At 55.1% G+C, this 126830-nt stretch overlaps 2 protein-coding genes across 2 annotated transcripts; one reads left to right on the top strand and one right to left on the bottom strand.

The window, feature by feature from the left end:
* The first annotated feature begins 45791 nt into the window (after positions 1-45791).
* PPP2R2D (protein phosphatase 2 regulatory subunit Bdelta) lies at positions 45792-96076 on the top strand. Its single transcript, XM_039252407.1, is given in 10 exon segments — positions 45792-45924; positions 46014-46106; positions 76537-76634; positions 80954-81119; positions 81486-81598; positions 84740-84917; positions 87273-87437; positions 89241-89410; positions 89482-89573; positions 94501-96076. Coding segments are annotated over 10 exon segments (1362 nt in total). The 5' UTR covers positions 45792-45917; the 3' UTR covers positions 94781-96076.
* A 4706-nt stretch (positions 96077-100782) lies between these two features.
* On the bottom strand, positions 100783-112551 carry BNIP3 (BCL2 interacting protein 3). The gene is made up of 6 exons (XM_039252408.1): positions 112334-112551; positions 105079-105229; positions 104480-104564; positions 102599-102705; positions 102364-102513; positions 100783-101085 (listed from the first exon to the last, which is right to left on the bottom strand). The coding sequence occupies exons 1-6, from the start codon at positions 112377-112379 to the stop codon at positions 101040-101042; spliced, it is 585 nt and encodes a 194-aa protein (XP_039108339.1). The 5' UTR covers positions 112380-112551; the 3' UTR covers positions 100783-101039.
* Between the last annotated feature and the right edge of the window lie 14279 nt (positions 112552-126830).

A 126830-nucleotide genomic window follows, 5' to 3' on the forward strand; every position in this document is an offset into this window, starting at 1 on the left:
CAGCAAGCGGGAGTTTGTCAGAGGTCAAGTTGCAGCATCTGAGCCCAATCCACGACCTTCATCTGCGCATAAAAGTCCGCCCACGTGTCCAGCTGCCGGTGGATCTTTTGCTCGCGGGTGTGATTTTATAACAACCTGCGCAGCCCTTTCGGAAACACTGGTTCCACGAGTCATGGGGACACATTTCATGATCAGACACCAAAAAGTCACATTTGTTCAAATTACCGCTGATCCCACTGGAAAAGTTGTTAAATATCGGGAAGCTGTCAAAGTCACAGTAACAGACAACAGTTACCTGAAATCCTAATTTTGCTCAAATTCCTCAAAGTGGCAACTTCACTGTGCTCATTTAGGAGAAAATGCCTGTCAGATAGAGCCTTGGAAACCTATCGTTTGTCACCCATTCTTGCAATTATAAAAGGTGTTTCATTAAAAATAAAAAAAGCAGGGGATTCACGTTGTATCTCGAAGCACTGCACAGGCGGGTCCTTGGGCCCTGGTCCCTCATGTCCCCCGGACGCCCTCTTGCGGTTCCTGATTGCCACGTGGAACAGGACGTGTCGTCAGAGGCAGAGATTACAAAAACTAATAAGACGTCTACGGGCTTGTCTGGGGCGTCCTGAAGAGGACCCAGCCCTGTGTCTGTTGTGCGACACTGAGGAACGCCACGTCCCCAGCGCCGCGGGTCGCTGCCTGATTCCCGCCGAGATGCCGCCCTTCCGCCCATCGGCGCAGCCTCAACACGGTGACGACGGCACACAGAATCTGAGGGCGGTTATAAGTGTGGTTTTTACCTTCCAGAGCCGCCTGGAAGCATCTCGGGGACCCCCAGGGTCTGTGGCCACCGCTTGAGCCGTGCTGGCCACTCCCTTCTCCTCCAGGTGCTGCCCCAGGGCTGGCCAATCGAGGGGGCGCGTGTCCGGGCGGAGGGCTCAGGACAGATGCTGCTGCCACAAAACCAACCACCAGCTTCAGAACTGCCAGCGAGGCCTGGCACCACCGAGCCCTCCAAACGCGCCACGGGGGACACGCGGTACCTGCAGCAAGCCCGGGGCCGCGACCCACAGCCGAATCTGGAGGGATGGGCGCCAGCCTCCGGGGCACCCGGCCTCCCTCCTGCCTGAGGGTCCCGGCCTCTCTTCTAGACAACATGCGAAGCCCAAACCGCCCCTCCTGCTGGCTTCCCTGGCTTCCGTCTCCCCGGCACAGACTTTTTTATCTTGTTCCAGAACACAGCCTCCGGGTCGGCCGACGTCACATCTTCCCGCTGGTGCCCTGGAGCCGCTGGGCGCCCGCGCGGAATCTTCCGGGCGGTCCAGAGTGGCCGCTTCAGCCACACTGCATCGGGAAGCTCTGCGGGCTCCCAGCTTCTCCTGGAGGAGTTCCCACCCGGCACCCCACACACAGAGATCAGAAAGCAGAGCATGCGCCCTTGCCCAGGCCGGCACTCGGCACTCATCAGGGACAGTGAACCAAACACAAATATTCAGAAAGAGAACAGCTCCCAAGTTGTAAGAGCCGGGGAGAGAAAAGCGTCTGACGGTTACAAAGTACTGCACCCAAATGTATTGGATGTTTGAAAACCGCAAAGGTCGTGTAAGTTACTCTAAGGAAAGATTTCCTTAGCTGGAGGGTATCAGCATGACAAGCCCATTGTCTGCACAAGGTGAGGGGTGGGGAGTCTGTGACCCGGCCCAGTGGGAAGTCAGGGTCCTGGGCGACCTCAGTGCCTCCGCCTTTGCCCCCCTGCCCCCCCCCCCCGTCTCCTGCTGCCTGAGTCCTTGTCACACTCACCCCCGTCCAAAACGTTGTGAATCCAAAGCCCCAGTGAAAGAGCAGCCTGTGCTGAGGTCGGATGAAAGTGGCGGGGGGGGGGGGGGTAAGAGCGTGATCTAGCGGCTTCCGTCGCCCTGATGGAGACATCGCGCCCCTTCCCTTCTCTCAGCAGCCCCTGCCGGGGATGCTCTGCAAGGACTCAGCCTCCTGCAGTACGTGGTGACAGGTGAGCCACAGAGGCGAGCGGACAAGTGTGTGTCCTGCAGGCGCCTCGCGGCTGGGGCAGCGGGGCCTCGGCTGGGCAGGACGCCAGCACCGCCCCGACGGCAGGACCCGGCCCAGCCGGCTCCCCGCCCCAGCCCCTGCCCACGCAGAGTCCACAGCCGCCGGGATGAGCAGGCGGGGGGGCCCAGGACCAGAGCAGGGGAAGTCCGGCCAGGTGATGCTGCCCCCGGACTCGTCAAACCCCAGCGTGGCCGCGGGACCGCCCCTCTGACCAACTCAGCAGGGATGAGCATCCGTATCGTCACCATCAGCAAGACTGCCATCGCACAAGAGGTTTGTCTGGGAAGAGCGGTCACCTGGGCCACCCAGGAAGCCTCCGCTTTCCCGCACGCGGCGTCCTCCCTAACGAGGGGGCGTCCTCGAGACAGCTGGGGTGGCGGGTGGAGCTTCCTTCCGCAGCCACACAGACAGGGTAGGATCCGGGCTCTGCCACCCGTTGGCTGTGATCTTCCTGAACCTCCATCACCACTTCCATAAAAGAGACAATCGCTACCTCATCACAGACAGTTATGAAGGGCTCACAGGAAGCACCATCTCCCTGTCCCAGAGAGAGAGAGAAGTGGCCCCCGCGTGGCCACGGGGCAGCTGAGTCCCAGGCTCCAGCCTGAGTCTGTTCCGGCATTCGTCCCGAAACCACAGCAGAGGAGTCGATCCGCTTCCACAGTCAGAGGGAGCCTGTGTCTGCTGCCTGGGGGTCAGATCGGGCGTGGGCTGGTTCTGAAAAGGTGTGTTCTCATCCCAAAACGGTGGCACAAGCCAGGGCCGAAGCAGCAGGGGTTTTCTCCATAGCTGTGGCAGGTAAATAAGGGGAAGCCAGAGGTCCCCTCCTTGCAAGTTGTTTCTACTTTGCAAGCACAGAAATAAGCAAGAGGGAAAAGCCTGCAGCTAAGGAAGGAAATAAGCCAGCTGAGACTACGGGCCAGAAGCAGAGTCACCCCTTACCCTGCGAGACGCAGGTCAGACGCCCGACACAGCCGCCCCGAAATCCAGGTGGTGCTTCCACTGCCTCGTGAGTTTCAACTTCAAGTTTCACCTGAAGCAAAATCACCTTCAAGTAAACAGATCTGTGGAGGCCACTCGAACATGTGGCTGTCCCATGACAAGTCTCAGGGTGTATGAGGATGAAAGTGCCATCTCCCACGCAGGCCCAGGCCCCACTCAACCCATTCTGAGAACAGTGAGCAAGTCACAAGAGCTAATGTGTGAGAATTCCTCGCCTCCGGGGTCCACTCTCTGCACCAGAGCCCCCACCCCACTGTCATATACGGTCACCAAGCCCGGTCCTGGGATCTGTGACGGGACGTCCCCAGCAGATGGACCAGGCAGCGGACTGGCTTCTGATCAGGAAGCTTTGATTCTTTGCTTGTGTCTGTGCCAATCACACCGTGTCTTCTCTGCTTCTGGGTCCCCTGAGAAGCAGACCCCCAGACTGCGCTCCCCGAGCAAGGAGTGTCTTAGGGAAGATGCCACGAAGGTGGGGACGTGGACTAAACTGTCAGGCTGTGTGGGAACCGACCCTCAGAAAGGAGGGAGGGGAGGAAGGAAGACCACTGCAGATCTAGGGAAGTCTGGACAAAGCACCATCAGAGGCATCCGCCTCTCCAGAACTCCACCTGCCTTAGTATCCCTGCCATTTCAGTCACTGTCATGAGAAATGAGACCTCTGTGCAGAGATATAATGTACACATAAATAAGTAAATCAAAATATAATTATAAACGAATCTTCAAATAGCACAAAGGAAGGCAAAAAAAAATGGAAACAGACAACAATAAAAGGAGTGGAAAGAAACAACACAAATAATAAAGTAGTAGAGCTGAATCCAACCATACTAATAATTATATTAAACACAAATGGTAAAAAACATAAAAATTAAAAGGCAGAGATTCTCAGAGTGGATTTATAAGAAGATCTGAGTAACCACTGTCTTAGAGGCTACTTTAAATATAATCATACAGGGTCACCTGGGTGGCCCAGTTGGTTAAGCGTCCAACTTCAGCTCAGGTCATGATCTCACAGTCCATGGGTTCAAGCCCCATATCAGGCTCCATGCTGACAGCTCAGAGCCTGGAGCTGCTTCGGATTCTGTGTCTCCCTCTCTCTCTGCCCCTCCTCCACTTGTGCTCTGTGTGTGTGTGTGTGTGTGTGTGTGTGTGCGTGTGTCTCCCTCTCTCTGTCTGTCCCTCCCCTGTGCATGCTCTCACTCTGTTTCAAATACAAATAAACAATTTTAAAAAATAAAATAAATAAATAAAATGATACATAAATTAAAATGAAAGGATGGACTATATATATGTATATACATATATGACTAAAGCTAATCAAACAAAGGCTGAAGTGACTACATTCATATCATACAAAAAAGAATACAGAACAAGAAAAATTACCAGGCGAACAGGGAATCTCATGTGATCATTGAAGATTCAACTCACCATGAACAGATATATCATAAATGTATACGCACCTAATAACAGAGCCATTAAAGTTATGAGGCAAAAACTGATTGAACTGAAAAGAGAAATAGACAATTATAGTTGGAGATTTCAACATTTACCTCTCAGCAAACAATAAAAAGCAAGTATAGAGAAAATCAGCAAAGACATAGAAAGCCTACGCTGATCAAACAACTGGACGGAAGCGACGTTTATAGAGCGCTCCGTTCCCAAGCAGCAGAAGATGCATCCTGTTAAAGTGCTCACGGGACATTGGCCAAGGCAGACCAGACCGTGTCCTGGGCCATAAAGCAAGCTGGCATACACTTAAAAAGAATAGAAACCGTAAAATGAATATTCCATGAAAGAAATGGAATTAAACTAGAAATTAATATTTGGAAAACCTCCATATAATTGGAAGTTACACAAAATAATTCTAAGCAGCCCTTGGGTCAAAGAGGAAGTCCCAGAGAAACACTAGAAAACATTATAATGAGGGGCACCTGGGCAGCTCAGTCAGGTAAGTGTCTGACTCTTATTTCAGCTCAGGTCATGGTCTCACAGTCCGTGGGATCAGGCTCCATGCTCTGCATAAGATTCTCTCTCTCTCCCTCTGCCCCCCTCCCTCTCTCTCTCACTCTCTGCCCCTTCCCCCAATCCATGTTCTCTCTCTCTCTAAAAATTAAAATAAAATAAAACTTTAAAAAAATAAAAGAGGGGCTCCTGGATGGCTCAGTCAGTTAAGCATCTGACTTCGGCTCAGGTCATGATCTCACGGTTCGTGGGTTCGAGCCCCGGGTTGGGCTCTGTGCTGACAGCTCAGAGCCTGGAGCCTGCTTCAGATTCTGTGTCTCCCTCTCTCTCTGCCCCTCCCCAGCTCATACTCTGTCTCTCTTGAAAAAAAATAAATAAATAAAATATAGACATAAAAATTTTTTTTAACAAATAAAAATAAAACATTATAATTAAATGAAAATTAAAATATAACATTAAAATGTATGGGATGGAGTGGAAGCAAAGCTTAAAGGAAATCTGTGCCCCTAGATGCATATATCAGAAAAGAAGAAAGCATTCAAACCAATCATCTAAGTTTCCACCTTAAGAAACCAAAGAAATAAAGAGCAAAATAACACAAAGCAAGCAGACATAAGGAAAAAATATGGATAAGAGCAGAAATCAGTTATCTTGAAAATGGAAAAACAATACCAAAAATCAATGAAACCAAAAGGAGCACCTAGGAAAAGAGTTCAGTAAAATCAATCAACTTCTAGCCAGTCTGACCAAGAGAAAGAACAAAGATACAAATTACCATTATTAGGAATGATGAGGGACTATCGCTCTAGACCTCACAGACATTAAATTATAGAATCGTAAGGTAACACTTAGCACAAGTTCATGCACACAAATTCAACAACTTACAAGACATGGAGCAATTCCTTCAAAAACACAAATTACCAAAACTGACTCAAGGAGAAATAGATCATCTGAACCATCCCATTAAAGAAATTTGTTTGTAAGAAAGAGAGAAAGAAATTAGTGGGAGGGGGTGGGGGGGTGTTTCCAAAAAGTAAACTTCAGGACCACATGACTTCAGCAATGAATTTTTTTTTTAATGTTTATTTATTTTTGAGAGAGAGAGAGAGAAACAGAGCTTGAGCAGGGGAGGGGCAGAGAGAGAGGGAGACACAGAATCTGAAGCAGCTCCAGGCTCTGAGCCGTCAGCACAAAGCCCGACACGGGGCTTGAACTCATGACCTGAGCCGCAGTCAGACGCTCAACAGACTGAGCCACCTAGGTGCCCCTTCAGTGATGAATTCTCACAAACACTTAAGGAAGAAGTAATACTACAACCCACAATCTTTCCAGAAAACGGAAAGATGGCTAACCCTTCCCAATCTACTTCTGTGAGGCCAGCATTGCCCTCATACCAGAACCAGGCAAAACAGTACAAGAAAACTACAGACCAATATTACCCGTGAACACAAGCGCAGAATGTCCAACATAATATTGGCAAACTGGATCCAGTAACATTAAAGGAATAAACATCATGGAGCACCTGGGTGGCTCAGTTGTTGGAGCGTCCGACTTCGGCTCAGGTCATGATTTCACGGTTCATGGGTTCGAGCCCCGTGTCTGGCTCTGTGCTGACAGCTCGGAGCCTGGAGCTGCTTTGGATTCTGTGTCTCCCTCTCTCTCTGCCCCTCCCCCATCTCTCTCTCTCTCTCAAAAATAAATATAAAAAGATAAAAATAAATAAATAAACGACTGAAATGGCATTTTCGTCCTTGGCCTTTTGTTCATAAAACACGGTTCCCTTGCTGAAGGACACTGGCTGTCTGGACCTCCAACTCTCCAGACTTCACACAGGGTGACTTGGCCTGCACGCACACTGGAGGGAAGAGTCCCCCACCCCTCGGGAAGCCCCATACCCCGCTCCCCATCCAGGCACGGCCTCCCGTTCCCCCAGGATGCCAGCCCCCGGCCCACTGAGGCCCCACGGCACACAGACAATTTGCAGCAGACAAGGGGCCCAACACGGCGTCGCCCTCAGAAAGCCCCCAGGCTCCAGACAGAACCTGAGAACAGACCCCCACCACCACCACCACCGGGGGCCGGTACTGCGTTTCCCAGAAGCTTCTTCCCTGTGTGGCCCCAGACGGGATTTGGCCACAGGAGAAACATGTGCAAGTCATGGAAGGCTGAAGTGACACAGGTGACTTCTGAGTCCAGGTCCCAAAAGATGTCGTTCTGCCTTGCTGGCTGGACCCCTCACACTCAGCTTTGAGCCGCCTCTGGCCGCCATACTGAGTGGAAGCCAGGCCAGCTGGAGGGGCCCTGGGGACTCGCCCCACCCCCAGGCCAGGCTCTGAGAGCAGGTGGCCACACCTCTGGGTCAGTCCAGCGCCCAGCTGTCAAACCACCCCCGGCCTCCCAGGCTCCCCAGCCGAGGTCTCGGACATGGAGGGGCAGAGACAGGCCATCCCCAGTGCTCACCGTCCAACCCCTGACCTTCTATTCATTGAGCACAACGAGATGGCCACCAGGCTCCAGGGCCATTTGTTCTGCCATCGGAGCGCCAGCGTGGCTGCCCGGGACGACGCTGCTTCTTCTCTCCTCTACTCACGGATCCAAAACTCCGGCCACGACCGGGAAGTCCAGAAGAGCGATCCTGAAAAACGTGCTTTGTCTGCTGTGCCAAGGAGGAGGCACCTTCCCAGTCCAAGCCCGATGGTCCAGGGCTTTCTGCTTCCCTGTTCCAGAAGACAAACGCTGGTGGCGTTTTCCAGGCTCAGGTGCTTGCCTCCCTCTGTGACCCTGGCTTGCCGGGCAGGGGAGGGGCCCGGGTTCGCCATCGCAGATGGAGGCTGCTCTGGACGCTGATGAGTCGCAGGGCAAGCCCATCCTGGGGGCCTCTTCACGTTCCCGCGCGGTTCCACCTCCCTGCTCTGCGGGGGCCTGGGCGGCTCTCTCCCGACAAGCCCGGGCGGCTCTGAACGCCGCGCCTGCATTCAGGGCGACGGGGGAGCGGAGCTTCGGCTCGCGTTCAATTTAGAGAAGGTTTGTTGAAATAAACACACCAAGATACGTTTCTTCAAGGGTGGTTGACAGACAATCTCTGGAGGCCATCTTCCCACATCGTTTTTCTAGCAAAAACATGCTATTTATGTCTTTATTCTGGAAGGAGATTTACTTCCTTAATAACGGGAATCTCGATACTGGCGGGTTTGGTTGCGCACGGCAGTTAATGTTCGTTCATGAAGCCCCGCTCCGTCGTGAGAGAGGTTTAATTGACAACTTGAGACTCGCCACAGCGAGGCTGCAGAACATCTGGGAACTTGAGAAACGCGTGTTTTTATAGCCTTAAGGCTACCAGCAATTTGATAAGCATAAGATATGGATAATTTAAATGTTTAAGCATTTAATTACTAGCAAATGGGAGATGTTTTGTTTTATGTTGTGTGGCTTATGATTTCATAAGTTTTCATTTAAGCACCCGGGAGCGGGAGCCAACTTTCCGTCTAAGTCTCTGCTCCGAGCCGCTGTTTCCTAAGAACAGGGCACGATGCACCCCGGGGAGAGCTGGGCCGGGCCTGCAGGATCCGACCCCCGGCCACCCGTGTCTCACCCCCGACGTGCCTCGCTCGGCCGCATCTGAGCGCCCGAGGCCACGACCCGATGGGCGGTCTCAGCAGCCCCGGGGGGGCGGCCAGGGCCCCGGGGAGATCCCGGGGGAGAAACTACACAAGCCTCTCCTCAGCCCATCAGGACCTGAAGCTCCACGGGAACCTGGGATTCTGTGCACCTTTATACACGTGTGCACGGACGCACAGTCTAACGACGTTGCCCCTGCGTGTGTACCGTGCGGACTGTGCGGAGACCCCAGGCTGCTTCCACTTTCCTGTTTGCTCCTCCCTGTGACTGCTTCTCCCCCGCCCGCCTCCGCAGACGCCGTGACAGGAGTGTACGTGAGCGCGTGTCGGCATAAACGTACAGCCATTCAGGCAAAGAAACATTCACAAGGGCTTTTGCTCGTATGTTCTACGGAATCAAGAACATGATGCATACGTTTCTCTGAGATTTGCTCGTCTCTCCTAACAGACCCGATACAGCCTCTGGCTGCGTGTCCTTCTGGGTGTCCGTCGGCTCCCCGTCTGCGTCCCCGCCCCTGGACACGCGAGGTGCTCTCAGGGCTTCGCCTCCGCGCCTGAGGCTCCAATCCGTGTTCTGGAACACGAGCTCTGCTGGACTCGTGGGTCTTCCTTGCATGAGGCAGACTCCGCTGAAATGATCGGTTCAGAGAAGACAATATCTACAATATTACTAGTCGGGGCGAGAGGGAGCCACACTGCCAAGCGGCGCATGTGGACACACGGCCACTCGGTCGGGACTGGCAGCCGGGGCCCAGTCCCAAATTCAACCTGACGGACAAGAATTCTGCACGCGGGGAGGAGTGACAAAGTCAACCGTAAGGACGGTCGCTCTGCCCCGTCCGTTTTCCAGAACTGAGCACCTGTGTGAGCACCAGCTGCCACACAGCCTCACATTCTGGCTCCTGCCGCGTGTCATTCCCTCCATGGGGGTCCAACACCAGCCCAGCCCCCCCCAGCCTTGGGGGGCAAACAGCCCCTGCTGGGAAGCCTCCGTCTGGCCGTCGTGAACCTGACCTCACCCGGGATTGCCACCTGATGTCTTCCAGAGTGGTGCCCACAGCCGGGCCGGCCCCTCGGCCCCCAGGGGCCCCCACGGCACCACCTACTTATATGGCAGACAGTCGGAGCCAGACCCTGGGCTTTGAAGGGGTCAGACACAGACACATCAGTCACACACTGAGAGCTGGGAGGGGACAGTGATGACCCGTGAAGGGAGGAGGAGGAACAGGCAGCCCACGCTGGAGGCAGGCGTCCGAGAGAGGGGACGAAGGAAGGGACACACTGTTTCCTGCAAAGCGTCCAGGCGGGAAAGACCCGGCACATGGGGGGACTGACCGGAGGCGGCCGGGGGAGCTGGAGCTCAGAAAGGAGGGGCCGTGAACACGGGCCAGACCCCAGCAGATGCGGGGTCAGTCAGAAGTGACAGGTTCCCTGGGAACGCCGGAACGTTCCCTGCACAGCCAGCTTGTCACCACGGAGTGCCCCAGCAGCAGGGGAGGCCAAGGGTCCTCCCGGTGCAACCAGCTGCCCAGGCCGGTGACCACAGCGCCACCACGGTCCCGCCTCCCCGCAGACTAGTTCCAATCATGACCTTACCTGACCAGATCTCAGTGCTGCGCTGACTTTTAAATCTAGCCTGTCAGCAGAGAGACGTATATGGGCAGAGCGCAGAGGCTGGGAACAAAGGTCACGGCGACGCGGTTCTGGGGCAGGACTCAGATGACCCATGGCTTCATGTCCAGAGCAGTTCTGGGTTATTTACAGCAACACATAATTCTCCAAAACCCCTGGAGAAGCAGCTAAGCAACAAATGATAGAGCAAATCCTCATGATTTAGGCCACAAGGGGAAAGCCTGGCCTTAATTCAGACCCCAGGTAATTGGAGCAGGACACTAACTAGCAGCCAATTCACAGCACTTATTAACACGGCAGGCTAAGCTGCTCATTAGGGGCATGAATAGGAAATGTGAAATCCCACCGTCGTGCATAAATTATTTTAAACACTGCACAATTTTGGTGCCATCTAAACCGCAGAAGGGCCGGGCGAAGGCAGTGTCCAGAAGCCTCCTCCCAGTCTGGCCCGGGCCCTAGTAAACAGCCCAGGATGGCTGTGGGGAGAGGCCACCTCACAGCCCGTGACAGCCGGGGTGCAGCTGGCATGTGCCCCTCCCCCTGTGACCTGCCCGGGGCTCCCCGCCGCCCACACCTCAGCAGACACCCAGCCACTAATGCAAGGCTTGCTAATCCCCTCCCCAAGACTGACACATGTGCTTCCTGGTTTTTTAGGGGTTTGCCTCCCGGCGAGTGTGAGGCATTCCCTAATCCTGTCCAAGGATGTGTTTCATTCCTGTCTTCTACGAGTTCTGTAAATACTTGGCAGCATCATGAAGACAGAGTAATTCCAAACTGAAATCAAGAGTGTGAAGGCAGGCTTCTCAAAACTAGAACAAACTATCCAAAAATTTGTATGGAACCACAAAAGACCCCGAATAGCCAAAGTAATACTGAAAAATAAAACCAAAACGGGAGGTATCACCATCCCAGACTTCAGCCTCTACTACAAAGCTGTCATCCTCAAGACAGTATGGTATTGGCACAAAAACAGACACATAGACCAATGGAACAGAATTGAGAACTCAGAAGTGGACCCAAAAGTATACAGCCAACTGATCTTTGACAAAGCAGGAAAGAATATCCAATGGAAAAAAGACAGCCTTTTTAACAGATGGTGTTGGGAGAACTGGACAGCAACATGCAGAAGAATGAAACTAGATCATTTTCTCACACCATGCACAAAAATCAACTCAAAATGGATAAAGGACCTGAACGTGAGACAGGAAACTATCAACACCCTAGAGGAGAAAGCAGGAAACAACCTCCTTGACCTCCACCGCAGCAACTTCTTACTTGACACATCCCCAAAAGCAAGGGAATCAAGAGCAAAAATAAACTGTTGGGACCTCATCAAGATTAAAAGCTTCTGCACAGCCAAGGAAACAACCCAGAAAATTAATAGGCAACCAACGGAATGGGAAAAGATAGTTGCAAATGACATATCAGATAAAGGGTTAATATCCAGAATCTATAAGGAACTCACCAAACTACACGCCCGAAAAACAAACAACCCAGTGAAGAAATGGGCAGAAGACATGAACAGACACTTCTCCAAAGAGGACATCCAGATGGCCAACAGACACATGAAACGATGCTCAGCATCCCTCCTCATCAGGGAAATACAAATCAAAACCACACTGAGATACCACCTCACGCCAGTCAGAGTGGCTAAAATGAGCAAATCAGAGAACTCTAGATGCTGGCGAGGATGTGGAGAAACGGGCACCCTCCTACACTGTTGGTGGGAATGTAAACTGGTACAGCCCCTCTGGAAAACAGTGTGGAGGTTCCTCAGGAAACTAACAATAGAACTCCCCTATGACCCAGCAATAGCACTGCTAGGAATTTACCCAAGGGATACAGAAATGCTGAGGCATAGGAGCACATGTACCCCAATGTTCATAGCAGCACTCTCCACAATAGCTAAAACATGGAAAGAGCCTAAGTGTCCATCAACAGATGAATGGATCAAGAAGATGTGGTTTATCTATACCATGGAATACTACATGGCAATGAGAAACAATGAAATCTGGCCATGTGTAGCAACATGGATGGACCTTGAGGGTGTTATGCTGAGCGAAATAAGTCAGGCAGAGAAGGACAAATATCATATGTTTGCACGTATAGGAGGATTAGGAGGAACTTGACGGAGGACCAAGGGGGAGAAGAAGGGCGGAAATGGTGGGGGAAAGGGAGAGAGGCAAACCATGAGAGACTCTTGAATGCTGTCAAAAACTGAGGACTGCTGGATGTGGGGGGGAGGGGGGCGGGGCATGGAGGAGGGCACTTGTGGGGATGAGCACTGAGTGTTATGTGGAAACTAATTTGACAATAAACTATTTGTAAAAAAAAAAAAAAAAAGAGTGTGAAGGCAGGGAAGCCCCTATAAATATTTATTCCATCCAGGGAACTGGTCCCCCCAGAGCAGGAGGGCACCGAAGGTGGCGTTCAGTTTGAATTTGAGATCATAAGACATCCAGGTAACTGGGCCCCCCCAGACCCAGCTCGGCCCCAGCAGGACACGCTCCCGCCACCGTCTCTCTGCCACGGGGGTCCGGGGACACTCCCAAGAAGCCTCCACAGCCCCCACACCAGAAGCAGGGAGCCCAGCCCCCCAGCCTGCCTGACCCCATTAGGCCCTTCTCTCCTCCCTAAAACCCGCACCCCAGCACTGCTGCGGACCTATGCTGTGCCCCACCCCTGTTCAGGCCCCCCACTCCTGCTTTCCAGGACAGGGCCCTTGGGACGCGTCACTTAGAAGCCAATCCTCCCCTGGGTGCAAAAGCACATCCTCAGAGGCCCCAAGGGGCGAGTAACTCGCCCCTGCCGCCTGGTCCCCCGCTTCTAGGAGCGGGGTGCACACCGTCACCCCCGCCGCAGAGCTGACACCCCGCATCGGATGCTGGTGGTGACCTGGGGACAGGAAGGCCGTCTGGGAGCTCTGACACAGCGGCCCCGGCGACGGGAAGACAGAGCCACCTTCGTCGCACATGTTGGCGCGAAGTCCGTGTGGCGTCTGCGGGCTGTGTCCGGCGGGGGCACGGGGACCCCGTCCGGGGCGCCTGGCACCTTCCTTCCCCATCTGGACGCTTGGAAGGAAAGGCCGCTTTACCGCAGGACACACGAGCCCCCGCTCCGCGCAAGGCGCAAACCGCGGGGAGGACGCCTGGGAGGACGCCTGGGAGCGTGTCTGGCGCTGAGAAAACGGGGGGGGGGGGGGGGGGGGGGGGGGGGGGGGGGGGGGGGGGGGGGGGGGGGGGGGGGCTCGTTTCAGGCCGAGCGGTGCAGGGACCCGGAGGGGACAGGACGCCGAGCACAGCCGGCCCCCCGCCCAGGCCCGGAGGTGCCCGCTCCCCGGGGGCTCAGGCTGCAGGAGGCGAGCAAGGCCGCGGGGCGGGTCTGAGGGAGTCACGTGGGGCCGCTGCCACTTCCGCTGTTCGCCGGACGTCCGCGGGGGGAGGACACTCAAGTGCAAGGCCAAGGTCCGCTGTGGGGGCTGCAGATCCGGAGCTGGGCGGGTCTGGACACGGGCGGCCTCGGGAACCCCACGGCAGGGGCCCGGGCACCTCCGCTCCTCCCGAGAGACCCCCCCCTCCGTGCCCCACGGCCCCTGCCCCGCCTGCTCCCAGCCCTCAGTCTCGCGTCTCCTCCCAGAGCCCCAGCCGGGTGACCGGTGTGTCCCACCCCTCTGCGATGGAGGCCCCGAGGTTTGGACAGTCCGGCCGACCAGCGTCTTTTGACACGGAGCCAGGGGTCTCCGGCCAGCCTGACACTGACCCACGGCTGTGCCCTCCTGTGCCCGCCTGTGCCCGCGTGGCAGCTGTGCCCGGCTGTGCCCGCGTGGCGGCTGTGCCCGGCTGTGCCCGGCTGTGCCCGCGTGGCGCCTGTGCCCGGCTGTGCCCGCCTGTCCCCGGCTGTGCACGCGTGGCGGCTGTGCCCGTCTGTGCCCGCCTGTCCCCGGCTGTGCCCGCGTGGCGCCTGTGCCCGGCTGTGCCCGCCTGTCCCCGGCTGTGCACGCGTGGCGGCTGTGCCCTGCAGAAGCTGGGCGGACATCTTCCTTGGACGTGAAGCGGGCCCACAGTTTCCTGAGCTCCCAGTGAAATGAACGGAGAGGAGACGGGGGCCTTCCTTTGGCCTCATCAGACGCTCACGGGGCCTGGCGCTGCCTGGACCTCCGCACCCCCCAACACAGGCGCTCAGGGAACTGGCCCGGGAGGCCGGGCGGGGGGGGGGGGCCCGCTCGCTGGAGCCCCGCCCGCCGGAGCCCCGCCCGCTGGAGCACCACTCGCTGGAGCACCACCCTCTGGAACCCCACCCGCTGGAGCCCCGCCCGCTGGAACCCCGCTGGCTAGAGCCCCACCCGCTGGAGCAGCACCCGCTGGAGCCCCGCCCGCCGGAGCCCCGCCCGCTGGAGCCCCGCCCGCTGGAGCCCCACCTGCTGGAGCACCACCCACTAGCCCTCGGAGTCCAGAGCAGGATTTCGCGCCCTCCGGGCAGCTGGAGACAGGCCCCTGCTCAGTGGTCCGAGCAGGTCGTGGGTCGGAGACAGTTCAGAAAGGCCAGGCCACAGGGGAGAACAAACCCCGGTAAACGCTCCGCTCTGGTCCAGGCGCTCCCCCCTCCCCACGAAACAGGGGCAAACAGACCTCAGGAAGCCGGGGCCGCGGGCCAGGTACCCACGGCAAGGCCTGGACTGCAGCCACTGAGATGCTTTTATCTCACGGAGCAGCTGCACGCTCGGATGCACCCCTGCACGCGTGTGACGGGAATTACAGCGCCCCCCATCTGCCGACATGGTCCCCAGACCCCAAGTCCCGCGAGGCCTCCACGCCCAGCCCGCTGTGGACCCCGTGCCCCCAGCCCCCCAGAGCCACCTTCTCCAAGGGGGGTTCCACACGGAATCCGGGCCCTCGGGCCCCGCAGGCGCCTCGTGAACTCCCGGCCGCTCACCCCCTTGAACACCGTCTGGCGGTGCTTAGCTCTACCCGCCCACCCACAGAACGAAGGGCTCCTCGGGGTCCCCCAGGGTACCCTAACACTCTAGCACGCCCCTCAACGAGTGTGCCCCCCAGAATGCAGGAACCCTACACACACTGCAAGTGAACAATTCACTTCCCAGAAGCCGGAGGAGAAAACGGGCCAGGCCCTGATTACAGCCCCTGATAACACTGGACCCAGGGCGGGAGGAGTGGGGGATGGGGGGGACAGGAAACCGTCCCCAGGGCAGGGGGCGGGAACAGGAGGCGTCCCCAGGAAACTTTCATGCTTCCGCCAAGACCATCCCACTTCTGAGCACAAACGGGCTGAGATGCGTCAGGACGGCCACCCTGTTCTAGAACCCACTGAAACCAGCAGAAATTGAGTAAAGCTGGACCCCACTTAAGGACCGGGGCCCGTGAGGGGCCACCATGGGGAGACTCCAGATGTGAGAACCAGAGCCTCAGTCCCCCCAAAAGTGTAGGCTGAGGTGACACAACGACAGGTGGGCTGTGCAGCCACAGACCCCAGGGACCCGCACAGGTGGGCCCGTCCTGGGGACATGCACGCACCCTGCACCCTGCACCCTGGGGGGCTTCAGCAGGCCTCGCACCCCAGGCAGGAGACCCCAGCAAGGGGCCAAGCACCCACCTGCCCCCCATGGGGAGCCCGCCTGCCAGCCCCCCACCTGCACCCCACAGCCACCAACCATACCATTTCCTCTGTCTTTTCACTTCTGCCTCAGAAAATGTGGGACGCCAGGAGAAACTGTTTTTTTTTAATGTTTTTTATTTGTTTTTGAGAGTCAGAGAGAGACAGCACGAGCAGGGGAGGGTCAGAGAGAGAGGGAGGGAGACACAGAATCCGAAGCAGCTCCAGGCTCTGACCTGTCAGCACAGAGCCCGATGCGGAGCTCGAACCCACGAACTGTGAGATCATGACCTGAGCCGAGGTCGGACACTTAACTGACTGAGCCACCCAGGCGCCCCAGGAGAAACTTTTTAAAAATTGTAATTAGGGGCGACTGGGTGGCTCAGTCGGTTAAGCGTCCGACTTTTGCTCAGGTCATGATCTCGCGGTTCGTGGGTTCGAGCCCCGTGTCGGGCTCTGTGCAGACTGCCAGCTCAGAGCCTGGAGCCAGTTTCAGTCTGTGACTCCCTCTCTCTCTGACCCTCCCCTGCTCACGCTGTCTCTCTCTCTCTCTCTCTCTCTCTCCTAGAAATAAATAAAACATAAAAAAATTTTAATTGTAATTAATCAAAAACCAGATATTGAGAAGAAAAGATATGGCATCTATTGAAACAGAGTGCTAGTTTTCCCATTTAAGGACCAAGAAAAATCTTGGACACGTAAACTTGAGAGCCGTGTGGGGGGAACAGATCACCAGAGCCCTCCTGGAACGGATGACGAAAAGACCGATATATAGAAAACAGAAGAAAAATAATACATGAATTTGATCTGTTCAAGAAATCAAATTTCTGATTCCAGGAACTGGAAACAGGAAAATTAAAAAAAAAAAAAAAAAAAAAAAAAGGAGGGCTGCTTGGCTGGCTCAGTCGTTTAAACATCCAGTTTCGGCTCAGGTCATGATCTCACAGTTTGTGACTTTGAGCCCCACGTCGGGCTCTGTGCTGACAGCTCAGAGCCTGCGTGGGATTCTCTCTCTCCCTCTCTCTCTGCCCCTCCCCTGCTCACAGTCTCTCTCTCTCTCTAAAAAGTAAAAAAATAAAGTAAGCAATAAAGTTAAATTGGAGAGCTTGCTGGGATGGAAGAAGACGTGAAGGGAACCGAGGGAAAACCTACGTTAATTTCAGCTATGAAGCCACTGTGTCCATAGCACACCAGCCTTCCGGCCGGCGAGCGGGTGCCCAGGGAGCACAGAGACAGCCCCGCCCGGGCTCGGATCCCCCGCGGCCGCGAACTCCTGCCATCCACGTTGGGACACTGCCCCCTGCTGCCCACAGAGCGAACGGCGCTGCCGTCCACACAGCCGGCCGCCAGCACAGCGGGCCCTGGGGAGCCCAGTCCCACGTGCTCCAGGCAGGCCGGAGACCTCAGCACCTTCTCCCAGAGGGGCCGGCCTCCCCCTGTCTCCTGGCTCGACCCCACCCTTCCCCAAAGGCGGGGCCCGAGGGTGTCCCCCGGCAAGGCCACCGTGAGTGCAGGAGGCAAGAAGGAAGCCCCCTGGGAGTCCCTCCCCCAGGACCTTCAGTGGAGGAAAGAAGTGTTTTAAATTCAAAGGAGACTTAGGAAACTGGTAACAACATCCGATGACCCCTTTCTTGCTCTTCTCATAACAAAACCTAAAGATTTGCAATATTTTTGCATGAAAATACTCCCTATACTGATGTGTGACATGAACACCCAGAAGCACCCATACTGTGGGGGAGGGGGATGTTATTAAGTTGTCATTGAAAATAATGATACAAACAATTTTTTAATTCAGAGTAAGACAGGATACAAAGCTGTGTCTATAATTTAATCAAAATATATGAAAACTACATACGACAAGCTGAACTGATGAGTTTCGGGAGGCAGGATGGTGGAGCCTTCCCTCTGGTAACCCGGCCCTGTAATGATCTGTGGCGTAGGGACGCCTGGGCGGCTCAGTCAGCTGGGCATCCGACTTCGGCTCAGGTCACGATCTCATGGTTTGTGGGTTCGAGCCCCACGTCGGACTCTGTGCTGACAGCTCAGAGCCTGTTTCAGATCCTGTGTCTCCCTCTCTCTCTCTGCCCCTTCCCTGCTCATGCGCTGTCTCTCTCTGTCTCAAAAATAAACAAAAATTTTTTAAAAATTAGAAAAAAAAGATCTGTAGCATAGTCGGGGATAAACAGACACCTCTAAGACATGTGGCCCCGGAAGGTCTCGTTACAAGCCTGGAGCCTCACTCATTCCAGGGAAGGGTAGAGGGACAGTCCTCAGTGTCCCCCAAGAGACGGAGCTGCTCTGAGTTGTTGAAGGTGGTTGTCACCCAACACAACACACAGGGCAGCCACTGTGACTCTTGTGTCCTGAGGCTAAGGACCAGGGGCTGTGCCATGTGACTCGCGCCTCGGCTCCCACCGCCGCGCTGGGGACGCGCACCACGATCGGTGATGCAGCGAGGAAGGGCAGTCAGCCGTGGCCACCACCGTGGCGCCGCAGACAGGAGCGAGGACGGATGCTCCGAGCCTCCAACCACCCCAGACGGCGGGCAGACCGAGCAGAGGGAGGAGGGAGTCACCTCTGCTGACGAGACACAGTCCACCGAGACCTAAGTCAACCCCGTGAGAGGAGGAGGTACTGAGCCCAGCTCTCCTTCCCCAGGACCGGCTGACTCCAAAGAACCAGGGAGGAAGCTACGAGGCTCAGGGGGCTTCACTGTGGCCGTTCAAGTCCAAGGATCATGACCAGTCTCTACGTGTGCAAATTTCTTAAGAGAACGTTCCTGAAGTGTGTCCACTTCACACACCCACCAGTGAGTGACTACGGGAGGCCACGGCTCTGACAGTGCCTGAGCGCGTGCAGAACTCGCGCACTTGCGGGACCGCCGAGCGCTGCTCCGGGAGGGGGGGGCGGCTGAGCCCCCGCGGCTGGCTGACCCGGGCGGCGCCCGCTTCCCTCCAGCACTGAGACGGTGGCTGCGCTACTCAGGCTTCTCCAGAGAATCAGGACCGGACACAGGGCCCCAGGGACGTAACGTGCGTGTGCAACAGACACATGCAGACGGAGAGAGATTTTAAGGGATTGAATCTGCAGCACCGGAGGCCGCCCAGCAAATTCCACACAGCAAACGGCCAGGTTACAAACCCAGAGAGGGGCGATGGTGTGGCTTGAGCTCAAAGGCCCCTGCAGGCAAAATTCCCCCTTCCAAAGAGGCCAGAATTTTTCTTAAGGCCTTCAACTGATTGGATGAGGCCCACCATGATGGAGGGGAATCTGCCTTATGCAAAGTCAACTCACTGAAATGTCAATCTCTCCCAAGAAACGCCTCCACAGCAACATCTAGAATGACGTCGACCAAGCACGCGGGTGCTGTGGCCCAGCCAAAGTGACACGTGAGAAGGACCACTGCGCAGGCCTTGAGACACAGGGCCTCCAGAGCAAAGAGCCCGCGAACGCCCAGGAGAGCAAACTCTCGCACAAAACCCGAGGGGACTGCTGAGTACGTTCAGCTCGCAAGGAGGGAGGACGGAACAGGGGGCTCCTCTCCGGGTGGAGAAGAGCCCTCTGCAGACGCGGCGCCGAGAGCAGGATCCACGCCCGCAGAAGGAGGCAGCGGGATCCGCGGGGAATCAGCTCGTGTGTGAAACACGTCAGCACCTTCCGTGTGAATGTGGAGCCTGGTGCCACGGGGCCAGAACCCCAGAGAGATCTCGCGTCTGCTTTTCTGAAATAAGCAAAAGGGTGTTTGAAGTCACATGGAGGCTTACGAATATCGGTAAATAGCCAAGAATGCTTTTCTAAGTAGTGAGCTGAGAACCCACATCACCGGTGGAATCCTGGCCCCACAGCCCAGGCCGGGGAATGCGCAGGAAGGTCAGGGACCCACCACAGCGGTCCACCTGAAGCCGGTCACGTCATTACAGCGGTGTAGACAGACCGATGGCGGCAGTGACTGGTTCGCGTGAGGCACCGGCACACTCGGCTGTGAAACCCAGAATCCTGCGTCACACGGTGCATAAAAGTAAACTCCGAGTGGAATGAAGATGTAAGTGTGAAGCCTGGAAACATCACAAGGTGAGAACCATCCTCATCCTTGGGAGGGGAGGGAACCTCGCCCAGAAGGTGAGGGTGCAGACGCCACAAAGGAATCAGGTGCGTCGTATGAGCTATTTTATTCGTTTCTAGTGTAGTTGCCACACTTTAAATGAAAAGTGAACGTCCCCTATACCGAGGAGCCCCTGCACGCTGACGGAAGCAAACCCCCACCCCATCCACAGGCATCCGCAGGAGAGACAGGAGCAGCCGGTGAAAGGAGATGGTCCTGGGGTGACACAGCCAGCAGCCCAGGTGACAGGGTGTCGGGGGGGAGGGAGGCCTGAGCAGAGCGGAGACAGGAGTCGAGTCAGAGGCGGCCAGACCAAGGGAGCCAGCAGCCGCGGACGCAGCCTTGGCCACCACAGCCCAGAGCAGGCGACAGTGACATCACCATCCGTGGGCTTTACCCGCTTTTAGGGGACAGTCTGGTGACAAAGGAAGAATGTCCTGGTCCATGAGGTGTTCACCAAAAGGATCCCGGGGCCAGGAAGGGGGCCTTTCCTCGAACCCACTTCCCAAACCAAGAAAAAAGAGAAATTTCCCTGGAACTCTGGGAACGTGGCCGAGTGTCTGACAAGGAGCTCGGGCACGGACCGGGCGTGGCTGCCGTGACTCCTGACGGCAGGCCCGGCCTCTGCCAGCGGCGAGGAAGCGAGGCCGCCTGAACCTCTCGCCATACGGTTCCATCCGCCATCGAAGGTGGAAACGGCTCTGACAGAAAGTTCCATCCCAACAACCCGGCATTCTTCCAGTACAAGGGGATTTTGTTTTTGTTTTTTGGGTCTTTTTTTTAAATTTTTTAATGTTTATTTATTTTTGAGAGAGAGACAGAGCATGATTGGGGGAGGAACAGAGAGAGAGGGAGACACAGAAGCAGGCTTCAGGCTCCGAGCTGTCAGCAGAGAGCCTGATGTGGCTCACAAACTGCGAGATCATGACCTGAGCCGAAGTCAGACGCTTAACCGACTGAGCCATCCAGGCGCCCCAAGGGGATTTTGTTTTTAAGCTAAACCAGAGGACAGAGCCAATTTCTGCATGTTTGGCCCAACAGCTCTCGGGTGCCCTGTGACAGAGTCCTCCCTCCTCTTAGCTAATTTCTCTTCATCTCTGATACTCTAGGAAACTCTGAGCGGCAAACTCTGCATCTTCCTTCAAAGCGAAGCCGCCCCTGGTTAATTACCCAACAGGCATTGTTGTCATAACCTTGATAAATGACACTGTACTTAGTAACACAGTCACAACTGCCCCAAAGAATAAAATATCGTGGGGTTGAAGACAGTGAGACAAACACAGCGTTCGCACAGAGCAATTTCTGAAGACGGCGCCGCAGGGCACGACCGGCTCCCCCGCAGTGCACGCCGCCTCAGGGGTGACCCTGCCACCAGCCACCCGTGCTGTCCACGGGGGAGCCCCAGCCCAGATCAGGTCAGAGGGTCCGGAATTCACCCCACAAACAGCAGGCGCCCTGAGCACCCTTGAGTCTAAGACATTTTCTTCCCTGATTTAAGTCCCTATTTTTTGGACAGAAATTTTTTTAATGTTTATTTATTTATTTTGACAGAGGGAGGGGCAGAGAGAGGGGAAGAGAGAGAATCCCAAGCAGGCTCCGTGCTGTCAGCACAGAGCCCAACCCTGGGCTGGAACCCAGCAACCGCGAGGTAACGACCCAAGCCGAAGTCGGACGCTTAACCAACCTGGCGCCCCTGATTTAAGTCCTTCCGCTGCCGAATTGAAAAGCATTCATAACATCCTATTTGCTTAACATTCAATCAACATATTTTCAAAAAAGCAAACTGGAGATGAAAATATGATGTCAAATCATTCCTGTCCCCGAGTCCACCCTGGTCTCATTTGAGCAGCCGAGTAAGGACCGTCTCAGTCTGGTCTCGATCCCCGTGAATCCGGAACAGAGCGACCCTCCTCCTCACGGTGAAGCTCTGCAGGGCACGAGTCACAGAAGTGGCATCAGATCCTGGGCTGGGGGGGGTCGGGGGGGGGAATCGCGGAAGCAAGAACCTCCCAGAAAGAGCCGTCACGGGCAAACAGAAGGCCCTTCCAGCCTCCGGGGAGCGTGGCGGAGCGGGAAGGCCGCCTGGAGCCATGTCCCCGGGGACAGTCCCTTAGCTTCCACACCCAGCCAGGGCCTCCTCCTGACCCGGCACCGCCCCCACCCAGCCCTGCGAGGTCGAGGTCGCTAGGAAAGGGCCCCTGGTGCCCCGTCTGGAGCCTCTAAGCCGGTCCCCCCCCCCAGACTCCCGCTGTGCCTCTGACACTTGCTGGCGCGGGAGGGGCGTCCTTCTGCCCGGGCCCTGTTGTTAATCAGACTCTGTACAGAGTTGTTCTCACAGTTCTTCCAGGGGGCCTTGCTCTGCAAGTGTCATCACAGCCCCGGGGACCTGGGCCCCCAGCTCGGCCTCGAGCTGGCCGTGAGCTCCGCCCGGCCTCCTCGGGCACCCCGCACCCAGCCCCCCACCCAGGCTTCACCAGCTGGCACGCGGGCCGTCTCAGATGTGGGGCCAACATCTGGAAGTGTGTGTCCAGCCCGGCTGGAGTCTCGCACAGAAGACGCTCTAGACGCTGTTTCTCAGCAACTCCGGCGGGGAGCCCGCTCCGGGCACAGGGCACGCACCACCTCCCTGTGACCTCCTGGCCCAGGGACGCGTTTGACCTGATCAAGGAGATCTCTACGGGTTCCGCTGCCTGGGGTTTGCCGAGGGTCTGCAGAGGCTGGGGATAGAGCAGAGCCCTAAACTGGAGGTCAAGTTTGTGGATAGATGTTAACTGTTCCCCAAGTGCAGAGAGAGGAAGCCCGCTGGGCTGAGTCTGGCCTCTTCTGGGGCGGTGCGGAGCGGTCTCCATGGTTGGCACAAAGGCCACTGTGTGGCTGAGGCCACCTCAAGGCTCCCACAGCCCGTCCGAGCTGTGGGTGTTCCAGGCAAGGGGCCGGAGCCCCGCAGCTGGCCGGGCATCAGAGCCCCCGGGCCCAGGCAGCCAGAGCAGGGGTGCTGTGCGCAGGGCTTGCCCCCACCTGCCTGCGCTTCTGGCTCTCTGCCTGCTGCTCCAGGACCTTCGGGCGGGTGTCTGCCACCAGCCAAGAGCATGGACCTCCTTAGTTCCCTGGCTGGGGTGACGTGAGCCCCCAGCCTGGGCTGTGGTTGTAGCGGGAGCTCACGCCGGGCAGCAGGCCCACCTACTGGGCTGTCACTTGAGGAGGCAGGTGGCCCAGGGCCACGGGTCCCGGGGGGGTAACCTGAGAGGAGCCCCCAGCTCTGCCCCTCACTCCAAGGGGGGCCACGCTGGACCCGGCGCCTGCGCGTCACACTGGGGAGGGGCACCAGGGAGGGAGTGAGGAGGCAGTGCTGAGGCCGCCCCTCCCCCCCAGGCCTCAGTCCTGGGCTCCTGCCCCGGGTGTCGGGAAGGATCCAACCGGGCACATGGACAGGGACTCTGTAACTTGCCGAGAAGTAAATAAATGCTGGGGTTATTATGACGACAATGACTCCACATCCAGGCCCCTGTGTCTGTAACTGCAAGGTGCTTCCGAGCGGAGCCGAGCAGGACACCCGGGCTCATTAAAAATGCCAAGAGAGTCCACACCATTTCGCTGACCTTTGCATTAATTCCTGCCTCCTCTCTCCTCATTAAATCCTTTTCCTGGAGGTCTTATTAGCTCCCCGGTCTCTCCCCTGATTAAATAATGACCCAGGATGACTGCCGTTACTGGTTCCCATTTTCGTTACACCAGCGGCCCGAGGCACCCCACTTTGGGAGAGTGTGTGTTCACAGCCGGACCTGCCGACGAGGCAAGCCCACGAAGTTGCCCCCATTAAGTGTGGACGGAGCGTGCCTCTCACACCAATTATTAAAAGCATGCAATTTTCAGGGGGGAAAATTCACTTTTACAAATAATTAGGTTGAAATTTGATCTTCCCTGCAGTGAAAGGACACTAATGATTCCCACTCTATCTGCCATATTCTTATCTTGAAGTTTGAGGGGGTAGAAGGAGCCCTACTTTCTGACAGCAGACCTGAGGCGCCCCCTTCCTGGTGTCTTCTTTTGAACTGGGAGGAGGCGACCTCGTCAGCCTGTGGGCCCGCATCCAAGGAGCCTCTGACACCAGCATCGGCCCCCACACAGCCCCTGCCCCGGGACTCCTCAAGGATTTACCGACTTGTACTGCAGTGTGGACAAGTACTGCAGTGTGGGCTTTAAAGTGGGTTTGAAGTTCCAGGTGGGTCAAGAACAAAAAGTAAACCACTTCAAACCGAGCAAACGACTCAAACAGAAATTTCTCCCAAATTGATAGACAAATGGCCAATAAGCACATGAGAAGATGCTCGACATCACTGATCCGCAGGGAAATGCGGATCAAAACCAGTGAGATAACCCGACACGTGTCTTAGGTTGGCTATTACCTTTTCAGGTTTTATTTATGTAACTAATCTCTACACCCCACACGGGGCTCGAACTCACGACCCCGGAATGAGGAGCTGCACGCTCCTCCGACCGCGCCAGGCGGGCGCCCCTAGGTTGGCTATGATGAAACAGCAACGACAACCAGAAAACACCTGTTGCTGAGGGTGGAGAGACTGGAGCCTTGTCCGCTGATGCGGGGGCGTCAGGTGCAGCCGTGTGGACAACGGTGTGGCAGCTCCTCAAGATGAAACACAGAATCCGCGCAGGAACAGGCGACCCCACGTCCGCGCGGGACCCCCACGAAGTGAAAGCGGGGTCTCAGACAGACACCTGCACCCCTGTGTTCACACAGCAGCCCAGAGGTGGGGGGACCCGAGTGTCCACCGTGGACGAGCAGAGAAACACAGTGGTCCGTCCAGAAGACGCACCGTCCCGCGCCTCGCGGGAGGGAACCCCCCAACCCCCCACCCCCCACCCCCCACCGCGGACGAGCCCCGAGGGCACGATGCCCAGTGACAGAAGCCAGACACCAAAGGACAGGCCCGGTGTGACCCCACCCTCGAGAGGTCCCCGGAGCCGTCACCGTCACAGACACAGAGAGCAGACAGTGGGCGCCAGGGCGGGGGAGGGGATGGGGACCTGGTGTCTGATGGGGGGACGGGAGAGTCCTGGGGACGGAGGGCGGGGGTGGCTGCCCGCGGGTGATCTGCCGGATGCCGCTGAACTGGACACTTAAATTGCTTAATGTGCAGATTTCATGTTATATATATTTTAAATAAAAGTATGTATAATAAACAAAACGTTAAGTAAAAATAGAATGTACCCAAAATAAAAAAGGTCAAAGTGGGTCCCTTGGTCACCCCTGGACAGAGCGCAGCAGGACTAGTCAGATGAGGCAAACGCATGGTCTCGGGAGCAGGGCACCCCTCCCCCCGGGCCAGGGGCAGAGGCCGCCTGCGGGCGGGTCGTTGTCCCCCCGCCCGAACTCTGAGCCCTGAACGTGCTTTACAGGCTGACTGGAGACAAGAATGAAGATTGCTTTCCACGCGAGCAGTGATAACTACAATTCTAAGTCGGTCATACTGAAACGGCCCCACATAAACGGCTGTTTATGATCACAGCCACACAGCCTGGTTTTGTGTCCCTTCACGCCGCAGGGCAGACCTGGGGCCTGGAACCCGGGCCGGGCCTGCTCTGCGCCCTCACACAAGGGGGCACCTTTCTGAAAAGGCCTCTGCCTGAGGGTGAGAAAGTGCTGTGTACCCAGCCTGAGAACGAAGGGGCCACAATTTCGACTCCTGAACTAAGAACCGTTACCACAAACAATGTAAAGAATAGACTGAGGGGCACCTGGGGGGCTCAGTGGGTTGAGCGTCCGACTTCGGCTCAGGTCATGAGCTCACGGTTCATGGGTTCGAGCCCCGCGTCGGGCTCTGTGCTGACAGCTCAGAGCCTGGAGCTGCTTCGGATTCTGTGTCTCCCTCTCTCTGCCCCTCCCCCGCTCACACACTGTCTCTCTCAAAAATAAATAAACATTTTAAAAAATGTTTTAAAGCACAGACTGATACTAACAAGTAGCCTTCTGCGCAGCCTTTGGGTTCTGAGTCCTGACAGGTGGGTAGCCGTCCGTGTCCTTGTCCACGGAGCAAAGCCATGGCTACTGCGCGGCGGTGGGGAAGTGACCTGAGGTCTCCCGGGGACGTGAGTCACACACATCCATACGACGATCGCCGTCAATTTTGTCCTGAACCTACAATGACTGATATGAAAAGACTTAAGAGGAGCAGAGGACACTGGAGAAACGACGAACTCCGCAACAGGGAGGCCGGGGTCATGCTGTGGCCATCTGACCTTGGGCAGCCCCTTCGAGGCAGCCCAATTCTCCCAGAATGCACAGCGCAGGCCCGCCCCCCCCGTCCCGGGCCTCCCCCAGCACGCACAGCGCAGGCCCGCGCCCCCCATCCCGGGCCTCCCCCAGCACGCACAGCGGTGGCTGTACCCTCCCTGGCGGTGGATATACAGGCCAATTGCCACAGAGGCTCCTTTGTCTTCTGTAAAGAGTGGCTTGAGCTCTAAGGCTCCTGGTAGAGTGAACCACACAAACTACACCCACATGCAGATATTACATCTAAATTCAAATTGGCTCAGATCAAAAGAAATTTTAAATTCAGTTTTTCAGCCACACCAGCCTCATTTCAAAGGTTCCATAGCACCATGTGGCCAAGGCCCAGCCTCCTGGAGAGTGCAAACCTAGAACATTCCATCTGGGCAGGAAGTTCTGTTCACAGAGTTCTCAGGGGTAAAACTCTGGCTCTGACTTCAGGCTGCCCTCCGCCAGTCTGGGCAGGGAGGTCACCTGGAGGATCCATCGCTTCCCGCCCATTCAGTGGCCCTGAAGCAGCAAGTCCAGAAGCAAGAGGAGAAACTCAAGAGGGCCCCCCTTCCTGCCGCAGGCTCGGTGGGTGTTTCCGGAATGTCTGCCAATGCGCAAGCGGCCGATGAAGCCACAGCCACGCTAGTGTCCCGGGACAATGGAGGGCAGGTGGCTCAAGAGAGTGGCCTTGCTGGCCCCGCCGGGGAGCAAGCTCAGAGCCGCAAGTCCACGCTTACTAATTAAAGGTTAGGGCACGGAGTTGACTTCCCACCTCCTAAAGCCTTCCTAACAGCTCCTATTATTGTGCCAGAATTTTCTCTGTTGAAATTTTCCTTTTTGCATTCTACTAAAAGTGTTAATAAGCTATATTTAACACCCAACCTTGCAATTATGTTGAGCAGACTAAATAAAATAACACTGGTTCTGACTCTGTTCAAGGGAAGAAACTGAACTGCTACTAATTTAACAAATAATTTAAAAGTCAGAGCTGATGAACATTTCAATGCTGTCCAAAAAAAGCAGTTTAATGTTTGACGATAAACATGTGAGGCCACTACCTGTGAAGCCCCGTGCTGGGGGGTGAGGAGGCAAGTGGGTGGGCGCCATGCCAGACCTGGGCAGCCATGGGGGCGCCAGAGGGTGACGTAGGGCAAGAAAAAAACATCGGCCAAGCCCAGGTTTCTCTTACACACACGAACTCACCTCAGAGCAGCGTTTAAAACACTCCCCCCAGGGCCCCCTGGTGGCTCAGTCTGTTAAGTGCCTTTAGCTCCGGTCAGGGTCTCATGGTTCCTGGGTTCAAGCCCCCCCCCCCCCCCCCCCCCCCCCCCCCCCGCTCTGTGCTGACAGCTCAGATCATGACCTCACAGGTTCAAGATCGAGCCCAGCTTCGGGCTCTACACTGTTAGTGTGGAGCCTGCTTGCAATCCTCTCTCCCTTTCTCTCCCNCCCCCCCCCGGGTCAGGCTCTGTGCTGACAGCTCAGAGCCTGGAGCCTGCTTCAGATTCTGTTTCCCTCTCTCTCTGCCCCTCCCCCACTCATGCTCTCAAAAATAAACATTAAAAAAATAAAGTTCACAAATTCAAATAAAGTTAAAAAAAAAGTTGAGCACGAAATGAGCCCCAATTTCAAGAGAAATTAATCTTCAGGCCTAGCAGTAGAAATTTCTGGAAAACCTATTTGAAATCTGTGTATTTAGAATATCAGATAATTGGGAGATGTTAGAGGAAGGTGATGAAACTGAATGAATCATCACTTCCTGGTCTCCCCAGGAACTGGGCCCGCCTCCGGCACCCGGCACTCTGGGGCCTCACCCCTACCCCCCGCAATCCCCCCACCCCCCCCAATACTCTGGGACCTCACCGCCACTGCCACCCCCCGCAATCCCCCCACCCCCCCAGCACTCTGGGGCCTCACCCCCACCGCCACCCCACGCAATCCCCCCACCCTCCAATACTCTGGGGCCTCACCCCCACCCCCCGCACTCCCCCTACCCCCCCAACACTCTGGGGCCTCACCCCCACCCCCCAGCACGCTGGGGCCTCACCCCGCCCCCAGCACGGGCCCTCTCTGCTCATCAGTCCTGCAGCCCGCAGGCTCACCCCTGCTCACCGGCCACCTACAAACTAGGGAACCGGGTGGGCTGGCCGAAGAGCAGCTCGCAGGGCGCAGGGGCTGTTCCCCTCCGGCGCTTCCACACCTCCTGTGCCGCCTGCGTGGGGGCGGGGCCCCAGGGCTCAAAGGCAGGGGCTTACTTAGGGGGTCCCCCACACTCCCCACTGTGGGAGGGGGAGCAAGGACACGACCCAGCTCAGGTTGTCCTCGATCGGGAGGAACACGGCTGCGCCTGTGTTGGGTGCAGTGCTCCGGCCCAGCATCGCCACCTCCAGGCCCCCTGCCCCCACCCCAACCTGACCGCTGGGGAGCCTCAGAGGCCATGTCCCTCACCGGGGGGGGTGAGCCCCGAGGTCTTCTCTAGCCCCCCGTGCAGCCTGCTGTGGCCCTGGCTGTGAGAAGCCCGACGAGCATCAGCCATTCCACCAGGGCCGCTGCATCCCCGCTGTGCCCCGAGCAGCAGTTTAAGGGAACTCGCCCTTCCCTCCGCCCCTGACGCCCTCAGTCCTTCCCGCCTGGCCATGTAACTGGGGACCCTCCCAATCCATCAGAGGGTCCCTGGTGCTCAGCCTCACGCGGGAGGGGGTCCAGAGCCTGATCCCTGGCTCCTAAAAGGCTCCCGACCTTCATGCTCAGGTGGCTTTGCTGTCAACAGGATCCAGGGAGGTGGCCTGACCAGCCTGGGAGGGGGCGGATTGCCCCCCACCTTGCTCCATTTATATGATGACGAGGGCTGGTCATGGGCCCTTCCCAGAGTGTGACGCCAAATGTCGTCAACCAGGAAGGGGTTGGGCAGGCCCCCAGCCCCTCATGCAGCTCAGTGGCCGGAAGCCTGCCCACACAGAGGACAGATCAAGGGGGGCCAGTCCCAGGAGCTTAGCTGGTGGGCCATCCCCGCTGGGGACCCTTATCCTGAACAAAGGATGGCCAAGGCGCGGCGGGACACGGTGACCAAACAACCCTACAAACCGGCCTTGAGAAGAAGGGCTTGTCCCCTTGTTCGGATGACACCCTCGGGCCTGGGCCCCTGGCTGCTCTGAGAAAAGGCCCTGAAGGTCTGTCCCAACCACACCCCCTGCCCCCGCCCCTTCCTGCCCCCTGACCTTTACTCCCCTGCCCCCGCCCACCTCCCCTCCTGCCCCCGCCCACCTCCCCTCCCGCCCCCTGACCACCTCTCTGTCTAGAAAGGTCTGGGCTGAGGGTAAGAACATGGTGCCCAAGGCTGGGCCCAGTTTGGGGGCACAGAGATCTCAGAGGCTCTGGCCCCCTCCTCCAGGGAAAAGCCGAGGAGCATGAGGCCCTGACTCCCCCACCCCCTGCCTCCCCAGAGGGAGGTCCCTCACCGCCACCCCTATCAATTTTCTTCAGTGAAAGTGGCTCCCTTCCCTCCAGGGCTGGAAGTCTAATGAAATTCCAACCAAATGCAGTTTTTCCTAGAAAATGGTGGTTCAATGGCTACTCTGGCTGCAGGGTCCCCAGGACCCCCCCCCCCAGGGCCCCTGTTCACAGGGACGTGGCCAGGCCCTTGCAGCAATGCTGCAAAACTGGGCCCCACGAAGGCGTGCAGGGAGGGGCCGTCATCTCGCGCACAATCACATCGATGACTTGACAAACTCCGCTCTCCCTTTACCGGGTCTGGTTCCGTGACACCGAAATGGAAGGCGATCCTCGAGGCTCTCCAAGGGCGGGGACCCCTGACCCCGGGGCCGGGCGGGAAGGCGCTGCGCCCACCACGCTCGTGAGCAAGGAGCACGTGACTCACTTTCCTCCCAGAGGGGCCGGGCACAGCCGCGTGGCCCAAAGACAGGGACGGTGACCTGGGAAGACCCCAGTGACTTCCTGCAGTGCTGGGTCTCCTCCCAGGCCTCTCGGGGACACCCAGCGGGAGACCCCCAGACGCGCGGGCCTGGCAGGGCCAGGGGACGAATGAGGGGCAGGAGCGCCACCCCGTGGCTCATCGCTCTCCCGCCTCGCTTGTCTCTGGATTAACTTGAAGGCCTGGGAGGCACACGCCCCACATCCTGCGGGAGCATGGGGAGGGGGCGCAGGCCGTCAGGGCTCCCCCTTTCTGCTCCGAAGGAAGCAGACACAGGTGCCAAGACCCTTCAGTCACGAATCTAGACGACCAGGGCTGGTCAGCCTGCTCCTGTCCCCACCAGGTGGCTGCCCCGGGGGTCAGACCCCCCCTCCCAGCCAGTCGGGGAGCCCGGGGGGTCAGACCCACCCTCCCAGCCAGTCGGGGAGCCCGGGGGGTCAGGCCCACCCTCCCAGCCAGTCGGGGAGCCCCGGGGGTCAGATGCACCCCCTCCAGCCAGCTCTTGGGGAGACCGAACCAGGGGCTGTGCCCACCTCCCGCCTTCAGCTGCCACTGCCTCCAGGGGGAAAGGCTGCCTGCTTTTGCGTGTTTTCTCTCTCTGGGCGCAGCTCCGGCTCCAAGGACAGATGTGAGGCTTTGTCTCCCATCCTGGGCTGTGGGCGTGACCCCAATGCCTGTCCTCCAGACCTGCATGGCCGCCCCTGTCCCGGCAGCCACTTCATCCTGCGGCAATGGGCCACCAGGTGCTGTGGCTGGCTCCACCTGGGACCTCGGCCTGTGGCGCTGTCCCCTCCCCACCAGCCTCAGGCTCAGCCTCAGGGGACCCCCTCCCAGCGTGACTTTGAGGACCCAGGAAAGGAGGTGGCAAAGCCTTCAGGGAGGGGCCGGCGGGGGAGGCACTGCCCCCTCTGACTGTCAGGGGCAGGGGTGCTGGGCCCCATCGTGCTGGACTCTGGGCCCGTGTCCTGACCCCACCCTGAGGCCAAAGCTGAAGGAGACGGCAGTGAGCCCCCTGCCCGTGGCGGGGAGGCCTGGGCCCCCTGCTCCCCTCTTTCTTCTTTGTGGTCCCTGTGGCTGGAGAAGGAGGGGCCTGCAGACCCCACCCCAGGCTGTCTCCCCACTGCCCCCCCCCCGCCTGGAGTGGGGAGGGGCTGGCGGGTCTCATCGGATCCACCACCCCTCACCCTTGCGCGCCTCTTCACCCGTGAGGGGATCATCGGAGTCCTAAACAGGTTTGTTTGAGAGGAAGTGAGATACACATGTGGCCCCAGATGTTTGGAGAACTCTAGAATGATCTAGACTAGGTGTGTTTAATTTTTGACATTCTGCTCGGTCATTTTAGGCCACATGCGGTTTGATATGCAAGCATTTCTCTTGGTGAACTTGTACGTGTGGCTGCGTCCTTAATAAACAGCCTGACCTTGATGTGATGCTGCGACGGATCCTGGCCAGGACCCCCGGGCCACCACACCGACTGCACGGGCCACTGGGCCTCGGGCCTGATTTCCACTAAGGGAGCCAAGAACATGCCCTCCCGGGGCGTCCCTGGAGCTCGCCCGCGTGCCCCTTCCCGCCTCCCCTGACGCTCGGGGGGCTCCTGGGGAGGGGGGGCTCTTCCCAGGGGAGGGGTCTCCAGTGCAGAGCTGGGCTCCGAGTGCACAGGCGCTGAGCTTGCGTTTGAAACAGGACCATCGCCCGAATCCCGCCGTCACCCGCTCACAAGGTGGTCACGGAGCCCCCGGGGATGGACCCGCCTGTGTGCAGCCCAGCGATTCCTCGGGGGCGAGGAGGAGCCTGGGCCGGAAGGACAGCCCGCCAGGACGCCGGGGCCCAGGGGTGTGAGCAGCCCTGAGGGACGAGGGGTGGCCGCACGTGAGGCTAGCGCGCGGCTGGGAGAACCGTCGGCGCAGCCGGAGGCCCTCCACACCCTCCCACCGCCCCGATGCCCACCCGCTGAGGCCAGACGGAGGCTGTGAAACGTCACAGGCGGACACCACGCAGGGGCCCCCCATCCTCCCCGGGGCCCAGCTCAGCACCCAGGGCGGCACCCTGGGCCCAGGTGTCCCTGCTTACGTGCTTTGGCCACGGAGACTGTCGGCTCCTCCTTTCCTGGCCCACTGGCGGGAGCCTTGCGGAGGGTGCTGGCCAGGGCGCACCTGCAGCCGCTGGGCTGGAGCCGCTCAGCGACGCCGTCCGGACACTTCTGGCCTCCGAAACTCCGAGAGATCCCACTTCTGTTGTTGCAAGCCTCCAAGTTTGTGTAATTTACTGCAGTAGCCGCGGGACAGCAATACACCAACCTGTCTGCTTTTCCTTTTCTCCGTCGGTTTTGGATGTAAGTCCCTTATCAAATGTTTCTTTTGCACGTATTTTTAGCGTCTGTGACTTATATTTTTATTCTCCCAAGGCATTCTTCACAGAGCACAAGGTTTTTAATTGCTGTGAAACCAACGTACACATTTTTCTTTCACAGATGGTGCCTTCGGTGCTGCATCTAAAACCTCACCTCAGTCAGTCGGGCATCCGACTTCAGCTCAGGTCATGATCTCACGGTTCACAGGTTCGAGCCCTGCGTTGGGCTCGGTGCTGCCTGCTACATGGCTTCTGAGTTTCCCTCTCTCTCTACTCCTCCCTGGTTCATTCTCTCTCTCTCTCTCAAAAATAAATAAAACATTCACAAAATTTTAAAATAAATAAATAATAAAATAACAACTCACCAGCAGGGGAAACTGGCTGGCTCAGTCGGTGGTGCATGAGACTCTTGGTGGTGTGTGAGTTCAAGCCCCACGTTGGGCATAAAAATAAATCCCTGCCAACCCAAGGTCACCCACATTTTCTATGTAGTTTTCTACAAGTTTGACAGTTTTGCATTTTACATTTGGTTCCGTGGCCACTTTCAGTTCACTTTTGTGAAGGTGGAAGGTCTGGGTCTGGATTCACTGTTTTGCACACGGACGCCCAGCGGTTCCCACACCATCTGTTGAAGAGACCATCTCTGCTCACTGCGTTACCTTCGCTCCTTTGTCAAACATCAGTCACCTGTATTTACGTGGGTCTTTCTGACCCACTGACCCGCTTGTCTGCTTCTCCCCCAGCCCCACGCCATCTTGGTTCCTGTCGCTTTACTGCGAGTCTTCAGCCCTACAGCCTTGTCCCCCTTCAGTGTTGTGTGGGCGACTCGGGGCCTTTGCCCCCCCTCCATGTAAACGTTGGGAGCAGGCTGTCGATATCCACAAAGTAACCCGCTGGGGTTTGGATTGGGATTGTGCTGAATCTCTACATCTAGTTGGAAAGAACCGCCATCTTGGCGATATTGGGTCTTCCCATCCATGAACATGGGATTCCTCTCCATCCATTCAGTTCTTCTGTGAGTTGACTCATCAGTTTTGTTGTTTTCCTCACATAGATCTTGTACATATTTTGTTAGATTTGTACCTAAGTGTTTCCTTTCCTTTCTTTTTTTCTTTTTTCTTTTTTTTTTTTTTTTTTTTGGTGCTAATGTAAATAGTGTCATGACTTTAATCTCAAATCCTACTTGCTCACTGAATGGGCAGCAATGGACTTTTGTACTTAACCTTGTATCCTGCGATGTTGCCAAAATGTCTTATGAGTTCCAGGAGTTTTGTGTCAGTTATTTTGAATTCTCTATGTAGACAATCTTGCCACCTGTGAACAAGGACAATTGTGTTTCTTCCTTCCCAAACTGTATGCCTCTGTCTCCTTTTCTTGGCTTACTGCATCCTCAAAGCCTCCCGGTATGATGTCAAAAAGGGGTGGTGAGGGGACGTCCTTGCTTCTTCCTGACCTGGGAAAGCGTCCAGTTTCTCACTGTTGTCATCATGCAGATGTCCTTTATCACCTGGAAAGTTCCACTTATTATACATTTACTGTTATAGTAAAAGTCCTTGTCTTTTAAACTGATTTAAAAGCTATTTTCCAAAGTTAGTGGTGGGGCAATCTTCAGGAAGCATCTCTCCCCAGCTGGTACCCTGAAGACGCCCCTTTTCTTATTCATCTGCTCCAAAGTTTCCTCACTCCAGGCAGACCCCCACGGCTCTGGCTTTAGGGGACCCTCCCAGGCCCCTCCGTCTACCCAGGCCCCTCACCCTTTAATCTGGAAAAGTCACCAGGCCATTGAGGAAATAAGTTGGATTTGCTCAAACCATCTTTTACTTAAAGGAAAAACTGTCTTTTAAAAGTAGATTTTTTAAAATAAGTTCTGTTCTGTCTGTTAGGCATTGTAACACCTCATTAGGCTTATGCTATTTTGGAGGCCCCTTCAACTACAACTGAGGACCCGTGTCCAGCCAAGACTCAGGGCCACCCCTGCCCTAAGGGGGCCCCAAGCCCACCGGGGGTCTCAGCAGGCAGTGGCAGGTGGGCCTCCCAGCAGCCCCTGCGACAGCTCTGAGGGGGACCCGGGACACCCCTGCCCAGACTCCCCTGACCTGTTTCCTTCCAGTGGCCTCCTGGGGTGGCGGGCATGCATGCACAGGCAGGTGGGCACCAGCCCATGTCTCTGGCAGGGGACCCGGGCTTCTCAGGACACCTGACCTCTATCTTCATTGCGTTATGGCCTCCCCTCATACCTTCCCCACCCCAGGTTTAGGGGAGGCCTTCTCCCTTTTAGTGGGGACTGTTCTTTAGAAACCAAAATTCAGGCACAGAGATGCTTATGCCATTCAGGAGTCACTGCTTCTGGGTCGTTCTGTGGACAGAGCCAGGAAGTGTGTGTGTATGTGTGTGTGTGTGTGTGTGTGTGTGTGTGTGTAAGACCACAGGCTTAATGATATAATCTGACTTACAGGATTCCATTTAACTTCTTTGGTTTATATTTGTATCTCTCATGTCAAAAACCTTCATTGTGGGGGCACCTGGGGGGCTCAGTTGGCTAAGCATCCAACTTCGGCTCAGGTCATGATCTCACGGTTCGTGGGTTCGAGCCCCGTGTTGGGCTCTGTGCTGACAGCTCAGAGCCTGGAGCTGCTTCAGATTCTGTGTCTCCCTCTCTCTGACCCTCCCCCGCTCATGCTCTGTCTCTCTCTGTCTTAAAAGTAAATAAAACATTAAAAAAAATTTTTTAAACCTTCGTTGTTACCATCCCCCCCCAATGGCTCATTTGCTCTGTCCCCTGGGGGAGGGGTTGAGTCCCTGCTGTTTTCCCTGCAGGGGGTCGGGAGCAGGGCTGGTGGGAAGGGACCAGCCAGCATTATTACTGGCTTGGGGGTGGGCTGTGGGGGGGGGGACAGAACCGTCCCCAGTGGGGGGGGAGGGGCGGAGAACCGTCCCCAGTGACCCTCCAGGAAGATCTTCCCTGAGCCTGGTTTTGCCCTGGAGGCCTGGGCCAGACCGGGTCTCAGGGCAGACAACGCCACCTGCCTCCGAACAGAGCCCAGCTCCGTCCTGACCCTCTCAGCCTAAGCCCCAAGCTTCAGACGGGGCAGGACAGCCATGCCTTCTCCTCTTGGGGTCGAGGCTCGATTTTTAAAGTTCAAATAAGAATAAAGGGTGCCTTCCACCCAGGATGTGCATCACGTTTATCAGACATCAAATGACAAGCACTTTAGCAGACACTGGCCGTGGGGACAGCCAGAGGTCTCTGAGCAGAGGCTGTATTTCAAGAGCCACGCTCATGAAAGTCGTGGCCTTCCCAAAAGGCCAGCCACAAGCACTGTCCGTGGAGCCCCGTGACGGAGGAGCTGACGGTGGGGCACAGGGCAGCTCTCAGAGATGTACGGGTGACCGGTCCTCACCTCCACCAGGGCCGAAGATTCTAGAACAACTCTGGCTGGCGTGTATCCTAATGGTGGTCTCTCCTCCAGCTAGGAAGCAGAGACAAAGGCTCCGCTTAGATGGTGCCCCACCTGGGCGCTCATCGGCCCACGGGTCCTGAGGGTCCCCGTAAACACACACGTCGGCCCGGTGCTGGGAGCTCGGGGCACGGACTGCGAGGCTTCCCGTTTGCAGAGTGACCGCCGTGTCCCCGGAGCCCCCACTTGCCGGTGCCCCCTGCTCGCCCCAGCTCGGCCAGCAGAGGGCAGCAGCTGCGAGGGCTCGGCGCCCGGCCGCACCTCCAGGACCCGCCACAGCCGAGCCGTCCTCCTCCGAGGTCTGAGGTCTTCACCGACTCCCACCCGGCCGGGGGGCCGGCCCGGACCCGACTTCCCAGCGCTCCGAAGCTCAGTCACAAACTCGGGTACACACGTGTAGACGCAGGTGACATCGAGCTGTCGTCGCTCTGGGGTCCTCCTAACCCCGGGCGGCGGCCAGAGCTGGGATGGAGAGACCCTCAGGCTGGGGGGGGGGCTCCGGGGGCCCTTGGAACCTTGTGGGGGGGGGCCCGGGGGGCCTTGGAACCTTGTGGGGGGGCTCCAGGGACTTTGGAACCTTGTGAGGGGGGCTCCGGGGGGCCTTGGAACCTTGTGGGGGGGCTCCGGGGGCCCTTGGGACCTTGTGGGGGGGCCTCCGGGGGGGTCTTGGGACCTTGTGTGGGGGGCCTCCGGGGGGGTCTTGGAACCTTGTGGGGGGGGCTCCAGGGACTTTGGAACCTTGTGAGGGGGGCTCCGGGGGGCCTTGGAACCTTGTGGGGGGGCTCCGGGGGCCCTTGGGACCTTGTGGGGGGGCCTCCGGGGGGGTCTTGGAACCTTGTGGGGGGGTCTCCGGGGGGCCTTGGAACCTTGTGGGGGGATCCGCTGCACCTGCTCGGCCCAAGCCCCCGAGACAGGGACCCCTGGGGCGCGCGTTCAGGGTCGCACCGCGTCTGCACCCCGCACGCGCGACCCCGCACCGGGACCCGAACCCCCTCGCGTGAACCAGCAGCGGTCAGTCTCCGGGCGGGGGAAGGGCACCTTCTTGCGTTTCGTGTTTCCGCTGACTCTGGGGCCCCATTTGTTTGAATTTTCCGGCGTGAGACGCACAGCCCCCCGCCGTGAGCCGCCCACTCTCCGCAGGCCCTGAGCTCAGAGCCCGGGGCTGCCCGTCAGACCTGAGCGGAGACAGAAACAAAGGTGCGCGTTCCGGGAGGGGGTGGGGGGGCTGCTTCCCGTCGCCGCAGCGTCCCAAGGTTCTCGGGTCAATCCCGCTGACACATTCTCCCAGGACGAGGTAAGAGACTCACACTGTCCAGGACCCTTTGAAGCACAAAGATCTTTTTTCAATATACAGAATCCCTCAGTTACTGACATAAATAAATGGGGGAAGATGTGACACTTATTGCGCATAATTTAAATTCAAATCGACTCCCGGTAAAAGGAAATGACAAGATATTCTGAATGATGTGCCTTCAGTTCTGATCCTTTCGCGGACATGCAGGTGCTACACTGCTTTAGAGCTGCCTGACTGTTTACAATTTAGAGGAAAAAAAACATATTGTGGAATATCGTGAAGCTAACGTTTTTATTTTTGAGATGAAGTTATACCCATCTGTGAATTCTTTCCTTAAAAAAAAACAAAAACAACACTTAAATCGGGCAAGTATTTTCTGACTTTTAAATACCTGATTTAGGGGGCGCCTGGGTGGCTAAGTTGGTGAAGCATCCAACTTCGGCTCAGGTCACGATCTCACGGTTCATGAGTTCAAGCCCCACGTCAGGCTCTGTACTGACAGCTCAGAGCCTGGAGCTGCTTCCGATTCTGTGTCTCCCTTTCTTTCTATCCCTCCCCCGCTTGCTCTCTCTCTCTCAAAAAATAAACATTTTAAAAAATGTTTTACACACCTGATTTAGGGGCACCTGGGTGGCTCAGTCAGTTGGGCATCTGATTCTTGACCTCAGCTCGGGTCTTGATCCCAGGGTCATGAGTCTGAGACCCGCGGTGGGCTCCCCCTGTGGAGCCGACTTTAAAGAAAAAAGAAAAAAGAAACACCAAATGGTTGACAGTGATCCAAAAAACAAAACAAAACAAAACAAGAAATACACAGGTGTAGCTAACTGTTGACCTAGAAAGGGAAGCTCTTCCCCAAGGGCATGTGTGGATTTCTTCCCGGCCGCGGCCGCTCACGAGCACAGGGATGTGGGGGCCGGTCCCCCGGAGGCCCACGCACTCACTCTATTGCTGCAAGAATGCGAAGGGTACAGAAGTCCCGAGTGGTGGGAAGTCCCTCTGCCGCCTCCGAGCCTGGATGGGGACATGGAGGGGCCACATGGGACCTGTGGGTGGCACCAGGGGGCCCCGCTTGCCACTCTGCCTCCTCCTCTTCCACATCAGAAATGAGGTGACGTTGCAACCGGAGCAGAAGCGAGCTCAGTGGAGCTCTGGAGGTCGTGGTCGGCTGCAGAGCCCAGGCTGACCCCGCCCAGGACCCTGCGTGCCCCAGTCCCCTGCCTCTGCTCAGTGGAATGTCGCAGGACGCATGGTGGCCGTGAGAGTCAGTGACCCATCGTACGACCTCACAGGGAGGCGGGCGGGGTCGGGTAGCCTCGGATTAGAGAGGAGCTGCTCTGATCCCCCCAGAAAAGCCCGCAGCTGGTAGCTCCCTCAGGCCAGCCGCCTTTCCAGCCGAGAGCTGGTGACCAAGGCAGGCAGGGCCAGGCAGTCCCTCAGCAGGGGCTCCTCTAGGGCAACCTCCACCCTGGACTCCAGTGAGGCCGACAGACACCCCCACCCTGCTCCCACTGTCTCTCCCCCAGGGCCGCTGCTCAAGAATCCCCTGCACTGGGGCGCCTGGGGGGCTCAGTCGGTTAAGCGTCAGACTTCACCTCAGGTCATGGTCTCGCGGTTCATGGGTTCGAGCCCCGCGTCGGGCTCTGTGCTGACAGCTCGGAGCCTGGAGCTGCTTCAGATTCTGTGTCTCCCTCTCTCTCTGACCCTCCCCTGCTCATGCTGTCTCCCTCTCAGAAATAAATAAAACATTAAAAACTTAAACAAACAAACAAAAGAATCCCCTGCACTGTAGCCCCAACTCAGGGCCTTGGCCTTGGCTTTGCAGACACCTGAGTCGCCCCCACCCTCTGTCTGTAGCACTGCTGCTTATTATATTCAGGTCCAAAGGGGTGGGTGAAACCAGCCGGCCTTCTCGGTGCCGCTGGGAAGGAGAAATGAGCCAGCTGCTTGCAGAGATCTGTGTCATGGAGGGTGACATGGCAGGAAAAGGGACAGGGACATCCTAGGGAATCACCGGAAATGGCTGTGCTCTGCTGCCAACCCTCACGGGGACACCAGTCAGCCCCCAGTAGAGCTTAGGGCCTGGATAGGGCTCATGTGACTGGGGTGCCCTTCACAGTGACTGATGCCCCCCGTTTGGTAACAGGGACTGTGTGCCTGCTGCTCTGTCACCTGCAGCCTGTGGTCAGTCAGAAGCAGAGGACTTGGCCGTGAGCCCTCGGGAGGAGCCCCTGACCTCCCACAGCATTCCTGCTACGGGGCCGGGCTCCAGTCTGAATCCCAAGGTGCCTGGGGCCGAGGTCTCCGAGGAGGACAGATCTCTGGGTGAGGCTCCGACACAGCTCAGAAGGGGTCCTGGGGACACGGAGCCGTGGTTAGGCAGCCCTGATGTTAGCCGGGGGCCCCCGGCTCAGGGGGGCATGTGACACTTGGCCCGTCCCCAGTTCCCAGGCAGAGCCAGGCCCTCCCAGGTGAGCAGGGCCGTCCTGAGCTTCCCGAAGGCCTTGAGGAGCCCCGGGTGGGGTGCCCCCTGGCACACCCTCCTCCCGCCACCCACTGTCCCCGTCCAGAAGCTCAGGCCAGTGACATGCGGGAGGCTCCCCACACTGTCACTGCCCCCAGAGACACAAACACCATCCTTGGAGGCAATGTAGCAGCAGTCATTAGGGGAAGGTGTCGCCTGCGCACGACGATGCACGGCTCTCTCCGGCGACGTTCTCAATTTAGGTTCATAACATAACGATTCTCAAGGTGGACGACTTCTCCATTGGACGTGACTGAAACTCGGGCAGGGTGAATCCCTTGTGCTCTCAGCCGCCCACGGAGAGCTCTAGAAGGATCCTGGCCACTGGAACGAGGACTGTGCTGTGGCACGTTGGGGCTGGTTGGGTGGGGGGCTCTCGGCCACAGCCCTGCACTCGCCCCGCCGGCGGGGCATCCCCACATCCAGCTGCCCACATCGTCGCCATCCAGCTGCCCACGCCACCCAGCTGCCCACACCATCGCCATCAGGGAGACCACAGACTCAGGGCGCAGGGGGCCGGGAGGAGGGCAGGAGAGGGAAGGAGAAGGCAAGCCTGGACACTGAAGTCACTGCCCAAGGCGCCTGCAGTGGGGACGCACTGGAGGCAGTGCAGACGGGAGATGAGCTCTGGCAGTGCTGCCCCCAGGGGTCAGTCCCCACACTTCCCTGAGCGGTGGCTTCGAAAAGACCTTTCCCACAGACAAGCCTGTCACGCTGGCACGTGCTCACCTTTGTGTCACACGATGATGTGATTCAAGTACAGATGACAGTGGCACGCGTGAGAATCGCACATACCTGCCACTTGCACACGTCCGCGTGAACCAGTGTTTGCACTAAATGCCTGGGCTCGCAGGCTCCAAGAACCGACCGCAGGAGAGGGGTGGATGGTAGTTCTCTTTCGCTGCCATAACAAATGGCCACAGACCACCTGGTATCTGCCACCTCTGCAGGCTGGGTCCCTCCCTGCCACACCCTCCCTCCCCCCATCCCCCACCTCCTCAAAGCTGGAGGCTCTGGGAGTACAACCGATTCCAAGCCCTTTCAAGAGGTTGGCTGAACTCAGTTCTGTGGTTGACTGTAGGACTAAGGTCCCATTTTCTTGTGGGCTCTCAGCAGGGACTGGTCCTTGCTCCCACAGGCTGCTTGCATTCCTTCTAGCACGTTCCATGTGGCCCCTGCCAGCAAGGGTAGGTCAAGTCCTCACACAGTCTGTACGACTATCTCTCTGGCTCCAGCTGGGGAAAAGTGCTCATGTGATTGGCCAGGTGCATGCGGGTCACCTCGGATAATCTTCCTGTAGCAAAGCCTGTGACATTAATCACATCTACAAAGTCCCTGTTGCCCCATCATGTAACATAGTCCTTCGTTCTTTCCTTCCTTCCCTTCCTTCATCGCTTGGAGAAAAATCCAGGGAAGAGTGGAGAAAACAGTGGGATGAAGTTCAATGGCTTGCTGAGCTCCAGCAGTGAGGGGGCACCGGGCCATAGAGCCAGGGATGTGCATCGTGGCTTTATTCGTAATTTCCCAAACTTGGAAGCAACCAAGATGTCTTTCAGTAGGTAAATGGAGACGTACACTGTGGTCCCTCCAGACCGTGGAACAACTATTCATGATAAAGAAAGGTATTTGTAAAGCCACGAAAACACATGGGGAAACTTAGATGCAGGTTACTAAGTGAAAACGGTGAATTATACAACATTCCAGGAAAGGTAAAGTATGGAAACAGTAAAGACTGTTGGTTGTGGGGGTGGGGGTGGGGGGGAACCAGGAGAGCACAGAGGATTTCCAGGGCAGTAAAACTACCTTGCATGGTACCGTCAAGGTGGATATAGGTCATCATACGTTTGTTATTTTGAGAGAGTGAGAGCGAGAGTTGGAGAGGAGCAGAGAGAGAATCTTAAGCAGGCTTCATGCTCAGTTCAGCCCAACGAGGGGCTGGATCTCACGAGATGGAGCTGAGATCATGACCTGAGCCGAAATCAAGAGTTGTGCGCTCAACTGACTGAGCCCCCCAGGCGCCCCAAGTCTTTTAAAAAATGAATCAGAAAAGCAACTCTAGCCACAGTGCTCTGATCACGACGCAGCTGTGTTCGGCGCCTGGCATCGAAGGATAAGGACGAATGGGACACACTCGCACTGGGGCTTCAGACGGCCATGCCCGCCAGCCTGGCTGGTCTCCCTAAAGCAGCCTAGGGAGACCAGGACTCCCCACACTTGAACAAGTCTCTACATCTGACGTAATTAAACCGCAAGACTGCTCTCTGCCAACAGGGCACGTCTGTGATAACTCTGAGCGAGCGACTAAAGCTGAACTTGAGAACGACCCACAGTCAGTGTTCTAAATGGTATTTAGTCACTGAAATCCAAATAAATCAGAGAAATTAAAAAAAAAATAAATGTATTCAGGGAAGAACAATTAACAGGTAACTTCCTCAGTGATTTCTTTCAAACTTTTGAGATACACAGTCTTCTTGAGACTTGGTGGAAAACTATATATTAAATTAGACTAAAGATCAACTTATTGACACGCAACTCATGCATAATAAAATGGGCCCACTTGCTGTGTACAGTTCAATGAGTAGTTTGACAGTTGTATATACTGACGTAACCATTTCTCTGATAAGATATGGACCACTTCCATCACCCCAGAAACTTCTCTTGCTTTCTCCCAGTCAGTCCCCTCCCTACCCCGCAGCCATTTTTCCCCTATCACTGTAGAGTCATTTAGCCTGTTTTAGAACTTCAGGGTTCTCCAGAGAAACAGAGTCAATTGGGTGGATGTGTATATATTAGGAGACTTAGTTTGAGGAATTGGCTCACAGGACTCTGGGTGCCAGCAAGAGTGATGTCTGCATGGCAGGCTGGAAATTCAAGCAACAGTTTGGTGTTGCAGCCTTGAGGCACAATTTCTTCTCCAGGAAATCTCAGTTGTGTTCGTAATGCCTTCAACTGATTGGATGAGACCCACCCATGTGCTCACGGGTAATCTCCTTTAATCAAAGTCCATTGATTGTAGATGTTAATTGCATCTACAAAATACTTTCATGGCAACATCTATAGTCATGTTTGATTAAATAACTGGGTATTATACCCTAGTCAGGTTGACATAAGACTATCGATCATATGATGATCATCATATGATGATCATCATATGATCTTTCGAGACTGGCTCCTTTCATTCAGCATGACGTTTCTGAGGGTCATCCTTGTTTTTGCCAGTACCTCATTCCTTTTGACTACTGAATTGTATCTCTTGCACGCATACGGCGGGCTAGATTCGGATACACACCCAGCATTTCACACTTTGGCTAAGGGATCTAAAAATAATAAGACAAGGAAAGTGACAAACGCCAATTACAATCCAGAGTAACTCACTGAGATATTTAAGCTTCTTTAGATCATAAATGGAATAGTGAAAAATCCCTTGCTGGCCAATTGATGAACACAAGGAAGGCAGGGCACTATTTTCAGGAATATGGTACCTTTGTTTGGCTTCTGTTGTTTTTAAATTTTAATTTAATGATAGCTAATTAGCCAAAGAATACAGCCTAAACCAAAGCTAATTATTGTGCTATTGCTTCAAAAGATACATCTGTAATACACATTGAAGCAATTGCATGTGAGAGAGCCTGACAGTTAACTAGTTTCTCAACTGCTCAGAGGCAGAATGGCTAAATCTAAAAGGGGAGATTACAGCCCCCATTTCTCTGCTCCTTTTCTCTCTCTTTTTTTTTTTTTTAATGTTTTTTATTTATTTCTAGGAGAGAGAGAGAGAGAGACAGCGTGAGCAGGGGAGGGTCATAGAGAGAGGGAGTCACAGAATCCGAAACAGGCTCCAGGCTCTGAGCTGGCAGTCAGCACAGAGCCCGACGCGGGCTCGAACCCACGAACCGCGAGATCATGACCTAAGCGAAAGTCAGACGCTAAACCAACTAAGCCACCCAGGAGCCCCTCTCTGCTCCTTTTCACTGCAAAGGGTTGTTACCACCTCCAACGGTTCCCTCTCACAACAGATTTGCGCAGTCCACTCCATAGCAACTGCTCTTGTCCAGGTCAGCAATGACACCCCCACTGCCACAGCCTGACGGTCCCCCTTCAGCGTTCCCGACGCAGCCTCTGAGAGCCAACCACTCCCGGCCCTGACTTCACCTGGCCTGGGCTGCATGTGCTTCTGGTTCTCTGGGAGCCCAGCTCACGGCCTCCCTCAGGCTTCTGTCCCATCCGCCCTCCCTTCTGGGGTGAGCTCACCCCGTCTCTCCTGGCTCGTCGTGCTTGTAAACGCTCTCATTGCCCATATTTGTATCTCCAGGTCCCGACTTCCCTGTATGTGCCAGACTTGTATGTGCAACTTGCACAGCAAGTTCACACCCAACTCCCGCCCCTGCTTAGCTCTTCCCTCTGTGGCCCTCCCACCTCTGGGCCAAGACACTCCTTTCTACCAGGTGGTCAGCCCACCAGAGCGCTGCTTTGCTTCACACATTTTCCTCATCTCTAAATCCCAGGTGCTTTCCAGATGCTTATCTCTGAAATCTGACCTGTTCTCACCCGCCATCATGTTCATGACCAGCCAACCCTCATCCCTTTCCCAGATGACCTCACGACCTCCTCAGGAGGCTCCCTGATCGGACGCTTGGACCTCTACGGTCTAGTCTCAGCAGCGCAGCCACACCCACGTCAGTCACGGCCCTCCTCTGCTCATGGCCCGAGGCCCATCTGGTGTGGAGTCCGCCGCACTTCCTGCCACGGGCTTCTGCGGGTGGGGCTCCCGCATCTCCCTGACGCTCCCCCCGTGGACTCCTGCTACATTCCATTCCCTCCTTTCTTGCTTTATCTTTCTATCCAGCTCCGTTTGACTTATTACCTATTACCCCCCCCCACCCTATTGTCTCTACTGGTGCTGTACCAACTCCCTGAGGGCAGGCTGTTTGCTGCTCGTACCACCACACCCCGAGACGGTGAGCGGCGTGCGGCGCGTAGCAGCAGCCCCGGTAAACAGCACCTGGGGGGTGGACACACGTTCCCATTCCGGAATGATCATCTTCTAGTGGTGCGACATGTCGCTGCCAAACTCACAACATCACCGGATGAAGTTATGATTTCTGATTCACAAAACTCACAAGTGAATAATCACTCCGGACGCCACATTAAAGACACTCACAATGAAGGAAAGGCGGCCGAGTTGTGCTGATACACCGTTTCCCTACGACTGTCTCCGGGAGGGTCACGAACTCCTGGACTAACAACGTGGCAGACGACGTGAGCTCTGTGCAGAGCTGCCATCGAAGGCCGACCCGCGGCTCCCGGGCTCGCTCTGTGGTACGGCGGTGATTTGCAGTCCCGCGGCCAGGCGGGCGGGGTACCAGCGCGCAGGTGCAGCTCGCCCCCAGGTGCGGCCCCAGGTGCGGCCCCAGGTGCGGCCCCAGGTGCGGCCCCAGGTGCGGCCCCAGGTGCGGCCCCAGGTGCTCCGCCCACCGGCGGCTGAGCGCGCCCTCCATTGGCTGCTCTGCCCGAGGACGGCAGTCCCATTGGCCGAGACTCAACTGGGATCGACCCGGCTCGCGCGGGGGAGACGGCAGCTCGGGGTCCTTCGCTCGAGCTGGCAAGAGAGGAGTAGAGCTAGCGGCGGCCTCGCGGCTGGCCTGGGGAGCCCCTGCCTCCCGCGGGCCCGGGCACCCGCCCCGCCAGCCTGGAGCGTCCTGCTCCGACTCGGAGCGGTGCGGGGCCCGGGTCGGGGAGCGTGGTGCGACGCGAGGCGGCTCACGCAGGCGCAGTAGGCCCGCCCCACAGCCCCCGGCAGCCCTCGCGGCCGCACGCCCCGCCCCGCCCCGCCCCCGCGGGGGAAGCCTCCCGGGGGCCCCGCCCCCACCCGGGCCCGCGAGGAGGCGGTGGAGGATGACGTCATCGAGCCGGGCGACGGGCATTGGGCGCCATTTTGAAAAGGGAAAAAAAAAATCCCTCCCCGGCGGCCGCGGCGGCGGCGGCGGCGGCGGCGGCGGCGGCCGGGCTGAGGTGCTCGGGCGGCAGCGGCGCGGCGGCCGCCTCCTTCGTGCGCCGCCGCCTCGGCGCCCGCCCGCCCGCCCGCCGGCCGGCCGGCCATGGCAGGTGAGGGGGGCGCGCGCGCGGGGCGGGGCGGGGGTCCCGGGAGGGGGCGCGGGGCGGGAGCGGCCCTGACGCGCCCGGTGTGTCCGCAGGAGCCGGAGGCGGCGGCTGCCCCGCGGGCGGCAACGACTTGCAGTGGTGCTTCTCGCAGGTCAAGGGGGCCATCGACGAGGACGTGGCCGAAGGTAAGGCCGCGCACCTGGCGCGGGGACGGGCGCGGCCCCCGCCCGGGGCACCCCCGCCCCCCGCCCCGGGGACCCGGTGCTGGCGGCCGCGCCCGGCGGGGGGCGTCGCGGTAGCCGTTCGCCGCGCGGGCGGGGAGGTACGGCCCCGGACGGGGAGGCGGCCCAGAGGGGTTATGTAAGGAAGCCAAGGTCACAGAGCCTCGCGAGGACTCGGTCTCCGGGGTGGGGTGTGGGCGCCTCCCGGCGCCGGGGCTGCGGTGCCGCGGGAGCCCCCCCTCGCGGGCACCCCCGGGGCCCGCGCCGCGCCCGCTTCTTGTCCTGGAAAGCGGTCGCTGGGCCGCCGAGCCTCCCGTCGTTCGGCGCCGTCGTCGCGTCCCGGGCTTGTCGCCGGTGCCTTTGCTCGAGCGGCGTGGCCTCGGCTCCCCGGTGGGGCTTTGATGACCCGGGTGCCCGGCTGTCGGGCGGCGGCGGCCCCTCCCAGCCCCCGGCTCCCGAGCTCCAGGGCGAACAGCCGTTCGTTCCCGGACGCGGTGCGTGGAGACTCGGGAACTGAACGTTCCGAGTTCAGAGGCTTCGCTTTAGCGACCGTGGTGAACCTGTCGTCTCGTGGAAGGGCCTGGTCTTTGCCAGAAATACACCTTCCTCGCCCCGAGCCTCCGGTCAGGTGTTCGGTCCCCTTTCCTGAACATCCGCCCCCCACCAGCGGTGTGACACCCGGACTATTCAGTAAAACTGCACTCTGAGGAATTGGCGAAGGTGTGTACGATTTGAGGTTTGACGGTAGACTTTATATGACTTAAATAATTTACCGATTGTTCCTTTTATATTCTCTTAAGGTATATTTTTACTTGTGCCAAGTGGGTGACGGTCCGGCTTACTCCGAGTTTTTATCAGGAGTGGTCAGGAGTAAAGCAGAACTTGTGTGTTTGTGAGGGTGGGAGGCTGATGCCTGTCTTAATTTCTGATTTTCCTTTTCTGAAGTTTTGACAAATGGAATGAATTAACTTTTAATTCTGACTAAGATGGTGTATTTTAAGTGTGACGTTACACTTTGAAAATGGTATTCTTAAGTCTTCACAGAAATAATTTTGTTTGCTGAATTAAACTGGGACTTTTTTGCAGTTTTACTTCTAGTGAAATTGTGAACGTATCTAAAAGTTTTGCGCGTCAAGTTATGTTTTTTTGATAAGATTTCTTTGCCGTAATCGCTCGGGTATTTTTTGGTCGTTGTAGGTGTTCAGAGCTTTTTCCTGTGATTTTTCATACGCGTTGGCCCAGTAGTCAGTCAGGGCGAACACACACTCTTTGCCGCAGAGTTGTGGCCGTGACTGTTGAATTGTATTGCTTCCGTGGAAGTCGGTGGTAGAGGAAGCGTAATTGTTAGCAGCTGGCGGTTGTGCCCAAACTCAGCCAGGATGGAGAAATGCTAAGAAGCGGCCATGGTCATTAAGGGCGGTGGTCTGCAGAGGCCACTGCGCGGATACGTGGGTGCCGGAACGCCAGGGCAGTAACCGGGATTCGTTCAGATTTGTGGCGCGTGCTGGGCCTGTCCTGGTCCCAGCTCTACTTGGGAGAGTGCCACGGCGACGCTGCACTTGCTCGTCTCTGCCTCCCGCTGCCGTGACTGAGGTGGAGGCTGGGGCCTCACCTGCGTTGAGTACAGAGGGGAGAGACTTTTGCTTTCCATTTCGCACTTGTTTTTTTTAAGATGATTTTTAAGTGATCTTTACACTCCGTGAAGGGCTTGGACTCAAAGCTGTGAGATCAAGAGTTGCGTGCTCCGCCTACCAAGCCAGCCAGGTTCGGGGGACTTGAATCATAACCTCTGAAGAGAGCACTGTGCCGTGTAAAATTCAGTGGCTTTTTACCTTTTCAAAGCATAGGGTTTTGCAGACGCACGGGCTGGGCCAGCTCAGCGCTGTCGGGGACCTCAGCTCCTGCGAGTGGGAGTAGAGCTGGGCTCCGAAGGAAATTGGTAATTTCCCTGCTGGTGACAGGATGCGGGAGTGACAGTCCCTTCCCCGGCAGCAGGCTGACTGCTTGCTCGAAGTCCTCACCCCTGTAGGTGGAGTAGGTGAACTTTTGTGCCCAGATGAGCAAGAGTCAAAGGTGAAAACCAGGGGGTGGCTTCCAAGAGGAAGTGAGAAGAGACGCGGATCATAAGCTCATGCCTCCACATCCTGGCTCTCCAGGCAGTGGCCGCGGCGTGGAGGCCGTCAGGTCTGTGTGCACGTTTGCACGTGAGGGGTGTGGTCACCATGGCCCAGTCCGTAGGCCCTGCGGCCCCTCTTTGCACAACTTCACGGGACGAATGCCTCTTGCAGATGTCACGCGGTATTATAATCGTTGGTGGGTCTGTCTTGTCACGCTCGAAGGCTGGCCGTCCCCACACACAGCTGTAGAGGACCCAGTCTGGAGTGACAATAGCTGACGGGTACCGAGTGCTCCTTCTGTTCCAGAGATTGCCCCAAGTTACCTGGGTGTGAAAGTCCAGTCTCCACACGACCCTGGGTGGGGGGACTGTTGTGCTTCCCAATGTCAGGCGCAGAAGCCACGGCACGGGGTTGGGGGAAGGAGGTGCAGTTAACTTGAACAGCAGCCACCGTGACCGTGCGTGCCGGCCTGCCTCGGTGGCCGTCGGTGGCTGGTACTGATGCGGCCCTCACTGCGGGGTGTGGCTGCCAGCCTGGGGATCTAGGGACTGCGATTCACGGCAGGAACTAGGGAGTTGCTTCTGAAAGCAAATGAAAATGAGATGCCTTTAGATGTTGGAAGCTTAGGGGCTCCTGGGGGGCTCAGTCGGTTAAGCCTCTGACTTCGGCTCAGGTCACGATCTCATAGTTCGTGGGTCCAAGCCCCACGTCACGCTCTGTGCTGACGGCTCAGAGCCTGGAGCTGCTTCGGATTCAGTGTCTCCCTCTCTCTCTGACCCTCCCCCACTTGTGCTCTGTCTCAAAAATAAATAGAACAAACAAAAAAAATTTTTTAAATGTTGGAAGCTTAATAACCTGGGTTAAAAAATGGCCATCAGCAAATAGATGTCCCACAGACGGTAAGTTGATAGGTGGCTCCAGCGGTCTTGCCTGCAGACTGCCGCAGCAGGACTGGCGCTCCCTCCTCCAGGCCGGCAGTGGGTCTTGCTACCTGTGCTCGTTGCCTTACTAGGGAAAGTGGGGAGCGCGGGAGGAGGGCTCTGTGGTGAACTGTTCCCTGGTTTTATGTGTCACTTGATGGCCATGGTTTTTTTCATCACTGGCGATTTTACGTCTTGACTTTTCTTTTGTAACATTTGTTTTTTGATAGACAGTGAGCGGAGGAGGTGCAGAGAGAGAGGGAGACACAGAATCTGAGGCAGGTTCCAGGCTCCGAGCTGTCAGCACAGAGCCCGACGCGGGGCTCGAACTCATCAGCCATATCATGACCTGAGCCGGAGATGGACACTTAACCAACTGAGCCACCCAGGCGCCCCTTATGTGTCTTGACTTTTTACGTGATGATTTTGTTTAATCTGTTTCTTTTCTTTTTTTTTAAAATTTTTTCTTTTTTAAGATTTTTATTTCTAGGAGAGAGAGAGAGAGAAAGACAGCGTGAGCAGGGGAGGGTCAGAGAGAGAGGGAGTCACAGACTGAAACAGGCTCCAGGCTCTGAGCTGGCAGTCAACACAGAGCCCGACGTGGGGCTCGAACCCACTAACCGTGAGATCATGACCTAAGCGAAAGTCGGACGCTTAACCGACTAAGCCACCCAGGTGCCCCTTTTTTAAAAAAATTTTTAATGTTTTATTCTGAGAGAGAATGAGAGAGAGACAGCATGAGCAGAGGTGGGTCAGAAAGAGAGGGAGACATAGAATCTGAAATATGCTCCAGGCTCTAGCTAGCCGTCAACACAGAGCCCAATGTGGGGCTCGAACCCATGAACCACGAGATCATAACCTGAGCTGAAGTCGGACCCTTAACTGACTGAGCCACCCATGCACCCCTTAATCTGTTTCTTAATCTGTGATCATATTAATCTTTTTCTAAAGAAAGAAATACTAAAGGCTTATCTGTAACTGAAACTTAAGTCGAAAGAGTTACAGAAATCCTACGGGTATTTGGGTGATGTGGTAGGGCCTTTCTGATGGGGTTTATGTAGATATATGATGGGAGAAACAGAAATGTTTCAGTTGGGGAAGGTAAACAAAAATTAAGGGCATTTGGACATCAGTATCAGGAAGTTAGTTTGTATCATTGAATGATAGATACATCTGATTTCAAAGATGTTAACGTGGGAAACTGCTCCCTAGAATCAATGAAATCCAGTATTTGTGAATGCAAAAATACTTATTTTTAGAGTATTGTGGGTTTTTTCTGTGTGTAGAAAATGAGCTTTAAGTATTTGTCGCTGATTTTCTTTAAGTTGTGATGGACATGGTGTCTGGTTATTTGAATTATTCCCAATCTGGTACATTGTCTAGCTACATTCCATTATAGAATTCCCATTTATTTAATATTTATATCTATGTCATTGAAAGGGGGCTTCAGGAAAGCATCTTCTGGGGGAAAGCCATCAAACGAGAACTATCTAGTAACATTTTTGCTATTTAATTTAGGAGAGAGCTTCATGGGGGAGATTCTGCTGTTAGGAAATCAGTTATGTGTGGTTTTCTTAAAATTAAGGCATTTAACATACTTACGAGCACAGCTGCATTGTAACAGTCTTAAACCAGGCTGCATGTTCAAGAAGTTGGACTGATCTTAGTTATATAATTAGATGTACGTATATAAGATTTATGGTAATGTTAAATCACATGCCTCGATTTTTTTCCCCTTGGTTTTAAAAGTCTTGTTTTGATGAGTTCTGGGTTTAGTTCACGTCTGCCGTTTATCAGGTGTGAGGGTACTGAACCTCAGCTCCCTAGTCTAGAAATGATGTGAGTTTTGTCAAGATCAAACAGTGTGCAGTGCTTTTGTTACCTGTAAAGTGTTGTTGGAATGTTAGGTACGACTGTTGATTAATTCTCACGTATTTTAAGGTGTTGGGTGGGTTGTAGCTATATTTAGATATAAAATAATAGTTTCTTATTTTTTCCGGACCTCCCTCCAATCTCTTCGCTCCCCCCAGTTACCTTCAGTTGGGCCTGATCTTGGTTTTTCCATTGTTATTCAGTATTCCTTTCCTGCTTGTACTTTTTTTTTTTTTAGTTTATTTATTTATTTTGAGAAAGACAGAGCAGGCGGGGGAGGGACAGAGAGAGGGTGACACAGGATCTGAAGCAGGCTCTGTGCTGACACCAGAGAGCCTGACCCAGGGCTCAAACTCCTGAACTGCGAGATCATGACCTGAGCAAAAGTCAGATGCTTAACCGACTGAGCCACCCAGGCGCCCCTCTGCTCGTATTTCTTGCTCATACTCGGTGACCCTTGTTGAGGTTTCTTGCCCAGCTTTGTTTCCTGTCTACCTTCCGACTCTACTGATCGTTACCACATTCCACTTTCTTTATGCATCACTGCTCAGCCACTGTGGGTTTTTTTGTTTTGTTTTGTCTTAGAATTTATTTTTTATTTAGAGAGAGAGAGAGAGAGAGAGAGAGAGAGTGAGCGCATAAGCAGGGGAGGGGCAGAGAGAGAGAATCCCCAGGAGTCTCCGGCACTGTCAGTGCAAAGCCAGACATGGGGCTCGAACTCACGATCTGTGAGAACATAACCTGAGCTGAAATCAAGAGTCAGATGCTTAACTGACTGAGCCCCCCAGGCGCCCACCTGCTCAGCCACGCTAACACCTGGTACTCTGTCTTAGATGTGACCTTTCCTTTTACTTAGCTATGTTAGCAGTGTCTTCTTGTTCTCTAGTTTTATCACGTGTTAGGCTTGTGTCTTCACCTAGTTCCTCAGGTATGGATGGCATTGGTGCAGATCCCTTCTCGGTGCTCACCCCGGCTTTGTCTTAACTTGACAGATTACCTTCGGGCTTTTCATCTGTAAAACGGAGGTAGTGTTCCCTGTGGCCATTACAGTTGTTAGGAAGATTCCAGATAAATGCAGGGAAAGCTCCCTCAAACAAGCACATGGTAACTAATAACTGTGGGAACTTCTCTTAGAGACACTCCTGCAAAGGGGAGTAAGTTACTCCGTGTTGCCCCAGGGCGCCCGTGTGACCAGGGAAGGAAGGGTGTTGCAGGGCCAGCCTGGGCCCAGTTCATCTGACCGGTGCCCTGGAGGGGCTGCTGCTGGGTGCCGGGTGGAGACCCCGGCTCCTGCCTGGAGAAGGCCCCTGTTGGGACAGGCAGGTCCGCGCACCGTCCTGAGAGCAGGGCGGGCATGGGGCGCTGCCCCCGGTGCCCAGGGGCACTTGGGTGCGGAGTGAGCGGGAGGAAGCGGCGGGGAGGAGGGGTGAGGGCCCGGAGAGAGTGTGGTGCCTTCTGCGGGGCCCGAGGGCCTGGCGGGGGCGTGGCGGGGCTGAGGGGCCGCGGCGGGGCCACGGGGTGCCAGCGGCAGCCGCGGGCACCGAGCGTCGCGCGCCTTGAAGACTCTCAGCTTGACTTTCGTCGGGCCGGTCAGCCGGGCCGGGGAGAGGCTGGCGGTGCGGTAGGAGCGCGGCCCTGCGGCAGCGGAGGCTGGAGACGGGCTTCCGCCGGGTCGGGGGCCTGCCAGGGCCTTTCTGGTTCTGGGTAAAGGGCCCGAAAGTCAGTATTCTAGACGTCGCAGGCCGGCGCGTGTCTGCCGCCGCCGCCGCCGAGCGCAGGGCGCTGCCCCCGGGGCTGTGGTGTGTGCGGCTCTCGAGCCGGTACTTCCTGTGCTTGAGGTAAACCAGAAGAACTTAAAATACATCTTATTCCACTTTAAAATGATAATGAGCCTGCTACCTGTGAGCATAACGTTTTTAATGAAAAACAACTTCCTTAAACAAAAGCTTTGGTGAGAAGACTGGCCCTGTTTTATACTTGGTGTGAGCATAGGGGTTAAAGCAAGACAGCTGGGTTTTCGGATTCCCTGCGTCTGTGTTCAGTGTGTGGAGATTGTTTCATTGAAATATGTGAAGAAAATTTGGCCTCACGCTTACATGTAATTAGAAAAGGAAGGAATGACTTAATAGCCTTTCCATAAAATTCTGGATATTTTTTAATACAGTGGTAAAACTGGACATGAGATGAGTTCTTCAAGTTCAGTTGTGCTTTGGAACCTGAAACTGTATCATTGAACTGGGGGCTCAGTCGGTTAAGCGTCCGACTGCAGCTCAGGTCGTGATCTCACAGTTTGTGGGTTCAAGCCCCATGTCGGGCTCTGCTGTGCTGACAGCTCGGAGCCTGAAGCTGCTTCAGATTCTGTGTCTTCCTTTGTCTCTGCTCCTCCCCTGCTCACGCTGTGTCTCTGTCTCTCTCAGAAATAAAACATTTTTTTAAAAAATTAAAAAATAAATAAAATGCATCACTTCTACCTTGTACTTTGAATGACTCTCTTACTCCTGTGGTTTAGTAACATCATGCCTTGGTCATTTGGACCAGGGGTACCAAATACTGATATGCTGGGTTTTCCAGACCTTCAAAATGTTAATGCATTTCATTATAAAAGATCAAAGAAAATCACATTTGTTAACGTCACAACTGATCTCCTTAGAAAAGTCTCGAAGTGGGAAGCTGTCAAAGTCATAGTAATAGATATGTTTTCCAAAATTCAAATATCCTCTTAAAAGTGTGAATATTAACATTGTCAGCAAATACTGTCGGTTGTTCTCTGTGAAATGAGGCTCCCTTTGTTCATTTTCAGGAAACTTTGCTGCCAGATACCAAAGCCTGAAAAACCATAGTTGGTGAGTTGTTATTTCATATAAAAACGGCATTCCATGCCATACGTGCCTCGGTCGGCCTGCAACCCACACAACCATGCATGTGCTTCTCCTTGAGACAGTCACTGCTTGGAGATGCGGCGGACGTGGTTCGTGTGTAGGGCCCACCTCACCACAGAGGATAGTGAAACGGCTCCTGCCAATGGGTTGGGATTGAGTAACAATAGTTAGTTTGGTCATCAAGGACAGTCCCAAGTGGAGCTGGCTGGCTCGCCCTCCGTGTGCGTGCGGGAGCTGAGCGGTGGCTCCGGACAGCGGGAGGCCGCAGCCAGGACGCCTGCCGAGCCACCCACAGTTCTCATCTCCGTTGCTCTGGTTCATCCACGCGGATGTCAGCTCGCTGTTAGGAAAATAGTCTTGTCCTCGGGGACCGCTCAGATCCACAGACCACGCTTCGAGAACTGTGGCTTTAAAGTAAGGTGCTAGCAGGAAGGGGTGACAGGGCAGGTTTCGAGATTAACTGTCCTCTCTCATCTTCACTGGATCTTACTGTTTTTGTCTCAAAATGCAAAAGGAGAGCATTCGTTATTTAAAGAAAATCAGATTATACGATGTGTAAAGAGTAAAAGCAAAATGTCCCCTCTGCACTGCTGCCCAGGGATCCTCCCCGTGGCAACTACTCTTTTTTTTTTTTTTAACTTTTTAAAACATGTGTTTGTTTCTGAGAGAGCGCGCGAGCGAGTGAGCAGGGGAGGGTCAGAGAGAGAGGGAGATACAGAGTCTGAAACAGGCTCCAGGCTCTGAGCTGTCAGCACAGAGCCCGATGCGGGGCTCGAACCCATGAACAGTGAGATCCTGACCTGAGCCGAAGTCAGATGCTTAACCGACTGAGCCACCCAGGCGCCCCTCGAGGTAACTACTCTTAACGGTGTGTGCTTCTCGGCCATTTCCAATGCATTTATTTATTTTCAACTTTAAAACTTAGTTTGTGTATAGGCAGGGTTTTGTTTATTTTTTACAAGATGTGAATCCTGTCATAAATACTGTTTTGCAACTTTTTTGGCATCACTAGTGTGCAGTTTAAAGTCTTACACGGACCCAGCTTTCTGCTGAGCTGTGTATATGCTTGAGCTCATTTGACTCTTGCAGCTGCCCCTTGAGATAGAAGTGCTACTGTTGCCTTTGTTTTATAGATGAGAAAATTGACTCTCAGGGACATTAACTCACTTAGCCCAAGGTCCCAGAGCTGGTGGGTGCTAGAGTCAGGATTCCAGTCCAGGTGTTCTGAGTCCTGAGCGCACACTTCAGTATTTTTAACCATGCTGCCTCGGTGTATAGCTCTGTTTGGTGCCTTTTGCTGACTGCGCACCATTTCATCACACAGAGCATCTCATTCATTGAACTCGTCTCGTTGGTGGGTTCAGTGTTTGCCGTTACTGAAGACACGGCAGCACATCTGCCTGGGCAGCCGCTTCCGCGGCTGGATTCCTAGGAACGGACACACTGGCAGAGGCTTCTTGCCTCCATTTTGATGCTGCCAAATTACTCTTCAATAGAAGACGCCATCTTATGCCTTCCCCGAAACTTCTTCCCTCTCTCAAGCTGAGAGCATCAGTCTTTTTAATGTTAGCAATTTAAAAAAAAATTTTTTTTTAGAGAGCTGTGCATGCATAAGTGAGCAGGATTGAGGGAGACGGAGAAAGAATCTCAGGCAGGCTCCAAGCCCGGTGCGAGCCCGGCCCAGTGTGGGCCCAGAGCTCGACTCAACCTCAGGAAGGTGACATCTGACCTGAGCCGCAGTCGGATACTCAACCAACTGAGCCACCTAGACGTCCCTAATGTTAGCTATTTTAATGGCACATCTAATTTCCATTTCCTTGCTAGTTATGCAATTGAGATTTTTTTTTAATGTTTTATTTATTTTTGAGAGCACTAGCAGGGGCAGGGGAAGGGGTGGAAGGTGGGGACGGAAGACTCAGAGGGGTCTCTGCGCCCACAGCAGTGAGCCTGATGGGAGCCTCGCACTCATGAACTGTGAGGTCATGACCTGAGCCAAGCCAGACACTCAACAGACTAAGCCACCCACACAACCCATGCAATTGAGATTTTTTTACTGATGATTTTTGTTTCTCCTCTGAATCATTAGATCACATCATTTGTCCATGTTTTTACTGAGCTCTTTGAAAATCAATTTCTAAAAGCTCTTTATACCCTAAGAATATTAATCTCTAAATATTTTTTATTGTAAACAGTTTTTTTTAATTTTTAAAATTTTGTTTATCCATTTTGAGAGAGAGAAAGTGCAAGCAGGGGAAGGGGAGAGAGAGTGGGGAGAGAGAGCATCCCAAGCAGGCTCCACACTGTCAGCACGGAGCCAGACACAGGGCTCGGACCCATGAGTCGTGAGATGACATGAGCCGAAACTAAGAACTGGATGCTTAACCAAAGCATCTGAGTGACCCAGACGCGCCAAACCTTGAGTTTTAATTCTTCCCCCCCTGCCTCCCCCCGCCCCAGTTTGTATACATAACTACCCAGAGTTCATTTAAGGATGCTAAACGTGTCTTTTACAAGGGGAATTTTTTGGCTGTTGTTGCTATTGGAAATTAAGAAAAATCAGATCCCTGTGTGGGTCAGTGATGGTTTAGGAGGGGAATGGTAAGTGGGACAGGAATTTCATTAATTAACTCAAAAAGAAGCTGGAGTTCAGAGCCCAGTGGCAGGGACAACCACGAAAACAGAAACCCTGGTGAGGATTTTGGACTTGCTCAGAGCATAGGACAGAGTTTAGCCTATTCCGTCTACATCTTTGTCGATCAGAAAACAACTAGGGTCGCCTGGGGGGCTCAGTCGGATGAGCATCCAGCTTTTGGTTTCTGCTCAGGTCATGATCTCACGGTTCGCAGGATCAAGCCCAGCGGCAGGCTTGTGCTGGGCTCAGCTCACGCTGGGTCTGGAGTCTGCTTGAGATTCTCTCTCTCTCTGCCCCTCTCCCCATGCTCTCACTCAAAATAAACATTTAAAAAACAAAAGGGGTAAGGAAAAGAGTTAAAGTAGTGATGAGGTTTTACTTTCACTTTACATTTCTGGAAAGATTATCCCTGCACATAGTGTGGAGGGCAGTTTGGCATATACACCTGTTACGCTTAAAGCCAGGTTGTGACCCCCTGGCTCTGCCTATGGGAGCGCGCCGCCACTGCGGGACCGCGCGCTTCTAGAATTGGGCATCGCGGTGGTCAGACATCCGGGAAAACGGAAATGCCCCAACGTAGTGAAGGGATTAAAAGCATCATGGTGCCCCTGTGTGGTGGGTTGGAGGGGTCTGTGACACAGCCGCTTGCAGAGCAGCGCTCCCCTGGGGAACCGGGGGGTGGACCCTCCCCCTGCAGATCAGAGCAGTTGCCTGCGGAGAGCGAGGCTTCAGGCCTGCACTGAAGAAGGACGTCTGCTTTTGTGCTGGATGCTTCTGCAGGGTCACATTTCACACCAGGGACCCCTTGTGTTCTGGGCCGTTGAGAACAGGGAAGCGCCAGCTCTCCACGGAGGCGGCACAGCGGTCCCCTAGCTGCCGCCTGTGAAGCTGCCGCCGCGGCTGCCTCAGGCTACGCTTGGAAACTCCCTGCACACCGGTGTTCACTTTTCATCTTCTCCCGGTGTCTCCAGTGACAAAACAACCATAAAAGCAAACCCATTAAAAAGCACTAGTTTCATTAATTAGATTTAAAACAGAGCAAAACAGTAACCTAGCGAGTAAGCGCTGAAAGGGTGGCTTCAGTGCCTCGTGTGTGGCGGTGCATTTGTAAGCACACCTGACCTCCTAACTCATCGGGGCGGGGGGGGGGGCTACGTCTGGCTTTGTTTCTGTGGGGTAAGCGTGTGCCTGCATGTTCTAGTGACGTGTCGTGACGTCATGACTTTTTTGACACACTGTTCATACAGGAGAACTATTTTAAATCTTCAAACTGTTTGCCACCTCACATTTTGGTAAACTCTTAAGTGGCTTTTAAATGAGAATAATCTAAATATATATTATTAACATGATATGTTAGTAATACTCATGTTCTCAATACTTGATCTTATTTGTTTCAGATTTTTTAAGAGGTAAACAGTACAGTTCCAGTTGAAGTCCTTTTTTGTAACCCTCGGTCCAGTCGGAACCGGGGAGGCCCCAGCCCGGCCCAGCCCAGAGGAGTTGCCAAAGGGTCTCAGTTTTGTCCCGAGAAGGAAGGAATTCAAGGACAGACTGAGCAGACAACACCAGCGGGAAAGTCAGGAAAAGGGACGCACTCTCCCCAGATGTGACAGTTGGCAGCACACGGCGGGGGGGGGGGGGGGGGGGGGGGGGGGGGGGGGGGGGGGGGGGGGGGCTGTGCCTTGGGGGTTGGGTTTTTGTCTTTTATGCACAGTTGTTAACGATGGGGAGGAATATTCATCCGGGGGCTGCTGGGGTTTCTTGGAAGTAGTTCGTGCTTTTCCCTCTGTGTTTGGTCAGGGGGCCGGTCGTGGCACCTGCCACCGGGGGCCTGCCTGGTTTGGTCCAGCTTCTTGTGGAGTCTTGAAGCTGGGCCAGGGTGCCCCCGTTAGAGCTGAACTCAGTGTCTAGTCTCCTGCCCTCACCCGGGGCAGCTTCTGCCACAAAACGGCGTCTAGACGGTCCCCTCTTCTGCACGCGTGCCAAAGGGGAGGCGCGGCTCGTCTCCTACAGCTTCTTTCCGCTTCACCCCAGCGGCTGCTGCTGTCTCTCCGCCTCTCGCACCTTAATGATCTCATGGAGTGTTTTAGAGGTCACATTTTTTGGTCTTGACTTTATGGTACCAAAAAGGACATGTCTGGCCCTTGGAGTCTTCGGAAAAGTCAGATAGTCTTGATAGGAGTCGTAGTTCCTCACCAGAAACTCCTCTGCTTCGCCAGCGAGCCCCGGTTAAGTTCAGGAATGTAATCATTGACTGGAAATTGGAAAGAATGAGAACATTCCCTTACCCGTTCTATGTACGTCCTGCTCACCGAGGGACAGTGGGACTCTGTATTCTGTGTGCTCTTTAAAGAACTGTCGGGCACAGTGAGTCCATGGGTAAAATGGCAGCCCTACAAATTGTTGCTTTAGAAATACACGCACGGTCACCTTTGGGGTGCTGGCCATGAGGGTCACCGGAGGGGCTTCACGCCACCGCCTCGAGGAGTAGCTCGGGGGTCGTGTCCTTTTATTTCATTTGGCCGGACAGAAAAATACAGAACATTCGGGCTAATGTGGATTTGGACTTGTCTTGTTTTTTGAGGTCTAGAAAATTTTTTAATGTTTTTACTTCTGAGAGAGAGAGAGAGAGAGAGAGACAGCGTGAGCAGGGGAGGGGCAGAGAGAGAGGGAGACACAGAATTGGAACCAGGCTCCAGGCTCTGAGCTGCCAGCACAGAGCCCGATGTGGGGCTTGAACCCACAAACTGTAAGATCATGACCTGAGCCAAAGTCGGACGTTTAACCAACTGAGCCTTCCAGGCGCCCTCCGAATTTTTTTTTAAATTGAAGTCTGTGTTAGATTCCTATGTTCTGTCGTGTTGATTTGTCTCCAGTCCCCATCACCTATTTGGCCCACCCCTCCCCCCACCACCTCCCCTCTGGTAATCATGAGTTTTCTGTAGTTAAGAATATGTTTCTTGGTTTGCCTCTATTTCTGGTTGTTTCTTAAACTCTGTATGAGTGAGATTATATGGAATTTGTCTTTCTGGCCAACTGACTTCACCTAGCATTACCCATTCTATTTATGGGTAGATGGCAAGAGGTCATTCTTGTTCGTGGCTGAGTAATATTCCCTGTACATAATCCACACTGTCCACCCTGCCCGTTCATCTGTTGGTAGACACTTGGGCTGTTTCTGTAACTTGGCTATTATAAATAATGCTGTAATAAATGTAGGGGTGCATATATACCTTTGAATTAGTGTGGGGTTTTTTGCTTTGGTTTGAGGGTTTTGGGGGAGGGTTGTCAGTTTTTTTGGTTGTTTTTGTTTTTTTTGCATTTTTCACTTTGGGTGTAAATACCCAGTAATGTGATTGCTGGATTGTAGGATAGTTCTCTTTTTTAAAACAATTTTTAAGTTTATTTATTTTGAGAGAGAGCAAGCAGAGGAGGGGCAAAGAGAGAGGGAGACCAAGAATCCCAAACAAGCTCCATGCAGGGCTCGGTCCAGGAATTGTGAGACCATGGCCTGAGCTGAACCAAGAGGGGACACTTAATGGACTGAGCCACCCAGTCACCCCCCCCTTAATGTTTCCCTGTTTTTCAATTGGATTATTTTCTTTTTGGGTGTGGAGTTGTGTAAGTTCTCTGTATTTTGGATAATAACCCTTTATCAGATATATCGTTTGTAAATATCTTCTCCCATTTGGTAGGCTGCCTTTTAGTTTTGTGGATTGTTTGCTGTGCAGAAACTTACTTTATTATGTTTATTTATTTATTTTGAGAGAGGGAGCGAGCACACGCACGTGAAGGGGCAGAGAGAGAGAATCCCACCCAGGCTCTTCACATCACAGGGCTCAATCTCGTGAATTGTGAGGCCGTGCCCTGAGCCGCCCAGGAGCCGTGCGCAGAGACTTTTTGTTTTGATACGGTCCCTGCGGGGTTTCTTCGCTTTGTTTTCCCTTCATGTCACAGACGTTAGTGCCTGTGCTGCCTTCTAGGGTTTTTATGGTTTCAGTTTTTCACATTCAGGCCTTTAATCCGTTTCGAGTGTATTTGTGTATGGGGTAGGAAAGTGGTCCACTTTCATTCTTCTGCATGTCGCTGTCCTGCTTTCCCAGCACCGCTTGTTGCAAAGACTGTCTTGTCGCATTGCATGTTCATTCTTCCACTGGGGAACGTTAGTTGACCATATAATTGTGGCTTTATTTCTGGGTTTTCTGTTCTGTTGTATCGATATGTGTGTCTGTTTTTTATGCCATTACCATACTGTTTTGATTACTGCCTCTTTGTAATTGAACTTGAAATCTGGGATTGGGACACCTCCAGTTTTGTTTTTCAAGGTTGCTTAGGCTGTTCAGCGTCTTCTGCGGTTCCATACAGCTCTTAGGACTGTCTGCTCTAGCTGTGAACAACGCTGTTGCCATTTTGCTAGGAATTGCATTAAATCTGTGGATTGGGTGGGTAGTATAGACATTTTATCAGTATTTGGCCTTCCAACCCATGAGCATGGACTGTCTCTCCATTTTTTTGTGCTGTCTTCAGTTTCTTTCATCAGTGTTTTTATAGTTTTCGCAGTATAGTCATTCACCTTAGTAGGCTTGTTCTTAGGCATCTTGCTGTGTTTGATGCAATTGTAAGTAGAATTGTTTTCTTAATTTCTCTTTCTGCTGCTTCATTGTTAGTGTGTATAGGACCGCAACAGATTCTGTCCCTTGATTTTTGTAGCTTGTGACTTCACTAAATTCATTTATCAGTTGTAGTAATTGTTCTGGTGGGTTCTTCAGGATTTTCTATCTGTAGTATTATCCTGTCCCCTGCAGATAGTGACAGTTTTACTTTCTTCTTACCGATTTGGATGCCTCTTATTTCTTTATGTCGTCTGACTGCTGTGCCTGGGACTTCCAGCACCGTGTTGAATAAAAGTGTAAGTCGTTCTGCTTCCGCCCAGCAGTGAGTCAGAGTCCCTGGTGCTCCACACCTGTGCCTATGTCTGGTGTGCCCGTGACTTGGACTGTCGCCCCCTGCGGGGTGTGCAGTGCGCCGTAGCCTGTTTTTGTTTGCATTGCCCGTGGAGCTGATACGAGGCATCTTTTCGTGGGCTTCTCGGCCGTCTGAGGATTTGTGTATGGTTTTGGCCCGTTTTGTAATTGGGTTTTCTTGTTGCTGGTTTTGGGAGTTCTTACTGCACTTTGGACAGCAGTCCTGTATGAGCGGCAGCTTTTGCAAGTATTTTCTCCTGGTATGTGGCTTGTCTTCTCATTCTCTTGACTACATAAGAATTACATTCCATTTTATGGTAGAATTAAATATGGGTTTTTTTGGAGTAGGAAATCATACATTTCTAATCTGTTTTAATCATTGAGTGTACTCTTAAAATTTTTATTGTCAGAGAATAAATATATTTCTGAAAAGCTTTTTGAAATTGGATTTATATGCACTGAATGACTTACTGGTCAAAAATAACTTACTACACTTTTTCTAAAATCACAAACTGGGGATGAGTACTGTTTGCTTATTTAAAGTTTGATGAAACTTTGACTTGTGGGGCACCTGGGTGACTCAGCCGGTTGAGCGTCTGACTCTTGATTTCGTCTCAGGTCATGACCTCGGGGTTCATGGGGTCACCTGTGTCAGGCTCAGCGCTGACCTACCTGGGGAACCTACTTGGGGTTCTCTCTGCCCTTCCCCACATACATGCGCGCTCGCGCACTCGCTCTCTTTCTCTCAAAATAAATAAACTTAAAAAAAAAAAAAACTTCGGCGCGTTTTATCATTTACCCGGTAAACTTCTCACTTATTTGATAATCTTACCTATTTCAGGATTTCTGTGAGAAATATCTCTGAGCTTTTTCACATGTGTTTAAGTATACTGAACTGTTTATTTGGTATAAGGAAGACTCTCAGAGCCGTGCGTGTTCCTAACAGATAGTAATAAAAAATAGCATATGATGGGGCCTGGCTGGCTCTGTTGGTGGAGCGTGTGACTCTTGATCTCAGGGTTGTGAGTTTAAGCCCCAGGTGGGGCATAGAGCTTACTTTAGGGGAAAAAAAAGATGGCATATAAGGAGAGAAATGATAGCCTGTTGTTCTAATATGACAGACTAGATTTAAAGATCATTTCCCAAATCTGGAGAGAGATTCTTCCCCTTTTGGGACGAATTTCTCAGATTAACAGCCTCTTTTACGTATATGACAAAAATTTGAGTCACTGTCCTCTTGCGAGTGTGAGTCTACAATCCCAGGGACCGGTGGTGTGGTCACCTGCCCGGTGCGCAGCAGGAAGGGCAGTTTGGCTGACGAATGGGGGGGACCAGGGTCAGCAGGTGAGCTCCCAGCTCCTCCTTTTGCGTCTTGGCGCATCCGTCCTGCATGCGGGCCCCGTGCCCCAGGCGCACCGCCCCACGGCTCCCGTCCTGGCTGCCCGCAACTAAGCTGCCATCGTGGTGAGCGTTCCAGAAGGAGTCAGAGTGCGTCCCTGGGCCCTGGTGTGAGGGACGGATCAATACAAACCGGGTTGAGGGGCCGGAGGGGCGTCCTGGCCGAGCAGAGAGCCGGAGGAGGGCCTGGAGCAGTAAGAACTGTGACCAGTTTGAGAAACTAATGCCGGGGTCATCAGACCGGCAGAAAGCAGAGGGGAGAACAGAATGAGGGTTGTGATCGTTAGCCTGAGGGCAGTGAGAATTCACTTGATGTGTGTTAAGAATGTGTTTGAAAAATAAAAACTTCCCTGGCTGCAATGTGTAGGGGTGGGCCGGAATCCTTTTGGGGCAAGATGTTCAGTTGGGGCGTGTGTAGTTTTAATTTTCTTCCAGACAATCTGGTGTGTGCTTTGATGATGGTGATACCTGTCTTTGGTCGTGCCAGGGTGCTTCGACTGGCCTTGTTTCAGACTTCTGCCGTGGCCTCAGCCCTTCATTACTGAGAGAGGCACTGTGTAGGCGATTCAGCAGAGGGTGTCCTAGAAACCGTTCAGGTTACTTAATATTAATATGTCTGCAGGAAAGGGCAATATATATTGTCAGATAGGCTTTGGGATAAAAACTTGTCGTTTTTTAGGACGGGGTAAAATACTCTGTATGACTCACATTCTCCTGACAGAGTTCAGTTAAATCTCTGTTGGGCTTTAACGACGGAAGTGAAATATGGTTGCCTAAGTCTTGAAGTCCATTGAAATCGGTCTGACAAGACTTAGTTGGGGAATGACGTGTACATGATTTTCCTGATCTGCTGCTGCCTTCACCTTATGCACGTGCTTGTGAGAAGTGGCCAAAAAGAAACAGAGGCTCCTTTGGTTTAAACGAAGTGGGATTCAGACTTCAGCCTCTACCAGAAAGCTGTAATCGTCAAGGCAGTATGGTATTGGCACAAAAACAGAATACTGAACTCAGAATTGGACCCACAAATGTATGGGCAACTAATCTTTGACAAAGCAGGAAAAAGTAGCCAGTGAAAAAAAGACAGCCTCTTTAACAGATGGCGCTGGGAGACCTGGACAGCAACATGCAGAAGAATGAAACTAGATCATTTTCTCACACCATACACAAAAATAAACTCAACATGGATAAAGGACCTGAACGTGAGACAGGAAACCATCAAAACCCTAGAGGAGAAAGGAGGAAACAACCTCCTTGACCTCAACCGCAGCAATTTCTTACTTGACACATCCCCAAAGGCAAGGGAATCAAGAGAAAAAATGAACTAATGGGACCTCATCAAGATTAAAAGCTTCTGCACGGCAAAGGAAACAATCCATAAAACTAATAGGCAACCGATGGAATGGGAGAAGATAGTTGCAAATGACATATCAGATAAAGGGCTAGTATCCAAAATCTATAAGGAACTCCCCAAACTCCACACCTGAAAAACAATCTAGTGAAGAAATGGGCAGAAGATATGAACAGACACTTCTCCAAAGAGGACATCCAGATGGCCAACAGACACATGAAACGATGCTCAGCATCCCTCCTCATCAGGGAAATACAAATCAAAACCACACTGAGATACCACCTCACGCCAGTCAGAGTGGCTAAAAAGAGCACATCAGAGAACTCTAGATGCTGGCGAGGATGTGGAGAAACGGGCACCCTCCTCCACTGTTGGTGGGAATGTAAACGGGTACAGCCCCTCTGGAAAATGGTGTGGAGGTTCCTCAAAAAATTTACAGTAGAACTCCCCTATGACCCAGCTATAGCACTGTTAGGAATTTACCCAAGGGATCCAGGAGTGCTGATGCATAGGACACTTGTACCCCGATGTTCATAGCAGCACTCTCAACAGTAGCCAAATCATGGAAAGAGCCTAAGTGTCCATCAACGGACGAATGGGTCAAGAAGATGTGGTTTATCTCTATGATGGAATACTACATGGCAATGAGAAAGAATGAAATCTGGCCATGTGTGGAACCATGGATGGACCTTGTGGGTGTTATGCTGAGCAAAATAAGTCAGGGAGAGAAGGACAGATACCATATGTTTGCACGTATAGGAGGGTTAGGAGGAACTTAATGAAGGACCATGTGGGAGAAGAAGGGGAAAAATAGTTGGGGAGAGGGAGGGAGGCAAATCATGAGACTCTTGAATGCTGAGAACAAACTGAGGGCCAATGGGGATGGGGAAGAGGGGAAGGGGGTGATGGGCATGGAGGGGGGCACTTGTGGGGATGAGCACTGGGTGTTATATGGAAACCAACTTGACAAACTATTTAAGAAAAATAAATGAATGAATGAATGAATGAAATGGGATTAGCGGCGCCTGGGTGGCTCCGTCAGTTTAAGCATCCAACTTCGGCTCAGCTCATGATCTCACTGTTGGTGAGTTTGAGCCCCACGTTGGGCTCCGTGCTGACAGTTCAGAGCCTGGAATCTGCTTCAGATTCTGTGTCTCCTTTTCTCTGCCCCTCCCCTCCTCAAAAATATATATTTAAAAAAACCAAGAATAATAGATTTATTGAGATATGATTCACTTGACATAAAACTCATACTTTTAAAGTCTACAGTTGGGTATTTTTTAGTATGTTCACTGACTTGTGCAGAGGTCACCACTGTCTAATTCTAGAACATTTTCATCATCCCCAGAAGAAACTCATTAGCTAGTGCCCTTCATTCCTTCCTCCTCTACCTCCTGGCAACCACTAACCTACTTTCTGTTTCTGTGGATTTCCCTATTCTGGACATTTCATATAAATGAAATCATAAGATAGATCTGGCTTTTTCCACTTAGCATTAAGTTTTCAAGGTTCACTCATCTAGGAGGTGTCAGTATTTCATTATTTGTTTAGCTGAATGATACTCCATTGGGTGAATATGGACCACATTTTGTTTTTGAGCTCATTTCATGAATAGTTTGGGTTCTTTCCAGTATCTGGCTGTATTTATATAATGTTGCTTTGAATATTCTTGAACAATTTTTAACATAGAACTGTGTTTCCAGTGTTGTCAGCCATGATACCAAAGAGTGAGGTTGCTGGTCATGCGCTCATAACTCTGTGTTGACCTTTTTGAGGAGATGCTAAGCTGTTTTGCGAAGTGGTTGCATCATGTTACAGTCCCACCAGTATGAGGGTTCCAGTTTCTCTGCATCCTCGCCCACAGTTCTGGTTTTTTTTTTTTTTACTTTAGCCATCCTTCTATAAGGACGCAGTCAGTGCCATCCCATTGTGCGGCTGTTTCCCCAGTGCTAATGCTGTTGAGCGTCTTTTCCTGTGCTTATTCAACATTTGTGTATTCTCTTTGGGAAAAAATGTCTATTCAAATGCCTTGCCCATTTTTTAGTTGGCTTTTTTTTTTTTTTTTTTAAGCTATTGGGTTGGATACTAGAGTCTTACCTGATACATGATTTGCAAATATTTCCTCCCGTTCTGTGCATCGCCTTTTCACTCTGTCGGTGCCCTTAGATGCACAAGAATTCTTAATTTAGATGATGTCCAATTTATCTTTTTCTTTTGTCTGCAGTGCTTTTTGTGTCTTCTAAGAATTCAGTGCCTAATCAATGTCATGAAAATTTGTTCTTGTGTCCTTCTGAGAATTTTATAGATTTAGTTCTTATATTTAGGTCTTTGGGCCATTTTGCATTAAGTTGGTATATGGTGTTAGGGACGGATCCAGTGTCTTAATTTTGCATGTGGATATTGTCTCCATACTGAAAATACTGGGTTTTTTCCCACCTTGAGTTGTCTTGGCACCTGTGTTGAAAATGAATTGGCCAAAAAAGAAAAAAGAAAATGAATTGGCCATAGGTGTGAGGGTATCTTTCTAGACTCTGAATTCTGTTCCCTTGGTCTATGTGTCTGTCTGTCTGTATGCCAGTCCCACACTGTCTTAATTATTGTAGCTTTGCAGTGAGTTTTGAGATCAGGAAGTGTGAGTCCTTTAACTTTGTGCTTTTTAAAAATTGTTTTGGCTGTTCTGGGACCCTTGCAGTCCCATATGCGTTTTAAGATTTAGCTTGTCAGTTTCTGCTGGGGGCAGGGCATCGGGGAGACTGCTGGGAGCTTATAGGGGTGTTGCCTGGGTTCTGCGGGTCCACCTGAAGAACTCTACCGCCTTCACACTCAATCTTCCAATCCATGAATGAAATCTGTCCAGGTTTTAGGTTTTCTTTAATTTCTTTAAACAGTATTTTGCAGTTTGTAAATCTTGCAGTTCTTTGATTACATTTATTCCTAAGTACCTTATTAGTTTTGATGGTACTGTAAACTGAATCATTTCCTTATTTTCATTTTTTGATTATTCATTGCTAGAGTAGAGAAATATCCCGCACCCTTGCTGCACCGTTTATCAGCTCTGATAGTTATTTGTAGATTCCTTAGTATTTTCTATGGACAAGATAATGTCTCCTGCAAACAGAGAAATTTGACTTATTCCCTTCAATCTGGATGCCTTTTGTTTTCCTTCCCTAATTGCCCTGGCTGGAACCTTTAGGGGCAAGCTTACAAGAAACGGTCAGCAGTGAACAGCCTTGTCTTGTTTCCAATCTTACGGGGAAAGCATCCACATTTTTACAATTAGGTATGATGTTAGCTGTGAATGTTTTTTGTAGGTGCTCTTTTATCAAGTTGAAGAAGGTCCCTTCTATTCTTAGTGTATTGAATGCTTTTATGATGATCAGGTTTTGGATTATCCTTGTCAAATGCTTTGTCTGGGCAGGAGATAACGATGTGGTTTTGTCTGTTAATTCTCTTAAAATGGTGTATCCATGTTGGTTCATTTTCATTAAGTTAAATCATCCCTATGTTCCTAAGATACGGTTTACTTTTCCTGTTGTTAAAATAATATTTATTGTGGTAGCAGAGAAACTGACTTTCAGTTGTCTCTTCTGACTTTTCCAGTTTAGATAATTTGCTACAAACTTTATTTTAGTGATTGACTAAAAAATGATATTCAGATTTTTCTGTTTTATCACATTTTATCCAGCTACTCATAATTTGGAAAAACTTAATTTGGGATGCTTTTAAGATTATACTGTCTCTAGTTTAGGACCTTTCTATATCTCTCACGGTGGGGGGGGGGGGGTTCCTTTTTTTATATTTGATGGAGGCTTCTAATTCACTGCCGGGTCATTGAAGTCTGCTTTCCGAAAGAGAACTTTTGCCTTTGGTGATCTGCTTAAAAAAGACGTAGCTAGGAATGCAATGTATGTACACACACATGCACGTTTATTTGTGTGTGCTGGTAGCAGATTTCCTGTTCTCTAATGTAAATACGGTAGGTTTCAGAGTGCTCTCGTCTCCACCACGATGAGTGGAAACTGATTTACGTGACATCCTCATTACACCCTTTGTCCTTTGGAGAGTAGATAGTACTCCTCGATCTGAGTATACAGTAAAGTGTTCTTCAGAATTTTTGAGTGTGATTTTCAGAAGGCCACTTGTCACAGGGCTAATGTTCTCACTGTTGGGGCTCCTGCATATAAACACACACCACTCTGACGATTGCTGCAGAGAGCGGGACGTGAGCAGTGTGGCCAGTGCCCTCGATACACCTCTTCTGAGTTCATAGACAGGGCAGAGAACGGGTTTGGTAACGATGAGAAAGGACCTGGGTGGGTTGAAACAGGTGAACTTGCCGAGTGGTGGAAGCAGACACTCCTTAGAGTGAACTCCAGAAAGAGTGGGAAGAGGAGGTGCAGGCAGTGAGGACAGAGCACTGTCCCGCTTTGCTTTAAGGGGACAGAAATCACAGCAATGACCACAACAGAGTGTGGAGTTCAACTTTTTTTTTTTTTAAGATGATAGATTTACAGTGTTGTTATTGTTTAAAAAAATTTTTTTTAATATTTATTTAATTTTGGGAGACAGAGACAGCATGAGTCAGGGAGGGTCAGAGAGAGAGGGAGACACAGAACCTGAAGCAGACTCCGGGCTCTGAGCTGTCAACAGAGCCCAATGCGGGGCTCAAACCCACGAACTGTGAGATCATGACCTGAACCTGTTGTGCCCAATTCGCGAGTTCCCAGAGACCTCCAAAGAGCCGGCACCGATGCAAATACAAAAGGGTCTTTATTACAAGCTAGAGCAGGGGCTCACCCGCCTACCGGTGTCGTGGCAGCAAGATGAAGCCAAGAACAATAGCGAGTTGGGTTTTTAAGGAGTAAGGGATGGGGGTGTTACAGTACGTGTAGCATCATCACATAAGCACCAATTACAATTGTCCAGCACCCCTGGTGACAGCTTTGAGCATTCAGTGTCTGTGAGGTGTTCGTTACTTTTGGCGGGACCCAATCATGACTCTTGAGAATCCTTTGAAAATGACCAATTATGAGGTGAGTTTAAAGGGCCCACGTGGGGTTCAAGCAAGTGGTGAGAAATTGGCTAGTTTGTATCTGCAGTTCCCAGCCTGACTCAGACCATAAGAATGTTTCTTTTTTCATTTTGATTAGCTGACCTGAGGGCGATCTGAGGATGGCGTTAGCCTTGAACAGTCTGAGGCTTTTCCTGGGACTGGAATTGGGGCCACGTGCAGCCCGAGGTTGCTCTTAATGGAGGACTTAATTTTTGTCTCTTCAAACCGAAGTTGGATGCTTAGCCGACTGGGCCACCCAGGCGCTCTGATAGACTATAGTGTTTCTGTTTGAAATTAGGACTAATCTGTTAGAGGGGAGGAAACTGAGGGTGCTGCAGAGAGTGGGAACACTGCCGTTGAGCAGAGTCCTCCAGATGAGGTGGGACGGACGGGACCCTCTCTTGATGGAGGAACAATCTGCTCTGGGCACTTGTGGGTTGTTGTTGTTTTTCAATTTTTTTTAATGTTTATTTTTGAGAGAGAGACACAAAGTGTGAGTGGGGGAGGAGGAGAGAGAGAGGGAGACACAGAATCAGAAGCAACCTCTGATCTGTCAGCACAGAGCCTGACGTGGGACTCGAACCATGGACTGCGAGATCATGACCTGAGCTGAAGTCAGCCACTCAACTGACTGAGCCGCCAGGCACCCCAGGCACTTGTGGTTTTACAAGGAATAAGCTGAATCCTCAGCGGAGACGGAGGCGGATAACTGGCAAGCCAGAAACCCGGGCAGGACCGCGTGTGGAGACGTGGTTGCCAGGGGGTCGGGTGTGCGTGGAGGTCCTTCCATGTGAGTGGCGAGCGAGGGCAGGGGGCTGCCAGCACCAGACCCACGGGTAAGAATCCGGGAGAGGGTGGACACGGTAACCGGGACGTAGCGGGGCATGCAGGGTCCCAGGAGCAGGGGCCCAGCGCGCTCCGGAGAGCACCTCCCTGGTACCCCGGCCCTCCTACCCCCGGAGGAGTAACGTTAGGGATTAGGTTCCCCTGCTGTTGAATTGGTAGTACTTTCTTCCTGAGACTAAAGCATTTCACAGGTGTAGCCATAATCTGTTCGTGGCATCGCCGCGAGGAGGCACCGATGAGCCCCCTCCCGGGGGCACCTTCCCACAGTGCTGGGCGTTTGGGTTGTTTGTTCCGTGGAGGTGCCACTGGTAAGGCTGTAGCAGCGCCACCACTGCGTGCTGCTGGTGGCCGTGTGCCTGGAGCGGGGCCTCCGGCTCGCGGGACAGGCGGCTGCCTGGCTCCGGTGGACAGTGCCCAGCAGTCTTCCAAGTGCTTGTGCACTTTCTGTCCTGCAAGTGGCCTGTGAGAGCTACTGCTCTTCCCCACCCCGTGACACTTGGAACTGCGATCTGGGTGGGTGTGTGGTCGTTTTCCCGGCTTCCTGGCCCAGGACCAGCTTTGATGAGATCTTAAGGGAGGCAGATGCCTGGCTCTGATGGGGACCGCTGCCTGGCACGGTTTCACACGGTCCTGCTGGTGAGGGAGTGTCAAGGCCGGGCCGGTGGTCTCCGGAGCAGCATGCACCCCTGCAGCCTCCCCTGCGTCCTGCTCGCTGGCCAGGGGGTGGTGGGGAAATAATCCACAGCCTTAAACACCGGAGGGGAGAAAAAATTGAACACTGCAATCTGAACCTCCCTTCTAATTGCTGTGGCTTCATTTTCCTGTGACAGTGACTCAGCAGTTTTAGGTGACAAGCTCGGAGTGCCGTGTGCGCTTACTCTGCGGAGCAAACAAGCCGTGATAGTTGGGTGTTGTTGATAGGGTTTTAAGCACGGTGCTGATGTTACTCGTGCCCTCGAGAAGACTCCTCTGTCGCTCTGTGGAGCCTGGGCAGCAGAGGAAGGGAGCGGCCCCCGGGGGGGCGGCGCTCAGTCATTCAGCCTCCACCCAATGGGCAGGAAAGGTTGACAGAAGCAGAGGAACTGACGTGTTCACCCTCATGGGTGTTTTGAAAAATGTACAAGTTTGGGAAAGTACAAGCATCGTCTAGCAAGCCCGCTAGAGCTGCCTCTCCTGACCCCTCGTCTGGACCCAGGGCCTGACCCGCTCTCACCCCTTGCTCACTCTTGACCTCTCTCTCTCTCTCTGAGCCCCTGGTCTAACCCCCTACCCGCGCTGTGCCGCTGCAGGAGCTCCACCGGGTGGACTCGATCAGGGTCCTTTCCTCCACTGAGACGTCGGGGGCGGGGACAGTGCCCGTGCTTGTCCCCAGGGCAGCGCATTGCATACAGTTGTCTGTCTGTAGGTTTGCTGGATTTTAAAAACAAGCTGTTGACCTCACGTCTCACATGGGCATTGGCACTGAGACAGTCGCACATTTGTGTCGTGTGGCCTCACTCCTGAGAACACGCCCTGCACACGCCCCCCACCTCCCCAGTACCCCCTCCCTTTCGCTCCGAGCAGATGAATCTTCTCTCATACCGTGTAGAAAAAAGAGGTACGGTCTGCTGAGGCCGCTTCTTGAGCCCAGGTCCACACCTGCGTCTCCTGTGCCACGCGCTCCCTGACCCCACCTGTCTACCCACCCTGCTCTCCCGTGTCCCGGGTGCCCCTGTGCCGTGCCATGACCCCAGGGCGCAGGAACGGGACTTCACTGCCCCATCTTCTAAAGCCTTGTTGACTCTGTTTTCCCTCTGGGCCCCTCTCCCCGCTCCATAGTTCTTGTTCTTGCTTTTTCCTTATGTCACCGTGATGCTTGTTACCTTCCATGTGGTGCCTCTTTCCTCCTCACCTGCCGGGAAGTCCCGTTAGCAGCCCTGAATCATGTCCTCACTGCTAACTTTTGATTTCCTGATTTTGAATAGTAAGTACTGACTTCCTGGTATGGTACCTGAGGATTTACTTGTTTTTGCTAACATCACCTTCCACCCACATGCACTCCCCCACCTTCCCTGGGGGAGGAAAAAAGAGTTGAGAAAATTCTCTTAGAAGTTTTGGTTACTGATTAGGCAAATTACTGAATTAAAGTATTTATATGTTTTCTTTTTCTTACAAATTTCATGTATCCTAGAGCCAATGATTGCCTGATTCTTTCACATGCCTAGTTCTCTGTCTTTTGTGCGGTTTAAACACACACGGTCAGATACCTAGCAGTGACTTTCCCAGACACAGCGTGGAAGCCGTTCGCCCTGCTCTTCCCGGACGGCATCTCCTCTTGTGCAGCCTCCTCCCGCCGGGACTGCGCTCTCCTGGGCCCTTGACCCCTCCTCGGGGCCGTCTTCGTCCCTGGCGTGTCACATCCCCCATCTTCCTTTCCCGTGGTCTGTTCTCATTCTGAGAAAAGCGTTTTTGCTTTTTGCAGGTTTCAAAACCTTCACTTCTCCCTTAAACGCTGTGGAGAAAGTGGCTCGCTGTAGAATGATGTGTTGAAAATGATGTTTTCTCAGAATCTTGAGGGTGGTTGGTATTCCATCCACCGTTTTCCTATGTTCTGCCTGATTTCCTTTCATCTGGGATCTGTTTGTTTTCTCTGGAGAATTTTAGAATTTCCCTCTTATCCTGGGTGTTTAGTTTCCAGAGTGAGGCGCCTTGGGCCAGGGTTTTCTCATGCGTCAGGCGTGGTGCTCACCAGACCTTGTCAGCTAACTCTTGTCTTAGTCCTTTGGTTTTTTTTGTTTTAGTTTTTATTTTTTGATTTTTCCCCAGTTCCTTTTCTCTGATGTTTTTCTGGAGCTTGTTTAACTGGCTAATGGGCCACCAAACCAGATCCTCACATTATCTTTTCTCCTTCCGTCCTCTGTGTCTTTTTGCTCTAGGCTTTGGAGGCGGTGTTGACTTTTAAAATTGTTATTACTGTTTGAATTTCAAAACACACTTGCTTGTTTTTCCTTTCTTACAGTTAGCCCGCTGCTCACCCTCGAGGGACCCCTCTGGACGTAGGGGCACCGTGCCCCCCCATTACCGGCGGGGGCTGCCAGTGTGGGTGAGCTGCGCCCAGCACCCGCCTCTCTCCCTCCCAGAGGGGTGATGGGAGCCCTGCGTCATAGGCTGTGGGAGGTTCACGCACCGAATGCAGCTCTCACAGTGTCACCTGGCACCTCGCGGGCACCCAGCTGGCGTTGGTGATGTCATTCCTGTTAGGAGGCGTTAACTCCCTGAGCACAGGAAGTGCTTCCGTGAGGTTTTGTTGAGGCATTGTCCGTCTGTCCTCCAACTTCCTTGTTTCTGCCCCCCCAGGCCGCAGGTCCTGAGACATTGGCTCATGTTCAAGATGGAGCCAGCCGGGCCAGCTTCCCTGGGGCCGATCATTTCTTTCAGGCCCCCGTGCTTTTGTCCCTTGATTTCTCAGTTTGGAGAGGAGCCTCGGAGAGGGTGGCAGCCAGTGTTTGGGAACCAGGAAGTGGGAGTAGCCGTGTGCTCTCTCCGATGGGATGGGCACAAGCTAGGGGACCCAGCATTTCATTCCACAGACCTTCCGCCACCTCCAGCCCAGTACCTGGTGCCCAGCCTGGCTGAGGCCCGCAGCATGTGGCCCCTGTGCATACTTAGACTGTCACCAACAAACCAGAAGATACTCTTAAATACAGAGCACAAACTGACGGTTGCTAGAAAGGCATTGAGTGGGGGATGGGCTAAATGGTGAGAGGCGTCAAGGAGGGCACTTGTTGGGATGAGCACTGGGTGGTGTATGTAAGTGGTGAGTCGCTATTCTACTGAAACCATTATACTGTATGTTCACAAACTTGGATTAAAAAAAAGGAAAAAAAGACTGTCGGGGCTCCTGGGAGGCTCTCGGTCAGTTAAGTGTCAGACTTCGGCTCAGGTCATGATTTCACTGTCTGTGGGTTCGAGCCCCGTGTCAAGGCTCTGTGCTGACAGCTCGGAGCCTGGAGCCTGCTTTGGATTCTATGTCTCCCTCTCTCTCTTCTCTCTGCCCCTCCCCTGCATGCATGCTGTCTCCCTGGGGGGGCAGGGGGGGGCGCAGAATACTGTCACCACACCTGCCACCCCTTGCCATCCTCTGTCAAAGCCTGCTCACCACTGTTGCACTGTGGATGGACGCCTTTCCAGTTCCTTTCTGGCACCTTAGTGGCAGCTAAGGGAGGGGACGTTAGCGCGTTGACTGCAGTGGCCACACTTAGCAGAAAGTCTGAGGTGGGTCCTTACTGAGTTTTACCTGAACATCTACTAAGTTCTGTGTCAGCCAGGTGACCCTCTCCTGGCCAAGTGCCTCCGTGCAGCCTGTGTGCCAGCGCACGGGGGCCCTGCTGCAGCCATGCCAGACCAGCAGGGCCACAGAGGTGGCCAGCAAGGGCCACGGGACGCTGAGCCACCGTGCGGGGCCTGGCATGTTTAAAGGCCCCACTCTGTGCCCTTACTCAGTACCATGTTTATGCTTTTAGCATCACACTAGTTCTGTAAAGTAATGGCCATCATGTTAAATTCATATTGATAATTTAAATTTTATTGGTTTTATAATTTTCTTGGTATTTAGTTTGTATATTTATATACATTTTGGTTTTAGAGCTCTTCTAGACTCTGCAGACAGCATTTTCTAATTTTAGATTCATACATATTTACGTAGGTTAATGAAAGCAATTTCTCACCAGTGGCAGTCATGGGAGTTTCTCTTCTAAAAGATTCAGTCCATTTTAATTAAGTTTAAAAATCACTGACAGAGCTAGAATACCATTAATTATATATAATATTGCACACCCCTTGGGTATGAATGACAGAGATTTAGTGCCAGTTAGTCCAATACAGAGTATTTTAATTTCATTTAAGCAAATTGGGCTATTTTGAGTAATTTAATTTAAAAAGTGGCACTTCTAACAAGAAGCCTAATTCTTTTCCTAGATCTGACCGAACGGTTTTGTTTTTTTTTAAAGGAAAGAAAAATCACAGGCACAAAATTCAGTGTGTGTTTAAAAGTTAGTGCACAGACACACCTGAGCTTGATCTCAGCTCAGGTCTTGATCTCAGCGTCTTGAGTTCAAGTCCCACCTTGGGCTCCTGGGGTGGAGCCTCCTTAGAAAAACGGTGAGAGTTTGTTTCCCAGGAAGCCCTATATTATCTACCATCCAACTAAAATATTTGTGCACTCCTTTAAGATTTGTATTCCACTCTGACAACCTCAGGGGGAGGTTCTTTAAGTGATGTCAGTCTGGGGGTCTGTTTCTTAGATTCGGGCCGGTCGTGTTGACAGTAGTTGTACGGCGGTATTTGGGCTTAAACCCCACGGCCTCCGTGGAGCCGTGGCCCTGCACGCGGAGCGCCATCCGCCAGACCTTTCGTGTCGGTGCCCCAGCAGCAGGGGTGGGGCGGTACGGAGCCGGCCCTTCTGGCCCTTCCTCGGAGCCGCCAGGGAGGAGGTTGTCTGGGGCAGGGGAGGAGTCCCTGTGGTGGAGGAGCAGGCTGACAGCCGCCTGTGCGGGGCCGAGCCCGCCTCGGTCCTAATTCAGCCTGCACTCCACACCCCTGAGCTGGAGAAAACCAGGTTTTCTATTTTTCTCGATCCAGGAGTCTGTCTCGTGAATTCAGATCTATTCTTTCTAGGCCTTAGCCTTAGGTACCGAAGGACTTTTCTAGCACTTGGCTTTGTTCTTTGAGCCCTGTGGCCTTTACCCGTAGTGAGCCGACGGCCAAGATCCTTGTGTGGATAGTGTCAGAAATCCCGCAGCCAGTGAGCAGTGTCTCATTGGAGGTAATGATGAAGTCATTATCGTCGTTACCGATGGTAGTGACCATATCCAGTCAGTGAAATAGAGTTTGTGCTGTTTGTAAGGTTATTGTGTACAGAAGGCAGCAGAAGTTAATGCAAAGAATATTAAAAATATTCTGTTAATATCATGCAAGAATCAGATTTATTTTAAAAGTTAATATTAGGAGTGCATTAGAAAATTAGTACCAGTCTTCCATGACCAGTTCTTTTCTGTTTTTCTTCTCAAAATTATTTGTCTAAATTTTTACACTGTATCCTTGTATCAGGACAACACAGTCCAGGTAAATCCAGGTGCCCCAGGGACCAGGCGCTCAGTCCATTGAGCAAACCCCATGAGCCCATGTGCGCCCTTGGGCTCTGGGCACTGGAACCAGAATTGGCTGCTTGGTAATTACAGGTTTCCCATGAAAAGTTTGCTTTATCCAATAGGGAGGAAGTTTTATATATGTTGATTTTTCATTTGAACCTTTTAAAATAGATTTTTATAATTATGTCTCCTTTCAAAATCATAATCTGATAAATTGCTTCTGTGTTTTATTGACAGCTGACATCATCTCAACTGTTGAATTTAATTACTCTGGAGATCTTCTTGCGACGGGAGACAAGGGCGGCAGAGTCGTTATTTTTCAGCGGGAACAAGAGGTCAGTGGTTGACAGTCCACAAGCCAAATGAAATGCAGCGTTTCTGGTGTCACTCGGAAGGAAGGAAAGAAGCGTGGCGCTTTCTCAGTCTCTGATTTCACTTAGATTCGGATACGTCCCATTAACCGTATAGAATCTTCTTATCTCAGGGCCGAGTGAGATCTGTACTTCAGCTCCCTGACGTCCACTCTGTGAGCTCCAGTTAAGGCCCCTGTGCCCTCATCTTCATGGGAGGAGAGCCCTTGCTCTGTCCACAGGCTGTCGTGAGGACCAGATGGAGGATCGGGTGGTGGGGCTCCGCATTCATTTGCTTTCATCCTGTAATTAATTCAAGTGACTATCAGTGAAAATCAGTCCACAAGCCAGTGAAGGTGGCAGCTCCCAGCCGTCCTGTCTGCTCCCAACAGCTCCCGTGGCACTAGCTGCGGGGAGGATTCTGTGTGGGGGGCCGCGAATTCTGTCTCCCTCCTCGGTCAGAGGGGAGCAGAGTATGTCGTCCATCCCCCTGAGGGCCCCACTGTCAGTGCTGGGAGGAAGGAGACCTCAGTGGGGCCTGGAGGACCCCACAGTGAATTGTAATCACAAGCACTGCAGTTTTAGGTCACTCCCCCTTTTGGGGGGGAAGGGCACCGAAGCCCATCTTTTTCAGTTATGCATAAAATGAGACATAGAACCAAGCCTTGCTGCCCCCTTTTATTTCTGGGGCTCCTCATCAGAGTTCAGGAGGGGTCCTGATGAAGGAAGCAAGGTGGCCTGGTGCCCTGCTCATCTGTCGTGGACATATTCCTGAGAGAACCACGGGCAAGCCAGGCTTGGGTTTGTGGAAAGCCATCTGTCTTCTTTCCTGACAGAGTCACACACAGGCCCTTGTCTGTGTCCAGGCAGGTCAGTGAGCAGGTACTTCCTCATCTGTAGATTCTAGTCTCTACATTTTTGTGGCAGGACTTTGGTGTGGCAGCTAGTGGGCCTTGGTGCCCCTGCAGTAGATCTGTGCGGCAGCGAATGCCGGCCCTGCCACCAGAGAGAGGGGGCGTAGGAGCGTCTGTGGGAGGGGGGCCCCAGGCACCCCGTTCGGAGTGGAGGATTGCTTTGGTGAGTGAGGGGAGATGCATGGGTGCCAGCATCTCATTGAAATATACATGTTGCAGCTCTCATTTTCATATGTCTATATAGATTTAAAAACAAACTTTTAATTTTTTTTTAACGTTTGTTTATTTGTGAGAGAGAGACACACACACACACAGAATCCAGGCTCCAGGCTTTGAGCTGTCAGCACAGAGCCCAACACGGGGCTCAAACTCACAAACCATGAGATCATGACCTGAGCTGAAGTCAAGATGCTCAACCAACTGAGCCACCCAGGTGCCCCTAAAAATTGTTTTTTAATGTTTATTTTTGAGACAGACAAATTATGAGCATGGGAGGGGCAGAGAGAGGGAGACACAGAATCCACTCCAGGCTCCAAGCTTTCCACACAGAGCCCAACGTGGGGCTCGAACTCACGAACCTTGAGATCATGCCCTGAGCCAAAGTAGGATGCTTACCCAACTGAACCACCCAGGTGCCCTAATTAAAAAAAAAACTGTAATGTTTTTATTTTATTTATTTTGAGAGAGAGAGGGAGAGAGAGGAAGATCCCAACAGGCTCTGTGTGGTCAGCACAGAGCCTGATGTGGGGCCCAAGCCCACACACAGCCAGATCATGACCTGAGCCGAAGTTGGACGCTTAACCAACTGAGCCACCCAGGTGCCCCTTAAAATTGTTTTGATCTTATTTTTTCTGATTTGAAATGGTGAGAACTCTTGTGAATAATATATATTGTCATTAGTCTTTGAAAATCTTCATAGATGATTTGACAAATTCATAGTTCTGCATTCTTTTCCCAGAGGTAGATTATTACGTGGTGCTCCTTAAATAGAACTGTGTATCTGACCTTTTCAGCAGAAGTAAAAGTGGTTAGTGGTGTTTATGACTTTTAGCAGAAGGATTATTTTTAACAGATGGCTGAGCCACAGCTGTCCTAAATTTAAGAATTCACTTTCAGTGCCTAAAGTTTGCCATTTTAATGATATCCTTATAGAAAACTTGTCTCATTTTTGTGCATATCATTGAAATTTAAAAACTACCTCACTTTAGATGTGAGATAGATTGTGGTAAAATTCAAGTGTCTTGTTACAAAATATGTCGATAACAATTTTGAGAACCTATAGTATAAAGAGTTTAGTTAAGATGGATTAAATCATTATTAATAAAGTGAAGCAACAGATTTGTACAGCAACACGTAGTCTAAGATGTTCAAATTTGATAAACCCAACCAGCTGTGACTTCCAAACTCCTGGGCAGCTGTTTTTCCCCATCCTTTTCCCGGCATTTTGGTTAACAAGACAAGAGCCTTCCTCTTCCACCTGCCTTTGAAATCCTGTCGTGGTTGCATACACGCCCCGCACTGAGGGCGTGGGGCTCCCAGTGCAGTCAGAGGGCGCGGCCCTTTCTGCAGAGCCTGGGGCGGGTGTGAGGACACAGCAGGGCCCTAGCTCTCTGGGGAGGGGGCGTGGGTGTCAGGTTGAGGAATCAGGGTGCTAGGGGGCCCTCGGGAAGTGCAGGGGTGCGCGTGAGACCTGAGCGGGGGGGCGTGGCCAGCAGTGTCGACCTTGCTGGCTTTGTTCCCTCTCAGCGGCAGAGCCCTGTTTCGGGAAGCCTGGTGTGTCCATCTCCGGGGAGCAGGGTTTAGGGACGTGGCTGTGCCGCCCTCGTCCTCAGAGCGCAGCCTTGCAGCCGACTCAGCACGTCTGACGACAAGATGTGCTTGCAGCCACCTTCTTGTCCTGCCTGGGGTCACCGTCCCTGCAGCTCGGGCTGGTGGCCTTGCTCTCACCGTCTCTGTTCTTGCCTCTCCCTGGACAGGGCGCCGAGATCGCTCACTGCCCGGAGGCCCTCGGGGGCCGCCGCGGGGTCTCAGCCTGCGGGCAGGGGTTTGGGGGGTGGGGGGGTGCAGCTCGGGCAGTTACAGCGGGAAGACGGGCCGTGGGTCAGGAGCATCCATCCGGCCCTCGCACTCGGTGGCCCGTGAAGGAGGGCAGCGCATCCATGCGGGCGCCTCGTCGGTCTGTTCAGGTTTGCAGTTTCTCCAGGTGGGTCACCGTCCTGGGCCCTGGGACTCATGACTCAGCAGATTTTTCATTTTAGATAGTTCCATTTCATTGGCAAGCTGGAAGCATTTGCTGGCAAATTCTGCCTTCTGGTGGAGGGTAGAGGCCTGAAGGCGGGCTATGCAGCAGTAGCCGGCCTCGCACAGCACACGCGTGGAGGCCATGTCCTCGTCCCGGGGCCCGCGGGCGGCTTCCGGGTGCGCGCGGCAGCGGAGGGATCCAGGGAGCTCTGGGGCTGGTTCCTCGTCCCGCGGGACCGTAACTCAGGAACAGAAAGAGTCTGGACGTAAAGGTTCCTCTGTTTCATTCAGTTTCTCGGACACACGTCCTGAAAAGTGTTAGTAAGACTTCAGATGCTGATCATGTGGCAGGAATTAAAATTTAAAAGTTAAAAAAAAATTAAAACAATTATATTAATTATGTAATATTCTTATTACTTTATAGAAAATGTCATTTGAGACCTACAGAAGATTTCAGATATTAATATAAATATATTATGAACCCGCCACCCAGGTTTTACTCTTCCCTAAAAGAAAATCAAGCCCTCGGCAGGTACATGAGGCTGCCGTGTGTCCTCCCCGTGTTGGCTTTCAGCTTTATCTCCGAATCTTACCCTCCTCTCCCTCTGCCTTCCTGGAGTTGGTTAAGATTTTGAGGACGGTCTGTATCTTCCCGAGCGTGTGTTTCCACTTTTACTGCAACATGTGGAATTGTTTGACGTACGATAAAAATCCACATAACCAGCGCTCCCTGCTGGTGGTCACTGCATAAGCTCCATTCCGCGGGCCTCCTCCCGGTGGGCGCGTGTGCGGCTGGGCCAGGCGCCCCAGGGCCCGGTGGGCGCGCTCTCCCCCCTCCGGCCGTGAGCGCTCAGCCTGTCTCCAGAAGCGCACGCGCGACGGGGCCCGCTCGTGTTTCCAGAACCCTGGCTCACACGCACACACAGGCCTGTTCTGCAGACCTGCTCTGGGGAGCGTGCCTGGGATGCAGGCAGAAGTCTGTCACTCGTTCTTCCCAGTACATTAATTTGGAGTGTCATCTGTTTGAGAAGTTCTGACCTGAGATTTTGTTTAACTTTTTAAAAATGTGTCTGGTCGTTTTATACTCAGTACTGAGTTTTTCTTTGCACTGTGCTTTGTTCATTAAAACAGCCTCCTGTTTCCTTGCAGAATAAAAGCCGCCCTCACTCTAGGGGAGAATATAATGTTTACAGTACCTTTCAAAGTCATGAACCAGAGTTTGACTATTTGAAAAGTCTAGAAATTGAGGAAAAAATAAATAAAATTAGGTGGTTACCACAACAGAATGCTGCTCATTTTCTCCTCTCTACAAATGGTAAGAGCTTTTTCTTAAGTGGTTATTTGATGTAGCATTTATTTTTAATTTTCTGGGTATAGGTTCCTTTTTACTTTAACCAACTCTAGAAAGTGTTTCTGCTTTAAACTTTGGGGAGGGTAAATGATTAGCCAGGCAGCAGGTGGCGGGCTGAGAGCACAGAGGTGAGTGCACACACGCACCCACGTCTTTTCTTATGTGCGGACAGAAGGTCCAGGTTTCTCCATAACCAGAAACTACGGTTCAGTGGCTCATAAGCCTATAAATCCACAGAGAACCACACAGCTTTCTGATGTAATACTCAACTAACAGTGGCACATGCTATGGTTTTTCTTTTAATACGGAGACTAAGGTTTTTATTTGCAGATAAAACTATTAAATTATGGAAAATAAGCGAGCGGGACAAAAGAGCAGAAGGTTATAACTTGAAAGATGAAGATGGACGGCTTCGGGACCCGTTTCGAATTACAGCACTGAGGGTACACGCTCCGTTTCCTCACACTACTCCATTCCCTTCCTAGTTAATCGGGGACAGTGCGTAAGTCTGTGTAGAGAAGACCGCTGAGTAGGGCCACTGCGGGGTCTGCTTTCTCCAGCTCAGGGAGGCTGTCTGCGATCACAGTCACCACTGTTTGTATGTGTCCAGGTCGCGCTTCCTCGTATCTCACAGAAGCGGGAAGTCACACGGCATCTTTAGAAAACATGGTGATGCCAAAGAAAAGACTCAGATCTAAGTCCACAGAAAAGACTCAGATCTTCAAGTCCACAACAGATCTGAGTATTCCGACTCCCTTTCACTGCAAAGGTTCTGAGTAGCGCGTTGGTTGTGGTGACGTCCAGTGGGATTTGGAACGTTGCCCTGGATGGAGCCGCGCGGACTGCAGACGCTCCGCCGAGGCTCTCATGGAGTGCCCCGAGTTAGCTGGGGCCTGTTCTCAGGTCTCCAGAGCATCACTGCTTTTCCTGATTGTTAAATTTACAAAATTCTCCCCTTCCTTTTTGCTGTCCCTGGGCCCCGTCCCATATGAAATGACCATCACTTCTGATACCTAGATTTTTTTTTTTTTTAACCTTTTAACAGCTGTGACATTGAGTACAACTAATTGAGTAAGGTCTCAGTATCTTGTAATGGGCTCAGTGGTGCACTCCCGGTGGGTGTGGAAAGTGAGCCGGGAGGTAGGAAAGGAGGTGGGGTGCGGGGACGCCGGCATCGGTGCGAGGCAAGCCCTGAAACCGCGGCCCGGTGCTTGTGAAAATTGTTGGCCGGCTGGTTTCTTTATTAACGAGGTTTAAAAACTTTGTTGAATATTGTGTATCAAGTAAAGACCTAGTTAGCGGACACATTCTGGGTTAGGAGTAAGGCGCTATGGGCCAGGAGCCCAGACTGCGAGGCCTTTCATTGCACCGCACCCCGCTGCAGCGAGGCGGGGCACCCGGCATGCCGGGACGGCAGTCACCTGGCACATGGCCACGGCCCCGCCAAGGAGAAGAGCGGGACGGCTCGGCACCGTCACGGGCCCTTGGATCCTGTCGCGGGGGGGGGGGGGGGGGGGGGGGGGGGGGGGTCTCTGAGAAGCAATGTAATGTATTCAGGTCGAGTTTATAAAACTAATCTGAACAAGATGTTTTGATGCAAACACTGGTGATGTCTGCACCCCGGGCTACCCCTGTCACATCCCTGCGGCGTGCGGCGGTGAGAAACCGCTCTGGGTGACAGTAGCGCTCGTGTCACAGCTGCCAACACGTGAAACTCCTTTACGTGTGGTAGAAAGGAGAAGGTCCCGGCGTCCTGCTCTGCCCCCCGCCGGGCACGCCCGCCCTCCCCGCGCCTGAGCCCCCTTCCTCCCGAGCAGGCCCCTTCAGCACACCACGCTCCCTCGCCTCTGCCTCTGCGGTAACAACCGCTGTCCTGTTTGGCCCAGTGTCAGTTTTATTCACAGGCTCTTTTATACGTTCAGCCTAAATAAAATTGGTCTAATTGGTGGCCACAGTGTAATTTCGTCAGAAACTGCTTTTATTAATCACATGGGGTTTAAAAGATCCCAGGCTATAAATAGACTGGCCTTTGTGAGTTTAGGCCCTCGTTTGATTTCTTTATTGCCTCTCCAAAAGCTAAAAATGGATTATTTGTCCAAACTTAGCTGAACAAGAGTCAAATTTTGCTTTTTTTCTTTTAAGTTTATTCATTTTTGATAGAGACAGAGCATGAGTGGGGGAGGGGCAGAAAGGGGTAGACACAGAATCCGAAGCAGCTCCAGGCTCTGAGCTGTCAGCACAGAGCCCGACGCAGGACTCAAACTCATGAACTCTGAGATCGTGACCTGAGCTGAAGTCAGATGCTTAACCAACTGAGCCACCGCAGCACCCCAAATATTGCTCTTTTTAAATTTTGTCCCCTCTTAAATTATTTTAGCACCAAAAAAAGGATTTGATGAGGAGGAGGCAGCTTTCTGGCCTGGCATTAGAGTTGCCACGTGTTGTGATCACCTGAGAGATCGGTTGAGGACTGTGGCCACACAACCTGTGTCCCACACGGAGAAGCCAGTGCGTGGTCGGCACCCGTCCGCCCACAGGTGCAGCAGGCGGTGTGGATGCGTGTTTCCCCGGGCTCAGTTCTGCAGACTTCAGGGTCAGAGAGGACGAACTGAGATCTGGGCCAGCCCTTCGAGGTGCTCCCTATGGCCTTTAACTAGAAGAACAGCAGAGTTACTGTTCATTTTTTTTTTATTTTGATTTTAAAGCTTCTGCCTTCTTTCCCATTAAATGTCAGTGACATTGGGACTTTTTACTTTTTCTCACGTGTGGACACGATGACCCACAATGGCACCCTTGCCTCTCACGTGGGCATCTGTGTGTTTGGGCTGGCCTCGCCCCTCGCCCCTTGCCCTTTGCCTGGCTGACTCCACTGTCTCCACACCAGCAGAGATGTCCTGTCCCCTGGCCACAGCGCCCAGCACAGAGATGGGGGTTTTGTGCCCCTTTGTAAAAAATTTCTTGTTGAAGCATAATCCGTGCACCAAAAACTGCCTCTACCATGTAAGCGGACGGCTCCCAGGGCTCCCGGGCCACAAGGCCCGCCTGGCCAGCAGCCCATCCAGCATGGCACCCATAGCTCCCCAGGGCCCCCCGTGCGCTCTCCGTCTCTGTGCCCCTCCTAGGCGTGGGGCGTGTGCACGGAGCACACCACCTGCGTAGTGAAAGAGGCATGGCGCCTGACTGTCCCTTTCAAAGGCAATAGCTGCAAAGAGAGAGAAAAGAATGGGGGTTCTTGACAAAGTCTCCCATGGACACTTTACAGCCCTGGTGGCTGTGGTGACGCACAGGGAAGAGAAGCCTCAGCGGGAGGCGTTCGTGCCTGGGGGCGCTGTTCTAGGGGCCAGTTCAGTCTGCCCTTGGACAGACATAACCAGCCCTGATGACGGCCGCAGGAAGGGACAGGCCCCGCTTGTAGCCCGTTTTCACAGCTCTGCTAATTGCTTAATTGGGATATTATTGTCTGTTCAAAACCGATAGCTCACTGTGAACTTGGATTTGTTCCTTTTTGTTTTCTATTGTTTTTTAATTGTGATTTTATGCTGCAGTGATCTTTGTTTTGAATTCTTCTTTCCTTCCATTTTTAGGTTCCAATATTAAAGCCCATGGATCTTATGGTGGAAGCAAGTCCACGACGAATTTTTGCGAATGCTCATACATACCATATAAATTCCATTTCAGTAAATAGTGATCATGAAACGTATCTTTCTGCAGATGACCTGAGAATTAATCTATGGCATTTAGAGATCACAGATAGGAGCTTCAGTATCCTTCATCGGGTGGCGGGCTCGGCGTTTCTCACGCGTTTGTTCTTCCCACACCTGGCGCTCCATGTGCCTCCTCCCACTCCTCAGTCCCCTCCTGAGTGCTTGCTGCACGGTAGCCCGAGCTGGGGTTCCCTGGGATTTAGAGGGTCCCAAAAACGGAAGCTACTTTCTACCTTTGGGGAAGGTTCTCTATGTCACAAGAACGACCAGGTCTGCTACCCCCCGAGTTAGTGGGAGGCGGCTTTAAATAGCGTGTGCTGGGGGTTCGGTTCTTCCCCGCCCTCCCCCCAAATCAGGGACCAGGAAGCAGACTGGGCAACACCGGCCGTGGTTAGAGTGAAGGTCACTCACCCAACCCAGGGAGTGGCCACGTACGAATTTGGTCTTCTGATTAAGGAGGATTCAAAAGAATGTGCAGTTACTAAGGGGAAGGTCTGCGTGTTACTGGCGAGGCAAGTTCCCGATTTCTCCGGAAATGAGAGTTCTGTCTTGTGTGCCCATCAGGGGGCCCCAGTCAGGGTTCCCCACGTTGTGGAGTGACGTCAGGCTGGCCAGAGCAGGGTGGGCGTCCGTGGGCTCTCCTGGCTGCGTGTGCCTCTTTCACTCAGGACAGTCCCCGGAAGCAAGTGCGTGTGCCTTTCACATTCCAGCATTTCACACTTATTATCCGTTGTCCTTTTACTTGATTCGATCATTTACTTACCGTGATGACTTAGTTTACGAAGAGCGTGTGGCCTAGCTGCGAAGGGGCCGCTGTGGCCACCAGGTCTTCTGTGTCTTCTTCCCGTGACCTTGTGAAACCTGCTGGTTTAGGAGGTTCATGCCCATGGCCCCTGCTTTCTCTTTATTCTCCTTAAATTGCTCTGTTTTAAATCCTTCTTTCTCCTGTGAGTACGTGACTGTTTGGAACAAAATGTAACTAACACAGAGGAAGGTCTTCCCCCTTCATCCTGTGCTCCAGACGACCATCGTAGGTAGTTGTGCACACCTTTCCAGCCTCTTTCTGTCTGTGCAAGGACATGTGTGTGAGAACCGCTGGGCTCATCCTCTGTGTGGTAATGAAGTTCAAGCACTCAGGAGTGTCAGGGGGCCTGAGATCCGCTCCACGACTTTAATTAACACTGGGCCACTCAGGCCATCCCGTTCTCTCTCCCTCTAACCCTGCACTCCTCGGGGGCCACGTGGGGTTCCCTAAAACCCAAGAGCCTGTGAGTGTGGAGCTGCGTGCACAGCAGTCGGCCTCTGCCATCAGCCTCACTTTTTCCACTGCGTTCTGACCATCTTTCCTTGTCGCTGAGCTTCCTGGTGTGTGACTGCAGGGTTTGGGGCCGTGGATGGTGCGGCTCCGTGCCGCGCTCTGGGTGCGCCTCGAGCCCCAGCACCCACGCCAGCGTGCAGGCCTTGAGCCAGGCGCACCTGCTGCCTCAGTGCGCCTGCTTTCAGCAGGTATTGGATCTTCTGAAAAATAACTTCACTTTAGTGAAACCAAAATAAGCCCATTTTTAATTTCTTCGATTATAGTTGAGTTAAAAGTACCTTCTGTTATTTTACTGTCTGTTACTGTGAATTTTTTTGGCGTCCCTTATTTTTCTCCTGTTGAAGCTCGTGTTTTTGCTTCACGATCTGGGAGAGCTCTTAATTCCAAAGCGATATGTATGCGCACTCACGTTTTTCATTGCCTTTATAAAATTTTGTCTCACGATCATGTTTTAAGTACCCTTCCTTGTGACCTAGATTATGAAACACCTACACTTTTATGTACTTGCTTACATAAAAGCCCTACTGTGTGGTGTCACCTAGTTGTCAGCTTGCTTCCTCCAGTGGGAGGCTCATGTGGCCCCCGTTCTGTCGCGGCCCATAGCCAGAGTCTGCTGTTTCCTTGTATTTTCAGTTCAGTGATTTCCATACTTGGCAAGCTACCCTGTCCTCACTCCTAAGAACGAGCTCTCGATGGCAGATGGAGAGTCTTAGGAAAGGAGAGTCTTTCAGAACCTGGCAGGTGGCGTGCGGGGCACGTGGGTGGAAGTGTGGGATTTTTGCGCGGGTGTTCCTCACACCACGAAGCTCTTGTGGTCTTGCCGTGAGCGGCTTCTCCTGGGACGTCAGCGCAGCAGTGGGATGCAGGCAGCCTTGTGTGCACAAGGGCCCAGGCCTCTGAGCCACGTCGCCGTGGCCGGAGCGGTGCCCGGGTGTGGACACGGGTCCTCTTCCTGGCGTGCTCCTGCGCACGCAGTCTGTATGGTCACCGCCGTGACCTGTGTGCTCTTCCCCTCGCCCCGGGTTTTCCCGCCCGCCGTTTGCTGGGAGGCGGACTCCACGCCGCCGTGCTCGCTGCCTTAACCATGCACCTCAGACATTGTGGACATCAAGCCTGTGAACATGGAGGAGCTGACGGAGGTGATCACTGCGGCCGAGTTCCACCCGCACCAGTGCAACGTGCTCGTCTAAAGCAGCAGCAAAGGGACCGTCAGACTGTGCGACATGCGCTCCTCAGCGCTGTGTGACAGACACTCGAAGTGTAAGTGCCTGGGGGGTTCAGGTCGCCTCGTTTAAACCCTTCTGTTCTCCAGGCACAAGACCACCTCCGCTCAGTGTCTCTGTGCTCCTTAGTCCCGCGCACGCGCAGCAGCAGCTTCTGCTCCTGGGGTGGCTCTTTGCGAGGCCGTTGCTGGCGCCAGGGGGTCGCTGAGGGCACGCTCCGAGCACTTCCTGTGGGGTGGCCCGTGGTGCTGCTCCCACGACAGTCTCAGGGCTTCATCCAGGGCTCCCTGGCCGGGTCCAGCCGAGAACCATCTGTTGCCTCCGCCTCTGTGCGTCAGGGCCTCGGCTGAGGCAGCCAGAGCGCGTGTCACCCGTGAGCGCCCCTGGCTGTCGGGGTGGGCTCTGCACACAGTGAGCTTTGCTGCACTGGAACCCTCCTCCCCCCTGGGGATGCTCTAGCACCTTCATCCACAGGGCCTTGAAGTTTTTTCTAGGTGAGGAAAGTTTTGTTTTTATTTTTTGGCCGTAAAGAACAGGCCCAACTTTACAGAGAAGCAGAAGCGCGTGTGTGACCTGCCCTGCGTGCCGTGGTGGGGACCGGACCGCACAGCGAGCTTCTCCAGCGTGTCCCCTGAGTCCTCGAGGACGCCTCGACTCCCATGTCCTGGGACACACTCTCGTCTCCTCTGGGGGAGCGCGGCCACACTGGGCGCCTCCTGTCACGCGCACTTGCCAACCGGCTCCCAGGAACCTCTCTGCCTTATTCTCGGTTTTCTGAAGCTAAAGCAAATTTTCAAGAATTCTGTTCTCTGTACAGGAGTCCTGCAACAAAGAGCTAGCGTGTGACGTTGACCTGTCTCTCTCAAGATTAATAGTCTTTTTTTCTTTTTTTGGTTTATTTTTTAAGTGATCTCTAGACCCAAAGTGAGACTTGAACTCAGAACCCCAAGATCTAGAGCCACTCCCTGTACCGACTGAGCCAGCCAGGTGACCTCACCGTGATATTCTTAGAGACCATTTTAACAAAGATGCCAGGAGTAGTTCTTGTCAGTAACTTATTTGAGTAAATCCTGGCACTGCCGCTGGCGTGCTTAAAATTAACTTCATATGCAGAGCCAAGAAATATACCGGTTCCCACATTAAAAAAAAAAAAAAAAGGCTAAAGCAGTTCAAAACGAAGTGCAGAGAAAGATCCTTGCTTGAAGCTTCCTAAGCTGAGGGCGTGGCGGCCCTAGGGGGTTGCGGCCTCTGTAGGGGCTGTTGAGTTTCTGCTAAAAGCCCAAATCCTGTAGGAGAAAGGAGCATCTGCCAAGGAAGCATCTGGAATCTCTCTGAAAGTAATTGGGTTTTGTTATGTGGAGCTTGGCTCCCAGACAGCAGGGACTGACCCCTTTTCCTGACGGGGTTTGGTGGGTGGGGCTCTGGAGGTTACAGTCTGGACTCGGTGTTCCCAGGCAGTGCCGCCTGGCTTCCTGTGACATGGACAGGACGGGGCTGCTCGGGCGCCCGGTGTCTGTGTGGTCGCAGCCTGTGGTTAGCACAGGGGTTCTAGACCACAGCCCACCCCGGAATGTCTTAGGGGGACTTTCCAGGCCGCAGCCCAGGGCCTCAGCCACGGGCGCTGCCTCAGGGTCTGGGCAGGGGTTCTCACGCCGTTCCCCGGCCGAGACTGGCCTTGGGGCCGTCTCCTCTAAGTCTCCGAAAGCCAGAGAACTCACAGACCAGAAAGGTCCAGAGCCTGAGCGGTGTGCGGGCCGCGCCCCCCGAGGAGAGCCTGGGGTCTGGTGCGTGCTTCGTCCTCCGGCTTTTGAGCAGAAGCTGAACGTGTTGTGTTTTCCAGTTTTTGAAGAACCTGAAGATCCCAGCAGTAGGTCCTTCTTCTCGGAAATCATCTCCTCCATCTCGGACGTGAAATTCAGCCACAGCGGCCGGTACATGATGACCCGAGACTACCTATCGGTGAAGGTGTGGGACCTCAACATGGAGAGCCGGCCCGTGGAGACGCACCAGGTGAGGCCGCCGCGCAGGGTCGGTGCCGGTCTGCGCGCGGCGCTGTCTGACCTCCCTGTGGTTTTGTTAAGGTGCACGAGTACCTGCGCAGCAAGCTGTGCTCTCTGTACGAGAACGACTGCATCTTCGACAAGTTCGAGTGCTGCTGGGGCGGCTCAGACAGGTGAGGCCCTGGGCGGGCCCGCGCGGGGGGCGGGGGGCTTCGGGGAGGGAGGGGGCTGGCGACGGGCTGGCCGGGGTTGGTCGCTGGCCGCGCTTTGAAGGCTGTTTGACAGGTTAACGACACTTTATTTTTTATTTTTTTAATGTTTGGTTTGGAAAGAGAAGGGGGCAGAGACAGAGAGAGAGAGAGAGAGAGAGAGAGAGAGAGAGAACCCCAAGCAGCCTCTGCACTCTCAGCATGGAACCCAACTCGGGACTCAGTCCAGTGAACCCTGGGTTTATGACCTGAGCTGAAAGCAAGAGTCAGCCACTTAACGGACTGAGCCCCCCGGGCGCCCCCCACAGGTGGGGGCAGAGGGGCTCAGGAGCAAGCTCTCCCCCGCTCGTGCCCTTCCTGGATGCAGACAGCACATGCCGTGCCACGGTTTTGTGTGGTTGTTTTTTAAATGCTTTTAAGGTAATTTATGGTGGATTGTATTCCGAGATGAGCGTGAAAGGAGGTGGGGCAGAGGTTTGCCAGTGAGCGGGTAGACTGGCCTTTCCTGGGGCCAGTTCGCAGGGGCTGTGCACGGGTGGCATGCCCTGGTGGCCTTTGCAGTGTGGACGTCCTGGTGCCTCAGGAATGAATTTGGCGCCCGTTCTGTTAAGAGGACGTTTGATGTCTGTGGTGCCGAGGCTCACGTCTTCACTGTCACACAACACGCTGCATTTGCGGTGCTGAAAGGGGACAGTCCCTTTGGGGGGAGGGAAGCTGTGCCGCGGCCAGAACGAAGGCGGGCTACAAGTAGAAGGGCGCGGGAACCGTGGGGTATCGCACTGGCCCACGGCACGGGGCCCAGGGCCCTGCCGGCGAAGTCTTCCCCGCTGAGGTCCCCACGCACGGGGCACAGTGATGGTGAGACCCTCCAGGGTTCTGGGAAAGGCATCATCCAGCTACATTCACAGTCCCCAGGGAGATTAGTCTGAGACCTTGAGGGGTGGGAGGAAGCGTGAAAGCCCCCCCAAGAGTGGTAACCATGAGCCCCCCACCCCAGCTGTGGCGTCTGTGTCCTGCTGCATGATCTGGAAAGGCTGACTGTGGACCTGGGCACCACAAGGCAGGCCGGGCTCTGGGCAGCAGGACAGAGCTTTCCGGGCCTGGGCTCTTCCCGTTTACAGTGTTTTGTGGGTACTGTTGGAGTCACGAGTTCCCTGGGGCAGAGACCCAGCTCCAGACCCCTGGCCCCGCAGAGCAGCGTGAGCTTCATGCGGGCACCCATCTGCCACGGCCCCCGCACCCCACAGGAGTGACATGGGCCCGGGCCGCACAAGCAGTGGGGTTGGCGTCCCGAACAGCGTGACTGACAGGCCTGCCCGTGGACACTGCGGGGCCCACACACGGGGCCCCGGGAGGGCGCACTCAAGAGGACATGCAGGGGCGCCCAGCACCCACGGCGGTTGCCTCTCCCAGTACACCCAGGGCGCCATCTCCCCTAGATGCACGTGTGGGTAAACACCACCAAGCGCGTGAAGGAAAGCCACTGGGAACAGGTCAGAAACAGCAGCAACACTGACTGTCTGAGGATTCAGATACTAGAACCTAAGCTGCGGAGCGTGAGAGAGCGCTGGAAGGGACCCCCACCCAAGCCAGGAACCATGAGCGAGACCACCGGAAATTACCTGAGAGAATTATAAATGAAGCAAACAGAACTCCTAGAAACGAAGTACGCAGTGGTTGAAAATGTGGGTTCAGCGGGAGACCCCGGGCAGTAAGCGCAGGGGAAGCCGTCTTCCGGGGTGCAGTGCGGGGCTGCAGGGGTTGAGTTCGCGGGAGGGCAGGGGCATGGAGGCCGGGGGAGGGGCACGCAGCGGAACGCGGCCGGGTGGCGTGCCCAGGAGGCGAGAACGGGGAGGGGTGCCGGCCTGGAGCGGACAGAAGACCGAGGCCCGCACTCAGGAAGCGCGGATCCACGTCTGTGCCGTGCGGGCCCGGGGCACCACCGGCAAAGGGATGCTAGGAGTAGCCACGGGGGCGGAAAGACGTACGACCTTGAGGACCAACAGTCAGGCTGAGAGCCGCCTTCCAGCACAGCAGGTACCCAGGATGGTGTGACAGGAAAGTCCTTGCTTGTGACCACTGTTAGTGCCCGGAGAGATAAATGATCACTCAGAGCACGTGTGTGGTGAGGCGCATTCAGACGGGGAGCGGCTCGCCCTGACCGGAAGCTCCCGGGACGGATCTCGGGGGTGTACTTCCAGGAAAGGACGTGACCCCAGACGGCGGCTCTGAGAGCTCGGGAGGCACACGGCCCTGCAGCATTGCCGAGGCACATCGACCCTGAACTCGGCTGGTGGAGCTGCTTGTCTGTGTTGGGGGGACAGGTCACAGCTGTCCCTCAGCCACCTAGGACCCGAGCTGGGCAGAATTCCGAGACGGGGCCGGAGCCGTGGGAGCGCGGCGCCAACACGGAGGAGACCGGCGGGGCTGCTTCTACAGCCCCACCCCAGACGGTGAAGGAAATGTGAGGAACTTCACCCACGTTAACGCTTGTTTTGTACCAAAATGCGACCGTGAAAACCCACAAAAGCAGATACGACCCTGAGGACCCAGAACCCGTGGCAGGACGTGGCCGCTCACAAGTGGGAAGTAGCAGGACCGGGAAGCTGAGACGCTCGCTCTTGGTAGTCGCCAGGTCAGAGGGACAAGGACGCCCTCTCTGTGCCTTTACGGTGGGCTGGGGTCGAAGGCCGGTGGCCTTCACCATGGCCCTCCTTTTTTGGTGGGCAGTGGCCCACATAGGTCAGGAACCTCGTGCATGTACAGAAAGCAGAGCTGGCAAACCCCTGAAGGAGCCGCCACGGGAAACTCGTCTGTCCGTAATGTACACTACTGAAAACGAGGGAAAATCAGTGAAGTAAAACCACGCACGTCATATAGGTGATGTCATAGGAGAGTGAGCAAAGAAAGCACATTGTGGAAGAGTCTGGATGGTTTCCGTGTTCTGTAGAACACGCGAGAAGGTGCTGTTTTAGGAATATGTCACTACTCTGAACGGAAACGTGTATGGGAATGACACTTCTCTTCTGTAACGGTTCCCAGCAGGGGCACCAGGTGGGAGAGCCGTCTGTCTAGACAGGTACACAGTGGGGTCTAACCGTGTGAGCAGTGGGTTATGGGTACGTGGATAGTCCCGCGCCCGTGACCATGCTGTCACGTGACCCTGCTTGGCTGTGCTCAGGTTGTCCGGCAAAAATGGACACAGCCATTTACTCCCGAGTTCACTTGGCCACCTGGGGAAGTGGAGGACACCTGTCCAGGTGCTCTTACGTGGTCTGGGGGGTGGGCACACCCACCTCCCCTGCAGGCCTGTGGGCCAGAAATTGAGAAGAAATACTGAATCTGAGTCACAGCTGGTCTGCTTTCATTTCTGCCGCACGCCAGTGCTAGTCCATGTCGAGAATAAAGCCGCGTCCTCCTGAAGATCTCTTCCCGGTCCCTGTTCCAGGGAATCGTGGCACATGCACTTGACTGTGAGTAGCGTGGACAGAAGGTCCGCGTCGGCACGCTTCCCGCCCAGCCTCCCTTGGACATGGTCTTGCACACGAGGCTGACCAGGCAGCGCCCTGGGCTGGGCGGCGCTGGTTCTCTCCCGAGCGGCACACGCTCCTGGGCCGAGACCACACAGGCTGAGCAAGGATGGCGCGAGGGTCCTGACCGTCGTCTTTTCCGGGTGAGTTCTAGGTGAGGTTAGTCTGACGCTGAGGGATCTGCGTGGATCGGGGTCTGCGGCTTGCCGTGCCTGAGCCCGGAGACCGCGGGGAGCCACGGGGACCAGGCTGGGTCTGCAGGGTCCGCAGGGGCAGGTCTGAGCACCATCATCTGGAGCAGGGCTCGTTCTAAAGCCACGGGCTAAATCCTGGCAGCACTTGTCAGCCATTTCTTGTTTTAAAAAATGTTAAATGTTTTGTTAAAAAAAAAAAACAAAAAACAGAAGTTTCTACCAGTACTGCAGAAACATATTTGATCTCAGAGGCCGTGGAAGCCGTAAGAATTGATCCTGGAGAAATAACATGGGCAGCGCTGCAGCGTCTGAGATTCGCTCTGATGTCTAAGACCTTTCCCCTTTGTACACCTGTTGCTTCCCGTGAAAGAACTTTGTGACATTAAAATGAATTAAAAAATATTCTTTATCAGGTGTGCGGAGGGACATTGGACAAAGTGCAAATGTTCGAGACTTGAAAATACACTGTTATTCGTGGGACAGGTGGCTGTGTCGTCTTTTTTTTTTTTTACTTTCTAAAGACACATTAATGTGGGGCGCCAGGCTGGCTCGGTCAGAGGAGCGTGACTCTTTTTTTTATTTTTTTATTTTTTTTTATTTCTAGGAGAGAGAGAGAGAGAGACAGCGTGAGCAGGGGAGGGTCAGAGAGAGAGGGAGTCACAGACTGAAACAGGCTCCAGGCTCTGAGCCGGCAGTCAGCACAGAGCCCGACGCGGGGCTCGAACCCACGAACCGCGAGATCATGACCTAAGCGAAAGTCGGACACTCAACCGACTAAGCCACCCAGGCGCCCCTAGAGGAGCGTGACTCTTGATCTGAGGGTCATGAATTCAAGCCCCACTTTGGGCGAGGAGCTCACTTAAAAAAAAAACAAAAACAAAAAACCTCTAATGTAATCAGGAGTGGCTGCTCCTTTTTTGTTCTGTAATATTTATTTTCACGGACAGGATTACGTATGTGAAGTTCAGTAGGGAACTTATACCGATTTTTCTGCCAACCATTATTTTCATTTCTTCTCTTGAAAATGATCTTTTCAGGTGGGGGAGGGGGGAGGGCAGGTGACCCTCACGGGGCGTCCAGGGCGCGGGGCCCCCGCGCGGGGCCCCCGCGCGGGGCCGGGTGTTGGTGCCTCGTCCCTGACCAGCACTGCCCTCTCGTTCTGCATAGCGCCATCATGACCGGTTCCTACAACAACTTCTTCAGGATGTTCGATCGAAATACACGGAGGGACGTCACGTTGGAAGCTTCCAGGGAGAACAGCAAGCCCCGCGCCAGCCTCAAGCCTCGGAAAGTGTGTACAGGCGGGAAGAGAAAGAAAGATGAGATCAGTGTGGACAGTCTGGACTTCAACAAGAAGATTCTGCACACGGCCTGGCACCCAGCGGAGAACGTCATCGCCGTGGCCGCCACCAACAACCTGTACATCTTCCAGGACAAGGTCAACTAGGGAGGCTGGCGCGGGGACTGGGCCCGGACGCTTCCCCAGGGGAGGGACGTCGTCGTCGTCTCCGCGAGGAGCAGTGCGCTCCCCGCTCCTCCCCCCTGCAGACCGGAGGGCGGCCCGATCCCGCCCGGCGCACGGTGCACAGTGCTCAGTAGAGGCCGTTACTCACAATAAATGTCTTTATTTAAGTCTGAGCCGGCCTTTCCAGTTCATAGACCAGGAAGTTAACACCCAGGAGAAGAGAGTCTCCACGACCCCGCCTGCCCTCACGCTTGGGGCCGCTCCCCGCCGTGGTCCCCGGGGACTGGTTTCAGCGAGCGGGCTCGGTGGCTGTCCTCACCCGCGCACCTGTACCTACCGCCACCCCCTCTGGTGCGGCCACTGAATAAAAGTGACACACTATGACAAGTGTTTTTAAATCTAAGACCAGTATCGGCTTTTTATTTACTTTAACTGCATAGAATGAATTATGCGGAATTACACTTTGGAACAGTGTGACCAACTCTGGCAGGATGGTGGCACGTGTGCAGTACCTCCACGTCTCAGCCTGCCTGTCCCCAAACTTGTGTGATTTTCTTTTGTTTCTGTAGACATCGGCCAGGCGACAAGGCAGGTAAGGCGGGGGGAGCGTCTCAGAAGGGACCCAGGGGCCGACGGGTGCTGCCGGGCCGGCAACGCGGGTGTCCAGTGAGCCTCCCAGCGCGCGGCAGGGACTGCGAGGAGCCCTCGGGGGGGTGGCCCCTTTGGAAAGTGCTGGAATCACATGCATGCCGGTCTCCTAGTTGTTTCCAGCCAACAGAGTAGCCATGTGACGCCGCCACCACCTTGGTGCTGGATTTTAAAAGTAGGCTCTTTGGTGCCAGAAATCAGGATCTCCCAAGACGGACACTAGCGGTGTGATCGGAAGTTGCCGGGATCCACATGGGGGCTCAGACCCCGGCCTCCTGCGGGGTGCACGGCGCATGCGCTGCTCTTGGAACAAAGGCGTGTCCTGGTGACTAGCGACACGATCCACGAGAGCAAGTGCCCTGTTACCGGGCGGTCTGTGTGCTACCCTGCGGCAGCGTAACGACTCCACTTTACTTCTCGTCCAGTTAGAAGCGGAGAATTTCATTCAGAGTAACTCCTACCTGTACGCGCGCCAGCGCCCAGGCTCCAGCTCTGAGACCCAGAGCAGAGTTCTCTCCACATACCTGTGCCTCGCGGTCCTCTGCAAAAACAGCGGTTCTAACAGAATTGTATATATTTGTTCAACTATTTTGACCAAAAAGTTTAATAAATTTTAAATGTTTAATTGGATTTGCACTGTGTGTTCAGACGGTTTTCCCACCGAGTAGAAATTGAGCCTCTGCGTCTCGGGGAACCCAGCCAAATGGCGGAGTCCCCGGTGGCGTCCCCCCCCCCCCAGCGGCTCCGGGGTCCCCGCTTGCTCCCGGGAGCTGGGATCTACACGGATGCACACTCGAGAGCTGGGCGTTCCTCCCTGTGCTGCTTTCTCCTCGACGCGCGATTCCAGGTAGGCCTGTCCCCCCAGTGAGGTTTTCAGACTCCCGTTTATATTGCTCGTTTATATTCTTCATGAAATACGTACTTTCCTCTAAAACGTTCCCCTTTTCTCTTGTTTACAAACCAGAACTCGTCTCTGTTCCTTAAAGTCCGTTGTGTGAATTGTTTTCATGCTTAGGATCCTGTGCTTCTGTTTTCCTAGACCTGCTCGCGCCTCTTCGTGTCTGCGGAGGCCGATGGCCTGGCTCGCGGTGGATAATCTTCATTCATGAAAAACGGAGCTTCTGAAAGTCAAGTGTGAGACTCAGACCCTGGTCACGCGTCTGCAGATCACTGGCCTCGGTGACGGGACAGCACCGCAAATGCCTGCTCTGAGGAGCTGAGTGGCCCGCTTCTCCCAGCCAGAGGCCGTGCCCAGAGCGTCCCTGGTCGGCGCGCGGGGACCGGGCTGAGCCGGGGCCCTGGTGCTTTAGGAGCAAATGTCTGCAGGTCTTGCTTAAGGGGCTCGGGAAGAATGTCAGAAACGGCACATGGCCTTTTTTCTTCCGAAGTGGGCCGTGTCCGCGGCCAGCAGCACTGGCCTCTCCGGGGGAGCGTCCGGAACGGGGTCAGAGCAGCGGGAGCCCGCGTGGACATCTGCCTGGCCCCGCGGGGCCCGTCTGCACACGTCTGCGGTCTGGAGGACGCGGTTCTGCGCGGAGCCCAGGTCGGAGGCGGGGTCTGCCCCGGGAGCGCGTGGGGGTGCGGGGCGCGCCGGGAACGAGCGTCCGTTCCGGCCGGGTTCACTGCTCCGCCGCGAGCGTGTAGGGAGCCCGGAGGTCTCGCGCCAGCCGCCGTGATACCTGACCGGAACCCGCGCTTTGGCGTCGGCTGCGGGGGTGGGGGGGCACGAAGGCCCCACAGACCGCGGCCTGAGGCACCGGCCTTCGCACCTCCGGCCCCTTCACTCACTCGAAGGGCCCGTTGGTGTGGTCCCCTCACCCCTGCCTGGACGTGGGGCCCGCCCTCCGTGCGAAGGGGCTTCGTGCCCGCAGCGGGGCGCACCCGGGAGGCTGAGCGTGCTCCCCACGAGGGGTCTCCGCACACTGGTGCTGCCCCCTCCCCCAGGGCTGTGTCGGGGAGTAGGCGGTACCACCCGCGTGGGCGCCAAGCCGGGTGGTGACGGCCCCCTTCTGGGCGCCTGCGACACGCACCGCACCCCTGCAGAGCTGGTGACGGCGGGGAGCGCGGGGCGCAGGGGCCTTTCACACTCCCGCGTGGCCTTGACCGCGGCGCTGTGGCCCTGAGAGGGAACGGCTCGCGGGCAGCACAACGTGCGGAGGGGTCGTCGGCCCCTCGTCTGACAGCGCGTCCCCCCGCTTGGGCTGTGTGCGCAGCTGGTGTCCCGGCATTCGGCGCCCGGGGCAGGCAGCGGCCCCAGGGGCTCCCGGGAGGCTGGCTGGCCGCCCTTCGGGGCCACCTGGCCCGTCCCTCCCGCCCTGCCTCCTGGAGCTCGGGCGCCAGCCGCCGGCCGCTGCCGTGGACCTCGAGCCCCGAGCAGTTGAGGACGTGACTACGGGGCACCAGGGACTCCTCTGGAACCGCGGGGTCTGCCGAGTCGCCGGCCGACACTCGCTCGGATCGGGGTCTGCAGCCGCGTTTGGCCGGGAGACACTGCAGGTCGGGGGCGTCCCTGCCGCGCTCCGCTCCTAGACCCAAACACCCCGCGGAGACCGGGAGCCTCACCCCTTTGCGGGGAGCAACGGGCGCACCTTTGCGCCCGTGTCGTCTGGGGAAACGCCTGTCCGTGTGTCCCGCCTGCTTAAGCCCGACGGGCCGGTTCAGCCGTGGAGACGCGGGACTGAGCAAGTCGGGGTTCAGATCCCGTGTCCCCAGCGGTGCCGGCGGCCCCCGCCCGTGTGCGTAGCCTTCTCGTTCACCGCAGCTTCTCTTGCTTGCTTTTGCTTCTGTTGCTTTTGCATTTGGTGTCAAATCCAAAATACCATCACCAAGGCCGTCAGGGAGCTCACTGCCTTTTTCCAGGTTTCTGGTCTCAGGTCCCAGACCCCTTGCTGTTATTTAAGATTTTATTTTTGGGGCGCCTGGGTGGCTTAGTCGGTTAAGCGGCCGACTTTCGCTTAGGTCATGATCTCGCGGTTCGTGGGTTCGAGCCCCGTGTCGGGCTGTGCTGACTGCCAGCTCGGAGCCTGGAGCCTGTTTCAGTCTGTGACTCCCTCTCTCTCTAACCCTCCCCTGTTCACGCTGTCTCTCTCTCTCCTAGAAATAAATAAAAAAAAATAAAAAAAAAAAGATTTTATTTTTAACTCATCTCTACACCCAGCGTGGGGCTCGAACTCACAACCCTGAGATGGACAGTCGCAGGCCCCACCCGCACAGCCAGCCCCGCCCCTCCCCCGCCATGACGTCATCACGCGGCAGCCCGGGGACCGAGGACTGAGTCCTGCCAGCGCCGTCTGCGCACACACGGCCCTGTCCACACGGCCCTGCTCCGGTGCGACGGGGCCTGCGTCCTCCGTGTGCGGCCTCGGCCTCTGCCCGCCCCCCGCGCCCGCGCTGCAGGGGACTCGGGACTCGCCCTCGGGCGTCGCCACACTGGTTTCTCGTCCCACTCCGGCCGCCGGCTGTCCCCTCACCGGGGCTCCTGTCCCCCGGCGGTGCCGGCTTCGGGGCCGCCCCCCGGGCGTGTGTCCGACTCCCGCTGCCCTGGAGGCCACTTTTCAGAGGCGCCTGGTTCACCCCGTGGCCTGAAGGCCCCGTCAGCTGAACGTCCGACTCCTCGTTTTGGCTCAGGTTGTGACCTCAGGCCGTGGCTGACCTGCGGGCCGGATCCGGAGCAGCCAGCTCGCCGCGCCCCCGGACCCGGCTCGAAGGCCTGGACGGAGCCCGGAGCGCCCCCAGCCGCCCGCGCTCGGTTCCCGTATAAACGAGCAGGCGCCTGTTGGGCGGCTTCAGCACGAGCGGTGGCGCGCCACCTCTTTTCCGGGTACTGTGTTCTGTTCGTCAGCCTGAGTTCGGGCGCAGCGGCTCAGCCTCCTCTGAACCGGGTCGGCGGAGGCAGCTCGCCGCACGCTGCGGGGGGGGCTCGCACACCACCCGCTGCTGGAAACGGTCAGGCCTTAAGAGGGTGATCTTCAGGGTGGAGTCGTAGAAGGGGGGTCCCGGGTCCCAGGAACAAGCAGGTGGTGGTCAAGGTGCTGACCGAACCCCCCACCCCCGTCCAGGTGTCCCCCGGGTCTGCCGGTGGCTGGACCGGAAGCCCATTTAGAAGTGGCGGTTGCACGTTTCTCTCTTTAGCTCCCAGACCGTCTGGAGTGACAGAATCATCCGGACACGTAAGCTCGCTCTTCAGCGAATAAAATGAGCCGCAGGAAGGCTGTTCACTCCAGCCGTCACTCGTGCTGCCGTCACGCCGGAGAGGAGGAAAGACCACAGACGCGCACCCTGGGGAGGGGCCTCCCGAAGGCGCGGGTCTCATTCCCGGCGTCCCTGCTGTGACAGCACTTTCCCGCCCACCCTCGAGGACTTCCAGCCAGAAGGGGACAGAAGTGCCACGCAGAGGGCCCCCTACTGCCCACGTGATGACCCAGAGAGTGATGGGGGAGCCACCCCGCTCAAGGGGCGCCAACCCTGGAGACAGAGGACCCCGCTCGGCCACGCGGAGTGCAGCCCCCCGGGTCAGGCCACCGGCTGCTGGGGACAGACAGCAGAGGGATGAGCCCCCGTTTCTCACGACAGATGGACACACCCTGTCTGTCGCAGGAGTTCACGGGGCAGGGGCACTGCCGCGTGACCTGATCTCTTCCAGGGGTCGAGCGCCGGGAAGGCACGGACTCCACGATTCAAGCAGCAGCAGTTTCGCCGAACGCGCCGGCCTGGGCTGCCGTGCCCGAGGTAATCATTTAAATATACACAAATTTTAAAACCTTCAAATGTTATTTATTTTAACACAACTGAACATAGCGTGCAGGTTCGGGACACACACGAGATACCGTGTCCCCGAGGCCGCCGCTGTCCTGCTATAGGAAGGTGGGGGAACAAGGGGACGGACACCTGGCTCAGCCACATACTTTTGAGACACTTGGCTTTAAACCCCGTGGCCAGTCACCTCAAGGATTTGGCAAAGATTGATTTATTTCCAGTCTTCCGCAGCAGACACGTTCGCTTAGACTGACGCGGACTGAGAGCACGTGAGAACCCACCACCCAGAAGGCCAAACCCAGCAATCGCCCCCCCCCCGCCTGGTGTCCCAGGGGAGCCCGTGTGTGTGCCCTGGGTTCTGCCGCGTGAGCAGGACCCGTGCGAGAGTGCCGTGTCGTCAGTGGCCCGGCTGCGCCCGCACAATGCAGGGCTTCCCGAAACCGCGAGAAGGCCACGAGGTTGATCTGGGACAAACCCCTTACGTAGTCCTCTTAATAAACACTCATTCTTTGTAAATATAAAGTATTTCAACTGAATAGTTGGTTACAGATAATCTGTTAAAATGCTACATACATCATATCTAGCGTGTTAAAATTATTTACTCATAATATCCAAACAGTTCACTACCAAATCATTACGGTAGATATTAATCAACAGGACATGCGCACTAACTGATCCCATGGACACGATTACAGGTTAGCCGCCGCCTTCCGGCTCGTCTTTCATCTCGTGTCACTGAACGGAGCGCAGCATTGAGATCCCAGTGGTGCAGCTTCCTGGGGACGGGACAGGCCTCCGGCAGCGCCGCCGCGGGGAGGAGCCCGGCTCCGAATCTTCATCAGAAGGTGCTGGTGGAGGTGGTGAGACGCCTTCCGATGTAGATCCTTCGGAGAGAGCGGATCAGCGGTTAGTGCGGGCGCAGGGCGCCGAGCAAGGGGACGGGACATCTGCCACCTCATTTTAAACGTTTTGTAACAGTATCTGCCACCTTCTCACCCAAGGGTCGGCACCGTCACCGTGTGCCGTACAAGCCCGTTTAGGAGACCTCCACGTGCGCGCGGTACAGGGAGGCTTTGCGCGCCCGACACGCTCTCACGACACAACGGCACTCGCAGCCCCCGGTCTCCAGGCTGACCCAGCGGCTTTGCCTCTGCCAGCCCCACCCAGGCCATCTCCCCGGCAGCGGGGCGCTGCCCTCGGGCAGGCCGGGGCCGGGGCCGAGAGGCGGGCTCAGACAGTGGGGGGAGCGCGGGCCAGGCCGGGACCGGCGGACAGTCTGCCCCGACGGGCCGGCAGGAGAGCTCTGAAACGAGCCCCCGCCCCACATGCTGCAGGGCACCGCCCCCGGGGGACCAGAGGGGACTTTGCCCCGGGGCGCCTGGGAGCTGCTGCAGCAACGGACCTTGAAATGAAGGCCCAAACCAGGCACTGAAGTGGCAGCGGGCCAAGCCCCACGGGGTCTACCCCGCGAGCTGTGGACAACGGGCCAGAGCTGGGCTCGGGGCAGCACCGGCCACAGCAAAGCTGTGCGGGGGGGGTGGGGGGGGGGGACACTCTGAGCAAGGAGGGTGTGGGGTCTGGCCCGGTGGGAAGCCATGTCTCCGGCACAAACAGGGTCTGAAGCTCAGAAGGGATGGCGGGCAGCTCGGCACCCTCCCCCGCCCCCCGCACAGCTGCTGGGCCAGCCGGCGGGTCCCCACGTGCCCCGTCCAGGGGTGAGCGCACCGTGCTGCGGGGGCTCAGTCATCCCCGCTCCCCTCTGGGCCCCGAACCCAAGCCCTCCGGCCAGGGAGTGTGGCAGCCTGAATCGGAAGATGGCACGGCAGTGCGACAAGCTGCAACGGCAGCAGGACGAAGCGCTTGGTGGCCCCTAAGGCCACCGCCCACCCGCACGGGGCCGGGCTGTTCTGAGCAAACAGCACCGACACGGGGGGCGGGGGGGGGGGTTAGGCCCCGTTTCCCTGGCTGTGCCCAGTGTGGCGACAACACGCCTACACCTGGGAGGGTCGGCCCGGGACTCAGGACGGTCCAGACTGATGAGCCTCCGCCGTCAGGGCTCAGTCGGGCGCCTCCGCGGTCAGAACCCCACGCCCGGGTCCCACGCAGCTTACAGAAGCGGATTCCGGCCTCGCTTCCCCCACTCACCCCCCGCCCCCACTCACCCCAGCCCGATGGCCAGCAGGTGCGAGAGCAGCAGTGACGGGAGGAAGACCTTGAGGAACTCGGCCGAGAAGATGCCCCCCTTCTTCATCACGCTCGTGTTCCTCATGCTGAGTGTGGCCGTGCGCTTCGGGTGCTTGAAAAGGAGCTCCCTGTGGGGGTGGGGGGACAGACACACATGCAAGCGAGCCACCAGGCGCTGTGCCCAGGAGGACCCGCGACACCGAAGACACTCACTTGGGGGGGATGTTTTCCGGCCGGCTGGACCAGTCCCATATCCAGTCTGAGTTTTTCTTCAAGATACTTTCCACTTCTTTCCTTCTCTCCATATAATCTTCCTCGGACTGCAACAGAGTCCAGGTGAAGAGTCAGTCAGCCCCACGCGGCCACGCCCACAGGCCGTCAGCAGGCCGGGCTTGGGGGCCCCGGGTGGGCAGCAGGCCACGGGGGCCTCGCTTCCACCTGCGTCCCTCCTTTTCGGACAGACGCCGAGGCTGCAAACACTGTCCCGAGGAAGCAACGTGCAAGAGCGGGGACCCGGCGCCCACGCGCACACTGACCGCAGGGCTGCGACGAGAGAATAGAAATCTAAACCCAGGACAGGCTGCGGCTCTGAAACGGCACAGCGCTCCTTGATCAGGTGGGAAAAGAACAATTTTAATTGTTCGATGTTTGGCGGGAGTGAAGAAGCCAAAACCTTACATATATACCTGTGGTTTCAAGCCACATCTTAAAATATGTACAAGAACTAATTAGAGGTGGTTTTCTCTTTTTTGCATTTATAAATCTCCGCCTGGAGACTCAGCCGGTTAACTGTCCAACTCTTGATTTTGGCTCAGGTCCATCTCATGGGAGTGAGTTTCAGCCCCGAGTGGGGCTCCCTGCTGACAGATGGAGCCTGTTTGGGATTCTCTCTCTCCCTCTCTCTCTCACCCCCTCTCTGGCTTGTTCCCTAGCAAAATAAAGAAATAAAACATTAGAAAATAAATAAATAAAACCTCTGTCTATACCTTAGTACATCCTGTTAATCCCTTTTTAAAATCTGAAAAAACACAATATTTTGGAAATACAGAACGCAGTAGCTGCCCGGGGGGGGGGGGGGGGGGGGGGGGGGGGGGCACCATCAGGGCACCTGGGGCACCAGGGACAGCCCTCGGAGAGCCGAGGTGGCAGGCAGGCCTTGAGGGGAGTCCCCACGGGATCAAGTGACTCAGTGGCACTGACTTCAAGACCTTGCTTCCTAAGAGACTTTGAAATAAATATGGGAAAGGAAGTCAACTGTTCATGTTACTGTAATTATTAAAGAAAACACTTCCCAGGGGCACCTGGGGGGCTGAGTCAAGTGTCTGACTTCGGCTCAGGTCATCATCCGTGACTGGTGGGCTCAAGCCCTGCGTCAGGATCTGCACGGACGGCTGGGGGCCTGGAGCCTGCTTCGGATTCGGTCTCTCTGCCCCTCCCCCACGTGCACTCTCTCAGAAATAAAACATTAAAAAAAACCAAAACACTTCCTGTTCATCCCAACACGCACAGATGTGGGGATGGGGGGGGTGGGCTGGAGAGGCCGAGCACCACCAGAGCCCTGGGCTCTCACACTGGAGCCCCCACGACACGACTGAAGCACCTATCGTGTGAGACCCATTAGCCAGTTGAGCAAACGTTAGCAGAGTGAGCTCCTCACACGAACCGTGCCAGCACCAGTCAGCACAGCCTGAGGCATCATTTCTGGAAGCGTCTAGAGCATCCATCGAGGAAGGGGTGTGGCAGGGGGCCCCAAAAGGCTCTGGGAGTAATGCCAGGCTCTCGCAAACAGCTGGGGCTCACACCCACTGACAGTGGCTAACAGGCTCCCAGCCACGCTTCCCACTGGCCACAGGGGCCCCTGTCCAGGCTGCAGGCCTGGGAGAACCCACCTCCGTCCCCAAGTGTCCTCGGGTGGCACAGAGGCCCCAGCCCATCTGTGACCAGAGCCAGCTGGCTCCGTGGGAAGCCCGAGTGGTGGCTGCCGCCCCCCCACCCAAGTTTTTATAAAAGGCAAGAGACACCCTAAAAATCCAGGCCCTCTTCACGTCCGCCCCACTGCCACGGGCACCGCGCACGTCACAGCCGCGCCCCCACCTGAGAGCTGTTCTTCTCTCCGATGCTGTGCGTGTCTATCTCCGAAGCTCGGTTCGTATCCTGAGGGGTCTGCGAGCGGGGCGGGCTTGGTGGTGACGCACACAGGAAAGAGAACAGCGAGGCGGGACGTTATTTCTGTCCGAAAAGCCCGCCCCCGGCCCCCAGGACCGCTTCCCCAGGGAGGGAGCACTGTCAGGGGAGCCTGGCTGGCAGCGAGGACCAGGCCTTGGGGTGGACGCGATTCAGCCGCAGGCGCGCTCCCCAGCGGCTCAGTGCGCGGCTCTGCTGACGGCACCTGACCGTGGGTTTCTGACGAGACCAGCTGCCCCGACTCACCAGCAGCTCGTGGTGGCCCAGAGGACAGAGCCGAGACAGGTCGGGGCCAGAGGCTCCGGGGCCGGGCTGGTTATCTGCCCTCTGCCCTCCCCCCACCCCCCCTGACTTTACTGTGGTCCCTCCACAGACCAAGCCCGGGCCCACTCTCTATGGAGGAGGGAGGGGGGAGGCCACTCCTGAAGGCGGCCCGGGCTCAGCACTTGCGACGGTGACTGCCCGGCTCTGAGCAGCCGCCCTGGGCGCGGACGCTCGCTCACACCCACCTGTCGCAGTGGGAGCTCTTGGAGCTGCTCCGTCCGGACTCGTGCTGGGCGTCCAGCAGGATCTTCTCCAGGTCGCCGTTATAAATAGAAGCAGAGGCCGGAGCGCTGCTCCCATTCCCGTTATTGCTGAAATGCAATTCCACCCAGGAGCCTGGGAGACGAGAAAGGACACAGCTTGGATTTTCTACCTACTGTGGAGCCTGGTCCTAAAGGAAGTGGCCCACCCTGCAGTCCTGAGGGCAGGGGACACACAGTCTCCCGGCAGCCACCAAACCCTGGCCACTGGGTCAGCCGGGTCCACTGACTGGGATGCTTTCAACTCAGTTTTCGGAAAAAGAGTATCAACATCTTAAGGGATTTAAATTTTTTTTAAAGTCTTAAACTATCTCGTATGTGCTTATTTCCACACCAGTAGCACATTCTGATCCCGACACCTCCCAGCACTGGCTCCTGACCGCTGTGTGTCTTCCATCAGAAGCTGGAGGAACGTGCTCTAGAACAACGGTAATTTCTCACTAAATGTGATTAAGCAGAGCAAAGCATCTTGCGAAGTCAAGCTACCCATGGTTACTGGAAGTTCACGGTTCTTAAACTTACTAAACTCTGACGTCCCTTATACATCCCAAACTGTTTCTACCCAGACTCTGTGCGTTCAGAGAGCTGTCTTAGCACCGCATCACGTGCTCCCCAAATACCCCCCGCAGCACAGCCCGCAGTTCTGGGGGAAACGCAGTCCAATCTAAAACTGGGCGCGGGCTGGGAGCCAAGGACCAGACGAAGCCACCCCCACGGGGAGCCTGCTTGTCCCATCCCCACAGACTCGGGTCAACCCTGCAGCCATATGCAGGGCAGGGACGGGCTGGGGCGGAGCTATGGGTTGTGCGAATGCCCAGGTTTGGGGCCGAGAGCAGGCAGGGGGGCCCGGGGACAGTCAGGCCCCTCCCCCAAAGGGGGGATGTGACCCCCCAAACAGACATCCAGAGGGTGCAGCTCGGCGTGGGCTCTGGGGCCGGACTTGGGGCCCCAAGTGCTCATGGACGCATGCCGTGGCAGGGCGCACTGCAGGCCGGCACTTCTTGGGTCCGTGGCCTGCTTCACATCTGGGGCAGCAGCCGTTGGCGCTTCCGAACTGCCGATCGCGAGCTGTGTCCGTGGGCACCACAAGTTACTGGGAGACACCTGGCGGGCACACAGCTGCTCCAGCACCCAGGCCTCCCAAGAAACCGGCGCTGCCGCACGCTTGGTGCCACCGGTCTGCGTGGGTGGCCCTTCTGTGATGGCATCAAGTGATTTTACGTTTCTCGGATTTTTTAAGATTTACTTTTGAGAGACAGAGCACAAGCAGGGGAGGGGCATAGAGAGAGGGAGGCACAGAATCCAAAGAAGCACAGAATCTGGGCTGTCAGCAGAGCTGGATGTGGGGCTAGAACCCACAAACAGCGAGATCATGACCTGAGCCAAAGTCAGCCACTCTAGCACCACCCCTCCCCTTTTAATGTTTATTTTGAGAGAGAGAGCATGCACAGGGGAGGGGCAGAGAGAGGAGACAGAATCCCTAGCAGCCTCCACCCTTTAGGCAGAGGCCAGCCTGGGGCTCACACTCGAGAACCCTGAAGTCCTGACCTGAGCCAAAATCAAGAGTCAGACGTTTCAGGGGCGACTGGGTGGCTTAATCGGTTAAGCGTCCAACTTTCACTTAGGTCATGATCTCGCGGTTGGTGGGTTCGAGCCCCGCGTCGGGCTCTGTGCTGACTGCCAGCTCGGAGCCTGGAGCCTGTTTCAGTCTGTGACTCCCTCTCTCTCTGACCCTCCCCTGCTCACGCTGTCTCTCTCTCTCTCCTAGAAATAAATAAAAAACATAAAAAAAAAAAAATTAAAAAAAAGAGTCAGACGTTTCAACCAACTGAGCCACCCAGGCGCTGGGACGATTCTCCCATTTCCCATGAAATTGGCTGGATTTGCAGGTTTCCTGGCCACTCGGACAGCATCTTTTCACATTAGCTGGTCAACAATCTCTCCCTCTGCCTGTAAGAGCTCAGTATTCAGGCCCCGAGCCTCTCTCATCTGACCCTGTCGCGAGAATTCCAGAGACTCGCCTTCTCCCACTAACGTCCTGTTCTCACGAACGGAACATTCACTCTCTCCCTGCTCGGAGGCCCTGAAGACCTGTGCTCTCGGGACCAGCGTGCGGCTGTGGGTTTCCCGAGCCCGGGGGGACCCGCGCGCACACCGGCGTGGACGCCCAGCTGCTGCGCTCCCCCTGCAGGGCTGCTTCCTGTCGCAGGTCAGGAAGACCTGCAGGTCTGGTTCTGAGCCCGACAAGCCAGTCCCTCTATTCTGCATCACGGGTCCATGTCCGGGCGGGGACAGGGTGCAGGCAGGCCACCAAAGGCAACATGCAGTGAGCCGCACGTACTTCCTCTAACTACTGTGATGACCAGCGCCCTGCGCAGCCCTATGCCGTGCAGCCGGGGGGACAGTGACCCGGAGGTCCCGTCCAGCCAGCTGGGCGTCTCTTCTGAGTCCTGACCTTCCCTCAGCAGCTGCTTGTACCACAGGTCACTTCAGAAAAAAGCAAGTTGAAGACTCGGCCACCCAGCTGCCTAACATTCACACACGTCTCCAGCTGCGTCCCGGCCCACAGGAGCACAGCGTCCGCCTAGGAGCCCAGGGCTGCGGGCCACCGCATGTCATTGGAAGCCACAGCACCCCCAGAGCGCCCCGCACACCTATCCGAGACTGCACATCTGGCCTTTCCACCCGGGCTGCTGAGCGGGTGTCCCAGAGCTCTGGTGCCTGGAGTCTGAGGGGTGCAGGCTCTTTTCACCTCACTTCTGACATGGAATGTGCTGGGAGGGGGGTGTGTGGTTGGTTGGTCTCCAATCGGCTGTGACCCCCCCCCGCGGTCCGCCTCACAAGGCAGACCGGGTGCCCAGGCTCCCTGCGCTTCTGCCGCAGACGACAAGGGCGGGGGCTCCCTCCACACGTGCCTGGGCCCCATCCTTCCCTAAAACAACTCCCAGAAGCCAGGAAAACGCCCCGCACACCCGCTTCCAGAAAGGACCCAACTCAGGGACAGCTCCTGCACCCCAGCTTGTGCACCAGTGAAACTCGCAGCCTCTGAAGGTTTCCTAACCCTCTGGTTGCTCCGGCCCCAGAGCGGGGCGGGGGCCACCTAGGTCCCCACTAAGCCACCTCATTAGCAGACCCCATGTGTTCCAAGGGGCTCCTCACCCATAAGACACTACTGTCACTCAAGAAACCCTGAGGAGCTCTGGAGCCCGGTGCCAGGGTACAGGGGAAAGACCCCAAACATATACTTTTCTGACCAGATAGAACAGGATCGCCGGGTGGCTCAGGCCGAAGAGCACGGGACGGATTTGATCTTGGGGTCCTGAGTTCTAGCCCCATGTTGGGTACAGAGATTACCTAAAAATAACATCTTAAAAAAATAATAATAAATAAAAAAACTGAGATAGAACTGACATGTTACATTATTAAATGTAAGTGCGGACCTATTTTCCTGTTATATCACAAGAGTCAGCTCAAGACCCAAGGAGACCATGCCATGCTTTTATTTTTTTTATTTATTTATTTTTTATTTATTTCTAGGAGAGAGAGAGAGAGACAGACAGACACAGTGTGAGCAGGGGAGGGTCAGAGAGAGAGGGAGATACAGAATCTGAAACAGGCTCCAGGCTCTGAGCTAGCTGTCATCACAGAGCCGGACACGGGGCTCGAACCCACGAACCGCAAGATCATGACCTAAGCGCAAGTCGGACGCTTAACCGACTAAGCCACCCAGGCGCCCCGACCATGCCATGCTTTAAAAAAAAATTTTTTTTAATAATTTATTTATTTTTGAGACAAAGAGAGAGAGAACATGAGTGGAGGAGGGTCAGAGAGAGAGGGAGACACCGAATCCGAAGCAGGTCCAGGCTCTGAGCTGTCAGCACAGAGCCCGACGGGGGGCTCGAACCCATGAGCTGCAAGATCATGACCTGAGCCTAAGTCAGATGCTTAACTGACTGAGCCCCCCAGGCGCCCCTATGCCATGCTTTTTAAAAACACGTCATAAAAAGTTGTAAGCATCCTGAGAAAAAAATCCCATTCTGGATTGTGTACAGCGAAAGCTTTGGGTCCAAAAGCTGTTTTCCAAGAATGATTTACTAGGAAGAGAGTTTCATTATTAACCTGCACAACTGGGCAGGAAGCACACTTCCTGGAAGGGGAGACCGGCTTGCTGTCCGCCCACCCGTCACATACCCGCTAAGATCCCAGTCTTTCCAGCAGGAAAGGCGGGGATTAAGGGGTCCTGGCCACCTCAGAAAGCTTCTCAGAGTCACAAACGATCCAAGCAGCCGGGCACCGTCAGCCTTACCAGGAACCCGGCAGGGCTGCTGCTGGTCCAAGGCAGGGCCCCTTCCTGACGTCCTGTCCCTCCCTTGCCCCCCGCCATGTGCGGGCCACATTAATGGGGACACAGGCAAGGCCATCTCGCACCTGGGGACAAGCCGGAGATGAAGTGCCAGCCACACCTCCTGCCTCTACTGTGCCATGTGAGTCCACAGGGAACCCCCACCCACTGCCCCCTACACATCCCGTCTCCCTAGGGCTGTGCTCTGGGGGGCAGGTCCTCCGCCCGCTCTCCAGAAGCCCCCCCACCCCGGCGCTCTGAGAACCCCGCTCTGGAATGCTGAGGCAGACCCCAGCAGGTGCGTATTTTGAGAAAGCTATAAAGGGACGTGGGCAGCCAGCGTTGAAACGGACTGGTCAGAGGAATGGAGGCGTCGTCATAACCTGCGACACAGTGGGACAGATGGAATCAGAATCGAGGATGTCTGAGAAGGCGCACATCCCAGAGGGAGAGCAGCCGCTAAGGGTTGAGGAACTAGCTCCCACCTCAGAGGGCTTCCTCCCTGGGAAAACTGCATGTTCTAGAAACTTCTCTATAAACACAACCATATATTTATGAGTAAGCAAAACAGTATTAAATAAATGCACGCATGCTTCTCAAGGTAGGTGGGAAAGAACGAGAGACTTGATGTGACCCAGGCCTCTCATAACTCGGGATCTTGCCTGCACTGTCCCCCCAGACTCCCAGCAGCACCCCCGCGCCTCACGGGGAGCCAGACTCTCCCTGTACCTGTGGTCGCCCGATTCTTCACTCCACCTCAGGCCTCCCAGTGACCATCTGTGAGAGTGCGGGTCAGGCTAGGATCTACGTGTCTGAAACCTGCGCTCTCAAACTGCACATTTCTACCAGAACTTTCCTGCCAAAAACAAAGTCCCATTTTTTGGTGGGACGCCTCTGCCCAGAGCGGGCTGCCTGTGTGCAGTGTGACCGGCTGGGGGGGGAGAGGGTCCATGCTCTCGTGAGCAGTCCAGTCTGCTTGGAATTCGGGGGTCCTCCGGGGAAGTCAGTCATGCCACCCCCCCCCCCACCCTACCGCCCTCCTGCCTGGCAGCGCCTGCACATCGGGGGGAAAGAAAGGCAGAGCAGGATCTTGCTGAAACCAGAAGGGACCAGGGGCACACAGGGAACAGTCGGCTCTGCTGCCGTCTGCACGGCGGGTGAGGGAGGCTTTCTGGGCTCTCGGGCAGGAGATCAACACGAGGCGATCAAACCAGAACCGAGACCGGGGCACCAGGCCAGTCACATTTCCCAGGGCAGCCGCGGGGCCCCACGTGACGTGACGCGTGGCCCTGCCCACGCTGGGCAGACAGTGACCTAGTGCCCGACAGCACGTAGGCGCAAGAGAACAGCCTGAAGAGCCCTTCAGCTGAATTTCCACTCAGTGTGTAAACATCTTTTTATAGAATAAGCGAAACAGAAAAACAAATCTTTTAACTCAGAAGCTGGCAATTTTGCACCGCGACGACTCAGCCGTCCGGGGGGAGTCGAGGCAGCTCCATCTGTGCCCCCCCGGGAGCGAGCGGGACAACTGCGGGACTGGGCGTCGGAAAGCAAGGAGCTTGACAGTTAGGAAAGGAGGATCGGGGCAGAGATTTATAACCCGCCCCTTGGCTCCTACCGACAGAAGAAACCCTTTAAGCCCTTAATCTCTTTATCGATTCCAAAGAACTAGTCAGTGTGGAACTTTAAAGAGATTACAGGATCTTAAAAACGTGCCTGCTCGCCTGGTCAGATCCGGTGTGAGGACGGATGAACCGCGCCCCGCATTTCTCTGAATAGAAGCATTTTAACAATCTTAACACAAAGCTTAAAACTTCACTCACAAAGGTTTGAACAGCCCTCTCCACAGTTTATTTACATGCTCACTCGGATTAGTGAACGTTTGCTTCAGAGAATACAAAGGTCGTGGGCCACCGGCCTCTCCTGGGCCCTGGGGCTCACTCCCCCGGCGGCTCCCCAGGCAAGCCCCAGGGCGGCGTCTCCGGCCCCCACCTGGCTGTGCGGCAATCGGCCCTGGGAGCCCTGCTTCCCCGAAATGCCAGAGACCCAGACACAGCAGCCAGGCTGGGGACAAGCGTCTGCCGGGAGCACCGCCCGGTGTGGAACCGCGGGCTGGAGGGAACAGCGATTTTTTTTTTTTTACTCCCGCAAGTCAGTTTTGAGCTTTGCTTTGCAATGAATCTTCTGGCACAAGCGGAACCGCACTTAAAAAAACAGGCACTTACATGCTCACACTTCCTAAGCTGTTTATACACTAAGAACAGCGGCCGGTGGACCCGAGCCCTGTATCACCAGTAACCCCTTCATCCTCTCCTGCCTCCGGAGGACGTCCCAACACTCGACACCGGCAGAGCCAGCAACGGCTTAAATCCAAAGCCCACAGTTCAACCAGAGCCACCTTCGGCGTCCGCTCGCTACAACCAACGCCAGAGCTCGGGATACGGAGTAAAACGCTTATTTGGGATACCCGACCTGCGCCCAGCCCGCCGGCCCCGGCCGCCCCCCGCCCCGGCCCCCAGCCGCCCCCCCCGCCCCGGCCCCAACTCGGGCCGTCCGCTCCCTGCCCGCCGGCCCCGGCTGCCCCCCGCCCCAGCCTCAACTCGGGTCCGGCAACCCCCGCCCCAGCCCCGCCGGCCCCCAGCCGCCCCCCGCCCCGGCCCCAACTCGGGCCCGGCCACCCCCCGCCCCGGCTCCGGCCCTCCCCCGCCACGGCCCCGCCAGCCCCCCGCCACGGCCCCGCCAGCCCCCCGCCACGGCCCCAACCCGCGCCCGGGGCCGCCAGGCCCGCACCCCCCGCCCCCAGCGCTGCTCGTCAGCGCCCCGCTCCCGCGGCCTCACCTTGCAAGTTCTCCTCCTGCAGTCCAGGAGTCCCGCTCTGCGACATGGCGCCTCAGCGACGGCGCTGCGACCGCGAACCGGGGTCAGGTGGGCGCCGGGCGCTCCGAGGGCGGGCGGGGAACCGGGACTGGAGCGCGGGACCCAGCAGACCGCGCAGCCTCGACCTCGCACCCGGACCAACTAACGCGCGCCCGCGGACGCACAACAGATAAACGCCGGATAAGCCGCGGCGACGCCAATTGGCCGCGGGGAGGGGCCTGCGCGTGCGCGAGAACGCGGGACGCGTGCGGCGCGTGAGACGCGTGCGCGGCGCGGGTAGCGGCCTCGCCTAAGCAGCTCAGTGCGCGTGCGCAAAACCGGTACTCCAGGGAGGGGCGGGAGTGCGTGCGGGCGAGGGCGCTGAGGACTGGACACGGGTGCGCAGGCGCGGCGAGGGGCGGGACCGGACGCTGTGCACTGGAGGTCGTGCTGCGCCGGGCGGGGCGCGGGCCTAGGAACTGCGATCCCCTCGGCTACGACTGGTCCCCGGAGGGTCCGCGGAAAGGCAGATGCGCGGTCGCCCGCCCTCACCTGAGTGACCTCCCCCACACCCAGACCCTCCCCTGCAGACACCCACACACACCCAGACCCTCCCTTGCAGACACCCCCACACACACCCGGACCCTCCCCTGCAGACACCCCCACACACCCAGACCCTCCCCTGCAGACACCCCCACACACACCCAGACCCTCCCCTGCAGACACCCCCACATCTGACCCTCTCCGGAGTCCGTCAGAACGCCAGGCCGCCACAAGTCAAACTCCTAGGAAGTCAGACCAGCATCTGTAGCAACTGGTCCGGGAGGCCACCCCGCAGCCCCTGTAAGGATGACCCCGGAGGGCCCGCGCCTGACCGGGCACAGAGGGTCTCCCCACTTCCGGTCCGTGCCCCCAACTCAGGACTCCCCAGGGCGACCCCGGGCCCAGTCTCCTCCCAGCGCCCCGCAGGCTCATGGAGCCCCCACCCTGGGGGGGGCGGGGACCAGCGTTCTAGAGAAGGAGGTTTCTGAGAGGCTCTTAAGTCGTTCTGGCTGCTGCCTTCAGTGTAGCCATTGTCCTTCATCCAACAAGTACTTCCCACGCTCGGTCCCGTCACAGCAGCGCCGAGTACGGGGCACAGGCAGGAGACAGCCTCCCGCAGAGACACAAACCCTAAAGCCCCGCACACCGTGTTGGCAGCCCCCCCAGGGCGCTGCGTCCCCCAAGCTCTGGGCCGGTTCCCCGGAGACCCCCCCCCCACCGGGCAGCTCCGTGCTCTCCCTTGGCAGCGGGGTGCAGATGGCAGACTGCAGGGCTCCCCCGTCTTTTGTCAGAAGGCTCCCTAAATAGTCATGTGTTTAATGTCATTATCATTGCCATCAAATTTCATTTCAGCGCTTGCTTGTTACTAGTATAAAAATATGACTATTTTGAGACTCCTGGGTGGCTCCGTCAGTTAAGTGTCTGACTCACGATTTCAGATGAGGTCATGGTCTCATAGTCCGTGGGTTCGGGCCCTGCATTGTGCTCTGTGCTGACAGTGCTGAGCCTGCTTGGGAATCTCCCTCTCTCTCTCTGAGAGACCCTCCCCCATTCACAGTCTTTCCCCTCCCCCCTCCCCCCATCTCAAAATAAATAAATAAACATTCAAAAAAAAGAAAGGCGGGGCGCCTGGGTGGCTCAGTCGTTAAGCATCCGACTTTGGCTCAGGCCATGATCTTTCGGTCTGTGAGCTGGAGCCCCACATCAGGCTGACCGCTCGGAGCCTGGATCCTGCTTTCGATTCTGTGTCTCTCTCTCTTTCCACCTCCCACACTCATGCTCTGTCTCTTTTGCTCTCAACAATGAAGAAAACATTTAAAAAATTGTTAAAGAAATAAAATAACAATCTTTGTGTATTGGCACCTCACCCAAAATACAGGATTTTTTAAGCCTTCTGAACTCTCTATAGGCGATTACAACTTGGTTTTCCCTGTCCGTGTGGGACCTTCTCCAAAGCCCAACGCATTTGGAGGACCCTCTCCCCCTGCCCCTCGCCTGTGAGCAGCCTGAGGCCAACCTGTAAACCGTCCCTGTGAAAGTCATAGCAGAGAAGGGGGCGTCTGCCCGGGGGGCCTGAGGAGCCCCGAAGCCAAGAAGCAGAGTTGGGGAGCCAAGGACAGTGCGGTGGGGAACAGGAAAGGGACTCAGTGGCGTCTGCTCTCACCCTCCCTGCACTGAAATCAGAGCTGTTTTTAAGGCACTGATCACCAAACTTTACACTCCCTCGTCCCCTGAAAGAATCTTGAACAAATTCAGGGGCACCGGAGTGGCTCTGTCAGCTAAGTGTCTGACTCTTGATTTCGGCTCAGGTCATGAGCTCACAGTTCATGAGTCTGAACCCAGCGTCGGGCTCTGCGCTGACGGCATGGAGCCTGCTTGGGATTCTCTCTCTCTCTGTTCCTCCCCCTGCCTCTCAAAATAAAATAAGCTTTAAAAAAAAGAAACTTAATTAATTATTTATTTATTTCTATGAGAGAGAGAGAGAGACAGCATGAGCAGGGAAGGGTCAGAGAGAGAGAGGGAGACACAGAATCTGAAGCAGCTCCAGGCTCCGAACTGTCAGCACAGAGCCCGGCGTGGGGCTCGAACCATGAGGTCATGACCTGAGGTGAAGTCGGATGCTTAACCAACTGAGTCACCCAGGTGCCCCTAGAAAAAGACTTTAAAAAAATGAAGAATTTTGAAAAATTCATCTTCCACACACCAAGTAGACATTTAATTTCTGCATCATAAATGTAAATCGTTGCCAAGGATATATTTCTGCCATACCATAATTATTACTGTTTTAATCAAAGTTTTCCCGACATTTATATATTTTTCAATTTCTTTAACGTTTCTGTTATTTTAGAGAGAGAGAGCATGAGCACAGGAGGGACAGAGAGAGAGGGAGAGAGAGTCCCAAGCAGGCTCCGTGGTGCCCGCACAGACCCTGATGTGGGGGCTCAACCCCAGGAGCCTTGATGAGATCACGACCTGAGCCAAAGTCAGCTGCTCGGTTGACTGAGCCACCCAGGTGCCCCTCATAATACTTTTTATTTTTTTTTAAATGTTTTTTATTTATTTCTAGGAGAGAGAGAGAGAGACAGCATGAGCAGGGGAGGGTCAGAGAGAGAGAGAGAAACAAAAACTGAAACAGGCTCCAGGCTCTGAGCTGGCAGTCAGCACAGAGCCCGACGCGGGGCTCGAACCCACAAACCGCGAGATCATGACCTGAGCAAAAGTCAGACGCTTAACCGACTAAGCCACCCAGGCGCCCCCCCTCATAATACTTTTAAATGTGTATGAAAAAATAAAAGTTGTTTTACCAACGAAAAGTGGGTTTATTTGGGAAGAGCAAAATTGTAACTTGGGACAAATCCAATAGGCAAAATCATAGGCAAGTCCAACAAACAAGAGAGGAATGCTTCTTCAGGGAGAAGAGAAGCGGGAGAAAAGCAGGGGTGAGGGTGATGCGAGCTTCTCTCCGGGCTGCAGGGGGAGGGGCACCTGCTGCTGGAGACGCGCAGTGTGCCCTTCGCCCTGGGGGCTCCCCTCGCTGCCCCCCCATTCCTGCCTCCCAGTCCACCTCAGGGAGGGGTCCCCTCAATGACTGTCACGTCTGCACTGGCAGCTAAGTACCAAAGCCGTTTGAGAGTCTCATCCCCAATGAAGATGGACATTAATAATCTTCCTTCTTTAATGGGAAGTTTTGCATCTTTCTTTTTTTCTTCTTGAATCTACATTTCAATGTCATCTTCTTCTTGTACGAGGGCTTGAACTCACAACCCTGAGATGAAGCACTCCATGCTTCTCAGGCTGGGCCAGCCAGGAGCCCCCCAAAGACTTTATTTTAGAATTTGATTTTAGCAAGTGTTTCCCAAAAATAATATGGAAAGCTTTGCACATTTGATTAAACAGGATCACAGGTCCTCATGAACCCATGACAGGCATTTGTTACACCACAGGGACCACTAAATGTGGAAAGCAAATGCAGGATGTGTACATCGTTGTGAGCAAAATGGAGCTCTTCTCATATTGACTCAGGTTTGGCAAAACAGAGTCTTTTGTGTGGGGAAAGGGGAATGACTGTAAAGGTAAAGAAAAACTTCTCTATACTTTTTCATGAACAGCAGAGCGATAGCTCAAGAAAACTTTGGTTTTTTTAGCAGAGACAGCGTTGCACCAGTGTAGTTTTGACACTGAAACTCAGTTACTTACTTACACTGACCTTCACCTGAGGAGCGCTTGGGGGGGCTCAGTCAGTTAAGCATCAGCCTTGACTCCGGTCATGATCCTGTGCTCAAGTTCAAGTCCTACATCAGGCCCTCTGCTGGCAGCGCAGACTGGAGCCTGCTTCAGATCCTCTGCCTCCCTCTCTGTCTCTCTGCATCAAATTAAATAAATTAAAAAAAAACAAAAAACTTTATCTTTTTTTTAGCCACTTACTAGCCATGTGTGAAGTCTTCTCCTAAGATGTTGCTTTTCCGTAAACTGTTCACCACCTCCCTGTTTACATGCAGATAATTGTCTCAAGTTTTTTTCCCCAAAGATCCTCATTTAGGACACAACCACTGTCTTCTCCCTAAACAAAAAATGCATTCCCACTCTTCTTACCTTTTTTTTTCTCCTGAGAAATTTTGCAAGGGAAACACGGACTTGTTAGACTTCTACTCAACACAAGCAGAAGTCTTCAGTTTAATGCTGATCATTCGAAAGACATGTGTTTTAATTAAACCAACGGTCCTAAATTAGCTTTCGCACCGGGTAGTCCCGGGTCACGTGACCTTGGAAAGCTGTGCCCATTTCTGCCTGAGCTTTGAGGGCTCTGTTTTCACAGCGCCGCCCGCACACCAGCTAACGGAGCTCCTGCCTTCCGAGTTCCCAGGGTCACGCCCCAAGGTGGGGAGCACCCCTCACGTCTACCGCGCATGGACACACACACACACACACACACACACACTGTTCTCGAGGTTTGCCTTTCTTTTTTTATCTTCTTAACCTTTTTAAAAAATATAACTTATTGTCAGGTGGGCTAACATACAGTGTGTGCAGTGTGCTCTTAGCTTTGGGGCGAGATTCCCCAGGTCCATGGCTTACATGCAACGCCCAGTGCTCATCCCAACAATGCCCTCCTCAGTGCTCGTCACCCACTTTCCTGTCTCCCCTGCTCCCCCATCCTCCCTCAGTTCTCTGGATTTCAAAGTCTCCTACGGCTTGCCTGCCTCCCGCCCTCTGGGTTTGTAACCCTTCTTTCTCCCTCAGAGGTTTGCATTTCAAAGACCGGCTCTGGGGCAGGAGAAGCCAGAGCTGGACTCTCCATCACAGGGGCGCCTGGGGGGCTCAGTCAGTTGAGCGTCCGACTTCGGCTCAGGTCATGATCTCACGGTTTGTGGGTTCGAGCCCCGCGTCGGGCTCTGTGCTGACAGCTCAGAGCCTGGAGCTGCTTCAGATTCTGTGTCTCCCTCTCTCTCTGCCCCTCCCCTGCTCACACTCTGACTCTTAAAAAGAAAGTAAACATTGGGGAAAAAAAAAAAAAAAAACCATTTTGTTCCAATATCTTGACCTTTAGAATACCCACAAACACAGGTGCCTGGGTGACTCAGTTGCTTAAGCGTCCGACTCTTGGCTTCAGCTCAGGTCATGGTCTCACGGTCCTGGAATTGAGCCCAGCTGACAGTGTGGAGCCTGCTTGGGATTCTCTCTCTCTGCCTCTCCCCTCTCAAAATAAATAAATAAACATTTAGTATGTAACAGAAGATAATATTTTCATGACCTTGGTCTAGAGAAAGAGTATTTATTTATTTATTTATTTTTTTATTTCTAGGAGAGAGAGAGAGAGAAAGAGACAGCATGAGCAGGGGAGGGTCAGAAAGAGAGGGAGTCACAGACTGAAACAGGCTCCAGGCTCTGAGCTGGCAGTCAGCACAGAGCCCGATGCGGGGCTCGAACCCACGAACCGCGAGATCATGACCCAAGCGAAAGTCGGACGCTTAACCGACTAAGCCACCCAGGCACCCCGAGAAAGAGTATTTAAAGAGGGCACAAAAATACTAACTATAGAGAAGATTGGTAAGTTTAAGTACAGTAAATTATAAAAATATAAATTAATTAATTAATTCTAAAAAGATTAATACCTCAGAACCAAGTAGGCTCTCTCCTGGGGATGCCAGGATGGTCTAATGACATACTGAAAGCTACAGAAGGAAAACATTGGATCATCTTAAGGAATACTCAACAGAGTAAGAATAACCATCGGGTTAGAATGACTCAGGCGCCTGGGTGGCTCAGTCGGGTAAGCATACAATTTCGGCTCAGGTCATGATCTCAGTTCGTGAGTTCAAGCCCCGCGTCAGGCTCTGTGCTGACAGCTTGGAGCCTGGAGCTTGCTGCAGATTCTGTCTCCCTCCCTCTCTGCCCCTCCCCTGCTCATGCTCTGTCTCTGTCTATCTCTCTCAAAAATAAATAAGTATTTTAAAATTTTGTTTTAAAAGAAGAGTAACTCAATGAAGCGTACGTGTTATAAACACACACACTCACTAAAAAAAAAACCTGGTGGGTGGAAAGGGGCAAAGTCCTTGGCTTACGAACAGCAGGTAGAAGAACACCTGTATTCAGGTTTGTCAGCTGCTCACCCCTGGGTCCCGGTTCTTTGTCAGGAGAGACGCGGACTCGGAGGCTCCGGCCCAGCCTGGCGGTGGGACAGGTGTATCCGCTCGCTCCGCCTTCACCTCCCGCGGGCGTGGCTGCCTCGGTTCCTGCGTGTTTTCACGGCTGGTGCTCGGGCCTTTCCAGCAATTCGGCGCACCCCCCAGTTCCCTTCCGGAATTTCCCTTTACACTCGTATCAGCCAGGGCTGCTTCTGTCACCTATGACCAACGGCCCTCCAGGGAGAGGGGCTTCTCCCAAAACCGCAGGAAACACGGCTTGTCACTGTGAATACTGGCGCCTCCCTTCTGATGGGAGAAAAATCAGACAGGAGGGACAAAGGAAATTTTTAAATGACAAAAAGGAAGATGCAAAGCTGCCACGACTGATCCACCCTCCTCGGCACCCCAGGCAAGCTCCGTGGGGGCAGGGCTTTCTGTCTTTTCCGTCCACGACGCATGTTGAGCCGGGGCTGGCATCTGGCAGGTGTTAGGTTCAGATGTGCTAATTAAATCAGTGGCTTGACCAAGAATAACAACATTCAAGACAATTAATGGAGAAAGTCTGAACAATTAAGAATTCAGTTGGGGCACCTGGGTGGCTCAGTCGGTTAAGCGGCCGACTTCAGCTCAGGTCATGATCTTACGATTTGTGGATGTGAGCCCGGCGTCAGGCTCTGTGCTGACAGCTCAGAGCCTGGAGCCTGTTTCAGGTTCTGTGTCTCCCTCTCTCTCTGACCCACCCCTGCTCAGGCTGTCTCTCTCTCAGAAATAAATTTTAAAAAATAAGTTAAAAACAGAATTCAGTAAAATGTGTGCTGTAGGTAAGCTTGTAAAAATCAGTGTTTCTGGGGGCGCCTGCTGGGCTCAGTCCGTCAAGCGTGGGACTCTTGATTTCGGCTCAGGTCATGATCTCACAGTTCGTAGGTTCAAGCTCTGAGCTAATAGAGCAGAGCCTGCTTACGATTCTCTCTCTCCTCTCTCTCTGCCCATTTGTGCTCTCTCTCTCTCTCTCAAAATGAAAAAATAAACATAGGGGTGCCTGGGTGGCTCAGTTAGGTAAGCGTCCGACTCTTGGTTTCTGCTCAGGTCATGACCTGATCTCACGCTGGTGCTCACATCCGGCTCTGCGTGCTGAGTGTGGGGCCTCCTTGGGGTGCTCGTTCGCTCTCTGTCTCTCTGCCCCTCCCCCACTCGCGCTGTCGTGGTCTCTCTGAAAATAAATCAATAAACCTTAAAGATAATCAGTGTGTTTCTTAAATACCAGCAGTAACCAGTTTGGAAAGGGAGAACTTCTGACTCCTAGGAGCAGCGAGAACAAAGTACCCAAGAATAAAATTGGTAAGAATTGCTCAAGACACGAGGAAATGTTTACCCTGCTCCGGGAGGCGCGAGGGGCCGTGCCTGGGAAGGCGGCTGAGGACGACTCCTGGTCTGCGGAGGGGGTGGCCTCATCCCGGCCCCCAACCAACCCTTGTGGCCGGCCGCCAGGCACGGGGACAGCCCCGGCGGCGATCTTCTGTGTCACGGCAGAGGGAACCTGTCAGGGAGCCGAGCACTCTCCGTGCGGGGATGACTCACGCAGGAGGAAGGTACCAGCGTCCCCGGGCCAGCGGAGGGCCAGCATTCGCACCGGGAATGGCCCCAGCAGGCTTGTGGAGCCGCACACATCCCAGGGGTGAGTGCACCCAGCGGTGCCTCCCAGAGAAGGAGCTGGGGTGGCTGATGCGCCTGAAACAAGGAAGAGGCAGCGGGAATCGGGTGGAAGTGAGCGCCCCTCCCCCATGCGGTGAGTGCGCCCCACCGGTGCCCCCTTCCAGCAGCCGCTCGTGGCACCCCCACGGCCCCCCCTTTCCTTGGCCACAGATCACTGCCTGCAGGAGCCCACACCCTCCTATTGTCTCCCTGCAGGGTCCCCACATGAGCGACCACTGGGCCCCGTCCACGCAGCCAGGAATGCACCAGAGCTTTCGTGGCAAGCTCAGTCCACTCACTGCTGCAGGGGGACACGGGGCCTGGGGGCCCACGCCCAGGGCGTCCTTCCCCGTCACAGTGCTCAGCGCTGGGCCCCATGGCGGCCGGGCTCCAGGTGAAGAGGCTGCACTGGAGGGGACGTGCACCCCATCGCCAGACCGCTGGGGATCGGGGGGGACACAGGTGAGTCACCCAGAAAGGCAGGTGGGGGGAGGGGCGGGAGGCCTCTGAATGAGCAGCGCAGCCCAGGGACCTCACGAGACAAGCTCGGCGTTTCCCAGAGCTTCCAGAGACGCCTAAGGAGCACCTGGAGGGGACAGGCAGATGTGACGGCCTCCCCAGTCCAGGCAGTGCGGGGGGAGGGAAGCGCCCCCCCGCCCCAGGCAGCCTTCCTGGGGAACACGGCTGAGTTGGAGAAGGTTCTGAGGGCCACGCTGGGCACAACATTCTGAAGGTCAAGGCGGGTGTGTCTGCGGATGTGGGAGTGGCCAGGAGGTCCCCCCAGGGCAGAAGTTGTCCCAGGACAAGAATACAAGGCAACTACTTCTCCAGCGGCCTGGACGCAGCCCGTGGCCTCTGGGGGACAGAGGGCTGGGCCCGCTTCCCTCCCTCTTCCAGGAGGACACAGGCTCTTCCACGAGCTCCCGCCAGTCTGTGCGGTGCCGGCTATTTTCGGGAGTCGGTGTGACGCAACACTCAGGACTGTAAACAGGGCGCTGTCACCCTCTGTCTCCAGTCCGCAGTTGCTCAATGTCCCCGGTCGTTTAGGAGCAGAGGCTCTTTCCAAAGGAAAGGGCATTATTTGGTAAGAGCCTGGCTTGCACTTGCCTGGAAATGTTCAAAACAGGAAGGAGTTCCCAGAGCGGCAGCCCCTTCCTGCCCAGGCGGACGGCAGTCCCGGGGGGGCGACCGGAGGGCTGGGCGGCCGCTTGTTTATCTGCTCCCGGGGCCACGAGGCCACAGTTCAGCCAGAACACTGTGTGTCACAACCAGACCCGCGGTGTGACAGCCACGCGCAGGGCCCACGCGGTCATGCGGCCCGGCACGTGGTGGCCACGGGAAGGCAGGAGAGGCCACAGGTGGGGCGCGGCCCCGCTGCGAGGCTCAGGTCCAGGAGCTCCGCCCACAGCTCGCCCGGGGCTTGGAAAGCCGCGAAGGGCCTGGTGTGTCCTGGAAAGCGCGGCCCTGGCTCCCGGATGACTTGAACATGCTCGTGGCTCGAGACCCGTGGCCGCCTTGGCTGAGCTCTGCAGCTCCGCGTGGGCGGCACCCCAGGGCGGCGGCCGCAGGGGCGGAGGGTGCCGAGTCCTGCATTGAAGGGGAGGCTGCTGGCGGTCCCAGCAGTGGGGGACATAGAAGCCTCCCCCACCGGAGGTGCCTCCATTTTACAAGCAGTCGCACGGGTGCACTGATGAGCCGGCCCTCAGGATGTCGGATCCCCAGGAAGACAGGGTCTGTGAGGAGCCGGGGGGCCGAGGGCGGCGGCACTAAGGGGGCGCCGGTGGCTTTGCCCCTCCGTGGAAGGCCCCGCCACACGCAGCCACAGCCAGGGCGGCAGAGGTCTGACCCTCAGCCCCGAGACGTCCCTGGAGCCTGGGCCCTGCCCTGGCATGGCCTGGCCTGGCCTGGCCCGCAGCCAGGGGAACCGCGGGGCTCTTTCCGGGCCGCCTGGAGGGCCAAGGCTGGGCTTGGCAGGGAAGCCGGGACCGCCCAGCAGGGGGGGGGGGGGGGGGGGGGGGGGGGGGGGGGGGGGGGGGGGGGGGGGGGGGGGGGGGGGGGGGGGGGGGGGAGGGGACCAGAGCTGCAGGGATGGGGACGGGCTGGCTCAGGAGGTGGAGACGTCTCGCTCTCTGCCAAGCGTGGGATGGAGAAGAGGAGCCGCTGAGCGGGTGGCCGTGGAATGACAACAGGTGCAGCTGGACACAGACTCGGGAGCCACAGCTGGTTCGGGACTGAGCGCCGGGAAGGGTGTGAGGATGGGGGCCTGAGTGCCCGGGGTGAGTGGGGCGGCACCCGGGCACCCAGCACGCCTGCAAGGGCCCCGCTCCTGAGCTCGAGGCCGGGCACAGTCCCCAGAATAATAAGTAGCCACCAGAGGTTCGCATCTTTGTCGGGACGCTTTCCCAGGACTGGGATGGGTGGAGCTGGTCGCAGAAGGCCCTGCACGCCCACGGGAGCCGGCCGCCCGCCGGACACTGATGCCCATGCCCCGCCTCTAACGGGCGCTGGGCTCACATCGCAGCACTTGCTCCTGAGCCCACCCTCAGCTCCCGCATCACCCTGGACACCCCCGCGCCCCATGCCTGCCGGGCGCCAACCACCTGGGGCCCTGCTCCCCTGGGGTCCTGCTCCCCTGTGTCACTTGCATCCATGTGACGTCCCGTGGGAAGATGCCCGGCAGCACCGGTGAGGCGGTGGGCAGCACCGGCGAGGGGCCCTCCTCGCACATGGACGGCCAGCTCACTGACCGCTAAGCTGCGTCCTCCTGACCCACGCACGGCTGTGGTGTGACGACTGTCTTCCTGAGCCCAACGGGAGGTGGAGTAAAGATGGCCGGCGGCCGGGGACAAGCGGTGCCTTGTCCCTGCTGAGCACAGCTGCCTTCCCATCCCCAGGCCCCGCCCCGGCTGCCCAGGGAGCAGGGAGCTGACCGCGCCCCCAGGGGAAGCCGTGGGCCCGAAGGTGGGGGGCAGTTTTGTCCTTCAACAGGAGGCCGGCGGGACCAGCATCCACCACGAGGGCGTCGGCGGTAAGCGGAGTGACTCCCGGTGCCCATGGGCCTCAGGAAGCCTCCCCCAGCGTCCGCCACACGAGCTCCCGGCTGAAGGACGCCAGGACCGCTGCCCTGCGGGTGGGGGCAGGGCTGGCTGGGGGCGTGCTGGCGAGGTGGTCGCCCTCTGTGTCCCGATGGGCTCTGCCTTGCGTGGACGGACCCCACAGACAGGTCTCCCCAGCCCATCGCTCCTTCCCCAGAAAGGAGCTGGAAACCAGCCTTGAGCCTCAGGTCGAGTGTTCAGGGGGGCGTGTGTGCCACTTCGGGGTGCATCACGAAGGGAGGTGGCTGGATGATGGACGGACGGACGGACGGAGGGATCGTGCCAAAGCAAACACTACCGCGATGTGCTAACCAGGCTCGTGTGCGCACTCGCTCAGGGATCATCCAACTCTCCTGTGTGTTGGGAAATTCTCATGATCGATGTTGGGGGGAGGAAAACGCAGACTTTGAGCACGGAGCGGACCGCATGGACGGTGTCTCTGTGCGCGGACCTGACTTCCTTTCCGCCGGCTGCACCGAGGGCGTCCGGACGGAGCCGAGCGTCTCTGGAGACGGCGGAACCGGTCAAGTGCACGGGGGCCGGAGCGGAAGGAGCCCCTAGCTGCCTTCGAGGGCGAGGTCCCCTGTGCTAGGTCCAGGGACATCGCCGGGCGTCTCGCTGGCTGCTGTCCCTTCCGCGGCTCCAGTCGTTTGTTTAGCTCGGTTTTGAGTCCTTGTGAGGTGCCCGGCAGCTGAAGCCTGGCTCTGCTGAGGAGGAAGACTCAAAAATGAGTAAAACTGAGTAACTCAACTGTGTACACAGAAAGGGCCAAGGGCCCCCAGAAAGACAGACAGACACAGCTTTCAGGACATCGGAGAAGTCATTTCACGAGCGCCTGGGTGGCTCACTCAGCCAAGCAACTGACTTTTGATCTCAGCCCAGGTCTTTTTTTTTTTGTTTTTTTTTTTTTAATGTTTATTTGTTATTGGGAGACAGAGAGAGACAGAGCACAAGCAGGGGAGGGGCAGAGAGAGGGGGAGACACAGAAGCCGAAGCAGCTCCAGGCTCCGAGCTGTCAGCACAGAGCCCGACGTGGGGCTCGAACTCACAAATCGCGAGATCACGACCTGAGCCGGAGTCGGACGCTCAGCCACCTGAGCCACCCAGGCGCCCCCTCAGCTCAGGGTTCTGAGTCCAAGCCTCACATCGGGCTCCACGCTGGTGTGAAGCCTACTTGAAAAAATAAAGAAGAGGAGGAGCAGTCATCTGAGGCCCCGGGCGTCTTGGGAAAGCAGGAGGGACGGGCACAGCCGCCCGCAGGCAGGAAGGAACCCAACCACCCGGGGGACAGGACGGCTCACGGGGGTGCCACCCCCAGGCCTGGCTGGGAAGTGAAGACGGACCCGACGCGCCCTCAGGGGCGATCCTGGCGGGGTCTGAACCCCTCTGGGCACCAGGTACTGGGCGGAGCTGCCCCGGGCCGGCCTGGGGACCCCGGCCTGGACTCCGTCACCTCCAGACTTGCCGCCACCAGTGCGCGCTGGAGCCCCTCGGCGCAGGCCCCTCGGTGAATGACCCCCCTTGGGCTGACCCCTCCCCAGGTTCGCTGTTCGGGGAGACGCTGCTGTGGGAAGGCCCCGTGTTCTCCTCACTTGTTGCAGATAAAACCCTTCCTCTTCCTCTTGTCGGGCCTGGTTGTGTCTTTTGTGTCCCTGACGCCTCCACCAAGGACCCGAGTCTGGGGTGACAGTGGGGGTTCGTGGGGTGGGTCACCCTTGAGTGGAGTGTACACGTGTTTACATATAGTGTGTGAAGCGCACACTTTGTGTACAGGCGTGTGCGAGGCGCCCCGAGCCGGCTCGGAGAGGGCCCAGGGCTGGCTGAGCCGGTGAGCCGAGGCTCGGGGCTGGGGGTGCCTCCGCGGCCGGCGTGCAGGCACACGGACAGGCGTGCAGGGGCGCGTGCTCCCTGGGATTGCTGACGGAACTGAGTGAAAGGCACATACCTGTCACAAGCACGGGAGAGAGGCGCCCCAGTCAGCCCAGGCACTAAAACCATCACAGACCAGGCGGCTTGAACAAAGTGCTTCCCAGAGCTCTGGAGGCTGGAAGCCCAGTCGGGTCCTGGAGGGAGCCCCCTGCTGGCTGCTGAGGGCCGACGTCTCGCTGCGTCCCGAGCCCCGAGTGCTGGAGAGAAGGGATGCTTCTCCGGGGCTCTAATCCCATCGTGGGCCCCACTCCCATGACCTCATCCAACTCCGTCACCTCTGTGGACACTACTGGTTACCTGACTTCCAGAGTGTGCGTGTCTTCTCAGGAAACCTGATCCAGAAACAACGCTACGTTTATGAGAAACAGTGCAATTAAGTGTGGCTTCATTAGTTTATTCATTTGCCTTCCATCTTTCTGTCCCTTCCTCTTACCTCCCATCCCTCCATCCCTTCATCCCTTCATCCACCCTTCCACTGCCCCCCCCCCCCCCCGTGCATCCTTCATCCTCCTATCGTCCATCTGTTGATCTACTCATCCACCCATCGATCCATCCATCGATCCTCATCCTTCATCCTTCTATGGTTCATCCGTCCATCTATCCATGCATCATCCCTCTTCCTTCCTTCCATCCATCCATCATCCATCCTTCCAAAGTTCCTTGAGGAGGTAACATTGAGTCAGAAACAGAAGAAAAAGTGCTTCTCTCAACCATGAAGAACAAGTTAAAGGTCCCAAGACACAGAAAGTGGAAGTTATTTGAGGAAAAGAAACCTGTTCATCATGAAGCAGAATAAGCAAGCAGAAGAGGGTGCTGAAGACGAGTCGGGGGAAACAGGAAAAGGCCGGCTGAGGAGGGTGTCGCGGCCACAGGAGCATTTTGGGCTCCACCTGAGGATAATGAGATGCTTTCAATGCTGAAGACTTACAAGCAGGGGATGGGTGTGATCCGACTGGTGTTTTTAGAAGATTTTGCCCACAGACTAAGGTGGTGTCCAGTGGGAACGGAGAAACAAGGAGGCAGGCTCTCATCATGGTCTTTGCGTAAACCTGTACGCTGTGCTCACCTGTACGCTGTGCTCACCTGTACGCTGTG

Source organism: Hyaena hyaena, unplaced genomic scaffold (assembly GCF_003009895.1).
Source record: "Hyaena hyaena isolate Hyena2069 unplaced genomic scaffold, ASM300989v1 scaffold_409, whole genome shotgun sequence".
NCBI classification, from domain to species: Eukaryota; Metazoa; Chordata; class Mammalia; order Carnivora; family Hyaenidae; genus Hyaena; species Hyaena hyaena.

Bases quoted from the DNA above. Each gene is read 5' to 3' on its own strand.
- BNIP3 (XM_039252408.1), bottom strand. From the start codon at position 112,379: ATGTCGCAGAGCGGGACTCCTGGACTGCAGGAGGAGAACTTGCAAG. The intron at 105,230-112,333 runs GTGAGGCCGCGG...CTCGTCTCCCAG, and splicing joins GCAGGAGGAGAACTTGCAAG to GCTCCTGGGTGGAATTGCAT. The intron at 101,086-102,363 runs GTGAGTGGGGGC...CTCTCTCCGAAG, and splicing joins CTGCTGGCCATCGGGCTGGG to GATCTACATCGGAAGGCGTC.